Source organism: Rattus norvegicus, chromosome 1 (genome assembly GCF_036323735.1).
Source record: "Rattus norvegicus strain BN/NHsdMcwi chromosome 1, GRCr8, whole genome shotgun sequence".
Lineage (NCBI taxonomy): Eukaryota > Metazoa > Chordata > Mammalia > Rodentia > Muridae > Rattus > Rattus norvegicus.
Window position 1 is genome coordinate 35,044,758 of NC_086019.1, and position 144,179 is coordinate 35,188,936.

A 144,179-nucleotide genomic window follows, 5' to 3' on the forward strand; every position below is an offset into this window, starting at 1 on the left:
CCCGCCAGCTTGTGGAGCCAGCCTCCTCCTCCCCGGTTCATAGCCATCTCCTTTCTTAAACCCCTGCTGATTTCCTCCCCTTTCTCTACCCACCTCTGTGCCCGACTGACCTCTAGAAGGCATAACAAATACCTACTAATTGCAAAAGATGGGTATATGATTGAAATCCAGAGGGGCAATTTAGATCTTCACTGATGTGGAAACTTGCGATAGGTAATACCCACTGTTATTAATTATCTAGTTCTAGATGGCATTTCAATAGACATTTAAAGGAAATATGACAAGCCAAAGCTTCCCTGGTCTCATCCTTATTGTTCCGTATGTGCTGTGGCAGCTGTGTGCATATCCACAGCACAATTACAAGTGTGCACATTGTACACCTTCAGGTCAACAGAAAATGTCCTTGCAGGGCCACCTCTGCACTCTAACACGGCAAATCCAATCCATGTGGAACCAATACTATTAGCTTCCCACACCTACTCAGAGATGTTCTGACTTCTGCAAGTAAAACCGACTTATTTACCTCAGCTTTCTGTATAAACCCTATGCAGCTTCCAAAGCTGGTATTAGGTAGTCATATATGAACTCAAAATGGGAAGGTTCCTTAACAAATTGTTCCGAACCCAGTTCAAAGCTTAGCATAGCAGTGTGTGCACGCAGCAGCTATGTCTTTTGTATGCTGTGCTCTAAGGGGCCAAAGCTTTGCAGAGTGGTAGTGGGTTGCCAACACTCATTTCTCCTGACATATTTTAAAATTTGATCATAAGTATGTAGTGCTTGGTTACAAATAACCATGCTTCAGTGCAGAAGCTATGTTTCAGACAGCAGCTCGGTGTGCATTGGAGAACACAGGATTATACTTTCCTGCAGAGTAAACCCTGACCATTCACAGATCTCTTCCCTGAGTTCAAGTGGGAAGAGGTTGAACAAGCTGAGGACAGCCCTCACATGACGAATCTGGGCAGTTCTATGATTCATTTATCTGAAATTGTGTTCTCAAGATGACATTAGCCAGTTCTCACCCTAACCTTGGGAAATTGAAGAAGATTCAGTTTTGCTCACAGGACCCCTGAGATAACATAGAAGCCCTGTGAATAAAACATGAAAGTTGGGCTGCCCTGCTGTAGAGGCTCTAGGGAAAGTGAGGACAACACAGTGACCATGCTTGGGCATGGTTCAGAGTCCTAGGTCCAACTATGTACTTCCTGTATGCACCCAGCAAGATATCCTCCTATGACTGGTTCCTTTGTATGTGACTGGTTCCTTCCTGGCCTGGCAGGTGACACGCAGTTACTACCAATGCCTTCAGCAACCATAATGTCAGGCCAGTTTGACCACATTCCTCTATTATTGATGTGGTCTTAGAGCTTTTAAATCCCCAACCCTTCTCCTCCTTGGGAACATCTCCACTCTCTATGCTGAGTTTGGATAGAGGCTAATCTCTGTCCTCTGCTGTATGAACCCATTGTTGTGGTCCTTAAATCTGTTTTTATCCTCAATGCATTCTAACTGCTTCATGCTTCAAACATGTAATTCAATACCTTTTCTTTGCCAACAGCTATCCTCTGAAGCTTACAGGAAAGCCTACCATCCTGCACCCAGTGACACGAGGTGCCTCCAGCCTCAGCCCAGACTGTGGCTTGCTCCAGCTAGCTCAGCAGAGCTGGCAGAAGAGCCTACTCTAGTCTAGATGCGACAGAGGTCCAGGAAACATCATAATCTTTATGTTCATGATTCATGAAGAAACTGGTGACCAACTAGTAGATGATAAAAAATCACCTAGGATATATTGGCTCTGTGTTGTTCTCTGGTCTTCCCAAGTGAGGCTTTTCTCACTAGGACAAACCACAGGCTGAAATCTGACCCTTGTTTGCTGAACATCTTTCTAAATGATATCAGTATACACAAATACACCAAACGAGTAGACACTTGGTCATATCATAGAACGTCTGCTCAATACTATGAGCCACAGTTCTCAATCACATTCCACATTAACTAAATATATCTTGGTCATCACTGCAGTCTGCATGCTTGGCTAACATTTAGTCTAACGCACTCTCATCTATGAATGCCATGTGGACAGTTTTGTGGATGTGTTTGCTGCATGGACACTGTTGAATGGTTGTCTTGTGTATTCTATAAAATAAATGATGAAATAAAACACAGAATGTTGGGGAAAGTTCTCATACCTTCTTCCTCTAACCTCCATGCCTTTCCACCTCTTCACTGTGGAAACCTTGCCTATACTTTTGGCCAGACTGAGCCTGCTCAACACAGTGAACTAAGAACTATACACAGCCCACATGACCAACAGACTTAGTGAAGGCTGCAATAACAGCCCTTTTCCACCCAGTACTTGTTTGAATGCTATATACTTTGACTTATTTCTTTTCCCAAACTTTAAGTCTATGCAGATTTCATAAAGCAATTGGTTGCATGATGACATTTTCCAGTAAATCATGTGCTTTGACCATATTCCCTCACTGTTACCCCTACTGTCTCCCTTACCGCTGCCTGCACTCCCACCCCTTCCCAATTGTTCTCTCATGTTTTATAGTGTGTTTGTATAGTGTGTGTGTAAATGTATGTGTATAAAACATGGATTCCATACATAAAAAAATCATGTGACATTTGTCTTTCTGGATCTGTTTATTTTGCTTAATGTAACAATATCCAGTTCCATTTATTTTCTGTATGTAGCATTTTGTCCTTATTCATGGGTGAATAAAGCATGCATGTGCATGCAGTCTCATGCACACACACACACACACACACACACACACACACACACACACACACACACAGTCTTTGCTCCAGGTGAGATGTTTCCTCCCTGAGTAACTGGATCCCCATAGGTCACCTTATGTCAATTGCAACTTTACAGAACTCTGCAGAAGACTTCCCAGGCAGGATGGAGATAGAGGTGAGGGGAGCATGGAAGGACACATGGTAACTCAGAAGTGGGAGGTCCCAGGGCTTGCCCCCTTTGAGAGCCAAGAAGAACGCATGATCTGAGTTGAGCTCTTTCTGCCGATCACTCCTGTTCTACTCCCGTGTTTAGGTTTCTAATTTTCAGTTATGCCAAGAAAAGTTTTATCTTCTAAACATTGTACTTTGATTTGAATAGTCACACATTACAATGTGGTAAAATAACAATAATTGCTCATGACTTTCCATGTCCAGAGCACAGCCAGAATGCACTCTTCCCGCATCCAGAACCCAATATTCTGCACCCTTAAGGAAGACATCATATTAGACCAAAGGCAAACCAAAATATCATCTCCCAACAACAAGAATAATCCTGTATTAAAAATTGATAAACCTATAACAAAGGTGCAGAGCAATAATAGTAATATAAAAATACCTTGAAGTCTATATGGTAGTCTGAAATCTTGGCTATAAATATAATAAAAGAATACAACTGACAGGAGAGTCAAAACTTAATAAAAAATAAGATCAAGTGAGAACAAATAAAATAAAAGATGTTTTGAAAAAACAGCTAGACTAGTAATGGTGCTTACTACCAAGCCTCACTACCTCAGTTCTTTCTCCAAGACAACAGAGAGAACTGGCATCTGCACTTTATCTATGTTCACCATGATGTGCATGCACACATATGTGCACATATGCACATGTAAGCAAATGTATAAAAATGAGGGGAAGGGTACAAGCCTTATATAACAAAAGTTGTAAAAGTATTTCTAGAGAAAAATAAATGGGCCATCAATAACTGGAGTTATGTACCACATGCATTGACTGAAGTCTCAAAACATTAAGAAGTCAACTGTCCGTAGCCAAATTTGATGCCTCTCCAATGGAATCCAGCAGAAAGTGTGTACACTTATAAGTCAATTTAAAAAAAAACTCATAAGGAAACACATAGAGTCTAGGATAGCCACACTGTGTGGGAAAAGAACAGAATTGGATTTCCCAAACTAAAGATTTACTATGTAGTCAAGACAGTAAAGTTACAATAGTCAAGAGAGTATCGACAATATGAGCAAAAGTCCAAAGCAAAGATATCACAGAATGGAAATAGTGTTTTCAACTACAACTCCAATACAACCCCCAAGGGACTACTGGACACTCTTTTTTTTTTAAATAAATTGTGCATGTGTTGTTGTTGTTCATGTTTATTAAATATGTACACATACTATATGCAGATGTATGTGTGTAAACATCAGAGGTTGTGGTGGTTTGAATGAGAATGGCTCCTATAGGCTCAAACCTTTGAACATTTGGTGCCCAGCAGGTGGAATTGTTTAGGAGATATTAAGAGATGTGGCCTTGTTAAAGAAGATATACCACTGGCCAAGAACTTAGAGGTTTCAAAAACCCACAGCATTCCTAGTGTTCTGCTCTCTCTACCTTGTGCTTATGGAACAGTTGTAAGTTTACAACTACTTCTCCAGCACCATGCCCACTGGTCTGCTGAGAAGCTCTTCACCAGGACGCTCATGGACTCTGACCACCTAGAACCAGAAACCTGGATACAACGATGTGTTGTTGTCATTGTTGTTGTTATTTATTATTATTATTATCATTATTATTATTTTATCATCATCATCATCATCCAGTCATTGTCCCCCATGTAGGCTGCCTGTGTCTGAGAAATCTCAGGGGTCCAGGTTAGTTGAGACTGCTGGCCCTCCTACGGGGTCACCCTCCTCAGCTTCTTCCAGTCTTTCCCTAATTCAACCACAGGATCACTGACTTCAGTCCAATGGTTGGGGGTAAGTATCTGCATCTCACAGTGTTTTGTTTTAGTAACTGAAAAGAAACTGAGCAGAGGTCAGTCAGTGTCATATGTGTTTCTCAGTTCGTCCCAATGTTTATTTTTTGAGGCAAAGTCCTTTGCAAGACCTGAAACTCCATCAATTTGTCTAGCCTAGCTGGCTAATGCAATTCATGGATGTTCTTATCTCTGTCTCTACCCAATCTGCACACATTCGTGTTGAGTTACAGGTGTGCAATGCCATGCTCACCGTTAGTAAGGATTCTAGAGCTCTCAATGCATGTCTTCTCGCTCTTTGGAAGATACTGTGATGATTAAGCTTTATCCCCAGTCTTAAAGAAGATTATCTTTGAGATGAATGATGCTATTCATATGTATTGTTCATATACATTCACATCCAACTCTTTAAATAGAACCAAACTAAAAACTCCACTGACCTGTGAGTTGGTAAATAGAGTACTTTTGCATTTATGTACTAGTCAGTATCACTGCCCTGTGCTGCATGTGTGAACTTAAAAGCAACCGGCTAAGTGAAGCAAACAGGATAAACATGGAAGATTACATAGTATAAGATTTCACTGTGTGCTCAGTTACAAAGCTATAGTTACAGAAAATGTGTCTTCAGGGAACTAGGATCTGGGAAAGGGGCTGGCTCCTATGTCTACCCAAGCATTTGTGCGTGAAGAAAGCATTTCATGCTATGATTGTATGCTATGCTATGAGTATGATTGGACTCATGGCTCAACAGATGTGTGCTTTGCGAGGCTTAGCCCATTGTACGCTCAACACCTGCAACTATCTCTGCCTCTGAGCCAAGAAAAAACCAGAAAAGCAGCATCTGAGTTTCTTTTTAAGTGGCAGAGGTTTCCTCAGAGAGTGTTCTTTTCCTGTTTTGACTGACAATATGCTCTTTCACTTTCTTCTTCAAGATGATTATCTACTACTTGACTAATTAAATAGTAACTTAAAATTCTATTATTGTCTTAAATGTATTATAGACCCCTATAATTGTATTTGGTTTGAAAGTTAAGCAAGGAAAATGTTATCCATTTATCCTGATCATCCTCTATAATAAATGTGTACCCATGTGACCAGACATGATACACAAAGGGTTAGTGACAACACAGTGCTACCTGACTCCTGCATTCTGTGAGTTGTCTACTTGCCTTTATCATCCACAAAAGCCAAGGCTATGTACCTGTCAGTAAGGGATCGTCCCTGTAGGAGCGCCCTCATGAGTCTCCTTTCTCATAGGTTTCCCCACTCTGTGGACCACTCTACCTCACAACGCCCTCCCCATGAGCATCTCCTCCCTATGAGTCACTACAATCCATGAGCTGTTTTTATATATGGACTTCTCAGGTCCAAGTGGCTGCAGTATGTAAACTGGCCATCTGAACTATCTCATTGCACTGTCTTTTAAAGGCATCGCATGTGTTGGAGTCACTTTTTCTGAAATTTCCATGAGCTTTGTCTATCCATTAATATTACTGATGTTAATAGCTAATCATTGCTCTCTTAGACACAGACCACTGCCCAGTGTTGTTTCACATTATAAGAATTTCTCTTAGCCCTTGGGCAGCACCCCGTGAGCAAACTTGAGCCTCGGGACCACAGGTAAGACCAACTTGACTGCTGCAAGAGAGCTGCCTGGTGAGATTGGGACACACAGAGGCAGAGTTCATCTAGGACCGGGCACGTCCTGTGTTTGCCGGAGGTCCCACGCCCGCGGATCCCGGCCTGCAGCAGCTCTCTGCTCCCAGAACCCGTGGGAAAGAGACCTCACCGCCTGGTCAGGTGGGCACTCCTGAGGCTGCAGAGCGGAAGAGACCACCAACACTGCCCACCCCTGCCCACATCCCTGGCCCAAGAGGAAACTGTATAAGGCCTCTGGGCTCCCGTGGGGGAGGGCCCAGGAGCAGCAGGACCCCTGCCTGAGACACCGCCGGAACCTGAGGGAAACAGACCAGATAAACAGTTCTCTGCACCCAAATCCCGTGGGAGGGAGAGCTGAACCTTCAGAGAGGCAGACAAGCCTGGGAAACCAGAAGAGACTGCTCTCTGTACATACATCTCGGACGCCAGAGAAAAAAACCAAAGGCCATCTGGAACCCTGGTGCACTGAAGCTTCTGGAAGGGGAGGCACAGGTCTTCCTGGTTGCTGCCGCCACAGAGAGCCCTTGGGCAGCACCCCGCCTGGTGAACTCAAGACACAGGCCCACAGGAACAGCTGAAGACCTGCAGAGAGGAAAAACTACACGCCCGAAAGCAGAACACTCTGTCCCCATAACTGACTGAAAGAGAGGAAAACAGGTCTACAGCACTCCTGACACACAGGATTATAGGACAGTCTAGCCACTGTCAGAAATAGCAGAACAAAGTAACACTAGAGATGATCTGATGGCGAGAGGCAAGCGCAGGAACCCAAGCAACAGAAACCAAGACTACATGCCATCATCGGAGCCCAATTCTCCCACCAAAACAAACATGGAATATCCAAACACACCAGAAAAGCAAGATCTAGTTTCAAAAATCATATTTGTTCATGATGCTGGAAGACGTCAAGAAAGACATGAAGAACTCCCTTAGAGAACAAGTAGAAGCCTACAGAGAGGGATCGCAAAAATCCCTGAAAGAATTCCAGGAAAACACAATCAAACAGTTGAAGGAATTAAAAATGGAAATAGAAGCAATCAAGAAAGAACACATGGAAACAACCCTGGATATAGAAAACCAAAGGAAGAGACAAGGAGCCATAGATACAAGCATCACCAACAGAATACAAGAGATGGAAGAGAGAATCTCAGGAGCAGAAGATTCCATAGAAATCATTGACTCAACTGTCAAAGATAATGTAAAGCGGAAAAAGCTACTGGTCCAAAACATACAGGAAATCCAGGACTCAATGAGAAGATAAAACCTAAGGATAATAGGTATAGAAGAGAGTGAAGACTCCCAGCTCAAAGGACCAGTAAATATCTTCAACAAAATCATAGAAGAAAACTTCCCTAACCTAAAAAAAGAGATACCCATAGGCATACAAGAAGCCTACAGAACTCCAAATAGATTGAACCAGAAAAGAAACACCTCCCGTCACATAATAGTCAAAACACCAAACGCACAAAATAAAGAAAGAATATTAAAAGCAGTAAGGGAAAAAGGTCAAGTAACATATAAAGGCAGACCTATCAGAATCACACCAGACTTTTCGCCAGAAACTATGAAGGCCAGAAGATCCTGGACTGATGTCCTACAGACCCTAAGAGAACACAAATTCCAGCCCAGGTTACTGTATCCTGCAAAACTCTCAATTAACATAGATGGAGAAACCAAGATATTCCATGACAAAACCAAATTTACACAATATCTTTCTACAAATCCAGCACTACAAAGGATAATAAATGGTAAAGCCCAACATAAGGAGGCAAGCTATACCCTAGAAGAAGCAAGAAACTAATCGTCTTGGCAACAAAACAAAGAGAATGAAAGCACACAAACATAACCTCACATCCAAATAGGAATATAACAGGAAGCAATAATCACTATTCCTTAATATCTCTCAACATCAATGGCCTTAACTCCCCAATAAAAAGACATAGATTAACAAACTGGATACGCAACGAGGACCCTGCATTCTGCTGCCTACAGGAAACACACCTCAGAGACAAAGACAGACATTACCTCAGAGTGAAAGGCTGGAAAACAATTTTCCAAGCAAATGGTCAGAAGAAGCAAGCTGGAGTAGCCATTCTAATATCAAATAAAATCAATTTTCAACTAAAAGTCATCAAAAAAGATAAGGAAGGACACTTCATATTCATCAAAGGAAAAATCCACCAAGATGAACTCTCAATCCTAAATATCTATGCCCCAAATACAAGGGCACCTACATATGTAAAAGAAACCTTACTAAAGCTCAAAACACACATTGCACCTCACACAATAATAGTGGGAGATTTCAACACCCCACTCTCATCAATGGACAGATCATGGAAACAGAAATTAAACAGAGATGTAGACAGACTAAGAGAAGTCATGAGCCAAATGGACTTAACGGATATTTATAGAACATTCTATCCTAAACCAAAGGATATACCTTCTTCTCAGCTCCTCATGGTACTTTCTCCAAAATTGACCATATAATTGGTCAAAAAACGGGCCTCAACAGGTACAGAAAGATAGAAATAATCCCATGCGTGCTATCGGACCACCACGGCCTAAAACTGGTCTTCAATAACAATCAAGGAAGAATGCTCACATATACTTGGAAACTGAACAATGCTCTACTCAATGATAACCTGGTCAAGGAAGAAATAAAGAAAGAAATTAAAAACTTTTTAGAATTTAATGAAAATGAAGGTACAACATACCCAAACTTATGGGACACAATGAAAGCTGTGCTAAGAGGAAAACTCATAGCCCTGAGTGCCTGCAGAAAGAAACAGGAAAGAGCATATGTCAGCAGCTTGACAGCACACCTAAAAGCTTTAGAACAAAAAGAAGCAAATACACCCAGGAGGAGTAGAAGGCAGGAAATAATCAAACTCAGAGCTGAAATCAACCAAGTAGAAACAAAAAGGACCATAGAAAGAATCAACAGAACCAAAAGTTGGTTCTTTGAGAAAATCAACAAGATAGATAAACCCTTAGCCAGACTAACGAGAGGACACAGAGAGTGCGTCCAAATTAACAAAATCAGAAATGAAAAGGGAGACATAACAACAGATTCAGAGGACATTCAAAAAATCATCAGTTCTTACTATAAAAACCTATATTCAACAAAACTTGAAAATCTTCAGGAAATGGACAATTTCCTAGACAGATACCAGGTACCGAAGTTAAATCAGGAACAGATAAACCAGTTAAACAACCCCATAACTCCTAAGGAAATAGAAGCAGTCATTAAAGGTCTCCCAACCAAAAAGAGCCCAGGTCCAGACGGGTTTAGTGCAGAATTCTATCAAACCTTCATAGAAGACCTCATACCAATATTATCCAAACTATTCCACAAAATTAAAACAGATGGATCACTACCGAATACCTTCTACGAAGCCACAATTACTCTTATACCTAAACCACACAAAGACACAACAAAGAAAGAGAACTTCAGACCAATTTCCCTTATGAATATCGACGCAAAAATACTCAACAAAATTCTGGCAAACCGAATCCAAGAGCACATCAAAACAATCATCCACCATGACCAAGTAGGCTTCATCCCAGGCATGCAGGGATGGTTTAATATACGGAAAACCATCAACGTGATCCATTATATAAACAAACTGAAAGAAAAAAACCACATGATCATTTCATTAGATGCTGAGAAAGCATTTGACAAAATTCAACACCCCTTCATGATAAAATTCCTGAAAAGAATAGGAATTCAAGGCCCATACCTGAACATAGTAAAAGCCATATACAGCAAACCAGTTGCTAACATTAAACTAAATGGAGAGAAACTTGAAGCAATCCCACTAAAATCAGGGACTAGACAAGGCTGCCCACTCTCTCCCTACTTATTCAATATAGTTCTTGAAGTTCTAGCCAGAGCAATCAGACAACAAAAGGAGGTCAAGGGGATACAGATCGGAAAAGAAGTAGTCAAAATAGCACTATTTGCAGATGATATGATAGTATATTTAAGTGATCCCAAACGTTCCACCAGAGAACTACTAAAGCTGATAGACAACTTCAGCAAAGTGGCTGGGTATAAAATTAACTCAAATAAATCAGTTGCCTTCCTCTATACAAAAGAGAAACAAGCCGAGAAAGAAATTAGGGAAATGACACCCTTCATAATAGACCCAAATAATATAAAGTACCTCGGTGTGACTTTAACCAAGCAAGTAAAAGATCTGTACAATAAGAACTTCAAGAAACTGAAGAAGGAAATTGCAGAAGACCTCAGAAGATGGAAAGATCTCCCATGCTCACGGATTGGCAGGATTAATATAGTAAAAATGGCCATTTTACCAAAAGCAATCTACAGATTCAATGCAATCCCCATCAAAATACCAATCCAATTCTTCAAAGAGTTAGACAGAACAATTTGCAAATTCATCTGGAATAACAAAAAACCCAGGATAGCTAAAGCTATCCTCAACAATAAAAGGACTTCAGGGGGAATCACTATCCCTGAACTCAAGCAGTATTACAGAGCAATAGTGATAAAAACTGCATGGTATTGGTACAGAGACAGACAGATAGACCAATGGAATAGAATTGAAGACCCAGAAATGAACCCACACACCTATGGTCACTTGATTTTTGACAAAGGAGCCAAAACCATCAAATGAAAAAAAAGATAGCATTTTCAGCAAATGGTGGTGGTTCAACTGGAGGTCAACATGTAGAAGAATGAAGATCGATCCATGCTTATCACCCTGTACAAAGCTTAAGTCCAAGTGGATCAAGGACCTCCACATCAAACCAGACACACTCAAACTAATAGAAGAAAAACTAGGGAAGCATCTGGAACACATGGGCACTGGAAAAAATTTCCTAAACAAAACACCAATGGCTTACACTCTAAGATCAAGAATCGACAAATGGGATCTCATAAAACTGTAAAGCTTCTGTAAGGCAAAGGACACTGTGGTTAGGACAAAACGGCAACCAACAGATTGGGAAAAGATCTTTACCAATCCTACAACAGATAGAGGCCTTATATCCAAAATATACAAAGAACTCAAGAAGTTAGACCGCAGGGAAACAAATAACCCTATTAAAAAATGGGGTTCAGAGCTAAACAAAGAATTCACAGCTGAGGAATGCCGAATGGCTGAGAAACACCTAAAGAAATGTTCAACATCTTTAGTCATAAGGGAAATACTAATCAAAACAACCCTGAGATTTCACCTCACACCAGTGAGAATGGCTATGATCAAAAACTCAGGGGACAACAGATGCTGGCGAGGATGTGGAGAAAGAGGAACACTCCTCCATTGTTGGTGGGATTGCAAACTGGTACAACCATTCTGGAAATCAGTCTGGAGGTTCCTCAGAAAATTGGACATTGAACTGCCTGAGGATCCAGCTATACCTCTCTTGGGCATATACCCAAAAGATGCCCCAACATATAAAAAAGACACGTGCTCCACTATGTTCATGCAGCCTTATTTATAATAGCCAGAAGCTGGAAAGAACCCAGATGCCCTTCAACAGAGGAATGGATACAGAAAATGTGGTACATCTACACAATGGAATATTACTCAGCTATCAAAAACAACGACTTTGTGAAATTCGTAGGCAAATGGTTGGAACTGGAAAATGTCATCCTGAGTGAGCTAACCCAATCACAGAAAGACATACATGGTATGCACTCATTGATAAGTGGCTATTAGCCCAAATGCTTGAATTACCCTAGATACCTAGAACAAATGAAACTCAAGACGGATGATCAAAATGTGAATGCTTCACTCCTTCTTTAAAAGGGGAACAAGAATACCCTTGGCAGGGAAGAGAGAGGCAAAGATTAAAACAGACACAGAAGGAACAACCATTCAGAGCCTGCCCCACATGTGGCCCATACATGTACAGCCACCCAATTAGACAAGATGGATGAAGCAAAGAAGTGCAGACCGACAGGAGCCGGATGTAGATCGCTCCTGAGAGACACAGCCAGAATACAGCAAATACAGAGGCGAATGCCAGCAGCAAACCACTGAACTGAGAATAGGACCCCCGTTGAAGGAATCAGAGAAAGAACTGGAAGATCTTGAAGGGGCTCGAGACCCCATATGTACAACAATGCTAAGCAACCAGAGCTTCCAGGGACTAAGCCACTACCTAAAGACTATACATGGACTGACCCTGGACTCTGACCTCATAGGTAGCAATGAATATCCTAGTAAGAGCACCAGCGGAAGGAGAAGCCCTGGGTCCTGCTAAGACTGAACCGCAAGTGAACTAGACTGGTTGGGGAAGGGCGGCAATGGGGGGAGGGTTGGGAGGGGAACACCCATAAGGAACGGGAGGGGGGAGGGGGATGTTTGCCCGGATACCGGGAAAGGGAATAACACTCGAAATCTATATAAGAAATACTCAAGTTAATAAAAAAAAAAAAAAGTAAAAAAAAAAAAGAATAACCTAAGACATAAAAAAAAAAAAAGAATTTCTCTTGATAAGTTTATTTAGGGAAATAAAATAGGAGTTATGATGAGAGAAATCTTTCTCTGAATTCTCTCTGTGCCTCTGTCTCTGCCTTTCTCTGTCTCTCTGCCTCTCTATGTCTCTGTGTCTCTCTGTTTTGTGCTCTCTCTCCCCGCGCCCCCTTATAACCAGCAGACACTTCCTGCAAAAGGATTTCTTTTTTTTCCCCATTTGGTAAGATATAATTGCCCACTTAAACATACAAAGCCCGGTACCATCCATCCCTTAGGAACATTGGTAACAACCTGTAAATACACAGAGCATAATCTTAACGTCACCTGCCATATTATCCTGCCATGGCTTCTCTCCCTCTCCCTCCTGTCTCTTGCTTTCTCTTCTAGTCTCCTCCTCTTCCTTCAAACTTTTCTCCCGCCCATCCTTCCTTCTCATCCAATGACAGGCCTCCTTCTATCTTGTGCCTGCCTCACCTGTGACATCTTCCTACATTTCACCCTTTTTGTCTAATTAAAAAAAAAACTTTTCCCCCAAATATAAGCTGAGTACAACTGTTATCATGTTATAATTAAAAGCATAAAATATATCTAACACCCAGTCCAACACTATATCAGTTAAACAGAATGTTTAGTTATCCATTCTAGCTTAAGAAAAGCTTAAAATCTATATTATATCTTGGCTAGCTTGTATACTATCTGATATCTAATAAAATATGTATTTCCAGAGTTAAACAGCCTGATAGGCTATGAAACTATAATCAGTCTTCAACCCCCTCAGAAATCTGAGAATGACCAAATATCTATACACATAGGAAGCCTAACACAGCCTTCAGACTGAGAAGTTGTAGAGACAAATCTCCACTAGCACAGTCCCCTGCTAACAACATGTGAGCTCAAGTCTTCAGCCCTCTGGCCCAAAATCAACTGACAGACTCTTGAAATGCAGATATTGAAGGGCTGATCACCCTGTCTTGGCAGGGTTTATCAGTTAACTATTCTGCAGAGTTTGTCCTTTTCTGGACAGTATAATTCTGCACATGAAACAGGCAGTTTTGTCTAGTAGCTGCCTAGCCACAAAGTATTGCCTCACCTGGAGGTAGAAATGTTCAAGTTCTTCGTTAAATCTGCTAAAGGGGAACTGTTAGGAGCAGATATGTCTCAACAAAAGATAAATAACTTTAAATCTCAAATTTTGTGGATTTCTGACATTTTTGAAAACCATCTATCTATATAAGGCAATCTGGACTGTTGTCTTTATATCTTAATAATATCTTGAAAGTTCTCTCACAAAGTCAGCAATATGTTTGCTATTTGGCCCTTAACTCACATGTGTAATCAACTCAGAAGTTTGTAATGACATCAATAGAGGTACTGGCTCTAAACCTTGTACTTTTAAACTTTTAACAAATAAATTCTATATCAAAGCAAAGATATGATTTTAGCTTAGTTACCAAATGAGATTATGACTGTACAATTCAATCTAACTAATTCCTCCCTGTTAAATTACAACAAATTTTAAATTCCTCATAAAAACAACTGTAGAATAACCACTTTCAGCTCCCCCAAAAGTCCAGGGAATTGGGATGATGACTCCTCCACAACTTCTTCAAGCTGTATATGGGCATTGAGATATCCTTGGGGGTAGAGGGGAGGAAGAATGAAGCAAATGCTGTAGCTGATGTGTCCTGACTGGACCCAGGTGAAAGTCCTTGAGACCAGGATTCCAAGTAGGCACATTCTGCAAAATACAACTCTCAAGACAAAAGTTTAGAATCGAAATCTTTTTGTTTGATTCTCCTGTATTAACTTTTTCAGGCGGTCTACCTCTATCAAATCTGATCAGTATGACTCTGTGAGGTTTCCAGAGCCTAATCACACCTTTTAAAAACACAAAGACAAAATCTTTCTCCCAAAATACTGTGTTCCTTAGTCTGTAACCAGAAAAGCTTGTATCTTGCACTCTCTCCCAGAGTAATAATATAACCATAAAACTCAAAGTCACACCCATCATGAAGATTAAACAATTTTTAAAAAAGGAAGTAAGCGGAGCCTTTGGGGCGTGGGGTCGGTGGCAGTATGTGGCCCGTCTGTGCGCGGAGGGTGCAGAGTGCTGTTCCCAGGGCCGGGTTCAGGGCTCGGTGGGCAACTTTGAAGGGCCCGAGGACCGGCCCCGCCGCAGTTCGTTGCAGCAGTGGGATACCCAGCTATGGGGTCCGCTCGTTGTGCGGCTGGAGCTATGGCTCTGCCACCGTCCCACGTAACCGCATACTGCAACAACTCCTGGGGTCGCCCAGCCGCCGCTCTTATAGCCTCCCTCCGCACCAGAAGGTTCCACTACCTTCACTTTTCCCTACAATGCAGGCAGGCACCATAGCCCGCTGGGAAAAAAAAAGAAGGGGAAAAAATCAGTGAGGGTGATCTAATTGCAGAGGTTGAAACTGATAAAGCCACTGTTGGATTTGAGAGCTTGGAGGAGCGCTATATGGCAAAGATCCTTGTTCCTGAGGGGACCAGAGATGTTCCAGTTGGATCTATCATTTGTATCACAGTTGAAAAGCCTCAGGATAGATATTGAGGCCTTTAAAAATTATACATTGGATTCAGCAACAGCTGCCACACAGGCAGCCCCAGCCCCAGCTGCAGCTCCAGCTGCTGCCCCAGCTGCACCTTCTGCAAATGCTCCAGGTAACTCCTATCCCGTTCACATGCAGATTGTTCTTCCTGCCCTCTCCCCAACCATGACCATGGGCACCTTCCAGAGGTGGGAAAAGGAAGTGGGAGAGAAGCTGAGTGAAGGAGACTTGCTGGCAGAGATAGAGACCGACAAGGCCACCATAGGCTTTGAAGTACAAGAAGAAGGTTATCTGGCAAAAATCCTGGTCCCTGAAGGCACAAGGGATGTTCCTCTGGGAACCCCACTATGTATCACAGTAGAAAAACAGGAAGATATAGCAGCATTTGCAGACTACAGGCCAACAGAAGTGACCAGCTTAAAGCCACAGGCACCACCACCTGTCCCACCCCCAGTGGCAGCTGTTCCTCCCACCCCCCAGCCTTTAGCACCTACCCCCTCAGCCGCTCCTGCTGAACCAAAGGGAAGGGTGTTTGTTAGCCCTCTTGCAAAGAAATTGGCAGCAGAAAAAGGGATTGACCTCACCCAAGTTAAAGGGACGGGACCAGAAGGCAGAATCATCAAGAAGGACATTGACTCTTTTGTGCCTACTAAGGCTGCTCCTGCTGCTGCAGCAGCTGCTCCCCCGGGTCCAAGAGTGGCACCAACTCCTGCAGGTGTCTTCATAGACATCCCCATCAGCAACATTCGTCGAGTGATTGCGCAGAGGCTCATGCAGTCGAAGCAGACTATCCCTCATTATTACCCTTCTGTTGATGTAAATATGGGAGAGGTGCTGTTGGTGCGGAAGGAACTTAATAAGATGCTTGAAGGTAAAGGAAAAATCTCCGTCAATGACTTCATCATAAAAGCTTCAGCTTTGGCCTGCCTGAAAGTTCCTGAAGCAAACTCATCTTGGATGGACACAGTTATACGACAAAATCATGTGGTTGATGTCAGCGTTGCTGTCAGTACCCCTGCAGGACTTATCACCCCTATTGTGTTTAATGCACACATAAAAGGACTGGAAACCATTGCTAGTGATGTTGTTTCTTTAGCCTCCAAAGCAAGAGAGGGTAAACTTCAGCCTCACGAGTTCCAGGGTGGGACATTTACAATCTCCAACTTAGGGATGTTCGGAATTAAGAATTTCTCTGCGATTATTAACCCACCTCAGGCATGTATTTTGGCAATTGGTGCTTCCGAGGATAAACTGATACCAGCAGATAATGAGAAAGGCTTTGACGTGGCTAGTGTGATGTCTGTCACACTCAGCTGTGATCATCGAGTTGTGGATGGAGCAGTTGGAGCCCAGTGGCTTGCTGAATTCAAAAAGTACCTTGAAAAGCCTGTAACTATGTTATTATAATTTCCCTGCGAACTTCTATTCTTCCTCTGCTGATATTATATTTATATGTTATTAAACAGGTGGTTCTTTTAAAGTTTCACTAGTTAATTTTATTATTGAGTCAGTCCAGATAAATTATTTGTAATAGACATAAATGATTCTTTTGTAAATGCCAGTTACACCCAAATATTTTACCCCTTTAATAATTACACATCGGTTTAAAGCTGTGTACTCCTAGTGAAGGGACATGTGGCCTAACTCTTTGGTGAGAAGACCTTCCTGGGAGTATAGAATGGGCAGGATTGTGGCTTCCTGCAGACAGACTCATAAAAGTAACCTGGATGAGATCTTGGAGTTTAGATTTAATTGATTCAACTTATTTAAGTGTGAGGGAAACAGTCGTGAAAATTACTTCTTATGGGAGGAGTTTGAATTTACGTTGGAATCTAACAGTTAAAGTCTCCTGCCACATGACCTTAGTTTATCACTCAGTAAGTGAAACTTTTAAGAGTCAGCATTTTCTTAGACCTCGTCAAACCAACTATTATTTTTATATGAATCTCTAAATAAAATAGCTTTCCCCACAAGATAAAGATATAAACCAGCTTCTTGGTATCAATGAAATTTTATGTATTTATTTATAAACAATTTCAATGTATAACTTGAGAATTCTGCAGTTTCCTCCAAATAAAAGAACATGCATATTGAAATGAACCAGTTGTAGAAATAGAACTTTCCTTCTGAGATGAACTGGATGTTGACTGTACATGAACCCAATTATCATGTTATTACTCAACTGGAGAACTCTGTGGAATGACTATGGAATATATATGGGAGAAGTGTACATATGTAATATATGGTTTTAGAGTTGTATATGTGCCAAAGTTCATTTATCACCAGACACTGCCTGAAAGGGATCAGGAGAGAGAGGATGTTAGTGGGCATTTCGCAGCGCTGTGTGTGACAGGCACCTGGTGCTGTAGCTGCCGCTAGACAAAACGATGAAGCTGGAGGATGTTCAACAGCAGAGCAAGTCTCTATCTCAGTAAGACAAACAGAAACAATACCCAAAACAACATAATCTGTGGTTGGAGAAAGTGTTTTAAAAAGTGTATATTAAGAGTGTTCATTTTCTCACCCAGTCCTGTCTCATGTAAAATAAGAGCCCTAAGACCCCAGTGGACAGAAACCTTAGATAGGTGTCTCATTCCTGTCCTGAACGCTCTTTCGTTTTACCATGTTTGACCTTTGTGTTAGAGGGACGTAGGGCTGACATGCAGGATGGTAAAAATAAATTGGGAGCAGACTTCCTGTTGATAATGATGTTTTCATAAATGTTTGGGATTATTTGTGACTTTAAAATAGCCTTCACCTTGTGTGTAATATGGGGGGGGGGCACTCCCTGAAATTTGAAGTGTTTCATTGGTGTTGAATCTGTTTCTAAATGTTAGTTATCATGTGGTGCACAAGTGACACTCCAAATAGTTCGCAAACCTCCAATGTCCATGTTTCTGTACAGACAGGCCCATGCAGTGGCCTGCCGCTTCAGCACGGAGATATTCTAGTACTGAAAACCACAGAAAGAACATGCTTATCACAGGGGCACATCATTAGCATGAGCCAAATCTGATCAAATGTGAAATATTTGAAAAATGACTCATTCTTTGCTAATGCTCTTTTGTTCTCTTGAAAGAAAAATAAAAGGTTGTCATTTGACAAAAATGTTCTCAGTTAAGACTGAATCTCACCTGTAATCTAAATCTGGACTCAGTAACTGAAAGAAGTTAGAAATAGTGTTTTGGGTCATGAACAGTTGTTTAAAAATTAAACATGTTTTCAGTGTGTCTGAAAAAAAAAAAAGGAAGTAAGCTAAACAATGAGCCTGATAGGCTTTTGTACTCTATGATATCAGGAAATGAACCCAAAATTCTCGTGGAGCCCACATTAAGAGAATTTGAGCTTCCTATTGTGGTAAATATCAAAAGTAACCACAAACCCTTGCTAGCCGGCATCAACGAGTCATATGGCCTTTAGCGGGGTAATTCATAAGACAAACCAAATACCTTCTATCAATTCCAATATCAATAAGCAACATATCAAACCAGGACTTTTGCCCAAAATATCTCAATCTGTTAAGCTCTCTACCCTAAGCCACAGATTTTTATTTAACCTTAATAACTTCTATAATATATGTCTGCATTCACTCTACCTGGTGTTATAGACATTTATTACAATTCTCTACTTGGAGTTAGTGACCAATTTTTCCCTATCTAAGTTCCGAACCATAGATGAAAATCACCACATGACTTGGGTGATTTTAAAACAAATCCTTAAAACAAACTTAAAACAAACTTAAACCTATCAATTCTAAAACCAATAAGCAACTTAAAACTCAGGATAGCCCAAAATATATCTATCTGTTAAGCTCTCTACCCAGAGTCACAGATTTTTCTTTAACCTTAATAACTTCTACAATATATGCCTACATTCACTCTCTCTGGTGTTACAGACATTTCATCACAACTCTCTACTTGGAGGTAGTGACTAATTTTTCCCTATCTAAGTTCTGAACCTTGGATGAAAATCCCCACCTGATTCAGGTAATCTCTTTACTCTCTTCTTTCTAAAAACAAACTTAATCACCTTTTAATACCTTTAATTAAGATGTAGCTTGTCTAACTAGGATTTCAACCAAAAATTCCTGTGGAGCCCACGTTAAAAAGAATATGTGTATCCTGAAAGACTTTCTAAACAACTTTCTTTAAAAAGCAGCTTTTAATCTCTAACTCTCTGAGCTGCCATTACTTATCACACAGCAGGGGACCAACAGCCTGCTAGCCCAGGCTACTTCCCCTTTTCTTTGTTTGAATTCCCGCCCTTGATGTGTGTGTGTCACATGACTTAAGATGGCGCTGCCCTCCTCTTACTTAGAAAATAAAAACTTTCTCTCAACTCTTAGGATTACTACTGGATTCTTGCTCATCACCTTGGTTCCCCATCTGTTGTTGTAAAAATATAAAAATAAAAATGATATAGTTTGTCTTTTACCCACTCTAGGTCCAACACCTCAGTGCCCCATGATATCTGCTAGATATCTTGGCGGAATCACATCCCAACTCCGCAGTGGCCCATTGTCTCCTGCCGCTGCACACTTTCCTACACTCAAACCATCACATAAAAGAATACACAACACAACCTTTGACCCAGTTGGTAAGATATAATTGCCCACTTAAACATACCATCCATCCCTTAGGAACATTGATAACAACCTGTAAATACACAGAGCAGAATCTTAACGTCACCTGCCATATTGTCCTGCCACAGCTTCTCTCCCTCTCCCTCCTGAGTTTGCTGATGACCAAGTAGTGACGATGATTCTTGCTGGAGGGTCACCGCTGACAGGTCCAGAGCCTCCTTACCCTGAGACTGTTGCTATTGTGGGACAGGTTATGGTAACCCAGAACTGATGGTGCAAAAATGAGCATCTTCCTTATCTTTTATCTATACCCCAAAATAGAGCCACTTTTATCCCTGGATCTAGCTGACTGTGTTCAGTTACAAATGGCAGCTCCCCCCTCTCTCCATAGGGAAATCTTGCCAGTACTCCTTGTTGGAACTGGGACTCATCCCACAGATTACACTGAAGAGAAAGGAAGCAGCATATTCTATTAGAGTCTTGAAATATAGACAATCTATTACTATGATAAATTATAGAATTAGCCTTGTTCATGCTGTAATTAATTAATTTTGCTCGGCATTTATCGTGTGTTCTACGTGAAATACTCTCTACACTGAAGAGGTTGTGGAGGATTCAGAAGCAATGCAAAGAATCAGACCATTTGCTACCTCACAGACATGAACAAATGCTCCAAAGACTCACCCTGAGGCAGGTTGGCTGGGCATGTGAAGTCTCTGAACCATGTGCAGAGGGCAAGACAGGGGACAGCAGAGCCACAGACTTGCTTGCCTTCTCAACTCCATACACCACAGGCTAAACAACGAATGGAGAAAGAAACCAGTATCAGGAACCCAGCTGAACCAGTTCAGCTAATGATAAAGTTATGGGCTGTGACAGTTACTCATCAATGTCCTTGGAATTTGTAATCCTCACTGAAGGACAACTTGAAAGACCTGGGGGGAAGGCCAAGAGCCAGAAGGGTGTTCCAAGAGTCCTCGATATAAGTCACCAACCCTTCAAATGAATGCCTTGGGCTGTGGCCTGCATAACTCTGGAATTCTCCCAGCTATTGCTAATAGAGATAGAAAATCATCAAATACAACTAGGCATCCTGTCTAGGGATGAGCATCATGTCTTCAATGGTTAGTTTTACTTGTCAACTGGGCAAAAACTAGACCTAACTGTAAACAGGGCCCCAAAGAGGGATTGTCTACCTTGAGTTGGTTCATGGGCACATCTCTGAAGGAAGGTCTTAATTAAGCAAATTAATGTGGGAAGATTCAGTCCACTGTGGGTGGCACCATTCCCTAGGCAGAGAACCCCAAACTGTAATAATAGAGAAGTAGGACAGAGTACAAGTCACAATGGAGCATGTATATATACATTTCTCTATACTCTTTGGCTATGGATGAGACATGAACAGCTGTCTCAGTCTCCTGTTGCCAAAAACGACTTTCCCTCAATGATAGGCTGAAACCTGGAACCACCAGTTAATGTAAACCAATTCTTCACTCTATTGCTTTACCACAAGTGTTTTATCACAGCAACAGGGATGAGACTAGGACAATGTTCTTTCTGCTTCTGCCCTTCAACCCTCCTTTCTCCCAACCTCAACATCCAGTAAAGGAACCCAACAGTATATTGTGTTGACAAACTGCTACTGTCAGCTTCATCCTGCACCCTGCTTTGTGATGGATCATCATCCTGCCCACTCCTTTCCCAGTAGGCAGTGCAGATAGTCACTCCCCCAGAGTGTGTATCAAGTCTCCTGGCATAGTACTGTGCATGTGGATGCCTATGTTTCCATGGATATAAAAGCTCGACACACATTCACAGATGAAGAGAGCACACTTGTACACCCAGCAACTTACAACTTACATTACCTCTGCTCCCTCTCTGCATCACCCACAGAGTTCTGGCTTCATTCCAGAATACATGTTTCCTTGGGGCATGGAGGTTTTCCTCAAAACAAGCTGGTCTGAGGATCTGGCTAGACCTCCTCAGATATGGTGACCCCAGTAGTGACCTTGCAGGGTAGAACATGACAAGAGATGAGAACACGTAGGGAAATATTTCTGTCATGCATGTGGTCTTTAGGCATACCAGTGCTTTTAGTGGGCGGAATTATGTCCCCAAATGATATCTGCACATCCAAACTCCACAGTACCTGTCCATGTAACTTCCCCTTTATGGGTATCTGAATCCCTCTCTGCTGCTATAACAAAAATCCTGTGATTTTGACAACCTAGAAATAGTGGGAACATACTTCTCCTAGCCCCCAGCAGCAAGATGTCCTGCCTCAGGTGACAGCAGACATGTCTACTGACAGATGTCTTCTGGCTCCTAGGCAGCTTCTCTTCCCTCACATGGTGGGAGGTACAAGCTAGCTCTCTGGGACCTCCTTCACAGTGGCAATAATTCAACTTGTGAGAGTTCTGCTGTCTTCTCCCCAAACTTGCTATCGCTTCCAGAGCAGCCTCTTTTGGCATGTAAGTTCTGAGAAACACAAATCACCCATCAGTGTCAGAAGATATATAACCACACTGGATGAGAACTTGCTTCTTCCTCCATGAATGTGGAAGGGTGCATGGTGGGATTAGCCTGTTGGTAGCTATAGGAAGTCATACACTGTACAGAGATCAAAGGTCTAAGTTCATCTCCACAGGACCTAGTTTGCAACCTAGATGCATAAATGCACCAGGAGTGAGACCTGCGCTCATTGAGCACAGCACAGTAACAGCAATTGATGAGAGATGCCCCCAGCCCAAGGCTGTCCCTCCTGACTTCATCAGCTCAAGGTGACTTCAGATGAACATCTATACATTTGGAGAAATCCCTATCTAAGATCCAGAAGGCAGAAGTTATGTTACAGGAACCTCAGTTAAACAACAGAACAATATCCCCAGGGTGCCTCAGCCACCACCTTCATCAGAACGATTTGCTGTGTACATGAAGGTGGCACTAGTCATCCCATTTACAACTCTATCTATCTATCTATCTATCTATCTATCTATCTATCTATCTATCTATCTTATCTATTTATATCAACCTGTCATTATCTGCCTATCTACAATCTATCTTTCAATATCTATCATCTATCCAGCAATCGATCAATCTATCAGTCTGTCTCTGCCTATCTCTTGATCTATCTATCTATCTATCTATCTATCTAATCTATTATTTAGACAGATAGACAGGTAGACAGATAATGACTACCATCTATCTTTCAATATCTATCTACCTACCTATCTATCTATTCATCTGTCAATCAATGGATCAATCTATCAGTCTGTCTCTGTCTCTGTCTCCATCTCTCCCCCCTTGCCTCCCCATCTCATTTTATTTCTAGGAAGTAGCATATCAGCCACAGTAGACCTCCACCCTGTTTTCAGCGTGAATTTCAATTGTGTCCTGGTCTTCTGTTCAGTTCTACTTTTCCCTCCAGGTGGCTGCAAGGCTAAGGCATCCTGTCAAGTAGCAATGTGAGCAGAAGCAGACAATTATATCTAGAAGCACCTGCTGAGGCTCCCCAGATTCCCCAATCTATTGTTGGCTAAGCATCTGCGCACATCTGCAGCATTTCCAACAAGTTCTCGTGCCTCTGGACAGCCCTCTGTGATTGGGATGCTCTTGCCACTGGGTTCATCTCCTCCTGCTGAGATCTCTCATCATGTTCATGGCCACCACAAAAAAAGAATGCTTGCCCTGTACACAAACAGACCCTGAATTATGTGTCCCAAACCCAACTGACTCTTTTCTTTCTTTCTTTCTTTTTTTTTTTTATTAACTTGAGTATTTCTTATATACATTTCGAGTGTTATTCCCTTTCCCGGTTTCCGGGCAAACATACCCTTCCCCCCTCCCCTTCACTATAGGTGTTCCCCTCCCCAGTCTCCCCCCATTGCCGCCCTCCCCCCAACAATCTAGTTCACTGGGGGTTCAGTCTTGGCAGGACCAAGGGCTTCCCCTTCCACTGGTGCTCTTACTAGGATATTCATTGCTACCTATGAGGTCAGAGTCCAGGGTCAGTCCATGTATAGTCTTTAGGTAGTGGCTTAGTCCCTGGAAGCTCTGGTTGCTTGGCATTGTTGTTCATAAGGGGTCTCGAGCCCCTTCAAGCTCTTCCAGTTCTTTCTCTGATTCCTTCAACGGGGGTCCTATTCTCAGTTCAGTGGTTTGCTGCTGGCATTCGCCTCTGTGTTTGCTGTATTCTGGCTGTCCAACTGACTCTTTTTAGGGATAGAAACAAGTTTGGGAGAAGCTGTTTGTCTTGTATCTGGCAAACTCACATGTGTAGGATGGACGGACCTATTGAAGCAGTCATGGATGTCACTAATGAAGCACAGCTGTGCTCTATCCCTTGGTGAGGTTGAGAAATGCTGGGAGATTTTTTTTCACAGTATTTGCTTTGAGAGGCACATGCTAGTAGGTATTATTAAATGCCTGATATGAAGAACCATTCTCACAGCAAAGGTTTTATGCAACCCGAATGGCTAAAGCCGCCCTAGTGCTCAGTCCTGAGAGAGGCGCACTGGTCCTCGGGTGGAATCTGAGGCTGTATTCCTGAATGGACTCAAGGAAGCACACCTGCCAGGCCTGAGAGAAGGGAGGCGGGGCTCCCTTTCTGGTTGTCCTTATAACCATTCAGCATCAATTACAAGGTAAGGATAAATAATTTAGAAGTGCAAAATACTGAGAGGAATAAAACAGAAAATGTCCTTTTTAGAACTATCTAACCAATGTCCCAAATTTCTCATCAGTCGGGTGATATTCAACTGCCCCTGTGTGCTTGTGCAGACCCGTGTATTTATGCAGTACCAGCCCACCGTGGACACGGTAGGTAAAGAAGGACTTGAGATATTGTGCCTTCCCTGGGATGTTCCTGCTGCCTTATTTGTTGAATATGTTCTCTGCATGTCTTAGGTCTGGCAGGTGAACAAAACATGGTGTTCCTTTCTCACAGAGCTTGCAAGCTGACTGGGGACACAGGAGCAACAGTGAATGCACAATGAGCCAGCAAGCAATCTGGGTAGAGATGCGAAAGGACGGATGTGTCCTGAGAGATGCTATCTAAGCTCTAGGGCACAAGGAAGCACATCATCTGGGAGTCCCACAAGCTTCCAGGGTCAACAGGACCCAGAGTGACTGGGATCCCCATAAGTGAATATGATCATTAAATTGGCCCATGTCCACTTCTCACCTGCTCTGCTTACTGCGATATTCCATAATGACAGCATCTTCTTCGTGTCAGGCTCTTCTGAGAATGCCTTTGTCAAATCTAGGTTTGAGTCCACCCCCTGCCATGTGCAGGCTGACTGGATTGATAAACCCTAGCAGCTCCAGGGATAGGGGAGCAGCCAGTGCCCTGAAGAGAACCTACATGGAGCCACACTTTTCCTGTTCACCAGGAGCCATGCTGCGTTTGGAGCCTGTCCCCATCAGTTAGCTAGAAACAAACAGAGCTGAGAGAAAAGAATTAAACACCAGGAAGAGGTTGAACAGGCAGGTGGTCATGCAAGGGGCTGGCTCCTGTTTCCAGACAGCTTTATCTCTGTGGTTCCTACCCTGAGGCTCTGAGCAATTTCAAGGTTGAAGGGGCAGCATTGTCAGGAATTCTTCCCAGTTGTTGCTTATTTCTCTCAGAGCTGTACCAGAACGCAAGGAATGCAAGGCTGCGTTGGAGGGGAGACACCGTTTATGTTCCTCTCTGCTCGCCTTCCAGGGCTAGGATGCTGAGCCTAGTTAGGGAATATGCAAGCTCCTGTGTGTCAGCACGTTACCATGCTATGTTGACATGCCACATTCTTATTCTACACCGAGCCCATCAGCACAGAGCATGTGCATCCTGTGCAGAGAGAGAAAACTGCCAGAATATCCCCACCTCCCCACCGTGACAGGCTAATAATAGGTGTAACCTAGCACTCTACCTCAGGGAGGATCACCTGGGTCTCACCTCTGTGCTACAGCCCATCCAGAAGCTTCTGTACCAACCAGTAAATAGTATTAATCACATGGGACAGAAAGCAATATGGCTGTATAGCTGTTTCTGCACCTAGTGGATCTAGCATCACCCTCTCAGATCCTCTGAAACCTGTGCCCCCCTCCACTACCTTAAAGCTATTGAAAAGGTTGACTTCAGGTTGCAGATAGGAAAAACATTTTCATAATAAAAACTGCCCCTACTTTTAATGCTGTCCTCTCCAGCTGTGGGCCTCGCTGCCCTGAACCATACTCCAACCTCCCAAGTAAAATCCCCTTTTTGCTGACCACTGTGCTGAGGTGAAGTTCCAGTGTGCTTGCTGTTCTTATAGCACACCACGGTCCACCTTGCAATGGACCCTTCCTGAGATAGTCGAGTTTTGCCAAGAGGAAAGTGTAGATGCAGAAATCTCCCATCCAGCAGGAAGTCCCTGAGGACACATTTCAATGTTAAGCCAGCTCTCCTGAGGGCGTGGAAAATGGGGATGGGAGAGAACTGAGAAACTGACTTCGCAATAGTGACAGAAGGCACCTGCTATAAAGCTGTGGGAAACATGTGCACTGATATTTCCATAACCATTTAACACAAGCATGGCTGCTCATGACAACATCGGTGAAAGCCAATCACGTTGTCCCCCTCCCATTAGGGTTGTTGTGGGTTGGTACTTTGTTCCAGGAAGCTGTGTGTAGGTTTCAAATAAACCTTAACATTTATGATGCCGAGCTATAGAGTGACTGTCCTTCACATTGGAGAAGATGCAGTTATTTGGACTTCCTTGTGGAACTTTCTGGAAGGGTCAGGAGATGGTCTTTAGTTTATGCCTTTAGCCCAATGCACAACTCAACTCAACACAGTCTCAGTGCCTATTAGGTCATCTCCACTCAGGCTGCAGCGTCTCAGGCCAACCACTGGCCTGACATAGGTCTTGTAGCAAGATCCTAAAAGAGACTATATATGAAATCTGTGGGCAGGATACTAAATCTCTGGTGACCTCCTCAATTCAAGTCTTCCTTCCTTTTCTCTACTCTCCCAAGAAGGCTATGCTCACTCTGCCTTATCTTCAGACACCGGGATCCTCCCTAGGGGTCATACATCTACCTTCATCAATGTGGATTCCAAGCCTGGCTCTCTCACATTGTTGACTTTGAACCTCTGAAAAATCAAGGGACTTCCCCTATTGTCAGAACATGGTCCAGGAATGTTATTGCCTGAGAATTCTGAGAGCTTGTTCACACTCCCAGAAAATAAAACCTGAGTCTTGTGACCTCAGGTTCTTCAAAACATGGAATTGTTTTTGTTTTTGTTTTTGTTTTTTTTAATGTGTTCTCATGTTCTTCCCAGGTGTGGCATCTAGGTGAACCATTCATCATTGATTGTTCATTATTACTTTCAATTAAATGTATAAACTACCCTTCCTGTGCCTCTGTAGAAAAACATGTTTTTACCACGGACAGCTTGTCCTTGATGATTGTATACAGCTGGAACTCATGAGAACTTTACTCCTGTGACCTTTCTCAAGTGTCAGAGTATAAACTTTTATGAATAAAGTTGGCTACTGTATGAGACTTCTGTCTGCAGAAGGCCCCATTCTCCCAGGTTCCACAACATCTAGAGCTATGGTACCCTTATGTCCCCAGCTGCTAAAGTGCAAGGTAGAAGCCAGCAGCACCAAGGCCTTATTCCTTTGGCCTGATACAGAAAACCATCAGTAATTATCCTCCTCCTTACACCAGAGAGGGTGACAAGGCCCCGTGTATCAAAGGTAATCACCATTCACATTTATCTAAATGTCCCTTTCAAAAGACATCAGTGGTCTTTTCTTCTTCATTAGTGTATCATCAACTTGTCCCCTAGGAGAATTGCATGAAATTCATCTCTATGCCATTGACTTTCACCGAAACCGCTGAAACATCTATCCTTGTTCTTTCTCAAGGGTGAAATAAATGCAGACAAGGGCCTAGTGCTAGACTGTGATCCCCAAGATCAAGATATTTGTAAAAGGAACTGATTAATAAGTGAGTGAGTCCAAGTGCTCAATACTGGGCCAGCTGAGTGTTTATCATGCAGCACCAGAGCAGGGAAATGAGAGGCTCAGGACAGTTCCTAAATTGATTAGGACAGAGTCTGAAGGTGTTCATAGTTCAAGACCAAATCTATATATCACCTTCATCTGAGAATGTGACAACCTTGCTTGGGCCTCAAACTCAAGCCTAGGTACTCATCTCAATGACAAGAGGCCTTGGAGTAGGGGTTGGGGATTTAGCTCAGTGGTAGAGCGCTTGCCTAAAAAGCGCAAGGCCCTGGGTTCGGTCCTCAGCTCTGGGGGGGGGGGGGGGGGGGAACATGCCTTGGAGCTGGGCTGGGAATCCACACCAGCTAAGGCCAGTCATGCAGACCACCACGCACCTCCATTCTTGGTCTTGTAGGGCTGCATGACAGAAAGCCATACCCTGGATGCTTGAATAACCCTGGAAGCTGGGCACAGAGAGTCAAGTCTGGTGAGCCCTGGCCCTTGTCTTGCAGTTGGCTGGCTCCTTGATTTCATGTGCTCATGCACACAGAGATAGTAGAGTGGGAAAGAATACTCTTGGTGTCAGACTTGGATCTAGCTCTTAGACTTTATTTAAATAATCCCCTAAAGACTGTATCCCGACAGACACTCACACTGTGGGGGGGTGGGGGCATAGATGAATTCAGGCTGGGTACGATTCAGTGCATGTTATTTAAAAGGAGTTCAGAGTTTTCTCCTTGGACCATTTTAACAGTTAGAGACCTGTGATCAGATTTCCTGCCTTAGGGAAAAGGGTGATTAGGAAAAAGGATTCAGAAAGAGATTGTATGCCTGTCACCTACGTCCTCCTAACTACAAACAGGGGTGGAGAAGAAATGAAGGAAGGAAAGAGACAAATCCTGCAGGAAAGGGGAAAGATGACAGAAATACAAACCTGCGTTCTATAATGTAATGCTAATCACAGTTCAGGAAGAACACTTTAAAATAATGAGAAGAAAGCAGAGCCCTAGGGACTCCAGGCTGGGCTGTTCTCAGGGCCAGCCAGGCTCTCTGCTTTAAGGGATATGGGATGCTCTCAGTTCTCAGAGGTTTCCAGAAACAGGCCTCCCAACCTCATTGTCATGCACACATCTACTATGCATTCATTCGGCAAACTTTCAATTATTCAAGAACTAAACCAGCATTTCCTGAGGAAACCACTGTAAGGAATGAAGCCCTGTGCTGTGTGGGCTGATTCATCATTATCATCCTCTTGAAAGGGCTTGGATTTCTTCTTTCTTTATGCTTGGCAAAGAATTCCATGAAACATTTGTTATCAGATTGCTAAGCCAAAGCCAACCCTGTGGTGATTAGGATAAAGAAAATATACAAATTAATTTTTGTAGCATGGACAATTGCACCAGTGTGGCTTTGCTCATTTAAAATTAAAAACTCAAAAAAAAATGTAAAGCCAACTATCAGCCTGAGTGTTCTGCACAAATAAATTGCAACAGTTATCAACTTAATCCTTGTGAATGTTGCAGGAATTTCTCTACACAGAAACATAAATTGCGTTTATTAGTATACTGCACCAAATTTGTAGCTGTGGTTGACAACTGAGGCCCTACGCCAAGAATTTATTTGTAGCCAGACTAATAGTCAACTTAGTGGCCTGGGATGCTAATCCCTTAATAAATCAACATATTCCACTAAATTCATATTTTCTTACAGTATGTTTATGATTTTAAAGCTCTGTATCATTCGCTGTGTACTTTTTAAAGAAAGGTTTATCAGATGCCCTCAAAGACAAGAAGGATGTGAGATACACCTGGAACCAGATTTACAGATTTTTCACTGGCCCCATGTGGGTGCTGTGAGCTGAACAAGGGTTCTCTACAAGACCAGCAAGTGTTCTTAGCCTCTGAACCATACCCCCAGCAATACACTGCATACTGTAAGACCAGATTATCTAAGAGTGACTACAGTCTTTCTGGACTTTTGAGTTCATCATTCAAGGGAGACATACACCATCAGGAAAGGAATTTAAAGTAGCTTGTCTATGATCTACTGCTAACAAATAACCAGTACTAGGCATTTTACTTATACTAAGTCCTCCCCGACCCCTGTATTTTTTAATACTCTGGGGGATGAGGGTCTAAGGCTATCTTAACCATCTAGGTCTGGCTACAGGTGAAAGTGAGAAGGACCTTGTCTCATAAGAACAGCCGGATTCGAGTCAGCGTGAGTTACTTGTTCCTTCTCTGGCTCCATAGTAACAATCCAGACAATGCTGCATCGGTCAGAAACAGCAGCAACATGTTATTTATTAAACACTGCCCTTGACTGGTTGGCCAAGGGACATCTGAAGGCCGCCAAGATGAATGACTTTCATCACTGGTCCCAGGTGCAAGTTGTAATGACCACACCACGAAGTTACCTTGGCATCCTTGAACTTTCTGTTCGCTCAGCAAGGTAAAGATAACATGAAATAGAATAGCAGTGTCCCCGGTGAGCAGATGTGTGGCCTGTGAAGACAGACCACTCTGGGACAAGTCCCTTCTTTTCTACTTCCAAGTTGCATGGCCACAACCAAGTCTGTTAACCTTCAAGATACCAAGCTTGAAGGATCCAACTCACACCAATGCCCGCCTATAGCAAGTACTGCGCATCTTTATTGCTCTGAGAGTAGTGAACGGAATGAGAAGACACTCCAGTGGACTTCCGCTGTTCTAAGCATTCTCTGGAAGTGAGAAGCAGATGAGACGGTGACCGAATAATGTCTTTCTTCATGTCAGTTGTTCAATATAGTATCAAGGAAACGAGGCAAGATCAGGCAGGATTGGAGGGGTAACTTTTGGGGCCCACTATAATGGGTGTCCCACCTTCACAGATGACACAGTGCTTTCTTCGTGACTTCCCCACAGAAATCAGCGGAACAGTAATAAGATATCAGGGATGATCACAACAGACTTACTATCCCAAGAAACCAAATGTGCAAGAAACCTACCATGGAGACATGATAGAATCTTTGGGTTATATGTCACTCAGAAAAGCCTACAAGAAATGATAAGATCTACCTAAGACAAGATGGCTGCTGGGACAGAGAGTGATTTTTCCTCAAGGGTGTGGCCCCTAATAGGCTGTCACACTCCAGTGAATGGCTCTATGCCCACATTCACACTGGCAGCACAAACTGGTTTTAGGTAGATTCTAAGGCCCATGAGACATAACTGTGGGGACAGAATGGAGTGTGAGACACGGGAGCTGGTCTGCAGTCTACGCCCCTCAAGTTTGTGTTCCATGGACTGTGAATGCCTTCCATGTTGAAACTCACCACAAGCACTTCCTTTGATGATTCAAGTGTGTTTCCACCAATGTTCATCTGCTGAAACCCCGATGTCCTGGGTGATGGTATTAAGAAGCTAGGCTTTGGATAGAACAGTTCATAAGGGGCAGAGCCCTGGTGAATGGGATTATTGCCGTTATACAAAGGAACAGCAAAGAGACCGCCACCCTGTCTCCAACATGGAGTTAGACTACAAAAGCAACCTCCTCTAAGGGGAAGGTCTGCAGCAGATTCCAAACCTGCATTTTGAACAGACCATTTCCAGAGCTGTAAGGAATGAGTTTCTGGTTCTGACAGGATTCCTAGTTAGTGTTTTTATAGCTGTCTGAGCATGTTGAGACAGATGGACTTGGGTTACTGAGGTGTCTTGACAAGGACCAAACTGTATCACGGGGGACTGAGAAGTGCCTCAGTAAAGAGGACTTGGGGACGTGTTACTGTCAGCTTGGAGCTTTCTGTTGGCCAATTCTGTGGAGGGTTCAAAAAGCTAACTCTTTTCTGCACTGATGGCTCCCAGAATGTCAGTGATTCTCTGGTGGGCATCTTAATAAACATTATCTAGACAATCAGAAGAATTCGAACAGTGCTTACGCCAGAGTTACATGGAACAGAAACTGACTGGGCTGCCTGGTGGCTGGGACCACAGAACTGTTCTCTGGTGTGGTTATAGCAAGATCATGTCTTCTAGAATCATCACGGCCACAGAGTTCCTATGTTCTAGAACAGTTGTTCAGCATGAGGGACAAACCTTGCTTTGGCTTCTGGAGCGGCTCCTGGCAATCTGAGACCGTCTTGGTAGAATAAAGCTGTGCTGTCTTCCAGCCAGCCTGGCTCTATCCCTCCATCTGCACTTATCAATTCTGCAGACCATGGCTCACTCCTCCTCCTCTGGGTTTCTAGATTCATCTTGTAGACACACACCTGTTTATCTGCACTTTGTCTTCACCTCTCAAAAGCTTTCACTGGGTTTCACAGTTTCAACCTTGCCAGTGGTATCAAAGTGAGACTTTTAGAGATTTTTCTTGAGAATAATCCTAGCTGTCTCCAAGTTCAGTGCATTCCTGTGATGCTCTCACATGGTCCTCTGTGATGACACAAAGCTCCCTGCTTAGTAACACTGGGCAGTCCTCAGCGGTTCTGTGTCTCTGCTGCTGCTGCTGAAACGATCCATGGACTCTGTTCTCTAGAGGATGCTATGGGGCTTCACCAGCAACTTGCTTTTCTCCTTTAGTTCACTGAATTAAAGAAAAGTTCATTTCATTTTTTAAAAAATAATTTTTCTTATTCATTTTACATCCCTATCACAGCCCCCTTCCTCTCCTCCTAGTCTCTCCCTTATAAACCCCCAGTCCCATTATCCCTCCCTCCCTTCTCAGAGAAAGAGAAACCTCAGTGTGGACACTACCCCACCCTAGGACATCTAGTCTCAGCAGGACTAAGCACATCTTCCCCCACTGAGACCCAAGCTAGCAGTCCAGGTAGAGGAAGGGGATCCATGGGCAGGTAACAGAGTCAGAAATAGCCCCTGCTCCACTTGTTAGGGATCTGTATAAAGAGCAAACTGCTTCCCTGCTACAAATGAGTAGGGGGCTTATAGCCAGCCTCTGGACTCTCTTTGGATGGTGGTTGAGTCTTTGTGAAACTCCATGGGCCCAGGTTAGTTGACTCTGTAGGTCTTCTTGTGGTGTCCTTGACCCCTCCAGCTTTTTCAATCCTATCCCATATTTTCCACAAGACTCCCTGAGCTCCACCTGATGTCTGGTTATGGGTCTTTGAATTTATTTCCATCTGCTGCTGGATGGAACCTCTCAGGAGACAGGTCCCTGTCTCTGCAAGCATAGCAGAGTATCATTAATAGTGTCAGAGGTTGGCTTTCTCACATGGGATGGGTCTCAAGTTAGGGCTGCCATTCGTTGGCTGTTCCCTCAGTCTCTATCTTTATCCCTGCACATCTTGTAGGCAGGACAAATTTTGGGTTGAAGGTTTTGTGACTGGGTCAATGTACTCTTCCCTCCTTCTGGAAGTCCTGCCTGGATTCAGGAGCTGGCCACTTCAGTCCTTGTATCCCCCATGTGTAGGACTCTCAGCTAGGGTCATCCCCATAGACCTCCTGTATTCTCTGCCATCCCAAGTCTCCAGTTAGTCACAAGAGATGTCCCCCACCAATTTCTATGCTTAGCCAAGTCCTCTCTTGATACTTGATTGCCATCCTTGTCTGCCTCCTCACCCCCTCTTGCTCCAAGTTCCCTCTATTTATGTACATAAAGAACTCGATAAATTAGACATCAATAATCCAAGTAACCCAATTGAAAAATGAGGTATGGAACTAAATAGAATTCTCAACAGAGGAATGGCTGAGCAGCACTTAAAGAAATGTTTAAAGTCTGTACTCATCAGGGAAATGCAAATCAAAATGTCCCTGAGATTCTTCCTTACACCCATCAGAATGGCTAAGATCAAAAACTCAAGTGACAGCACATGCTCTCAGGCATGTGGAGCAAGGGGAACACTCCTCCATTGCTGGTGGAAGTGCAAACTTTTACAACCACTTTGGAATTAGGTTTGTCTATTTCTCAGAAAATTGGCAATAGTTCTAACCCAGAATCCAACTGTACCACTCCTGGACATATGCCCAAAAGATCCCCTACTATGTCTCAGACACATACTCTACTATGTTCATAGCAGCTTTATTCATAATAGCAGAAACTGGAAACAACCTAAATGTCCCCCAACTGAAAGATGGATACAGAAAATTTGATCCATTTCACAATGGAATTCTATTCAGCTATTAAAAACAGAGACATCATGAAATTTGCAGACAAATAGATGTAACTAGAAAATATCTTCCTGAGTGAGGTAACCCATACCCAGAAAGACATGCATGGTAGATGTGGCATAATGTCCAAACTTATAATTAGACATTAGCCATTAAGTACAAGATAACCATGCTACCATCCACAGGCCCAAAGAAACTGGGTGATAAAGAGGGACCAAAGGAGGATACTTTAATGTCACTTGGAAGGGAAAACAAAATAGTCATTGGAGGTGGATGAAGAAAAGGTCATTTCGCAATTAAAATATTTTTAATGAAGGAAGAAACAACCTTCACCAACTCGATAAATGCTCATCAATCTGCTCCCAACTGTGCTTGGAGATGTTAGGGACATTGGTGTGATTCATCTCCTAAGTAAAGCACTCACAAAAATACACTATAAACCAGGGCAGTGGAATACTCTACTCTCTGCCATGTGTCTAACAATGGGTACAGGTCTTCCAGCCATTATCTGGTAGTCAATTAAGAAAGCATAGCTCATCTCACTTTTGAGTGCTGAAAAAAATACAAGTATGTCTATGTATATCACATAGACAAGGCATGGATTTCATGGAATGTTATTACTCTACAACAGACTGACAGCTCCTATAAGCCTAGATCTTCTGTGACAAGCACTCTGTGACTCCAAACACCAATATTTGAAATGAGTAAAGAGGTTTGAAACAACTCCCCAGCGATTTCACTTTATGGCTCCCAGCAAGCAGCAGAACTTGGGTGTGGAATCTCCCTCCTCAATTTAGGAAAGTCACTGAGGCCAGCTGTGTGGCAGCGGTTTTGCTGCACAGAGGCCCACAGATGCCATTGATGAAGCTTTGATGGGAAGCCTAGATTGCCTTGGGCACCCCAAAAGGTTAGAGATGCCAGAGCTCTGGAACACCTGGTAAGGAAAGCTGCCAATAGGGGGAGAACCAGCCCAAGAAGTACATTGCAGTCAACATAGCTGAAAGTAGTTGTAGAAATGAAGAACTTTTTGACATCAGACAAGGAGATGAAGAGTCGAATTTTCTTGGCTGCTTTTGTCCAGTGTTTTCTCATTGTGTTCCCTTAATTATGCTGTGATATGGTAATGTATCCCCGAGCCATTATGCATTGGAAGTATGCGATCTATTTTTGATTTTTATTTTAAAGGAGACAATTGAAGCTGAAGTTTCTGGTCATGTCATATGATGCAGAGTTATGTGCTGAGCCAAGCCTGGGAGGACTCATGATGTTTGGAGAAATAGTAAATAGGACTCAAAGGACAATGCTGGGGTGCTTGCATAGCTAGCCTTGCAATTTCATTGGTCTCATATCTTCATCTTTGCTGATCTTCACTTCATTGAGAGAGGCACGGCAAGAACTCCTGGTGTGCTAGCTGATTCTGGTCACCCAGACTTGTGGAAAAGGCCGGGCTGTTTCTGCTCGATTGTGCTACTGCTGCTGATTCATGTTTGGAATCCTGACACTACTGAACTGGACTGCTGGTATCCTGACAACAGAGATTGGAATCGCCCACAAAGAACTACTTCTAAACAGGTGCACATCCCCCTGTCCTATTCACTATCTTTTCTCCCCTATGTTTGGAAGGTGGGTTAGAATTCTTATTGAAGTAGTTCTCTTTTTTTATTTTTAAAAGATTTATTTATTGATTTTATATGAATAAACTGTAGCTATCTTCAGACACACCAGAAGAAGGCATCGGATCCCATTACAGATGGTTGCTAGTCACCATTCAGTTGCTGGGAATTGAACTCAGGTCCTCTAGAACAGCAGTCAGTGCTCTTAACTGCTGAGCCATCTCTCCAGTCCTGAAGTAGGTTTTGAAAAATCTAAGCCTATGGACTACAGTTAAGTGGTGTATGAATCTCAGAAGAGACTTTGAGTTTTGGACTTTTAAACATTTTTGAGACTGTCATAGACTATGGGGATTTCTGAAGTTGGACCAAAATTATTTTGTATTATGTTATGGCTATAAGCCTATCGGGCCAGTTGTAGTTTGAATAGCTATGGTCCCCATAGACTCATATATTTGAATGCTTAGCTCATAGGAGGTGGCACTATTCAGAAGTGTGTCCTTGTTGGAGTTACTGTGGCCTTGTTAGAGAAAATATGTCACTGTGTACTCTGGCTTTGAAGTCATATATTCTCAAGCTATGCCCAGTGTGGGACATAATCTTCTTCTGCCTGCTGTTGGACCAAGATGTAGAACTCTCAGCTTCTTCTCCAGCACCATGTCTGCCTGCATGCTGCCATACTTCCCACCATAACGATAATGGACTAATTTCTGAAACTGCAAGCCAGTCCCAACTAAATGTTTTTCTGTATAAGACTTGCCTTGGTCATGGTGTCCTTTCATAGTAATGAAACCCTAACTAAGGGTTAGTCTAAGGACAACCCTTTTTAACGTGCCAGATTTAATGAATAAGCACAAATTATTACTTCAGAAGTCCACATGACTTAATCTCTTTGCAGGAAAATGTCACCCATTAGCACCCACAGGTTAAAACACTCACAGGTTCTTCCCACTCATTAGCATATGAAGTGAGTTTCTTGTCACATTAGCACCTTTGACATACCCTGCAATAAAAACATTAGAGAAGTTTGTCCACACTCTAAACTCAGAGCTGACCACATTCTCTACAAGACTCAGGGTTGGAGCGGGTTGGAGCATCTGCTTAGCTATTGGAGATTCCTGTGATGGGGTGGTGTCTGAGCTGGGGCTGGGACAGTGACATATGCTAGAGAGGGACATACTCAGAGAATCAGGAATCAAGTTTGTCTTGAAACATGCCACCTGCCCTAGGCTGTCACTTCTATGGCTCTTAGACCACTGAGCTTGTCATCTCTAGGATAAAGCCCTGATTTCTCCACATGCTGCACTGCACATGGCCCTGAAACTGCTGATTCTATTGAGCATTAAACCTCATGTTGAGGACAGTCACATGAAGGCACCCACTTGTGTAGTTCTATGAGGCTCCCATCAAGGCTGCTATGCTCCCCTTTGGGGGCAATTTGTTTCCACTGAATTCTGTTTCATCAAACTTGCTTTAGCAAAATAGTCAGTAACCAAGAGCAGTGGGTTGCATCTAGGGAAACACAGACATGTGATATTTTATAAAAGTTTTGATATTCAATTCTGTTTGACACTCAAATAGAATATTTAGGACAAATCAAATAAAAAGCTTAGCAATGTGCCATCACAATGGCAAATGTAGTAACAGCCTATTTGAGTCTTTTCTTACAATGCACTTGAGCATTTTTACCTACTCCTCACACACATCCCAGGTCCACCCCCTTCTTTTTCCACCCAACGTTCTGTCCTCCTTTTCCATAAACCCACCAAGTACAGTTTGTGCTGCCCAGTTACTTTTAGATGTGCATGCTTCCACTGCAGCACCAACAACCCATTGTTGTGTAGAACTAGAGTTTTAAAAAGGTTACTCATTGTCAGAGTCCGGATGTGCAGGACCGGACGTGCCTGCGGGAGAGCCAGAGATAGGACTTGCCAAACCAGCTATCAGCCCCAAGGACATTGACCATCTGTAGCCACCCCCTCCCCTTCCTTCACCCCCCTGAGTGAGATGAGCCACCCTACCTGCCTGCTGAGCTGCTAGAGAGCACGTACTCCTTGCTGATGTAATTTCGCTCCGAAAGTAACTGTGCACCATTTGAATTGACCAATCATGTGTAACCACGCGAATGCCTCTATATTATATAAACCCCCGAGTTTGGAAGCTCGGGGTCGATTCCTCTGTCTCCCGTGTGAGATATGTATCGACCCGGGATCCCGCTAATAGGGATCTCGTTAATAAAAGCTACCTCCTGCTGTTACATCAAGGCCGGCTACTTGTGATTCCTGGGGACACCTCACCCCGCGATTGGAGCGAGAGACACGGCTCCCCGTTTATGCTCTTTCATTTGGAGGTCCCACCGAGATCGGAGCGTGACCCCCCGGAACCCCGAATCCCCCTTGGAGGTACGTTGGTGTGAGTGTTGAAAGCGGCTGCCATGTATGTGTATGTATGTGTGCATGTATGTTGTGCTTCTCGTACTGTGTATTGTGCCATGGTCTAAGGTTTAATTTGAGTGCGCTCGGGTGGAAGGGCTTCCCACCCTGAATTTGAGTGCACCCCGTTTTTGAGTGCACTCGGGTAGAAGGGTTTCCCGCCCCAGACAGACGCCTGTGAGTACACTTGGGCAGATGGGTTTCCTGCCCCGTATTTGAGTGTACTTGAGCGGAAGGATTTCCCGCTCCGGACAGACGCCTGTGAGTAGATGAAGGATTCCTACTCCGAATAGTCTTTTTCTTTCTTTTTTCCTTTTTAGAAAGCGCACAGGGGGATGCCCCAATCGCGCAGGTTCTGGGACTCGTGAGAGACGTTCCACAAGCCGAATTTTGTCAGGAGGACCCGGCAACTGACAGTCAAAAAGATCTGACTGTGTTTAAAATCTTGGACCGACTACTGTGTTTGAAATCATGGAACTGTTTGCTTTGTTCGTCGAAGAGTTTTACCTGGTCCCCCAAATGCTTAGTGAGTAAGAAACTTAATCTTATGGACCCCGCTCTAGTGGCGGTGTGTTGGTTGATAGCCAAAGTTAATTTTTAAAACAGTGTTTTATCTGTGCTTGTGCTCGCAGCCAGCGGTGATGAGTTGGGAAAGATTTAAATTTTGCTTGGGAGTAAGGAATCTTAAAGGCAGAGTTTCAGCCGGTTTGGCACTTAGTGCGTAGCTGCCTGAAAGATCAGAAATGCTGTCAACAGGCTATAAAAAAAAAAAGGGACAGGCTGTGTTAGAAATGCTACAGGAAGAATGATCTAAAAAGGCTGAGAGCTAGGTGGGAGAGGACTATAAGGAAAACAAGAACAAGAAAGGAATTTCTGACATTTGCTCACAGTAGGAGAGCGCTCATTTAGAGAAGTTCTTTAAGGGAGCATGCCTTATCAGGCGGTGGCCAAGGTCAGGATTAATGTTTTCTTTTCCATGGGCCTTTAAACCCAGTGAGACAGTTTGGTAAAGGGCTACTATTGAGGTCCTGATAGCCCCAGGTGAATTGGTTATGATTCTTTTGTCAGCCACCTGGCATCTAACACCCAGGTTCTAACCATCTCTCCATCCTTTTGTTATTAGTTGTTACTAGAAGCCTAGTGTCATTTGGAAGCTGGTTCTCTTGAGAGGCAAAGCCACGGAGCTGACACTGAAGAGAGATACTCCTTGAGGGAAAATCTAAGCTTGTGCTTATTTGTACAATGGCCTTTTTTGTCCAAGAAGGCCTCCTGGTTTAGCTGTGTGACTAAATGCTGTTTGCCCTCTTCAGTAGACCTCTATTCTCAAGATTCTCTTGTTTTCTCACCATCCCATTTGAGATGCAGGTCTTCTTTACCACTGAGGAAAGACGGAATCCTACTGGAGACCAGAAAGAAGGTTTCAACACAGATAGAAGGCCCTCACTTTTGCCTGCTCTCTTCAGACCCCTGAAGGTAGGGAGTGCTCCAGGTCTGCCGCCAGACTCCAAGGGTGGGTCTCTGAGGGGCTAGAAAATGCCCCACCAATCTGGCTAAGATAAGGAAAGGATATGAAGAGAAAGTTACAGAAACTTGAAGGGTTAAGCTAAGTCACTGAGAGAGTTATTGTAAGTTGCAGAGAAAATAAGTTTGATGTGTGGTTCAGGGTCTGTGCACAAAAGTGGACAGCACCTAATAGCTGTAGAAGAAGGTGCAGACAGAGAGATTGAAAAAAAAAGAAAGAAAGAAAGAGGATTAAAAAGAGCGGGAAGCTAGGGAAGAAAAGAGACAAAAAGAAGAAGAAGTTAGAGAGCTAAAGAGAGATAAAAGACGAGAGAGGAACATATACTGGCCACAGTAGTTAGGGAACCTAGGAAGATAGTACCTGGCAACAGAAGAGAATTCCTGGCTAAAGATCAGTGTGCCTAATGCAAAGAAAAAGGACACTGGGTCAGGGACTGCCCAAAAAAGAACAAGAGGGGCCACTGGAGAGCTTCTTGGTCCTAGAGTGCTGGCTATGTACAGAGATGGAAGGGAAGTGTGGATACAGGGACCCAATGCTCTGTGCTCCTATGCCCCCCCACCAGTGGGCCAATATCCAAAGACCTTGAGTGCAAGGGGCTACTGGCAACGAACAATACTTATGGACTGCCCGAAGAACAGTGGACCTTGGCGTGAGCCGGGTAACCCACTAGTTCATAGTCATCCCTGACTGCTCCTATCCCTTGCTCATGAGAAAACTGCTCTCCAAAATGGCTTGCGTGGGCTGAAATGGCTGGGTGAGGCCATGTGTATGCATATCTGCAGAATGTGAATGTGGAGCTTAAGACCTGTCTCAGTGCACCAGTACCTGATGCTGGGAGATGAATGGCTTAGTGCTGTTCTGCTTGGAACACATCACTCCTGCCAGCCGGGCACTAACAATTATCACCCAATCCAGGACTTAAACTGTGATAGAGTGACTGATGTTTTGCCTTTGAATAGAGTGTCCCAAAAGATGGGACCACTGGTCAGCTGCCATGGACTAGATTCTCCACCGGTTGGGGACAATCTAGTCACCTTGCTGCCCAATCCGGACCTGGAGCCACCACAGCACGAGTGTCAAGCACTGACAGAGCCCATGGGTGGAGGAAAGACCTCTGCGACTGGCTGATTGACCCCTGCTGAAAGCCGAGGACCTTGTCCACAGACGGGAACAGTTCTCTTCATGAATGAAGGTCAGAGACAAGTGGGTGCTGCCATGGTGGACAACACGATGTCATATGGGGTGGCTGAACTTCTACCCCCCCCCCAGCACATCAGCACTTCAGATGCCTTTACCATCTCTTGGATGCCCTGGTGAAGCCAACAACTGCAAGACACGGCCTCGATCATCATCAAGAAGATACTGGAAGAAATCTTCCCCAGTCTGTAGTGCCCAAGGTAATCTGGTCAGAGAACGGCCCTACTTTCGTTGCCAAGGTAAGCCAGGGTGTGGCCAAGTATTAGAGGTCGATTGGAAATTACATTGTATCTACAGACCTCAAGGTTCAGAACAGGTAGAGTAAATAAATAAAATTTTAAAAGAGACCCTGACCAAATTAAATTAACCATGGAGACTGGCGCAGACTGGGTGACACTCCTTCCCTCTTGCTCTCTTCAGAGCAATAAATACCCCTTCCAGATTCAGCCTTACCCCCTTTGAGATCTTATATGGGGCCTCAGCTCCCCTGACTATATTAGATGATGTTACTGAACCAACACGTCATAGTGCCATAGTAATAATGATTTGTGTGCCAGGCTAAAAGACCTACAGGTGATACAGAAAGAAATCTGCTCACAGCTGACAGCAGCCTATGCTCCGGAGACCCCTGAGACATCTCATCAGTCATCAGTTCCAGGAGACTGCAGCTACACTGAGCCCAGACACTCGAGCCTCGCTGGAAAGGACCATACCTGGTGCTGCTGACCACCCTGACAGCTGTCAATTCTCAGCCCTCACCAGCTGTGTACTAGCTGTTGGGGCTGAGAGCTGGGACCTAGAGGGAAATTCAGTCATGTTTGTCCTGGGTTCTATCAAGATAGGTGTGGGATAGGCTTGATTTCTATTACGAATGATATAACATTACATATGTTAGTACTCTTAATACTTCTTGGGACTGTGCCTCAGGGATCACAATCTGTATAAGCTTAGAAGTTCTAAAAGCTAGTCATGACCCTGGTGTATAGGCTTGGATAGTGTCCAGGTTAGAATCCTCATGTTAAGACAACAATACCAAGCTGTTATGCTAGATGAAGCTGAGTTCTCCATGTAGTTCTAAGATTAGAACTATTCACAAAAAAGAAGAAGGGAATGTAGAACTAGAGTTTTAAAAAGGTTACTCATTGTCAGAGTCCGGATGTGCAGGGCCGGACGTGCCTGAGGGAGAACCAGAGATAGGACTTGCCAAACCAGCTATCAGCCTCAAGGACATTGACCATCTGTAGCCACCCCCGCCCCTTCCTTCACCCCCCTGAGTGAGATGAGCCACCCTACCTGCCTGCCGAGCTGCTAGAGAGCACGTACTCCTTGCTGATGTAATTTCGCTCCGAAAGTAACTGTGCACCATTTGAATTGACCAATCATGTGTAACCGCGCAAATGCCCTTATATAAACCCCCGAGTTTGGAAGCTCGGGGTCGATTCCTCTGTCTCCTGTGTGAGATACGTATCGACCCGGGATCCCACTAATAGGGATCTCATTAATAAAAGCTACCTCCTGCTGTTACATCAAGGCCGGCTACTTGTGATTCCTGGGGGCACCTCACTCCGAGATTGGAGCGAGAGACACGGCTCCCCGTTTACGCTCTTTCATTTGTTGTAAAAATATAAAAATAAAAAATTAAAGTTGTCTTTTACCCCGCTAGCTCTGGCACCGTAGTGTCCCAAGATAGATATCTTGGCAGATATCTTGGCAGAAACACATCCCCACTCCTCAGCGGCCCAGTGTCTCTTGCCACCACACACTTTCCTACAAACCCTCACATAAGAGAACACACAACACAATAATCTTTGACCCAATTGGTAAGATATAATTGCCCACTTAAACATACAAAGCCCGGTACCATCCATCCCTTAGGAACATTAATAACAACCTGTAAATACACAGAGCAGAATCTTAACGTCACCTGCCAAGGCTTCTCACTCTCTCCTCTTCCTTTCTCCCCTTTTTCCTCTAGTCTCCTCCTCTTCCTTCAAACTTCTCTCCTGCCCATCCTTCCTTCTCCTCCAATGATAGGCCTCCTTCTATTCTGTACCAGCCCCTCACCTGTACTATACAAATTCAATGGAGGTGGTTCTGGTGAAGTCACCGGAGTTCTGAGTAGTGACTAGGCAGCTGTCCTGGGGGCAGTGGAATTAGCATCAAAATACAGATAACTTCAGGGCAAACCACAACAACCCGTCAGGGTCTGCATCCTTAAAGAAAACTGATTCTCCCTCTTCCAGAAGCTCCAGAAGAAGATGACTGCCAACAGCTCCCTAGCTAGGGATGGAACTTCCTGTTCCCCTCCTCATTTCATGCTGGATTTTCTCTGGCCTGAGTCAGTGTAGACCTTATGCATGCCATCTGTCTCAACGGCTGTGAATTCATATGAGCAACTGCTCCACCATATCTGGAGGACTCTGCCCATGGCTTTAACAATCTTCCTACCCCAAGCCTGAGAGGCAGGAGGAGTGAATGTGCTATTTATACAGCAGAGTATTATTCAGCTGTTAAGAAAAATGAGGGGCTGGGGAGATGGTTCAGTGGTTAAGACCATGGACTGCTCTTCCAGAGAATCTGGGTTCAGTTCTCAGCACCCACATAGCTGCTCACAACTATATGTAACTCCAGTTCCAAAGGATCTGTCACTTCACACAGACACACATGTAGGCAAAATACCAAAGCACATTTTTAAAGAAACAAATAAATTGCCTTTTAAAAAAAGAAAAAAATGAAATCATGAAAGTCAAATATGAATTGGTAGAGCTACAAACAATCGTACTGAGTAGATAACCTAGACCCAGAAGAGAGACAAATGTTACATATTTCCGCTTACTTTCAGATGGAAACAATCATACTGAGTAGATAACTTAGACCCAGAAGAAAGACAAATGTGTGTTTCCTCTCATTTTCAGTTGTTAGCCTTGGAACTTCAGACTAACCTTCAAAAATCCCTCTGTGAGAAATACCGTACAGGTCAGAAAATTACCAAGGGCTCTTGTAAGGGAGAGACTTCAAGGGAGGGAAAATGGAGTAATATTGAAGAGAAATAATGGAACATTGAGGCTCTAACTGGGAGAGATATGGGAATGCAGGGTAGACTGGGAGGGCAACGAACAGAAAAGATAATTGAAAAGAAATCATATGCAAACCTGCTTCTGAAAACACATGTATCCATGCATGCATACGTATATACATACATACATGCATACATACACATATACATACAAATACAAACCCATGCATATATATATATATATATACATACATACATATATTTATTTAAGATGTAGTTACCCTATAATGGGGCAACAATGCCTCTACTAGGCACTACATGATAACAAATGAAAAACCCAGGGCCAGGAGTGGGTTACTTCTTTATAGTTGTTGATCAGTGAAGTCCCATTGACTCCTGAACATTGAGTTTTGATTTATATGCAGTTCTTGTAATTGCAAGTTTGCTAACCCATTGCACCATTGGAGGTATGATTTATATCTTATTCTTGTCATAACAAATTTTAAATATGATTGGTGACTCATTGCTCTCCTGATAATTGGAAGCACTCTGATTTTGAAATAAAGGTTCTCATGAACCCAGCGCAAACATCTTTGTTAACTATGCATCCTCTGAGAGACTTTAAGTGTTTTGAAATGTCTTGTGAAGAACACACACTTCCTGAATGTGCAGGAAGCTGACTAAGACCATGGGCTCCTTCCCCTCAGAGTTCCTCCAACCTGAGGGGAACAAATCCTGCCCACTCTTCACACATTTCTCTCCTCCTGCTTTGTTCTGAGATCCTTCTTTGTAGTTTAAAGGACACAGAACAAGCATACAACATGTTCAGAACCACAACCCAAGGACTGCTTCCACCCACTGACCCACTTCTGGGGTTCTGGAAGATTTCTTACTTGCTGAGGTCACAGCAAGCTACAACCAGCTAAGATATATGCTTTCCTGGATACTCTGTCACCAGCCAGAAGCCATAGCTTCATCTACTTCTCAGATTAAGAACAAGAATACTAGATCTATACAATTAGATGCCTTGGGCAGAGTGTGGAGGGGAGTGGTCTCTTTGATGTGTGATGCCTAAGGAAATATGCCCCTTCCTGGTCAGAAGGATGAAACTAAGCAGACATTTCTCTCAGGAGAAAGAGCCTAGGAAAACTTCCTTAAGCAAGACTTCAAAAGACACGGTCAGGAAAGAGCTTGGAGCAGTATTGAAGAAGATACTTAGGGCATGGTGCCTTCTGTACTTTCTACTTGGCCCTGGCTGTGAGGAATCCCTCTGCCCCATTAAACCTAACACCATTTTGGGGCACAAAACTTGGTTTCTCTTTAGGTTTTGAGGATCCATCTACCGGGTGTGTTTTCCTAACTACAAAAACAAGTGACAGGCTAAGACCTTCCATATTGCAATTGGAGGGATAAAGGAAGACACATGCGCGCTGACTCACACACACACACACACACACACACACACACACACACACACACACACACCTCATATCTGTACTGTGGTGTTTGGATGAAAATGGCCTCACAGGCAACTCCCCTGCAAGGCATAGAGTACATGAATCATAGAGAGAAGACCGTGCCTATGTTTCTCATTGGGACAAAGAAGCCTTTTCATAAAAGAAAGGATCTTTCACCAGGATTATCTTTGGGGTACATGCCTTTTTTACCCTTCTGTGGGCAAGCTTCCCTCACACCCCAAACATTACAGCTTCAGCCACAACATGGGGCTGTTTCCAAAGTGAAGTTGTAATGACCCTGTCTGCATTGGTTTGGCCAGATAACTCAAGCAGAAGCAATCACTGTGAGCACACATCAGTTATGATTTCAAATGAAATTAAAATAATTCAAATTCTGTAATGCATATCTGGCTTTCCAATCCACAGTCACTATGATGAAAGAAAACATCCTTCCTCCTCCTCTTTTTCTCCTTCTTCCTCTTCTTGTTTTCTTGGGGTCTGTTTTGTGTCAACCATCTAATCCTGGACACGGGTCTTGCCCTGGTGTGTAGTTGATATATCCAGTGACACTCTTGAAGAAAGCTGATTTTCCCTCTCCCAGCAAGTATCAATTACAACTGGAGTTTTGTTTTTCTTTTTTGTTTGGCTTTGTTTTTTGTTTGTTTGGTTTGCTTACACATGGACTCTGTGTCCACTTTCATTTCTCCATGCTGGGATTCTGTCTGGTTTGACCTTACAGGTCTATGCATATATGTGACATACAGTCTCTACACTTTCATATGACCATCGGTCTGTCCTATTTGAAAAAAAAAAAAACACTGTTTTTTTAAGAGTCATCATCATGTCTGGCTCTTACAACCCTTGTGCCTCTTCTGCCACATAGATCACCCAGCTCAGCGTCTTTGGTAAAGTTATATTCACTAAGCATCCAGCACAATCTGGGCATCAAGCTGAGCTCTAGAAGTTCATTGGATAGTGAGTGGGTGAATCACAGCTCATGGAAGGTCCAAGATGAGCAAATGAAACTTTAAAGAGAGGATCATGGTTTAAACTATCCCATTAGGGCTGATTCTGATCCAACTCCTGTTCCAACCTCTGAAGCTGAAATGAAGGAACTAAATCCTGGAGATACCTCAATGACACAGCACAACACAGGGTCTTTCCAACAAAGCTCTGCTCTGTCCTCAGCCACTAACACTTTAAAGTAGAGGCCAAATCAGGTGTGTATTGTGTGGCACTATTCCTGGAGAGACATGATGAAATATTTATTTACCCCACACTAATAACAGACCAAAGTCACAATATCATCAAAGTTCAACTTGGGGGAACCAATGAATGTTATCAAGGTTATCATAGTAGTATGTGTAAAGGGTTATTTAAAGGAGCCAATTCACCAAAGCCTACCCACCCCAGCATGGCTAAAAATTTGTGGAAATCTGGAGCTTACTGAATAATTTGCTGGCAGCTCAACAGGTTGGAAAGTATCTCATCCAGACAACTCAACTGGTATCTGCTTCATCCTGCTATTGCTACTGAACTAAGAGTGACTCTTAGCATGTCTTATTGGTTATTTAAGCTTAAGGAGGGAGGAGTCTAATAAATCTAGTCAGTTTCAGGGATTTCCTGAAGCTTTTGTGCTGTGTGGGTCTTCAGTTTTAATGAGCTTTTCTTCAAAGTAGAAGGTTTTAATCTCTGAGGAAATTGCTACACAACCATGAGTTTGAAGCACATATGTCTCTTTCAGCTTTGTTCTGGACTCCTCTGGCCAAGTTTCCCTGACCATCTTGGTAGTAGTCTGCTAAGAACCATTGTTAGAGTTACATTCACTCAGTACCTATCATGGTATGGGAACCAGGCTGGGCCTCACAGGTTCAGGTGGAAAGAGACTCTCTATTCACAAGAGGGCCAGGATGAGCAAATGGAAAAACAAACTAATATTCATTGTTTCCTGAGCTAGGTGCTTGCAAGCCAGAAATGTCATATTGCACTGTTTCAGAACATGATACAGTTCCCACTTCAATAACTCTCAACTGAACAATTCAATAGAGGAATTCAGTTGGGATGAGTTTGTCCAAAGCCATTCTCTCTAGAGGTAATGATCACAGTTTGTAAAGACCTATCTACCTTGAATCCCACTGGACACACAGAAAGCAAGGAAGAACATTTGGCCAGGCGATACCAAAGCCTCTAGCCAAGATGTCCTCACGTGGGCAGTTTCTCATCAGTACTATACTCTGTTCCATTCTCTAAAGGAGACACCCTTCGAATTCCAGTTGGTCTTTTCTCTCTAACCCAGCAGTGAGAATTTTCTATGTACTTCCATTTACACGCCTTATTTTCAGCAAGATTAACAGCTGTCCAAGGATAGCAGTTTAAGATCCAACACACAGCAGGAATTAAATAAGTGTTGCCTCAGATGAAATGTATTGAAGTCAAAGATGGTAGCACTGTGTTTTTCAAATAGGTAACATTGTGTTTTCCAACTAGATTCACACTCACTAACAAAGAAGCGTAAGCAGGTCACAGGTGATTCTTGGCAGTGACATCACATAGCAATTTCCTGCTCCCATTAATGTTCTAGGTGATTCATTCACTTTTGTCTTCCTGCACGCTTGACTGGAGGGAACATAACCAGAAAAGGGGGGGGGGACCTGATAGAGACTCTTAGTCATCCCCTGAGATTAGACAAGTCCCCATCCAGAGTCACACATCGGAAATTAACATCCCTGCTGGAGTACATTGTGGAGAGCATTTGCAAGAGAGAAGTCAGTCTAATAGCTGGGTGCTACACATAGTAATTACCAGAAACAAATGGAACAGGGTAGGTGGGAGGCAGGGGGATGCAACCACAGAGCAGGCATGCTGTGTTAGACACAGGATCTGAAAACCTGAGGTCTCTGACCCTTAGCTGGGAACAACTAAGACCTGAAGGAAGACCTGAAGAGAGAAATATTTGTACACAGAGAGCCACTGCTACCCGGTGAGTTAAGAGATGGATTAAAAGTGGCATGGGGCCTGAGAAATCAAAACTCAAAATGCCCAAGAGAAACAGAGGAATCCAGCACCAACAGGCAATGGATGGCCTTTCCTTTTACAGCTGGAAGTGGAAGGATTTCCTTACCTCCCTTACAACCACTTTTGAGATTCTCATCTTGCTTTCCTCACGCAAATCCTCACCTTCCTCGTTCTAATCTGTGCCTTTCCCTTTTCCTATCCTGAATTCTAAGTGAGCATGCCCTTAATGGGAACCAACATACCTGAAAGATTAAAGTGGCATTTATCTCAGCGGGCAGGGGCCATGAAAAGGGACTGTTTAAAATGAGTTTGGGGTATTACTGAGCTCTGTGCCCAATGCCTGCTGCAAAGTCTTGAAAGCATTGCATCGGAGTGTGCCCTCACTGACTAGAAGCTGTGTGAATCCGCTCCCAGGGACAAGAAACAGGAGGAGCTTCATATGGGAAGTCCCCTCCACTGCATGCAGGTGCAGGCGAATGTTAAGAATGTTGCCACTTCAATATAGGATCCTTGGGGCATGTAGACTCTAGAAGACTAAAGGATGGACCCTTCCTTTAGTTTGAGGTCCAGGAAGCCTGGCTTCCACCATTATGGAAAGGCACTCATGGACTACGTGGATTCTTTCCCTCCATGGAGCTCAGATGAAGAAAACATAAAACATTAAAAAATAAAATAAAATAAAATAAAATTAAATAGAGGATTTGGCCAGAACCTAGTGACTCTTCTATGAATAGCTGAACTAATACAATTTTATTTATAGAATGAAATCCTGAGGATAAATGTAAATGTGAAAGATGAAAGTAAAATAATAGGATTGGTTTTTAAATGTGAGTATAGGAGACTAAATTCTCTCTCTCTCCCCTATGTGTGTGTGTGTGTGTGTGTGTGTGTGTGTGTGTGTGTGTGTGAACAAACATGCATTATACAAGTTGCAAAAATGCTGTGGTAAATGCACTTTTGTGAATTGGAGTTGTAGCTATTTGTCTTATATACAAAGATCCTGTGTTATCCAAATACCACAAAAATCTAAATTAATTACTTGTTTACTTGTTTTTGATCTCTTGCCTCTGACTACTTTTTCCCCCATGTTTTCCCTAACTGAAGGTCTGGAACTTTTGATTGACAAGGCACTTCTGTCTCTCAATTTACTCCTCTGTCACCCCACTTCCTCCCAGAGAGATGTCTGTTACACAACAGCCAAGTGAAGCAGGAGGTTAGAGTCATCTAAGTCATTTCCTTTTGACACCATGAGGAAGAGAAAGAAGGAACTGAAGGGTTAACTTTAAAGGCTATGCTATGTGAGCTGAGACCTGGAGGTCCAATGGGTCTGCAGAGGGAAAATAGGGAGGAAAGAACGGTCAAATCAGAAACCAGACTCCCTGAGCAGACAGAACTGGAGGCGGAGAATGTTGGAGGAGGGTTGACAGGTGGATCCCTGAGAGGGCTTTCAATGATGACTGCTCCTGTGTGCTTGGTATATATATATATATATATATATATATATATATATATATATATATATATATATGTTTCTATCACCCAAGAATTCCATCAGTTTTGCCTATTTACAAGTATTCTCACTGCAGTCTAAATTAGTGTAAATGTGTGGCTGGATGCAATGACTTTGCCCTCTTACATAGAAAGGTTTATCTGACCTCTTTTAATTAGCATAAGTGGATTTGTGCAAGCTGTGTTTTATAATTTAAAAAAAAAATCAGCCCATATAATATATACACCTTTTATCCAGTGTGTGTCACCCTGCACATCTATTGCTCTTAGAGAGTCCTTTCACATGGCATCACCAGGTTATGCTGTGTGGACATGCTCCCATCTGCCCAGTCAGCTGATGATGGACAATTGAGGAGATGCTGGTTTGACTACTGAGTAACAGCCGTGTACATCTCCTGTACACATGGGACCCCTGAGTTCATACTTGGGATTTAGCTGCTGATGAGCACATGCAAGAAAATTTTGGAAGCTGTCTGTCCCAAATGACCTTAATCTGGGCCACACCTTCTGCTAGAGACCTACATAAGGACATTGGAAGAAGGAAGACGCCCTCTTCTTCACCTGCCTGCTTTGTGGGACTGAGCAACTGCTGTATTCTTGGACTTCCATTCACAGGTGCTACTGATGATTATTGGGGAGTTGGACTACAGACTGAAAGTCATCAACAAATTCCCTTACTATATAGAGACTACCCATAAAAGAACCCTGACTAACACAACGTCCAATGACTGAATATCAAAGTTCCTGTAATCAACTTCATTCCTATCCCCAATACCCTGTGGAGTTTGTCTTTTAATTTACTCTACACCCTTATAAATTGTAAGTGAGAATCTTGTAGATATCTTCTGTCTGTGTGTTGGTGCCCTATGCCTGCACCAACACGGTACTGAGAATCGAGCGAAAGCCTGTGGGATTAAAGAAACACACACACAGGTTATTCGTATCAAGCCAGGAGAGGAAGAGAGAGACTCCTGTAGCTTTATTCACCACTTATATGCCCAAGTTCCCCAGGTAGAAATTATCTGGGAAGCACACTGGGAAACCCTGGCTCATGACTACCTGGCTCCTGACTTCAGTAACAAAAGACCGACTACGTGACCTGAATTAATTAGGGAGAAATCTGAGAAGACCAGCCTAAATCAAAGGCTGAGACAAAGCAAAAGGCAGGAGCAAATTGACCACCGCCCAGGTGTGTCCCAGGTGTGTTGGTTCCACTAGCATCAGCCAGACTCAGCAGGGGTCATGCGGTGGAGACTCCGGGTGTTTGCTCAGGAGATACTTGGTATTTGTACAGGCTGAAAGCATTCCTTGATTGTTATCTTCTTGTGCCATAAATTCATGCGAGAGGCTTTTGTCCAACAATCTCAAGACTTTATGGCAGGCATCGTAACTGTGGCCATACAGTCACAAAGGGGCCAGGCCCAAATCCAATATGGCTCCCTACATCTGTGGACACCTGTTCTTTATAAATAAGGATTTCAGCCTTAACTGTGTCAAGATTCTTGTTGAATGGTTAGTGCTTCCATGGCTGTGGTGTGGAAGCTTAGGGCTTTGAGGACAAGAAGGTATTTCCCTTTTGTTTTCTGAAAATTGTTTCATTTCATGTTTAATCATCATGAATTCATTATCCTGCACAGCCTGACTTGGGCAAGCTGTGCTTCTTTCTATGACTAAGTAAGATCTCAGTAACTAAGGTCTCAGCAACCAAGTAAGACCTCAGTAACTAAGTAAAACTGCCCCTGGAATCTCAGCAACCAAGTAACTAAGTACCATCTCAAACTCGGTAACTAAGATCTCGGTAACTAAGATTTCAATAACTAAGTAAGATCTCAGGACCTAAGTAAGATTTCAGTAATGAAGATCTTAGTAATTAAGGAAGATCTCAGTAACACCTCACAGCAACGTCTGTTAGAAAAGCTGGATCGAGTTCAACTGAGAAAAGAGAATCCTTGTGTTGTAGAATGGAGACAGAATGGAGAACTTACATTTTCATCATGGTAGTGGCAACTCAGAGCTTGTTACAATCAATGAGATTTTTGTGACAAAACTGATAGAATTCTGGAAACAGAGAGTTCTGTCCTTAAGCTGATGAAGTGTCTGCAGGACAACGCTCAACACACATCTGCTCTACATCACAGTCCTGAGAGCTGTCTCCTCAGGTCAACAAGGAGGACAAGGATGTTCACTGGGGACACTGAAGAGGATACTGCAATTTGACATAGTAAAATTAATAAAACAATGTTAAATACGAAGAATAAGTATTAAATACCCATCGTGTCATTGTTCAAATATTGTTTTATATAAACAAGATGAAAAATATCTTCATTAAAAGTATTTAAATAAACACATTTAACAGGCTTGTTGATGGTAACAAGTGAGCAAAGATGAGAGTTTTGGAAGATATTTATGGTGGCTTCAGAAACATAACAACAAAATCTCCAGAAAACTATAAGATTTCTCCTAATTTTTTTTAATTAAATAGCGATGAATTAGAAGACTTTATGTAAAATTGAAGTAGAAGTTTCTGGTTGTGTCACGTGGTGTGTTGATGAGACAAGGCCCCTGGGAGGGAGTATAAATAAACACAAAGGACAGTGTCAGGGCCTAGTGCTTGTAATGCTTCAGTAGTCTCAAATCTTCACTTAGTCGAGAGAGGCATGGCAGAGAAGTTCTAGGGTCCTACTCACTCCTGCTGACTCATGCCAATTTGAGGAGGAGTCCTGGCTGTTTCTGCTGGAATATGTCATGCTGATTCATGTTTGGTATCCTGACACTATTGAATTGAACTGCTGGTATCCTGACAAAGGAGATTGGAATCACTCCCAAAGAACTACTTCTAAACAGATACACATCCCCTTGTCCTATTTACTATCTTTTCTCCCCTACCTTTGGATGGTGGGCTAGAAGAGGAGTCAAAGCATTTGAGAACCCTTATTAAACATAAAATAGTAAGAGTCTTCCCTAAAATGGTCTAATTTTATGCTACTTCATTCAATAAAAATCCAAAGCAGTATATATTCTGTTATTCGTTTACTCTTTTGTTGTGTTGTTGTACTGTTGTGCTATTGTGTTGTTGTGTTATTGTGTTGCTGTGTTATTGTGTTATTATGTTGTACTATTGTGTTATTATGTTGTTGTGTTATCACATTGTACTGTTGTGTTATTATATTGTTGTGTCGTGATGTTGTGCTTTTATGTTATTGCCTTATTATGTTGTGTTGCTGTCTTGTTGTGTTGTGCTGCTGTGTTACTGTGTTGTTGTGTTATTATGTTATACTGTTGTTATTATATTATTGTGTTGTGGTGTTGTGTTATTGTGTTGTTGTGTTGTATTGTTGTGCTGTTGTGTTATTATGTTCTTATGTTGTGTTGTTACGTTTTAGTTCCTAACATTTTGGATCTCACTATGTGGTTCACATAGTCCTGGGATTCACTCTGTAGCTGAGGTTGGGTTTGAAATCTTACTACCTTTACTTCCAAGGGCTGGAGTTTCAGGGGTGAGACATTGCACCTGGGCATCTTGTCCAAATCTATGTCATATTTTATAAAGCATGGGAAGGGAGCAGTGTTCCAACACCACTGTACCTCTTACTCTTTATGTGCATTTTTATCTCTTTCTATGAGCTCTCCCTTTATAGTAAGCTTCAGGGAATATTTTATGATATAGTTCTTGTGTGCATTTTGTTATTTATTTCTCCAGTTCTTTAAGTGATATTATATATTTTGCTTTCTTTTCAGATGTGATTCAAAGAGCATAGCATATTGTTGCAACAAAATGATATAAATCTGGCAAACAATGAAATTGAACCACACGCAAGAAGATGTCCTAATAATTCTTTTTGATTTAAGCCAAAAATGTCACAAAATTAATTTCACTCTACTTGAAACAATTACTTGTTTTATTGATTTGCAGAAAAAAATGACAATAGTAAAAATTGCACCAGAGTCCAACTTGTCTATGCCTAACTTGCAATGGATTCCAAATATTTTTATAAAATTAAATTTCTAAAACTAATCTTGATGGAAATAATGGCCAAAACAATAGCTATTAATAAATCAGAAAAGGTAAATTTTATGTGTATAGCAAGCTATCAAATCATCAGTATGGTATAAATTATCAATATAATATGAAATGCCCATTGAAAACACTTCAGTGAAAGTTTATAGTAGAATGTATAAAGCTAAAAAGACAATATATGATTGAGATTTTCTATAAGTCATTCAACTACACAGCAAAGGAATTTGAGCAAGGAAGCAAGGAAGCAAGCCTAGGAATGGCTCACCAAGAAGACTTCTAGGAAACAAGAGGAAGCTCTTTTGACAATGGCAGAGTAAGGCGCTTGTCTATGGGTTTGGCAGAAGTCATTTTCTTGTTCTGTTCCTTTAGTAGAACAATAGCATTTAGTATTTCCCTTGATCCATGTCCTATCTGGTCTCGTGCTCTTGACTATCCACGCAGTGTCAGGCATGGGTTCCGTCTCACGGAGTGTGCTTTAATCCAGTCGGATAGTGGTTGTTTACCACCACAACTTTGTGCCACCATTGCACCCACATGTCTAGCAGGCAGGCTACCATCACTGTAGATTGTTGCTGGGTTGGTGTTTAGCTTTCTTCCTTTGGTAGTATCCAGAGTAACTTCCAGTACCATGAACATGTGTCAGCAAGGCTCTAGTTAGAATCCAGCTTGATTTCTCTGTGTTCGATGAGATGTGCAGAGGTTGTCTTCAGAAATAAGACCTTACCATCAGTTTGTGTGGAGCAACCAAGAGCCTTGGCAACAGTCTGAGCTGTTTGCAGGTCTCCATAGGGGATCCCTTTGACCAACAATACAGATAAATGTAACTCATTCCCGGCACTTGATGACAAAACAACAAAAAGAAAAGTCTAGAAATGTCATACTGCCTCCCCCGTTATTTGATGACTACATTTACATTTCTTTCCCATTCGTGTGTAGTATTGCTAAAACCTGCACCCTGCAGAAATTTTTTTTACCTAAAACTGCAATGCAAGCATTTCTCTGACTGAACTGTGATGTTGGCTCAGTCTTATGATTCCCCTCCCTCCTCAATTGCAGCTTCCTCATAAAAGACCCGCTGCCTCTCACTAGGAACCAAGCTGAAGAGAAACATCTGACCCTCCTCTGCAGTAGAGAAAGACATCACATGTGGGCTCAAATGAGGGCAATGAAAATTCATTTTTATGATTACATATGCACATGCAGCAGAGAAGAATCAAGAGAAGAATGCAGTCTGTCCCGAAGAAGGTCTGAAAAGAACAGGCATGGAACAGTTGATTAATGAGCTTGTCAATGGCTACTGGCCATGCCTAGCTTAGCAAATGTGACTGAAGGTCCTCTGGGACCTGGGTACTGGTCATTACTGCCAAATGGACAGCAGCCTCCTGGGTTAATTTAGTGCTACATGAGCACTGGATCCCTGCTGCTTTGTTCATTGGCTGCTCAGAGTAAAGATGGGTTTAACGTTTAACCCAACAGCAGATGCAAGTGGCCTTTGCACGCATGTAAGAAAGGCTGTATCATGGGCACACAGGCATGAATAGACCAAAAGCCACACAATTTTGCAGAAAGCTGCAAGGTGAGACGCTAATACCTTCATGGTCACACAGCTGATCAGTGGGAGACTCGGAGCAGAGAACAGGCTGTACTTGCTTATCCACCAACTCTGAGCATCTGAATCCTGGACAGTGAAAACGTTCCCACACCAACTATGGACTATTTTGGGGAGGGGTTGTAAAAGTTATATACATGCACATACTATACACACACACACACACACACACACACACACACACACACATACCACACACCACACACGGGATAGGGAAGGGAAGAGAGAGAGAGAGAGAGAGAGAGAGAGAGAGAGAGAGAGAGAGAGAGAGAGAGAGATATGCTGGCACTGGGTATTCTGGGTCTCATAGGGAAGAAGCTTCAGCACCTCAGAAGTTCAGAGTATTTGCTACATGCATTTCAACAAGGAGATGAGCTTATCGCAAACAGATAAACAAGGAGCCAGGTTCAGTTAATCTCTATAGGAGCAGTTTCTCCCAGGAATAAATATCTGGGGATAGAAAACTATGGTGGACATTTCCTGAACACTGTCAATGCTCACACACGGACCAGAGAAAGGCATTGCCATCCCCCTGAGCATCACTGATGGAACACTTTGTCAGAACCCTGACACTGCAGGGACATGACATGGCACCGCCCTTGTCAATAAAGCATACTCCCTGAAGACATCCCTCACTCAGGGCTTGCTCTGCCACCACAACCTATTTTAAACGCACAGATGCCACAGTGGTTAATAGAACACAGGATCCTCTAGAACTGTTAGTGCATTTGCATAGTTTAGTTCTTCAATTAGTATTTATTTAAAGTACAAGCATTTCACCAGTATCCCTGTAGGCTAATATTACAAAAAGTATTTTACTAAACAAGTTAGCAGCCATTACCCCAATACTCACCCATTTCTTACTCTCCACTTGCAAAAGTAAAAGAACGTTTTGGTGGAAATACGAGAACATTTGAGAATTCCTTTCTTTCCCCAATCTAAGATAATTGGGGCATTTTGTGGCTTCCACTCAATAGCCCATCTGTGTGGTGACAGTGAACACGTACAAGTCTCCCTGAAAGGCGGCAATTGCGGTATTGACTGTGCCGGTAAGTGCCGGTATTGTACCTGTGAATCGCCATGTAAATGAGCACAGGGTATGTGGGAGAGAAATCATTTCATTAGGAAGCAAAGCTGGAAGTCTAAGCCACTCGAATCCTTGCTAGCATCACAAACTAACTTTTAATGCATCTTTAAAACAGAACAAACAAAGGAACAAAGTCACTTTGCTTTAATTGTCTGCATCTAGAATAGAATTTTTTCCATTGTTGACAAAGGACTCCAAGAGTCCAGGTAGAATAACATCTTTCTTTGCAAACAAGACATGTCAGGAAAGCCTTAGCTCACAAAGTCCGATGTTGATGAATGGTGTGTGGTTGTTGGATGCTCCCCAGCCAGTGAAACAGAAGCCATCAGTCTCCGTATACTGATGATCTGACTGGGTCAAATTAATTTTAGATGTATCCATGATCACTTAAAAACGAAGTAATTTTATAGAGGCCATCCTTTCTCACCCTGGCCAACTATGTCTGCAAACTATGTCTGTAAAAGTCACGTGCAAAGTTTCTTGGGTACCTGAAAGCAACGTGATCAGATTTGCCTCAGCCTCAACTCTAGACAGAACTGTGCAGGCACGCTCAGCTGGGGGCCGGGAGAGAATGTCTGAACAGAAGAGGAGAGTCAAGCAGACCATCCCTGGTCACAACAGCCTTCTCTCATCCCACTGAAACAGAGCTGGATGCTTTGGATTTTGGAGAAGTTTGCAGGCTTTCAAAAACTTAAGGACCTGGTGTCACCACATGCTCCTGCCACTGGAGACTTGTCAATAGCTGGCCGAAAGACCAAGGGGCCAAATACAGCTGTAGAGGGCTAGGTTGCCCCATTTTACTGTTTGTTTCTTCAAATTACACACCAGACAGGAGACCTCAGTCCTCAGACTCTGATTGTCACTCCAGTGTATCTAAGTTTAACAATAGACAGCAGCATAAGGACAATAGAAATTTTTCCTTTTTTTTTCTTCTTTCCTTCCTTTCTTCCTTCCCCAAGATAGTTTTTTTTTTTCTATGTAGCTCTGGATGTCTTGGAACTCACTCTGTAGATAAGGTTGTCCTCAAACTAAGATCCATTTGTCTGTGCCTCCTGAGTGCTGGGATTGAAGGCATAAGCCACCAACCCCTACTAGAGTAGCAGTATTTTAAAGCAACAGGCATTTACTCTCTTGCAGCTTGCATTGCCTTTGACAGTGATTGTCCCTTCTGAAGGCTCTTACAGAATCAAAGGAGAGGCTGATGTAGATGATTCAGGCTACACGGGGGGGGGGGGGGTAGGAGAGATGGAGAATGGGGGCCTTGGACTTTGAAGAAGGGGCACTCAGAGGCAGGATATTGTTATTCACTGCATACATGGGAGCTGTTTGGAGGAGACTGGAGACAGCAGGATCTGCATTGGTGAAGGAGTGGAGGGCTGTGACTTTAAAAATATGGCTAAATCCTTTGTCCAGTAGCCCAGCAGTCCCCCCCCCCCATACCCCCTAGAGGAAGCACCCGGGAGGAAGTAACCAGCAAAGCAGATATGTGTTCTGCAGAACCATGGTACATCAGAGCTTAAGTGAATTCAAAGGACTGAGTTTCTCTTGAAGCTTATCACTTAGCAACGAACCCCTCAGCTTTGAAGAACCTGGGTCTGCAATGAGCAGGCAAGACTTGATTCTGTTGTGCTCCTCTAAGATCATCTTGAACCAAAATACTTGCTTATTTTCCCTTGAAAGATGCTTACAATGGCACTCAAATATAACCAACATTTGCCTATGTGGTCTTGCATCCCACTCACAACGAAGAAAGCATTCCTGGTGCTCTAAACTTAGCCAGGTACCTGGAGCTAGTAAGGTCACGGGTCTAAGAAAATCTACTTACGGCTGCTTATGGCCACTTTGTTAGGTCAGCACAATGTCTCACTACATTCTAAATATTATCTTTATAACTACAGATAAGTGTAGACACCATCCCTCAAAACAGAAGCCTCTTTTTACAGCAAATGGAGACCATCACAAAACCATAACTGGAGAGGTCAATGGATCTTTGGGAATCCAGACCCAATAGATAAGTCTACATTATAACTCCTACATCTATGGCTCAGGTAACATTGCAGAAAAGGGAAAGTAAACAAGGAGGAAGGGGGGGAGGGGGAGGGGAGGAGGGGGAGGAGGGGAGGAGGAAGATGAAGATGAAGAGGAGGAGGAGAAAGGTATCAACCTGACAGTTCTCCTTTGGTTAATGTGACTACAATTCTATGTCTTTGCAGAAATAATAAAGGGAATTTTTTGTTTGAAATACCAGGTATGATCCTTGACAAATACACAGCAGCTGAATGCTGAACCACCAGGACTATAGCTGTGGTTCATCAGTACCAGCAGCAAACTTAGAGACCACCTCTGACAGACACCAGTGTTTCCCAGTTAAAAAACGGTATCTTGACTACATTGCATGGTCGACAAGGGCCACATGAGAGCTGAGCACTCACTTCCCTCTCATGAGGTATTAGATGCTTTTCTGTTGCGGTGATAGAAAGCCTCAACAAGGAGAGGGAGAGAGAGAGAGAGAGAGAGAGAGAGAGAGAGAGAGAGAGAGAGAGAGAGAGAGAGAGAGAGAGAGAGAACAGAAAAACAGAAAATAGAGCCAGACTCTTCACCCTACCCCTAGTGACAGACTTCCTCAGTAGAGCTCTGTCTCCTAAAGTTTCCATAAGGTCCCAAGCTCACATACACACACACACACACAGAGAGAGAGAGAGAGAGACAGAGAGACAGAGAGAGAGACAGAGAGAGACAGAGAGAGACAGAGACAGAGACAGAGAGAGAGAGAGAGAGAGAGAGAGAGAGAGACAGACAGACAGACAGACAGACAGACCTTATGATACCTTATGCCAGCCCAAAGTTGGGTGAAGGGAGCTCATACTATGGACACAGTGTTCCCTAAAAGACTTATAATTTTATATCTGACACATTGGAGTCTATACATAGTCCCCTTCCTATCTCAGTATAAGCATTCTGGGTTTTGCCCCTTTCTGACAGAAGATGCAGTTTGAGGAGGAATGGGCTGACCCAGGAAGAAAGTGAAAAAAGGAAAGGGACTCTGGACTTAAAGGCTAAAACAGCCACACAGCTAATGGCTTTGGTGTATTTCCATCTCAAAGTCCTGGGGGATGTAAAGGAATGAGGAGACAGAGACAGTTGGCCGGAGGGGATTTGTTAGGCTGTAAAAGCTCAGCAAACCCCCTCCTTCTTGCTCTAACAAATAGGACAGTTGTCTCTGTCCACTTGGGCTGCTAAAACATTATTTGCCAAGAACAAGAGTGTGTTTCTGATCTTTACAGAAGCTGCAGAATCCAGGACTGAAGTGGTGACTCTTGTCCTGGTGAGGGGAAGGAAGACTGTGCCCTTCCATGAGAAAGGTCATCTATTTACTCGTTCCATAAGAGAAGTAACTGTCTATGAGGAAGGAGCCTTCATGACCCAGTCAAGTCTAAGAAACTCACCTCTCAAAAGTCTGCCATCACTAACAGCTTAAATGCAGTGGAGTCATATTCAAACCATAGCAGCCGTTCATCACTGGAGTACACACCAACAAGGCATGTCAGAATTCCAATACAATGAAAAGCCAGCTAGGCATTGGCTCCAGCAAAGAGAGCTGAATTCATTGCACACGTAGATGTACTGAAATTGCTCCTTGGGGAGGCTCTGCCACTGCCTTGCATACATCCTGGAAATTGATGAGCATTATACTTCACTCACTTGGATGTCTGCAAGCATAATTAATTAGCAGGGATTTAAGCCACTGGGATGAAGCTCACTTTTCATTACTCACATTCTTAAAAGGCTTCGAGGAGATTTAATGATTCTTAGAGTTTTAAGGTGACTATCTCATATATTATGTCCCATTCATGGGGTGGGGGCTGGCTTCATTTGTTTGATCTTCTATTCACAGCAAATTTTGCAATGTGTTCAAATCCTATGATGAAATTGAAAGTCAACATTCTCTTCTAATTTCAGAAAATTTCCACGCTATAATTGCCATCTCACGGTTAAGGCTCACTCTTTATCGGTCTCTCTGTGCAGTTATAGATGATAAGAGTTAATATTAGAAATTGTGTGATATTGAGCTGTCCATTTTAAAACTTGTGCTGGGAACTCAATGAGATGTTAAATGAAAAGTAATTTATGTATACTCTGTACCGCTCCGTGAGGTGTCCCCCTCCAGCTCTTGCATTTTTGCTTCCTACCACATTTTTCACTGTCTAAGCCCCTGGTCCTGATGGTGAACCTAGTCTTCAGTTCTGTGGATGGACCCTTTTATTAGCCATGCTCAATTTTCCAAATCCATTTTGCCATAGTGCCAGTTTGAGCAGGAAAACAAGACTCAATTGACACTAAGACCTGGTGTTTGATTCTTGGAGAAAGAGAATATGCCCATACCCCCTCTGCATGTGTGAGTATGTGTGTACATGTATGTATACATGGGTGAGAATGGCTCATACTATGGACAGACTTTCCCCTAAAAGAGTTGGAGTCTATACATAGTCCCCTTCCTTTCTCAGTATAAGAGTTCTGGGTTTTGCACATTTCTGACAGCAGGTACAGTCAGAAACAGACATGGCAGATGGGTAACACAGACAATGGAGGCTCTTTTAAATGTGAGCAAATAACAACTGACATCTTAACAACCATCAAAACAGAAGTCACACAATCAACACCTCCAATAACTATGGGGAGTGTGAGAAGGGTCGTAAGTAAAACCCTGCACCAACTGGAGATATCTTGCAGGAATAAAACTTAAATTACATCTTCTATACAATAAAACTATGGAATGCTTACAACAGCAAACTGAAAGGTATTCTTACCATATAGGTCTGACAGAGAAGTTATCCCACACACATGGTTTGACATTCAAGGGAAAATAAGAGCCAAGAGAATGGAGTATATGCATAAATCCAAATGAAATTAGCATTGCATAAATTAAAATGTATGTTAAGATTAAAGCAAACAAGTTAAACCTACAATAATCGTAAATAATATAAAAAAGATTAATCTAAGTTCACGTATTACAAAGATCTTTTTTACAAAAAAGGTTGAAAGTATTGGACTATTTTAAAGATAATATAATTTCTAGGAAAAATAATAAAATTGGACATTCATAGAACTTGGAAATGAGTGTTTTAGTTTGTGTCTGCTATGAACAGACACCATGACCAAGGCAACTCTGATAAGCACAACATATAATTGGGGCTGGCTCACAGGTTCAGAAGTTCAGACCATTATCATCAAGGCACAAACATGGCAGGATCCAGGCAGGCATGGTGCAGTAGGAGCTAATTTCTTCCTCTGATGGCTGCAAGCAGAATACTGGTTTCCAATCAACTAGGATGAGGGTCTTAGAGCCCATACCCACAGTGACACAGCCACTCCAACAGTGCCACACCTTCGCCGTTCCCTGTGCCAAGCATATACAAACCATCACAATGAGGGAAGATAAAAATTTTAATTATTAATATTAAAGAAGCTCTGAGAGAAAAAAACTACAGGAAGTTGGATACCCTGCCACAAAGTGGGATGTAACATCTAAAAGCAAGTGTGCCAGCAACTTCTGTCTCAGCATAGTGCTCCTGTGATAAGCAGGGATGATATCAGATAAAACACAATAAGCAATATGCGTATCAGATAATGGGCAGGTTGAGTCTGTCAGCTCTCGAGCCACTATGAAAGGCTGGGTTCACAGTAAATACTCACTGGTATAATGCCAAGTACTGAGAGAAAAATAGAAGTCATGGGTGTGGCTACGGTATTTGGTGGAGTTATACACTGCTGATATAGGCACTTGCCTCAGTCTCACAGATACCATCTACAAGGAAATAGTGTGACTGCAGATTGCCTCAGAGGCAGAGTGATATCCTCAAGTCTGCAAATCCCCAACCTCAATACTCACCAAAACAATAAAACCCCCTTAGTGAAATCGGTGACAAACATGTCAGGAGGGCAGCAATGTGAAACTTTAGTTTTGAACTAAGGAACAATATTGCCTGTTCCTCTCAGAAATGGATTAGTGCGTTAAGTCAGCATGGCAGGACGGAATTAACAATATAAAGGGAGGATAGATGATGAGGTCTAAGCAGAATGGCACAACTCTTAACTCCAGCAATCAGGAGGTGGAGGGAGGGATCTTAGCTCCAGGTGAGACAGCCTGGTCTACAGTGTATGTGGGCTCCATTACAAGTCAAGGATGAAAGGAGGGAGAAAGGGAGGGAGAGAGGGGAAAATAATTAAAATAATGTGTGTGATGGGAGATGATATGGTCTTTGAACCAGGATTTTCACATAGAAAAAAAAATCCATAAATAGTTTATTAGAACTTACAAAGTAATTTAGTAAAATTTAAGTTTGTTAGAGCAAAATGTATGAAAAACGAATCTATTTTATGGAACAACAAAAAATGTTATAAAAGAAACACAAAAAATGAAAACTGTGTTAACAAATAATAATGAAATAATTTTAAAAAATGCAATAACTTAATAGGGAAGTGTTTGAATGTCGTTAAGGCATATTACAAAAAAAAAAACACCCAAAAATGAAAACCACCAGCTGATATACTCAATTTTTTAAAGATTCTTCTCAATTTTATTTACAGAATCAATTAAACCCAATTACTATCATAGACAAATTTTGAAAAACTTGACCAAAATATTCTAAATTTATATGGGCATTGCCATAGTTTTCAGGTTGATGTTTCTTCAAGACCCATATGTCAAAGACCTTGTCTGCAGAGTGGCGCTGGGGAAGGTTGGACTCCTTTAGGATCTGGGAGCCTGGAGGGGGTGCTTTAAGTCTTTGGCGGCATCTTCTTGAAGAGATGTTTAGAACACCAGACCTTTGCTTTTCTCCTCTTTGTCTTCTGTCACCATCGGAGCACTTGTCTCTGTGTACTTCTACAGACATGTGCAGTCTTGCCAGCACACCCCTTTACCAATCCTGTTTTCAAACTAAACTGTGAGCAAAATAAGCCTTTGTCCTCCACAAGTTCATGATCTCAAGCTTGCTAACCATTGTGGGAAGCTGACAAATACAAGAATCTGGAGACATTTGACTTTCTGAGTTAGTAAAGAAAAAGAGTCGTGGGGAAAACTTGCCTACAGTATCTGAGGCCTTACTACAAAGCTTCCATGACTGGACAAAGGGGTGCTGTTTCACTGATAGACTAATGAGATATAGGGAACAAAATTGAGCCAATATAAATCGGCGTCTATGAGTAGATCTTGACATAAGCTCAAAGTGACACTAAAACCCTGTGAGGAAATAGTGTCCTTTCAACAAAAGCTTTTAAGATAGTTAGTTATCCACATATAATCAATCACACACACGACACCCAACTCTACTTCATGTGTATACAGTTGTCTCGCCTAAGAAGCTAACCCATGTGGCCATGGCTCACAGAATGACCTCACAGACGGATTTACTTTTAGCAGTTTGGTTGTAGCATGTGTATGTCTATTTCAGTCCCCGTTCACTAGGTGGGGTGCTGTTTGTGGTCACAGGTACTGAATCACAATAGCTCGTGACACCTCATGGTACTTTTATGTGGAATTTCCACATAAAAGATTGTGAATAATAATTGAATGAGGAACCAACAACATGTCTTGTCACGACAACACATCAAAGCATTGGCTTTGACACAGAGACAGTGGTTCACAGTGCCTGTTTTAAAAACATCCTCCTTCAGGGCTTCCATATCTCGTGCGCATCACCTCACTGATGAGCACATGTCTGCCTCTGCATAATTAAGGCTTCAAGAAGCAATCCAAAAACACTCAACTTCCTCCCAGTATGGACAGAGAACACCATAATTAAGATATTTGTTGTCAAAGGAATTAGTAAGAAGTCCAAGTAATAATGGATTGCAGTAGTTCCTGAGATCATTAGTCCTTTTTTTCCTGCTGGAAGATAATATACGCTTTTTAAAAAATGGGATGTATGACATTTGGTACTAGCAACAAACGGGAAGGAGTTGTGGAGCATGAGTCGTTGTTACATGCTCTGTCAATTTCACCCTCCCTGGAAAGAAAGCATTTCCCATAACAGGCCAGGTTTGCATGACCTGGACTGGCTTGCTCATGCAAACAAAAAGTCCCAGGTTCTCAGAAAAAGCCATTCCAGCCACTATTCTGATCTGCCCACATCTCTGTCACCTGGCAACAGATAGCTTCTGTTTTCATTGGGTCACCTAAAGATATCTCTTACCCAGTGAGCAAAAGCAGGTATGCAAAAGCATAACACAGATTCTGGAGGTGTTCTCCAGGGATGAGGGTCATGCACACCCTTTTTTCATTTCTAAAGGTCTTGGGCACATATGAGTGAGATTGGAGCATCAAATGCTCCTGTTAGAAAAAGATATCACCCATTTCTCAGGCTACTGTGCACTGAGAAGGGAAGACTTCCAGACTCCTGGGGAACCAGAGCACTCTACAAGTTTCCCAAAAGGTTCGAGTTTTCTGAGTTCATCACAGGAAGATCACACATGCCCATCTCATACCAACTCTGCCCTTAACCATAAGAAATGTTCTTCAGCCTGTGGAGGGTCTAAACCCTCATGACTTCCCTTGGGAGCTCACTGCAGGCTGCTTACATCCAGCCCTTTCTTGATGGGTGACCTGGCAGAGCTGTCCAGCTGCTGAAGAGTCTCAGGTGTAAAGTTGGCATCAGCCAGGATCTGGATTTGACAGAACTACTCTAGCTCTGCCTAACCTTTTAATGTCACTCAGGGGACATATGCCATGGTGGATTTGACTGAGGAGAGGAAAGCATCAGGCAAGATCCCCATTGAATAGAGATGATCCCATGTCTGTCCTTGGACGTCAGATTCCTTTATAGTCACCTATTTCTGGATTCACCAACTAGGCCTGTCTGCAGCAGCAATAGAAGTCACAAATTCTCCTGTGGTTCTCATGCACTAAGTATGGTAGTGAATGATTCTGTCCTCTCTCTTACCAACACATTCAACCACCCTCTTCACATATGAACAAAAGAGATAAGGAAGGAGAACAAGTAAAACACTCAATAATGGAAACTTAACCAGAGAGAGAAAGGTTAAAAGAGAGAGGGAATGAAAAGAAGACAGAGGGACAGACAAAAGAAACCAGACGGTATCAATCAGGTCCCAGGTCACCTAAGTAGCTTGGAAATCCCAGTGTACCTTCAGCCACGTTTCACTGAGAGGAGAGCTGTCCCTGGTGAAGGTTCACAGGTTTATTCATGGTATTCAGGGAGGTCAGAGGAAAATAAAGTTGTAACACAATTGACAAAGAGCTTTGGAGTGTCACAGAAAACAGTCATATGCATTGCCTGGAGTTACAGATATCCACAAGCCTCATTCTACTTCTACTTCTTCTTCTTCTTCTTCTTCTTCTTCTTCTTCTTCTTCTTCTTCTTCTTCTTCTTCTTCTTCTTCTTCTTCTCCTCCTCCTCCTCCTCCTCCTCCTCCTCCTCCTCCTTCTCCTCCTCCTCTTCCTCCTCCTCCTCCTCCTCCTCCTCCTCCTCCTCCTCCTCCTTCTTCTTCTTCTTCTTCTTCTTCTTCTTCTTCTTCTTCTTCTTCTTCTTCTTCTTCCTCTTCTTCTTCTTCTTTTTCTTTGTATTTATTTATTTTATGTACAGCATTCTGCCTGCATATGTAACTGCAGGCCAGAAGAGGGCATCAGATCTCATTACAGATAGTTGTGACCCACCATGTGGTTGCTGGGAATTGAACTCATGACCTCTGGAAGTCAGTGCTCTTAACCACTAAGCCATCTCTCCAGCCCCACAAGCCTCACTCTTAAGGAGATTTTTCTGAGTGAAATTATTCAAAGGGGTCTTGTCAGAGAATGCACCTTCTTCAGGATCTCAGAATGAGCTGAAGATCAGTGTATCAAGTGTCACAGGGTACACTTCCAAGAAAGTCCATTGAGCCTCAAACTCTGTGTGTGTGTGTGTGTGTGTGTGTGTGTGTGTGTGTGTGTGTGTGTGTGTGTCCTATGTGTATTGTATGTGTGCACTTGCAGAGGCCAGGAGAACATCTCTTTCTGCCTTATTTTCTTAAGACTGGTCTTCACATTGAATCTGAAACTCCTAGATAAGAAGTGTCTTAGTCGGGGTTCTCTAGAGTCACAGAACTTATGGGTAGTATATAGTAAGAGAATTGGTTTACAACTTACAGTCTGTAATCCAACCCTCTAAGAAAGACCAGAAGCAGCCGTGAATGGAAGTCCAAGGATCTAGCAGTGGCTCAGTCCTACAAGCCAGGCAGACAGGCAGGCGAAAAAGAGACTCTTCCTTCTTCCACTGTCCTTGAGTAAATCTCTAGCAGAAGGTGTGTCCCAGATTAAAGGTGTATACCACCATGCCTGGGTCTTGAACTTGCTTTGTCCCAGGTAACCTTGAACTCAGAAATCTCCTTGCCTTCAGCTCCTGGGATTCATAGCCACTTTGCCTCAAGATCTCCATACCAAGATCCAGGTCAGAAACTTGTATCTCCCAGCCTCAAGATCTGGATCACAGGTGAGCCTTCCAGTTCTGGATTGTAGTTCATTCCAGATGTAGTCAGGTTGACAACCAGGAATAGCCACTATAAGAAGTGAATTCCAACTTTCTTACTTCCAGCTGTGTGGGGGAGGAGGAAGTCTGAGATGCAAACTAGGTCTTCATGTCTGTGAACCAACATTCTTACCCACCAAACCATCTCTCCAGCTCTGGTGGCTTAAATGACAAATGGCCTCCAGAGGCTCCAGCACTTGAACACTTGGTCCTTCGTTGGTAATACTGTGGGGAGGTTTAGGAGGTGCGACCTTGACACCACTTTGTCTGTATAAAGACTCACACCACTTTTGGTTTGACTCTGTGCTTCATGCTTGTGTTTGAAGATGTGAGTTCTAACCTTCTGCCACAATGGACTCAACACTCTGGAACTGCAAACCCAAATAAACCATTCTGTCTCTCCATTGCCTCCGCCCTGCTGTGTTATCACTGCAAAGAAACACATCAGTTCATCCCCAATTTCTGATTGTGCTGTTCTAGGCACTCACTTGAAGCATACTGTATCTCCAGACCCCACTGGGCCTCTTTCCAGTGAAACACCAGCTCCCACACTTGTGGTTTATTGTTCCTGCCCAAACACTGCTCTTTCTAGAGCAAGGAGCCTCTAGGACCATCTAGTTTCTAAAGTTTAAGGAGAGCACTCTCCATCCGGGTTCCAGTCTAAGTGTACAAGATACTATCCCAGCCATGAAAACCCTTCACTACCATGTCACTCCGTAAGATGCCACTGGCCGGTAACCTTGACACTGTGAGTGGCGCCTAAATGCTGCAGTAACACTCAGCACAAGAGAGTTGCTCTAACAAAGCACCTACTTCATCCCTCGCTGAAAAAATAAAACCATTTTTAAGATCTAGTCACATTAAAGTCATATTGGGTGCTGCATGGAACCTGAAAGAAGAGTAGGCAGAGCTTCGATTTGCATCAATGCCCCAGGATTCTTAGGTTCCAAAGGCGTGCACTGTGTGAAAGTGTAATCAAGTAAGATGGGCAGATGGAAACAGCCACCAAGCCCATGCTGTGTAATTAAGTGGTAAATTGACTAAGTCAATCAATATTCTAGGAATGATCAGAGCCATTCATCCATAGCAGGGAGGGAAGCAGAGACACCATCTCTATCTGTGAAGGTTTCATGGAGAAAATAGCTCTATAGGCTAAGTAATCTGTATAAGGCTCCTGGCTAAAGCAGAGTTGTCTGGTACAGGAGCAGACTAAACATACAAAGGGCGGCTTGGATCACCCACCATACTCCAACCCTCATTAGGCAGAGAGCAAAGGTGGTGGCCTGAACCACAGTCACCAGTCACCAAGTGAGAAGGCGGCCTTATCTCTGGGGTGAAGCTCTCATACTTGCAGGAAACGAATCTTACATTTTATAACAATCTGTGAGCCTTCACAGCTCAGTGCTAGCCAACAAAATCTATTCCTTAATATCTAATTTAACTCATTAGATTAAATTAAAGATGTCTCCCCAGGGGGTTGATAATAAAAACAAGTTCATAACCACAGATGCAAGCCCTCTAGAAAAAGTTACCCAATGCTCTCAGCAAAGATGCAAACTTTCCTTCATCAGAAGATGCTATCAGGGAAATCAAAAGACCTAGAGAGTGTGGGAATGTTTAGAAATCATATAGTCAACATAAGTCTTATATCCCTGTTAATTCTACAGAACATTTAAATTTAGCAATTAAAAGACAAACAGTCAAGTTAAAACACAAGCAAAAGATTCAGACACATTTATCTGGAAAAGATTTATCAGCTGTATACACACACACACACACACACACACACACACACACACACAAACACAAGATGTGCAATTTCATTGGGCATCAAGGAACTACAGATCAGAGCTACACTTGACACTCATTTAGGATAGCTCTACAGTCATGGAAAATGTGTTACCCTCACAACCAAAAGTGGTAAGCAATTATAAGGCCTAAAGTTGAACATAAAATTGCTGTGTACCTTACAAAAACTGGAACATATTCGCAGGAAAGGTGGAGGGAGAGAGAAAGAGAGAGAAAGAGAGAGAGAGAGAGAGCACAGCACAGCAGTGACATTTACAACAGCCAAAGAGTAGAAATGACCCCCCCCCCAAAAAAATAAAATCTGTCAATGGATGTAGAGATAAACAAAATCTACCACATCCATAGGGGAGAATATTATTTTCATTTTATTGTTAGCAGCCCAAGGGAATTTTATTAGAGTTTAAAAGTAAAATCCCATACAAGCTGCAGATCTTGCCGGCTACTCAGAAGAGGAGACTTGGAAGGGAAGGGGGAGAGGCCAGTCATGCCATCTGAATCAATCCAACATGGAGGTCAGCCACACGCCGGACAAGCAGCTGCATGGTGGGAAGAGTAAGAAAACCCAAGTACTAGAGGAGGAACTCTTAGGCTCTGGCTAGCACCTGAGAGGAAGAGACAGAAGAGAGAAAATGAAAGGTTATGTCTTTCTGAGTGAAGGCAGACCCAGACAAGCTAAGGAAGACGCTGTGTAGTCACAAAAAAAACTGATGCACAGCTCAGCATATCAGATCAGAAAGTGTGCTAAGTGAAAAGGAACAGTCAGCGAACATGTGCCACCTGACTCCATTTGAAATGCATGCAGTGTCACATGACTTCATTAGAATAGCATCTATTACATGGCTCTGCTTAAAAAGCATGCCTGTCCTAGACTAGCCAATCTATACTGACAGGAAGGAGGTTAATTTCTACCTGCAGCTCAGAGGAGAGGGAAGTACAGTACCTCCCAACGTGTACATTTCTATTTGGAGTGATAAAAAAAAAGTCTGGTTTTGAAGAAGTTATTACAGTTGTCTCAGTATCATACCTAAATATGATAAAAATCATTGAAATGCATAATTTTATCTGGTCAGTTTTATAATATGCAAATTAAGTCTGAATTAACATAATTGATCTAATCTGCTTTTGTCTGAACAAACTTGTTAAGAGTTCAGGAGGCTTTGAGATACAGAGGAGGGAGTGGGAATATCTCCATGAAGATATTTTCCCTGCATTCTGCCTAACCATCTCATCCCAGATACCACACCAGCGACTTCTAACAGTCTCTGAGCTCAAGTCAAAGATACATCAGGTCAGCAGGGTGCAACTCCTATTACCTAATTACACAAGGCTTGGTGATTGATCTATTGATGGTTATCATAAATAACCTCCACCAAGCAGAAGCAAGCACAGCCACTCCTGATAACAGCCAAGAAGATTCATCAACGAGCAAGCCCAGCCACATCAGGGATGAACCGGTAGATGAAATCAAAGGAGAGAGTTGGAGTCATAAGATTAGGGGAAGGAAACAATCGCTAACCATGTTTACTATCTGCTGACCTCAGCAAAGGTTCCGGAAGTGAGGTCTCATCCATTGTACTGCTCTAAAACAGAGTGTTAAGAGAAGTTGACAGGCACTAGAGCCCGGTATGGCCCTCACAGGCACAGGCGCCGAGAGCCTGGGATTGTCCTTGGTAATAACAGCCTTTCGGGAGCAGATGGTTTCTCAGCTGTTAGACTGGACAAAACCCACCGTTGGCATTTTGTCTAGGCTCCGCCCCACAGTTACCTGGCAACCACCAGGTGTGCCTGACTCACTACAAAGGGAGCTGCTTACCCCCTCCTTTCTCTTGCTCCTGCTCTGTCCCCTCCTCCTCTCTCCTCCCCCCTTTCTCTTTGCATGCTCATGGCTGGCCTCTACTTCTCTCTCTCTCTCTCTCTCTCTCTCTCTCTCTCTCTCTCTCTCTCTCTCTCTCTCTCTCTCTCTCTCTCTCTCTCTCCCCCCCACCCCACCCCATACTCTGTCTCTACTACCCTCTCAATTCCCCTCCCCATGTCCTGAGTAAACTATTTTATACTGTGCTATGGTGAGGCTGGTCCCTCAGCAGGAAGGGATGTCTCACCATTGGCCCTTGGAGGCACCCCTTCTCCCACACCTTACTGCACCTCCACCAAACATATTCCTTCTCTCCTTATCTTTATATAAAACACAACACTGGACGTGCCTGCTCTTCCTACCTTAGAAAGATTATTCCTGTTTTTTGTTGGTAACTGGCATGTCCAGGTCACAGACATCTGTGTTTGCTACTTCACAAATCTGTCTTTCTTCATCACAGTTCCTGGAAAGTGACCTGAGTAGAAGAGAGAGCCCATATGGGGGAAGGAAAAAGAAACAGAGAAGAGCTCCTCCGAGGTGCCCACCCGCCCGGCCCTCACCAGCAGGGGAAGGAAGGTAGAGGTCTTCACGAAGCTGATTCTCCCCTTCCCTGAACTAGGACCACACCTCAGGGGCTGAACTTCCTCAGAGTCTTGCTGCTGCTAAGATCCAGGGAATATCTTGCCTTCCAGCCCTCCAGCCCATGGAGGAAGGCCCTGCAATGACAGAGCCCCTGGGGAAAGAATGCCAGGTGAGATGCCACAGGTTTATGCTGAAACACTTGATCTGAACCACAATCTCCTCTTGTCCCTAATCCCTCTTGGTTCACAGCCCCACCCCACCCCCACTCTATGAGCTCACTTCCCTTTGTTCCAGCATCCTCCTGCACAAAGGACATCTGGTCACCCTGCTCTGCACAGCAGCCCCCTTTTATTCTTGAGAATTGCTCTCTGTCGACAGAGGAAATCATTTCCCTCCACCTCTTCCTCATCATCACGGTTTTCCCAAGCAGGGCAGCACTGTCTCTCCACAGACAACTCTCTTCTCAAATTGCCCCTTTCCCTCAATCTGTGGAGTCTCCAATGGGCCCCCTCATTTACTGGTCTCTCATTAGGGAAATAGGCATGGAGATTTAGCCAAAGCCTTTCTGTCTACATTTTAATGCCAACCCCTGCTAATTCAGTCATCTTTCCCCTCTAAGGGGTCTGCCTCCTTAGCGCCACAGACCAGCAGGCCCTTCCCCTCCCCCCTAATGAGCAGCTCCTAGTGCTAATTGAACCTCCACCTGCTCCCGCCTCCCGGCACTCAGCCTGAGGGATGCTGTCTGTGCCCTGAAGACTCCACTCAAGACTATTGTTACCCCTCCCTCCAGAGTCAGCCAGATCTTGACAAACCAAAGTCTTCTCTCTCTCTCTCTCTCTCTCTCTCTCTCTCTCTCTCTCTCTCTCTCTCTCTCTCTCTCTCTATCTCTCTCTGCCTCTCTCTCTCTCTGCCTCTCTCTCTCTCCCCCCCTCCTCTACCTCCCTCCCCCAGCACAAAAGAAAAGTGCTAAAAGCAATGCCAGAGAAAACTATCCTCCCTATTTTAAAGCTAGTTTTCTATTTTGCTTTAAATTGATTTGGATTAGGGGTTACAACAGAAATATAATGCCAGTTGTTTTCCATGTCACTCAAACAATGTTTCAGTGTATTACTGGGAAAATGTGCTCAAAGAACTGGGAGCTGTCTGCAATGTGACCTGATAAAGGCTCTCTCTGGGTCTCTGTTTTATTTTTAAAATTTGTCTTTTGTCTGGTTGGTTGGGTTTTGGTGTGTGTGTGTGTGTGTGTGTGTACACGCAGGTATATAAACATAGATGATGCCTGAAGAGGCCAGAAGAGGGTGTTGAATCCTCTAGAGCTGGAGTCACAGGCATCTGCAACCCACCTGGCCTATGGTCTTTTGAAACACCAAGTAACAAGCACCCTAAACTACTGAGCCATATCTTTTTGACCACTATCTGACCATTCTCTCTCTATCTCTGTTTTTCTCTATTTCTCTACCTCTGCCTCTCTGTTTCTTTGTGTATATGTCTCTGTCTCTCTCCCTCCCTCCCACCTTCAACTCTCCCTCCTTCTTTCCCTCTCTAGTTCAGACATGATATTTTTACATAGCTCTAACTGTCCTAAAACTCTTTATGTAGAGGGCACTGGCCTTGGACACCCTGCCTCTGCCTCCTGCTGGGACTAAAGGTGTGCACCCCTATGCCCAGCTTCTCTGGCCATTCTTAAAGCCATATCATTGTCTACTTTTTGTCTAATTACATGTGAGGGGCATTTTTTCTTTTTTTAGTTGGTGTATACCCATTGTACATAGTACTGGGCTTCATAAAGACATTCCCATGAGTCTGTATCATGGATTATATTTTCTCCCACATTCCTCTTCTCTCCATCTTCCACTTATCTTCCTCATCCTACCATTTTCACATCTACTTTCATATCCTATATACATACATAAATTATTAAATATGCCAAAGACTGATTGAAAATGTGGCATTTGTCTTCCTGAGTTGAACTTAATCATTTTAATATTATAATTTCAAATTGTATCCTTTTTTTTCTGTAAGCAAAATAATTTTATTATTCTCTATGGCTGCATAAAGTTCCACTGAGTGTTTATAATGCACTTTCCTCATCCCTTCCTCTGTTACTGGACACCTGGGTGACTCTATAACTTACCTATTGTGAGTGGTGCTACAATAAAAACCAGTGTATAGTGTCCCTGTGATCCACTGACATAGAGTCCTTCAGGGGTTAAGCTGGGTCCCAGAGTAGATCCCTTTTCATTTTTATTTTCTGAGTGACCTAGACTAGTTGGCACCCCTACCAGCAGTTCATACGAGTCTGCTCTTCTCTGCTTCCTTAGCAGCATCTAATGTTATTTGTTTTCCTCTTTCGAATTAAGTTATTTATTTACATCTGTTCCATCCACTTCTCAAAGTTCCTCCCTCCCACCTCCTCCCCAATAAACCCCTTCCCCTCCTCAAAAAAGAGGAGGTCTCCCATGAATATCAACCAGGTTTGGCACTTCAAGTTGCAGTAGGAGTAGGCACATCTTCTTTTGAGACAAGACAAGGTAGCCCAGCCAGGGAAAAGGGATCTATAGATAGGCAGGGTAGTCAGAGACATCCCCTGCTTCCTCTTTAGGAGGCCCACATGAAGACCAAGCTGCACAACTGTTACATATGTGCAGAAGGCCCCGTTCCATCCCATGCATGCTCTCTGATTAGCAATTCAGTCTCCATGAGCACCCATGGGCCTAGGCTAGTTGAGTCTGCAGGTTTTCTTGTGGTGTCCTTGACTCCTGGCTCCATCAATCCTTCCTCCCCCTCTTCCACAGGATTCCCCATGCTCTACCAAATGTTTGGCTGTGGGTCTCTGCATCAGTTTCCATCAGATGATGGGTGTGGCCTCTCTGATACAGTTATACTAGGCTCCCATGTGAAAGTATAGCAGTATATCAGAATATCATTACTAGTGTCAGGGGTGGGCTCCCTCTTGTGGCAATGGGACTCAAGCCGAGCCAGTCATTGATCAGCCATTCCCTCAAATTCTACTCTATCTTCTATTTCCGTACATCTTATAGAAAGAACAAATGATGGATCTAAGTTTTTATGGCTGGGTTGCTGTCCCAATCCTTCCATTGGAAGTCTTTTCTGGTTACTGGAGGTGGCCATTTCAGGCTCCATATGCCCCATTCTAGAAGTCTTAGGTAGGGTCGCCCTTATGGATTCCTGGGAGTTTCCCTTGTTTTAGGTTTCTTGCTTTTCCCAAAGGTGCCTCCCCTAAATTCAGTTGTCTCTCCCAGTATTCTCCCCCACCTTAGAACCAGTTTTCACAATGACTGCCATTCTTACTGGAGTGACTTAGATTTTAATGTCATTTTACTTTACATTTTCCTGATGGCTAGTGATGTTGAACATTTTAAAATGTATTTGGACATACATTCTTCAGTATCTGTTTATTTAATTACCAACTTATTAAGTTTCTTGACTGTTTATATATTTTAGATATCCTTATTTGGTGAGATGTGTAGTGTGGTGGTTTGAATTTGCTTGGTCCATGGGAAGTAGCAATATTAAGAGGTATGGCCTTATTGCAGTATGTACAGCCTTGTTGGAGGAAGTGCTTCACTGTAGGGGTGGACTTTGAGGTCATATGCTTAAGCTCCACCCAAGGCAGAAGAGACTCTATTGACCCTATTCCTGGCTGCCTTTGGGTCAAGATGTAGAAGAACTCTTGGCTCCTCCAGCACCAACTCAGCCTGCACAATACCATGCTTCCCACTGTTGGTGCCTGTGCCAATAAGGTACTGACAGCTGGGTGCAAACCTGCAGGGTTTAAGAAAAACACATACTCGGGTCATTCGTGTCAGGAGAATGCCAATTCTTTTGCTTTATTCATCAAATATACACCCCCACATTCACCAGGTAGAAAATTCCAGGAAGCACAGTGGGAAAACCGACTTAAGCCCTCAAGAACAAAGAAAAGAGAAACAAAAGACAGGAACTGGTTATCACAAGGTGTACCATCCAGGTGTGTCACTTCAGGGCCTGGATTTTCCTTTGTTAGGAACAAAAGGCTTCTACATGCATCAGGAGGGCTTTAGCAGGGGTAAAACACCGTAGAGGACCCAGGAGGGTCCAGCATCCCACCATGATGATAATGGACTGAATCTCTGAAATTTGTCCCAATTAAATATTTTTCCTTTATGAGAGTTACATTGGTCATAGTGTCTCTTAACAGCAATAAAACCCAAACTAAAACTAAGACATGTGGTTAGGAAAGATTTTCTCCCACTGAGTAGTGCATGTCTTTGATTAGTCCATTTTCTGCTGCTGTAATGGAATGTCACAAGTTGCATAATTGATAAACAATAGTGAGTATTTGTTTGATGGCTTTAGAGGCTAAAGGGTTCAAGATTAGGTATATGTTGAGAACTCTCTTGTATGTCAAAATATTATAGGAGATATTGCATAGATTGGAGGGAGATGGGGGGGGAGATTGTCTTGATAACTACCCCACTACAATGCTCCTATAGTCTAATCACATTTCACAGGTCTCTCTCTCTTGCTATGACAGTGGCAGTTAAAACATCTGCATGGGCTCTAAATGGAACATCCAAACCACAGAGGATGGGACCCTCTGTCTACTAGCATCCTGTTCAGAATGCTTCTCAAACAAATTTCCTGAAGTACTGTAAGAGGAGCTTCCTTATGGTCTGTCCTTAACCATATCTGACCTATGGAAGAATGGGGTTCCCCCCCCAAGAATGCTCTTGTTTTCCTGATGCCCACCCCATGCAATGGTATTTTGTGTATTCGAGCTGCTATTTTCAGAAGTCCTCCCCACTTCAGCTTTCAGAAGCATCCCTTTCTGTGGGTCCACTTAGAGTCAACAGTCCCCTACATCTTGTCACCACCTGTTTTCAATGACCAGACCACGGCAACTCCTTTCCTCTTGAGTATCTTCTCTGATGCCTTTCTTGCTTCTCCAGATAGAGTCTCAGAATGTCATGTCCACATCCACAGGAACCAACTAGGTGGAGAGTTCTACCATGTGGGTAGATCCCCGGCACTCTCTGAACTTACAAAAAACAGCCTTAGCTGGCAAGAAACCATGCGGGGATGGAGTGTTTTCTTTGGCCTGCAGGCTAACTAGGGTGTAACTGATTACTGAGAGGATACACTGGGTAGTCCCTACTGCAGCCAAATGACTGTCCTGGCACATAGACTGACTTTGTCCCAAATTCTGGCGAAGGGTCTGTGATTGCATTTTCCTGTCCTTATACCTGGGTCAGTTGTCCCCAGGCTCCATCATGACAGCACCATCTTTATTGCAGGCTTAATCCATATGCTAAGAAATTATATGGGGATCAAATGCTCATTGGCATTAGACAATAACTCCCAATTGTTCTCAATGGAAGGATTTTATCTGAAAATAAGTGCTGATTTACATGAATTTGCATCTAAAATGCAAATCACAGCCTCCCAATGGGGAGCCAAAGGAAATTTGAAGGCAGCTAGTCTCCTCCTTTATTTAAAAAGCAATGGTTCCATTTGGGTTTTAGAGTAGAAAAAAACTTAAGCTGTGTTCCTAGGCAGTAGCCTACACAAAGAGTAAGGCAGCCTGTGGTGTGCACCGGGCCCCCTTTATCTTGTCTCATGCTGTCTGGACTCCCCATCTTCCATCTGCACCTGATTTACATGGTTCCCCTGTCAATTGTCTGTCAGCACAACGCAGGAAAGAGTCAGTGCTGGGCTCCTGCTTTTTGCAGAGGAAACTGGGACACTGAGGTTAGTGCCAACAGGGACCACTGGGTAGTCTGGTCACTTTCTGCAGAGAGCACAGTTGGACATCTTTAAGCTCAACACTTATACCAGCACCTTAGAAGAATCATAATTCCACTAGTATATGGAATAAAGGTTGGTGTAGCTAAAGGAGGTATGATTATATCTGTGTTTATATTTGGACAAAGTCTCTGTGTTCTCAAATTTCATGGTGAGTGAGAACATTCGGGGATTAAAATCTGACTTGTTATCTTTATAGGGGAAGAGAACACTGTGCCCATATGAAGGTGTGACAGTTGCTGTCACTGTTGCCTGCCCAGGCCCCTTCCTGCTGGCCCTTTATGAATAGACCAAGGGACAATGATACAATGAATACAATACTCAGACTGGATTAATAGAAGAACTGGAATGACTGCATGTGGGTCTGTTCTTAGAACTCAGCCACTGCAGACCAACAAGCACCATGGAGAGCCAGGAGGGGAATCCACATGACAGAGGGAGGGACCCACAATCCCTCTCTCCTCTCTGACCACAAGGTCTGGTGGATGGTAATAGGTTCTCTTCTTCCACAAAGTGTGTCCCAGGGATCAAATTCAGATCCTTGATTCTGGTGTTGTGCAGGCAGATTTGGTGCTGGAGGAGTCAAGAGTTTAGAACCAAAGCCAAGGGAGTCAGGCAGGAGGAGATTGTCACACTGGGAGCAGCTTGAGCTTAGGAGACCTCACAACCTGCCCCCACAGTGACACATTTCCTCTAAGGCCACACCTCCTAAGAGTGCCACTCCCTATGGGCCAATCGTTCAAATGCCTGAGTCATTGAGGGCCAAATCTATTCAAACCACCACAATGCTTGAGTCTTCACAGCCCTGTGACAGCTTTTATGAAGGCAAGCACATGCTCAGGAGCCAGGAGAGTCCCTATCCCTCCTCACATATTCTCTCCAATACCCCCCAACCCCCACCCCCACCCCCACCCCCACCTCTAAGCAACACATTTACTCTTTTACTCTGCATTACAACTTCTAGGGGTGATCCTGCTTACGTTAATTTGCATTCCACTGACTTCAGCGAATTTAATCCTTTCATGTGTTTATAAATCATTTAGACTTTCACTTCTCTGGGATTACTATTCAAAACTCCACCCATTCATCTTTGAAGTTGTTGGTTTTTCTTGGTACAGTTGTAAAAGGTCTTAATGTGCTGGAAGTCTGCCCTCTTTAACCTGAGCTCAGGGACCACCCGGACCACAGTCTTTGCTGTGTGTAACCTCTGAGTCTCCTCTTGTGTTGCAGGTAAAGTCTCCACCTGCCAGGGACTCTGAAGGACACATTAGACTTACAGAATTCTTTACCACACAGGTTAATTTACTATAAGCTGGCATTGTTTTTTTATTTAGTGTACAAATATTTAGACTAATAACGTTTTGATATTACCTGTTGTTAAAGCCTCCAGACCTAGAGAATGAGGTATTTGCTTCCAAACTGTCCCCACCCCCACCCCCACCCCCGAAGAAGCAACACAGCGTTGAACCACTAGGGAAGCTCCCAAAGGCCCCATCTGCGTAGCCCCTGTGCCCACTGTGGCCTACACTTTCATTACCTTCTCCAAATGAGTTCGATGTGTTTGTCCAGAGAAGAGTACAGATCTAAGGGTAGGAGCCAGGGTCCTGGAACAGAGCCCACAGCAGCTTTCAACTGAAGGGGGGTGTCCTCCTCCTCAGCTGCAAATGGCCCTCACTAGTGAACTTAAGCAGTCAGAAGCAATTTAAAAGTTTTTGGTTTCTTCAGTTTTATCCAGAGCTTCCTTGAGGCTTAACATGCAGATTAGAAATACAAACACGGGCTGTAGAGAGCAGGCTACACCCTGCTCTAAGTTGCTACACCCTGTGAAACCATGAGTTCCTGGCTCTGCCCTGTCCTTGGTGGACTCTTCTACAGCAGTTTGTCTCCGAGCTATGTGCGAACGAAGAGGAGCACCACCCTGCCCTGCCAGGATATGTAGGCTCTACCACCCGTACAGTAGCATCCAGGAAGCAGAAACTGAGTATGTATTCCCGCATACAAAAGTAGCACCTAGAAACATATCAAAGTAAATGGGACCATACGGGCATACCAAAACCATATAAGACTAAGAACTTACCAAATATCAGACTTAAGAAGGTTATAACACCCTATACCCCATAAAAACACCTGATATGGTAATGCTACGTCCTCATCAACCTGTCATCTGGCCATCCCATAGGTGCATCCAGGAACTGGCAGACACAGAGCTCCTGATGGTCCCAGGGCTTCACTTAGCATGGTTCCTGTTGCTAAGCAATGGAAGTGCTGGACCTGTCATCTATCATCTGCTGTCCAGCACTCCAGGTCATATGCCTCACCTCTATAGTCCTCTACTTTTTCAACTTAGTTCAATCCTGTTCCTGTGAGACTGTGGGCCTGCAGCTTTCCAACTGGACTCAGTATATAACCACCCTCAGGGAGTCCTGCCTCAGGATCGTCTCCCTCTTCCCCTCCTCCTCCCTCTCCTTCCCCCTCTTCCCCTCCCTCTTCTTGTCCCCCCCCCACCCCCCTCATCCCTCCTCTCTCTCTTGGCAATGGGGTAAGGGACTGTGTGACTGTGTGTGTGACTGTAGGAATCTTGTGTGTCAGTTTATGTGCTTGTGTGAGTATGTGTATGAGAGAGAGTGTGTGTATATGTGTGTGGTACATGTGTGTGCAGGTGTGCTCCTCAGTACAAATGTGTTTGTGGAGGCCATAGGCTTATTTCAGGATATATTTCACAGTCACTTACTGTACTAGCTGGTTTTGTGTGTCAACTTCACACCAGCTGGACTTATCACAGAGAAAGGAAACCTCAGCTGAGGAAATGCCTCCATGAGATCCAGCTGTAAGTCATTTTCTGGATTAGTGATCAAGGGTAGGAGGGCCCAGCCCATTGTGGGTGGTGCCATCCCTGGGCTGGTGGTCTTGGGTTCTATAAGAGAGCAAGCTGAGCAAGCCAGGGGAAGCAAGACAGTAAGTAACATCCCTCCATGGCCTCTGCATCAGTTCCTGCCTCCAAGTTCCTGTCCTGTGTGAGAGTCCCTGTCCTGATTTCCTTTGGTGATGAACAGCAATGTGAAAGTGTCAGATGAATAAACTCTTTTCTCTCCAACTTGCTTCTTGGTCATGATATTTGTGCAGGAAGAGAAACACTAAGACAAATTGGTACCAGCATAGTGGAGCATTCCTGTGACAACCTGACCATGTTTTTGGAAGGACTTTGGAACTTTAAGCTAGAAAAGCCATTGGAATATTAAGAGCTCTATGGGATGTTGAGAACAGTGCAGAAGATGTAGGCTAGGCTTGTAAAATTTCAGAGGGAAGATTAGAGACTTATCAAGGCTGTGGCTGTTTTGAATGTGAAGATTCTATGGTTTTGGTTAGCTGGGACTGAAGAATCAGCTGTAACAAGATACCAGACCTACTAAAGTGAAACCTTTGTGCTTTGGGACAATTGATGCTGGTTAACTGGAGCTAAGAAATTAGCAGTGATTAAGAAGAGACCACTGTCACTGAGGTAAACTCGTCTGGGAAGTATTTTCTGAGAGCACAGAGAGGCTGTGTTCAAGAGGCAACCACAGTTGTACCTCATATTGGTGAAGGTGCAGCCTCAGTGGCAGTTGAAGGCTGAGGACTGAAGGGATCATGCAGAGAAAGTTGAGGCTTAGCACCATGAAACGAGCCTTTGAGAGGCTATTTGTGAAAGTGCAGTCTAATTGCAGCAGAAGACAGCAGTGTTTTGGAGATGACAGTACCATGAGATGACCACCAAGAGCAGTAGCAGCAGCAGTGGAGTACAGGCAGCTGGAGCCTAGAAAACAAGGTGTGTCTACAATGGGCAGAACTGGAGAAGTACCCCAAGCCCTTGGAGGAGCCCAGAAGATCGTGAGTGGAATCCAGATATTGGATGGTTAGAGTTTGATTGTGACTATGCCCTGATATTTTTCCTTCTTGAGGTAAGAAAGTATTTCAGTGGAGCCCACAGTTAGGAGACTTTGAATTGTAAAAGACTTTGAATTTCAAAAGAGATTGGGTATTTAAAAGGGATTGAAATTTTAGTATGTTTGAATTTGTAAAGACTGTGGGATTTTAAAGTTATTTAGATCTTGGGAATGAATAAGAAACTAAGGGTTGAGGATTCATACTGAAATATTTGTATGTCAAGTTGACAAGGGGTCAGTTGTACTGGCTGGTTTTGTGTGTCAACACAAGCTGGAGTTATCACAGAGAAACAAGCTTCCCTTGAGGAAATGCCTTCATGAGATCCAGCTGTAAGGCATTTTCTCAAAATAGTGATCAAGAGGGGAGGACCCAGCCTATGGTGGGTGGTGCCATCCTGGGCTGGTAATCCTGGGTTCTCTAAGAAAGCAAACTGAGAAAGCTAGGGGAAGCAAGTCAGTAAGTAACATCCCTTCATGGCCTCTGCATCAGCTGTTGCCTCCAAGTTCCTGCCCTGTGTGAGTTCCTGTCCTGACTTCCTTTGGTGATGAACAGCAATGTGGAAGTGTCAGCTGAAAAACCCTTTCCTCCCAGACTTGCTTCTTGGTTATGGTGTTTTGTGCAGGAGTAGAAACCCTGACTAAGACAGTTACTTACCCTAAGTTGTTGACACAGGTTCCCCCACACACACCCTGTCTCTGTCTCTGTCTCTGTCTCTGTCTCTGTCTCTGTCTCTCTCTGTGTGTGTGTGTGTGTGTGTGTGTGTGTGTGTGTGTGTGTGTGTGTGTGTGTACGAACCTGGATCTTGCTGTTTAAGCTAGGCTGACATGCCACAGAACCCCAGGATCCTCCTGTCTTTATGACTAGGGTTATAGTGTGTCTCCGTAGCTGAGTTTTCTCATGGGTGCTGAGGACCAGGGTTTGGCTCCTCCCATTTGTGAGTGAGCCCTTGGCCCATCAAGCACATCTCCAGACTCATAAAGGAACCCATCAAGTCTTTCTCACTGCCCTTGGTGTGAGAGGACCTAGAGATCTCTGCCTGCCCTAAACTCATCATTCCCATCTCAACAGTGACTGCTCACCCTCGGCAGTGTGTGTCCTTCTCGCAGTGTCCTCCTCAGTGATTCTGACATTTTATTAGGACTGATTTCTGACTAATTGTTCTGCTTTGTCACTGACTGCTTTGGTAAGTAAAAGCAGTATGAATTAATGGAATTCCTTTGTACTTAATTGCTGAATTACTGTTTTAACTGAGGTCACAAATCATTTTGGCAAATATACATTGTTATGTTTTTTATTGCCCACAAATCAGGAAATTAAATTAATGATTAAATTGATTAACTCTAACGATGATAATTGGTACTGGCTGCTTTGGTCTTCTGATGAATGAAAAGCCCATCTTCCTGCCTGCCTAGGTTTCATCATAATATTATTCATACTATGTAAGAAGAGGGGAAAAAAAACAGGGATGATCCCTACAAGGGACATTCCCAAACCACCCAGTCTCACAGGCCACATACTGACTCTAGACACATACTCCTTGGGTCCACATCTATTTTTATCCATGATCCTTAATAACTGAAGGATCACAATGAAACTATCTTATAAAACAACTTTCCTGCTAAATCCAATCAATGATCCATTTTTTAAATTCCTTATGCCACTAAGACAATTCCCAAGATATGTTTGCTTAGCTCAAATTGAACATGGTTAGAGCATTCTGACTCTCTTACCAGGATGTGCTGTCAAACCCATGACTTAGGGGCCATGTCCTCCAGCAGTCTTCCAACTCTGAAGTCTTCTATGCCTGCCTTCAGGAATATGCACATCCCACAGAATGTAGCCTGGCACCCAGGACTCCAGGCCCTTCTCTAGTCTCCCCTCTCCCCCCTGTTCTCTGACTCCCCTTCTCTAGGGGTCCTCTCACCCAGACTTCTAGAACACAGGTTGCAAGTGCCCCACCGCTACAAACTTGTACAAGCAGCCACTGTGTGGCTCCCAGCTCTCCCCCACACCAGCTCTTCCAGAGGGAAATCTTCCTCTCACTGTTGCTTCCGGGAAATCTGATGCCCAGGTGTCTCTGGGGAAGCCCCTGAGGCCGAGAACCTCACAGAGTCAGTTTTGTTGTTGCCAATGTCTGTCAAACTGAGAAAGTTCCCTGTGTGATAGTCCAGGTACCTGTTATAACAGTATGTGACTGGGAAAAGTCTCATCTAGAAAGGCATGGAGGGGCAGCCATCTTAACTCAGCCTTTTCCTTTCACAAAACTAAAAAGGGTGAAGGGGAAACAACCACTACCCAGACATGAAAGCCAGAGCCTGAGCAATGAACTAGAAGATGGTTAAAGAGCCTCTGCATGAAACTCGTGACTTTATATGTATTTCCATGTGTGTACAGGGTGACATATATGTATGCAGTATAATACTTTCTTAAAAGATTTTCATATGTGTATTCATATCCTTCGACATTTCTTACTTACCCTCCCAGTTCCTTCTGGGCTTTACCCTAACACATCCCCCAAAATTATGGCTTCCATTGATGGATGGATGAATGGATGGATGGATGGATGGATGGATGGATGGATGGATGGATACACAGATGACTGATGATAGATGGATGAAAAGTAGATAGATGATAGATAGATAGATAGATAGATAGATAGATAGATAGATAGATAGATAGACTGACTGATATATGATATGTACACACACCAGTGAGTACAGTTACTATGAAAGTGAAACTTGGACATAGATAAGAATGGCAGGAACATTAGAACAAGTTTGTCCTCAGGCCGTAGACAGACATGAATGCTGGGCTCTGAAAGTCAGTTCTGGTTAACTACATGCCAAGATCAGGCAGAAGAATCTTAGGTAGGAGCAATTGTTTCTAGTGTAGAGCAGGGCCATTCCTACTACATCCCTACCCTGGCCACTGAACCAGGATAGTATAGAGTTCCTTTGTGCATACATTTCTTCTCCAAACTCTTGGAAACAACTTCAAAAAGGGTGATTTTTTCCCCCACTCAGTAAGTGAATAGATCAATCTACACTTCAGAAGTGGCCAGAGACTAAGGAGGGGATGTGGCTAAATAAATGCCAGAATAGCCAGGTGGAAGACATAGGCTTCAGTGGAGAATACAGCATTGCTGTTCATGACTGAATAAAAGCACATGACCCCACAGGGAAGGTGTGGGGCGGGAATGGCACATTGTACAAGAGCACAGCTCACTGCCAAAGACAAGAACTCCATCCCAAGCTGGGGAGTAGAGGTGCTTGGATTAGTGGGCCATCATAGCCCCTCGTTGGGTCTTAATAAACCCATCTTGAAATGCTTTCCTCTCCTTTTAATCTCCTATTATCAAAGAGAACTTGAGGTATTAGCGGGAAGGCCACAACTAAAGAAGATTACATGACTTCAGATCCCGCCAGACTAAAGTGTGCCCAGAGAGCCTGGTGGGGAAGGGACACAGAACAGAATGAGAGCAAATCTTTCAGAGAAAAGAAAGCAGCTTAATGTGCTTACAGAGCTGTCTGGGTGTGACAGAGACTACGTTTTCAGCTTTGTGCACACAGTGATGTCTGACGATCCCTGATCTCTTGTGTTACAACAGACGTCGTCAGATTGTGTGCACACGTATCCTAGGCTGTCTTAGCAAAAAGCAGTCTCCGTTTTCTTCAGTGTAGCCGCTGGCTAGGTGTCTGTGCTCCTGTAAACTGCCCTTCCCCCATGCTGCTGTCTTCAATACTGATGAACCTCAGTGCACCATGCTCAGACATGAACTGAAAGTAGGAAGGGGGCAGGGGACTAGTTGGAAACAGAAGGGAATTAGGGGGCATGGGAAGGGGACCAGAGAGGGTAATGAGGGGTGAATATGATCAAAGAACATTAAATGCCTTATGAAAATATCATAATGAAGCTGCTACTGTGTACAATTAATATACAGAATAAAAATGTGCTATCAAATACAATTTTAAATAACCAAGCAGGCTCATAGGTTAGGATCTCTTATGTTCTCACAGAGGACCCAAAGGTTCCCAGCATTCAGGTGAGACAGCTCACCAACACCTGTAACTCCAGCTCCAGGGACATCCAAAGCCTCTGGCCTCCACAGGCACCTGCACACATGCACGGAACCACACTCAGACACATTAAGTAGTCATCACAGCAAGCATCTCAGAAGACAGGAAGTGGCTCCTCCCTTTGCTCTGACAACGTATCTGGGCCAGTTGTTTCCCAAGCCATCTGCCTGTGACAGTCCTGAGGACAACTTCAAACACCCGCTCACATCAAGTCCCACAGCGTCTCTGCTGTGGGGCATGGCTGGGACCTGAAGCTCACAGACTTTGATATGGAGACAAATCTGTGAACCTCACTTCTAAGTGCAAGCCTTCTTTCATGATAATTACTTTTTATTTGTTTTCCGAATGTTGGTGAGCTAGGGTACATTGGAAGCCTTGCAGAGGTTGTGGTAATGGCAGTGGCAGGGGCAGGAGGCAGATCAACCCTCTCCCCAACCCCCCAAGCCTATTGTGCTCTTCAGAGATGTGAACTTGAGTCCGGTCAGAAGATACCTCTGGGTATCCCAATCTCTGGGTATCCCAATCCCAGTTACAAGTGAAGGCTGAGACAGATGAAGGCCCTGCTGCCTGCTGAAGATTCTGAACTAGGGAGAATGAGGGCAAGTTATCACATTCCAGAGATGGTGTAAAGTTATGTGCTTGTGTATGCACACGTATGCACGCGCGTACACACACACACACACACACATGCTGCCCTGGGAATGTTTCCCACTAGCTGTTCACTAGTATCCTTTATAACATCCTTTTTTAATGTCACAAACAGGTTATGGAAATACTTCCTTGGGTTGTGTGAGGCTTCTAAGCAAGTTATAGATCCAGGCTGTATGTCTCAAACCATAGCCAATGGGTCAAAAGAACATCAAGAAGTTGGGGACTTGATGTTGTCTGAAATGTCATAGCCCTTGACCTGGGATGTCTGTGGTAACCCAGTCAGTGTTTGGTTGAATGGTTTGGGGGAATAGGTATGTCCCTCACACATTTTGTGTTAAGAGCCTAAATGAATCTTGTCTTTCCTTGTGCTTTATCTAGGGATGCCCTGTGAAGTTCAAATCTTCCATGAACCATCTCTCTCCCAAAGGCGTCTGGTCCACAGAAGGAAGCCAGGTCTCCCGGATGACTGCATCGTTGTTCCATGGAGCTTTTAAAATGCAAGTGTCCTGAATGGCAGTGGTGCCAGGTGACAGCTGTGGGCACACCTCATCCTGAAGCGCTGTAGGAACTGACACCAGTGAATGCCAGATATGGGGAAAGGTGAGACTGGCTAGGTGGCTGCAATGTCCCCGCCTCCCCCACCCCATCCCCACACCCCCACTGTCACTGTCGGAAGCTTTGTGGCCATCCTGTTAGCTTTTTAATCATTCCATGCATCAATTTCCTTTTTGTCTGCTTCTTAGGTGTCTGCCCAGTTATCTCCTAGCTAGTTGAGCCTTCTATAAAGAATGTTATTAAAAAGTCTGCAAGAGGCTGCACGGTGGGTTTCTTCCCTCTTTCCAGAGGAGAGGGTGGTTGAGGAGGAAACATGCTTTGTCCACATTCCTTTGTGTATGGTGGGACTATCACCGGTGATGGAGGACCTGTGAGTACTTGGAACCTTATCGGCCCTCAAACTTCAATTGGCCCTTGCATGTCAATAGCAAGAATGGTTATTTCCTGGGGTTGGGGATTTAGCTCAGTGGTAGAGCGCTTGCCTAGCAAGCGCAAGGCCCTGGGTTCGGTCCCCAGCTCCGAGAAAAAAAAGAAAAAAGAAAAGAAAAGAATGGTTATTTCCACTTTTCCACTCCTTGGCTCAGAGTTTCACTTTTCAAGTAGACAGTTGCACGGAGCCATATTGGATTTGGGCCTAGCCGCTTTTTGACTGCATGGTTCAAAGTGACTCTGGGCTGTTTGGCCACAGAGACTCACCCCGAAGATGACTGCCATAAATCTTAAGATTGTTGGATAAAGCCTCTCCCATGAATTTACGGCACAGGAGTATAACATTCAAGGGATGCCTCAGCTCCCTTCAGCAGATACCTTCCCTCAGCAGATACCAGTTATCTCCTCAGTCAACACCCAGTGTCTCCACCACCTGACCTCATCGCCTGACTTCTTTGCCTCCAGCTATCACTGCCTATACCCTCATCTCCCCCTCCTTCATATTTCACAAAGGTCACTCCCCCTACCTGAAAGCCTTAAAAGCTGCAATGTTCATCCCAATAAACGAGACCTTGACAACAGAACTTTTGCTTGGTCTCCTTCTTCTCTTCACCCCCATTTTGGCCCACAGGTAGAAAGCCTCTTCGGGATCCTGAATAACTGGGTCCCCGCTGGCGGGGACAGACAGTGACTTCATGTCTTTGGCTTAAAGCAACACACTTCTCCACCCCTGAGAAAACAAACTCCTTAACCTGCAACTGGGCATCATGCCCAATACGTTATTACTTGGCCTGTAGCATAAGGCCCTGTCTGCGCAGGTGCGGAAATGTGGGGAAGGATTGGTGTTGTGATTCATCAGTCAGCTGTGGTTTTCAAAGGTTACTTTGTGTAACCCCAAGAGATGCATCGAAATAAATTGCAAGATGCACACACAAAGAGAGCTGGTACATGGTGACAGCCTTCTCAGAGCTAGCCTGAGAGAAGGGATTTCTCGTGAATGAGCTAATAAGACGTCTGTTTACTCAAGAACTTGGTGTAACCTCTATTATTTTGCTGTGCAGACATAGTACCTCTCAAGTAACATGAAGCAGAGGGACATCATGTGTGATTTGAACCTTTCAAGAGATGGACAAAGAGTGGCCAACAGCACTCTGTATCTCTGCTCCAACAGCAACAGCAACAGCAGTGACAGGGGAGCAGAGGAGGGGGATGGGGCACAGGGGGCGGGACAACTGGGGCTGGGCCCCGGGGGTGGAGCATGGAGGGGAGCAGGGTAAGAAGAACAGGATGAGGCTCTTCAGCAGCAAACGGTTTACCAACTGTTGACAATTTAAAAGGTCAGAACAGTATACTCAGACTCACAGAAAAAGGAAAAGAAAAGAACAGACAGAGTAACAGCCACACACCTAATAACAGCCACGGGAGCACATCAGCTAACAAGAGCTGAGAGTCTGGGCCAACCCCAGTGTGATGGTTCATGCTAGGGAGTGGCACGATTAGAAGGTGTGGCCTTGGAGTAGGTGTGTCACTGTGGGTGTGGGCTATAAGACCCTCATCCTAGCTGCCTGGAAGCCAGTCTTCTCCTAGAAGCCTTCACATGGAGATGTAGAACTCTCAGCTCCTACTGTACCATGCCTGCCTGGAGCTGCTGTAATGGTTAAATAATAGAAAATGATGTGGGGCACCAGGCACCATGCAACACTACCCCCTGTTACTCTTTGTCTCCGGGAGTCTCTCCACCTCCATGGCTAACGCCATGTTGGCACAGGCTACTCTCTGGCCCCAACAATGGCTACCCTCTTGCTACTCTCTGCTGTGAACTCTATTTACAATCCCAGCATCTGCTGCCTGTGGTTATAGTCATAATTCCCAATATCCCAGTAAAATCAAAACTCTAGAAGCTTGTAACTTATCAATCAGATTTATATCAGTAAATTCTCACTCCACAAAATGTCCACACGATAAACTCAGAGCCCATTGATATTGATATAAACTACCCACCTAGATAAGACAAATTGTCCTATAATAATCCATCCCTTATAAGATATTCATAGCTACTTGTGGCTAGTTAAAGCCACATGGGGTGGGTCATCCTTCTCCTCCATCCTCTCTTTTCCTCTCTCTCTCCCGCCTTTCAAAAACTCGTCCCTGCCTTATTTTTTCACTACCCAATCACAGGCCTTGCCTTATCTTGTGCCTGCCCTCACTTGCATATAGACATCAATCCATACACTGCCATGTTCCTGCCTTGGTGATACTGGACTGAACCTCTGAACCTCTGAACCTGTATGCCAGCCCCAATTAAATGTTGTCCTTATAAGAGTTGGCTTGGTCATGGTGTCTGTTCACAGCAATAAAATCCTAACTAAGACAGCCAGTCATAAACTTTCAACCCACATTATCATACCTAAGCCCCATGACAGTCCTGATACCAGTGGCATTATGGTTCCCACTATGATTGAAGGGGCAGAGACAAAGAGTTGATAGAATGTGCCCAAGGTTAAGAGATCAGTAAGTATGGGTCTGAAAGATGAAATTCATACCCAGGCAGTCTGACTTTAATTTCAGGCCATACCCAGGAAAAGAGGATGCACGGCCGTGCACGAAATCCGAGAGAAGCAATGGATGTTGTGAGTGAGCAGAGAAGGAAAACAAGACCAAAACACATGGGGATGTGTGTGTGTGGGATACACACATTGAAATTCTAGCTACAGAATATATGTTCGTTTTTATGAGTTGGTTCCTCAGATATTGGTAAACACAGAGGGAAAGTGTATCAGATGTTCCTTCTGAAAATAAATCCAATAGGTCAATGGATGACCAGATAGGTAATGGGTGGATGTGAGGATGGATAGAGAGTGGATGGGTGGGTAGATGGTGGAGAGATGGGCATACAGGCACTGGCTACAGGTAGAAAGCTAGCAGAATAAACTCATTTTTCTAAAAGCTTCCTGTTTGGGTCTCCTTCCCTGTTGTTGTGATAAAACACCCTGACAAAAACAATGTGGGGAAGAAAGGTTTGTTTTTCTCACATCTACAGTTGATGATAGACAGCAGGGAAGTGAGGTGGAAGGGATTTGAAGCAGCTAATCACATCCACATTCAAGTGCAAAGAGAATTAAATGCATCCATGCTTATGTTCAGCTTGTTCTGTCTACTCTCAGGCAATCCAGAGGAGTATTGCTACCCACAGTGGGTGGGAAAGTTCCTCATGGTCTCAGTGCGAGTTTCATTGCTGTGAAGAGGCAACATGGCCATGGCAACACTTAAAACAAAAAACGTTTAATTGGGGCTTCCTTGAGGTCTTAGAGATTTAGTCCAAGAGCATCATACTTCTGACATATAAATGCACAGGATATACATGACTGTTCCAAAATATAGGGAAAGGGGCACAATGAGGAGGCACAGAGGACCTTCAACCTCTTGGGGTCTCCAAGGCAATCCAGGCTTCACCTCACAGCTCCACACAATTACCTCTCTAAGGCCTCCATGCAGGGACACCTCTGCCCCACCCCACCTTGGCAATTTCCCTTAGTTCCAGAGGGAAATTCCATAACCTCTTTCTTCTATCCTTGACCCTAAAGCCAGAACCACATGACTGAAGCTGCCAAGTACTCCTGCTTGCTAGGCCTGGAAGGAGCACCCCGCCCCCTGCTCTATTGTATTATCACCAGCTTTCTGTTCTCAGTGGCCTCCTTCTCTGCCTAAGCTTGGATGTCCTGGAACGTGCCCTGTAAAGCAGATTGAGCTTGAACTCAAAGACCTTGCCTGCCTCTGTCTCCTGAGTACTGGGATTAAAGGTGTGCATCACCATGCCTGGACGTAAGCTGTTCTTTAATTCTTTTTCCCAAGTGGGTACCTTAGCTGGGTGGGTTCTTCCCCCTGAGATCACCACTCTCTTTAGTCCAATTCTTAATCTGTTCATCTCCTTGAATAGAGGACTTAGCTCACATATATATATATATATATATATATATATATATATATATATATATATATATTCCACAGTTCACATTTTCCCTTGCTCAACTTGCTTATTTTCATCAAAAAGTTCTTCATAAGAGTGGCACTGGAAACCACAGGACAGTCTACACTAGACTGTTTAGAGATTTTTTTTCTTTACTAATGCAATTAATCTAAATCTCTTTCCTTTAGCCTCAAGCAGACTCTTCAGACAATTACAAAACACAGCCACATTCTTCATCAAACTATCTCAAGAATGGTCTCTAGCCAACATACTAAAATTCTTCTCCTCTAAAACTTCGTGAGCCAGGCACCCAGATTTCAAATAACCGTTAGCACCACTGTCTTCCGTGTTCTTACTAGTATGGTCCTAAGCAGCTCTTAAAGCACTTTCCTAGCACCAAGTTCCAAAGTTCAAATTCATCCAAAAAACATCATGGTCAGTCTCATCACATTAATACCCTTTTGTCTTAGGGTTTCATTGCTGTGAAGAGACACCATGACCATGGCAACACTTATGGATGAAAACATTTATTTGGGGCTAGTTTATGGTTCCAAGGTTTAGTCCATGACCATCACAGCAGGAAGCATGGCAGGGTGTGAGTACACATGGTGCTGGAGGTGCCAAGAGGTCAACATCTTGCTCTGCAGGCAGCACAAGACTGTGTGCTACACTGGGTATGGCTTGAGCACAGGAGACCTCAAAGTCCAGCCCCCACTGTGACATACTTCCTCCAACAAGACCACACCCACTTTAACAAGGTCACACCTCCTAGTAGTGCCACTCCCTATAGACCAAACATTCAAACACATGAGTCTTTGGGGGCCATACATATTCAAACCACCACACCCACACACAAGTTTATAGGCCAATGGGTCCTACAGAGTCCCTCAGTGAGACTCTTCCCGTGTGATTTTAGAGTTTGTTAAGGTAAAATTGAAGCTCAATGTCATATCATCCCCATGCTCGTTTTCCCTGATATAAATCCTGTCAGTCTACAGGCTTCCTCACGGACCCAGGATTCTCTGAACACTGCATAAACAGGATCAGGTATAATAGCAGAAGAAATTATACTAGCCAGCTAGACAACATATCCTAAAGTCTTTAAATGGTGTGTGTGTGTGTGTGTGTGTGTGTGTGTGTGTGTGAGAGAGAGAGAGAGAGAGAGAGAGAGAGAGAGAGAGAGAGAGAGAGAGAGAGAGAGAAATATGTGTGGGGGACACATGTGTGCTTAGAGAACCATTCTGTGGGGGTTTTTTTTGTTTTGTTTTGTTTTGTTTTGTTTTTGAAGAACTCGGGTCACCAAGCTCTGACAATAAGCACCTTTACCTATCCCACTGGCCCCACATTCTACCTTTCTTAAAGTGATCAGTCTGAAAGGATAATGCGGGTAAAATTGAGAATCATTAGAGTGGAATAAAATATACAGAAAAAGAAACTGGTAATTCCGCTGACACTGGGTCATGGGCACGTGAATAGGAGCAAGAGGAAGTGAAGGTGGTTATATGAAAATCCAGGAGGGTTCTATAAACCACTGCATCCGTCAAATAGATTATCCCAGCCTGTCCTTCCCTTCTTCCATTTTAGGTTTCAGCAATATCACACACTGAGGCCTTCCTTGCCTCTCATCTATGAACAAGTAGCCCACCTCCCCTTCCTAGCCATACCTGCTTTCTCTCCCAATCACCGGCATCCAGTACTGCTTTGTGCACATTTGATTGTTCAGGTCCCTCAAGTCTCCTGCACATGCTGTCAGCTCCAGAGGCTGTGTCCCTCTGAGATCCAGTGTTAAAATAGTGCCCAGCACTAAGTGGGTTATAAATCAGTAAGTGAAAAAATGATCTTTTATTAAGAAGAGGAGAATGGTTCGCAGTTAAAATAACAAATCAAGAAAGAATCACAAAAGTAAAAACGGTTTTCTAAAATTAAAGACTAGATCAGAAAATTTCCCAGAATACAAAGCAGGAAGACAGGCAGAAGGAAAGTTTAAGAAAAAAATAAGAGATGTCAAAAAAAAAAAAAAAACCTCCATATTTTTCTAGAATGAGTCCAGAAAGAGAAAGAAAAACAAAGTAGGGTAAACATAAAGAAAGTTGACCGGAATTGTGGGCTAGGTGTCTCTGCCTGTCCTCCTCCTCCACCACTCTGCTTAGCATCCTGGAAGCTGACCTACATACAGAACCTGTGCCGAGGCCTCCCGTATATACAGGGACCTCTGCTGTGGCCTTCCGTTGTGTCCTACCTGCCCCAAGAAGTGACAAAGTTGGAAGCCAAAGTCGACACTTCAAACAGGAATGTCAGAGAGAGGCTGGGCCCCTGCACCTCTCACCATTCATAGTGTCCACACAGCACGGTCTGTTCTCACATCCCAGAGTGTACTGCCCTTCTGTTACTACTCCTGAATACACATGGGAGATTGAAGTCTTTTTAACAAGTTGTTACGAGATAAATCTTGACAAGAATTTAAGTATAAAAATAATAAACTTATTTTAAAATGTTAAACACTCAGATGTAAAGAATGAGAGACAGAGAGAGGAAGGGAGGGAGGGATGGAGGGAGGGAGGGAGGAAGGAAGGAAAAAGAAAGAAAGAGGAAAGCAGTATCCAAAGGTTCATCAAACTGCTCTGTAAACATGGCGAGTGATCCAAATGCTCACCAATGCAGTTGGGTAAGGAATGTGCATGAATGAAACAACGTACTCCACAGTTGTTTTTAAAAATGGACAAACAAGTCTTTCTCACAACTGACCTAAATGAGCAAACATCTGTTTCCTGCTCAGACCATAGATGATAAATAGTGAATGGGAGGTCACATGAGAAGACTGTGTCTCAAAAAAGAGGGGGGGGTTAATCCATTTATCATCAGATCTGCAATATTCTCTAATGTGTGCAAGATCAGGCTGAGGTCATGACCTTGAACTGGCAAAGAAAGAAACAGGAAGTTTGCATAGCACCTGGCCTGGCACAATGAGATGTTCACGGAGCCACAGTTGTGCAAAGGCTCTGTGAAGATTTGTAGCTTTTCATTTCAATTGAAAAATATTTTTTAAAAATGTAATTTCAGAATCACTGGTAAGTGTTAGAAGCTTCGGCAATGAATGGAAAAATAAGGCAGAAATAAAAACTGAGAGGAGAAAAGAAAGATCGGGCGTGTTAGAAAAGAAAATGGATGTCAAGAGTTTCCTATAAGGGTTGTCAAATTTGATAATTTAGGGGGGAGGTTTAGAGCAGAAAAATAATTCTTTGGGATATTCAGCACAATGGCGGTTCCTATTTGGAAAACTCCACTCTAGAATAGGAGCAGTCTTAATGTCACAACCTACAGTGTTGAATGATAATTGCATCTGTATTGCTGGCTGATACAAAACACCTATCTAAAGTCACTTGGGAAGGAAGAGCTAGTCTGGCTGACAGTTCAGGGTGTAGTCTATGATGGTAGGGCAGATGTCAGAGGCAGGGGTCGCACTGGTGCACAGTGTACATACAGTCAGGAAACAGGCTCGGCTACCCTGCCCCTTGTGCAGTTCAGGACCAAGCAGGGAATGGTGTCACCCACACTTATGGTGAGTCTTCCCAGCTTTTTAACTCACCCAAGATAATCTGTCTTGTGTGTGTTCCTGGGGACTTGTCTCCTGTGTAAGTCCAGATCCTGTCAAGTTGACGACACCAACCATCAAGACTCTACCTCATGTCAGTGTGAAACCCAAACTTCTAAGGCACAACTTTTCATGCTCAACTTCATAAGCTCTGGGTCAGGCAAAGTACATTCGGTTCAACCTCAGGAGTCCCTATTGCTTTTAACAAGACCCAGCACTGTTCAAGACTACAAAATCCAAGTCTTGCCAAAGACTCAAGTCAACCTCCTAACGGTGAATTCCTATAATAAGTCACATGTTTCATACACATAAAAGAGCACAAAGTAAACCATCCTGTTTTAAAATAGGGACATCTGAGCATCATAAGCAATGAATGGATCTAAGCAAGACCAAAGCCCAGCAAAGAGGAACCAATCCTGGGGCTCCACATCCGGCATCTTGGGCTCATGATGAAACTGGCTGGGCTCCAAAGTGCTTAGGTAGTCCCATCCCTCAAGCTCGGCCATCACACAGAGCACACGTGGGCTCCTTCTTTTTTTTTTTTTCACTTTGAAATTTCTTTTTTATTCTCCATCTTTATTAAATTGGGTATTTCTTTTTTTGGGGGGGGGGTACAACTGATTTAATAGAAAATTGCTCTTTCGTTTTTCTTTCTTTCTTTTTTTTTTTGTTAAGACCTTACATATTTAATACAGTGTGTTACCCCTGTACAAATGGAAAAAACTTAAGTTCAACATTTCTAGACCAATATGGCTGTTAATTTCTGTACAGTGCCAACTCAACACAGTAAACGGGGATACTTTTTTCCAAAGTTGACAGCACAGCTAAAGTTTCAAAAAATTCAAATTATATATCTGTATATATATATATTTATATTTATATAAAAAGATCAATAATAGCAGTGTGTTATGCATCAACAGCAGCAACAGCTTTTCCAGGTTCTGCAGTCATCTGAACAAAACTGTAGAGACATCCAGCACACTCCATTAAAAAAAAAAAAAAAAGTAAAAAAACAAAACCCGAGAAAACAGCACAGTTCTGTTACTCTTGTGGTACCTGGCACCATTTTTTTTTTAAATTAGCTTCTCAATCATCATCTGGAAAGAAAACATTCTGAGCAACATCATTAAAAACAGCTCTGATAAAGCACAGTCACTACTACGTATCATAAAGCAGGTACAAGCTATTTTACATCCACAGAGGTATGATACAGTACTGTCCTACATCTATAATACTAGAGGATACAATTTAAAAGGCATTATTTGAGACTTGATTCTACTTTTCCAGCAGAGGGCCCAAAGGATGGTGTGACACAGCTTTGTAAAGAAACATACTCTAGACAGAATTTCCTTTCACTAGTGGCACAGTTCTAAGGATTCATTCTCTCCATGAATGTCAACTAAAACCGTTATTAAAAAAATGAAATATCCCTAGAACAAAACCGTATAACCACCGGATTCACATGAAGATGACCTAGTGGAGACAAGCTGGACCTCACCTTACCAACAAGCTATCAAATCTGTTATGTTTAAACAGTGAGACCTCCAAGGAAGGAGATGCCAAGTAGTGCTTCAAAGCTTCGGACCACAATCAAACACAGCATCCTTTTCAACAGAAGCAGAAGCTCATCTGAATATGCTCAAGGATGCTGACATCAACATTTAATCATCTCCTCACTCATCCAGGAAGAAGGGGAGATCAGTTACTACTGTACTTTATTGTGTTCAACCAAATCACCATGTTACAAAAATAGCAAGCTGCCATAATAAAAAATAAGGCTCCTCTATCCAGCACCAGATAGCATCATTTTACTTTCAAGCCTAGAAATTGCACACTTGTATATAAACCAACCGAAGATGAGGATTGAGAGTTCATCTTGGTGGATTTTTCCTTTGATGAATATGAAGTGTCCTTCCTTATCTTTTTTGATGACTTTTAATTGAAAATTGATTTTATTTGATATTAGAATGGCTACTCCAGCTTGCTTCTTCTGACCATTTGCTTGGAAAGTTGTTTTCCAGCCTTTCACTCTGAGGTAGTGTCTGTCTTTGTCTCTGAGGTGTGTTTCCTGTAGGCAGCAGAATGCAGGGTCCTCATTGCGTATCCAGTTTGTTAATCTATGTCTTTTTATTGGGGAGTTGAGGCCATTGATGTTGAGAGATATTAAGGAATAGTGATTATTGCTTCCTGTTATATTCATATTTGGATGTGAGGTTATGTTTGTGTGCTTTTCTTCTCTTTGTTTTGTTGCCAAGATGATTAGTTTCTTGCTTCTTCTAGGGTATAGCTTGCCTCCTTATGTTGGGCTTTACCCTTTATTATCCTTTGTAGTGCTGGATTTGTAGAAAGATATTGTGTAAATTTGGTTTTGTCATGGAATATCTTGGTTTCTCCATCTATGTTAATTGAGAGTTTTGCAGGATACAGTAACCTGGGCTGGCATTTGTGTTCTCTTAGGGTCTGTATGACATCTGTCCAGGATCTTCTGGCCTTCATAGTTTCTGGCGAAAAGTCTGGTGTGATTCTGATAGGTCTGCCTTTATATGTTACTTGATCTTTTTCCCTTACTGCTTTTAATATTCTTTCTTTATTTTGTGCGTTTGGTGTTTTGACAATTATGTGACGGGAGGTGTTTCTTTTCTGGTCCAATCTATTTGGAGTTCTGTAGGCTTCTTGTATGCCTATGGGTATCTCTTTTTTTAGGTTAGGGAAGTTTTCTTCTATGATTTTGTGGAAGATATTTACTGGTCCTTTGAGCTGGGAGTCTTCACTCTCTTCTATACCTATTATCCTTAGGTTTGATCTTCTCATTGAGTCCTGGATTTCCTGTATGTTTTGGACCAGTAGCTTTTTCTGCTTTACATTATCTTTGACAGTTGAGTCAATGATTTCTATGGAATCTTCTGCTCCTGAGATTCTCTCTTCCATCTCTTGTATTCTGTTGGTGAAGCTTGTATCTACAGCTCCTTGTCTTTTCTTTTGATTTTCTATGTCCAGGGTTGTTTCCATGTGTTCTTTCTTGATTGCTTCTATTTCCATTTTTAATTCCTTCAACTGTTTGATTGTGTTTTCCTGGAATTCTTTCAGGGATTTTTGCGATTCCTCTCTGTAGGCTTCTACTTGTTCTCTAAGGGAGTTCTTTATGTCTTTCTTGAAGTCCTCCAGCATCATGATCAAATATGATTTTGAAACTAGATCTTGCTTTTCTGGTGTGTTTGGATATTCCATGTTTGCTTTGGTGGGAGAATTGGGCTCCGATGATGCCATGTAGTCTTGGTTTCTGTTGCTTGGGTTCCTGCGCTTGCCTCTCGCCATCAGATTATCTCTAGTGTTACTTTGTTCTGCTATTTCTGACAGTGGCTAGACTGTCCTATAAGCCTGTGTGTCAGGAGTGCTGTAGACCTGGTTTCCTGTTTTCTTTCAGCCAGTTATGGGGACAGAGTGTTCTGCTTTCGGGTGTGTAGTTTTTCCTCTCTACAGGTCTTCAGCTGTTCCTGTGGGCCTGTGTCTTGAGTTCACCAGGCAGGTTTCTTGCAGGGGAAAAGTTGGTCCTACCTGTGGTTCCAAGGCTCAAGTTTGCTCGTGGGGTACTGCCTAAGTCCTCTCCTCAGCGGCAGCAACCGGGAAGATCTGCGCCGCTCTTTCCGGGAGCCTCCGTGCACCAGGGTTCCAGATGACATTTGGTGTTTTCCTCTGGCGTCTGGATGTGCACAGAGTGCAGTCTCTTCTGGTTTCCCAGGCGTGTATGCCTCTCTGAAGGTTTAGCTCTCCCTCCCACGGGCTTTGGGTGCAGAGAACTGTTTATCCGGTCTGTTTCCTTCAGGTTCCGGCGGTGTCTCAGGCACAGGGGTCCTGCCGCTCCTGGGCCCTCCCCTACAGGAACCCAGAGGCCTTATACAGTTGCCTCTTGGGCCAGGGATGTGGGCAGGGGTGGGCAGTGTTGGTGGTCTCCTCCGCTCTGCAGCCTCAGGAGTGCCCACCTGATCAGGCGGTGAGGTCTCTCTCCCACGGGGTTTGGGAGCAGAGAGCTCACGTGGGCTCCTTCTTAAACCAGCTTTGCTTCATGCTTGCAGCTTCCCTCAGGGGCATCCCCAACATCATGGAGTCTCCAAATAAGTGTGGGCATCAGCTTTGCAGCTTCACACAGTGACCTTTCAGGGCCTCTTCTGAGTGACTCTGACTTTGCCATATACTATCCAGCCTGAGTTGCTCTCCAAAGCCATGACATAAGTCTCCAGGATCACCTCAATCTTGTATCACTCATGCCTTCATAGCTAATCAAGAGCCAAATGCTGCTGCTAGCCAGAGATACAGACAACTCCCATGAACCTGGAGAAACACTTCCCTGGGTAGTTAATTTTGAGGGATGGGGAACATGTCAAATGCTTATCAGTCCAGCCCTCTCCTTTCAAATAAGTTTGCATTCTCACAAGTTGAACCCTTTGATGGGTGCAGTCTCTCCATCTAGGCAACTTAAGGATTGTCCCAGTACAAAGCAGAATATTTCTGGGTAACAGTCGAAGTCCCTTTTCTTGCAAGCTTCTTTGATTATGTAGACCCTTTTCTTCAACTACAAACTGCATACTTTAAGACACCTTTTCTGTTGCACCATCTTCCCTTTTTATTATAGAACTAGATAAATGCAGTAAGAGTAGCCATGCTGTAGCCTGAAAGCATCCTTCTGACATTTCCTCACTAAATCAGTGTGTTATCTGTAAATTCAACTCCATTCAGATTCTAAGGACACAGGCAGCATGCAGGTTATTGGTCAGAATATCCCATGAATGGTCCTAACCCACTTCCTAACATAGTCCTTGATCCCCTTTGCATCCTGATGAGCCGCACCTCCACTGTTCCCATATCCCTTGTCACTCTTGTCTTCCAAGCTCCCAACAGAATGGCCCATTAGCTTTTACTTCCAGCTAAGTACCAAACTTCTGCTTCTCCCACAAACAGTTCCAAAGATCTAAGAAACACATGCTCAGGGTTTGCAATACCCCACTTCTCCATGTGAGTTTCTGTTTCAATTATGTCCCTGTCAAAATAATAATACAAAGCAACTTGGGGAAGGAAGTGTTTATCTTGGCTCCAAGTGCTAGGGTCCAATCCATCATGCCAGGGAGCCTGAGGCAGCTGGTCATGCCACATCTCAGTCAGGAGACAAAATGGGGAATACCTGCACTCCAATAGTGTTCTCTATTTTAGGCAGTCCAGATCAAAGCCCAGGGAATGTTACTGCTCATATTTACGATGGGCCCTCCATAGAATCTTGCCTAACGTAGGAGTGGGCCAGCCTCACTAACTAACTATCACATAAAATATCCATACAGGCTGTTCAATGTTGAGATTAGGGAAAATGTTCTCTGACAGGTAGAGGGTCTGAGAGCTTTATACTTTTGCTCATATTTTCTGTGCATGACATGGTTCTAAAAACAATATAGATCTTGTTAGAACATCTGGAGACCAAGAGTAATGACATAATGCCTTAAACCTAGTGTGAGTGAAGGTGAATAGACTACCCCTCTGTAAGGGGAGTCAACAGCTGATTCTTGTCAGGTGGTTGGGCACTTGCTGTGCCCTTTGCTTGTCAAACAGAAAAGTGTGTGAAGAGAGGTGCCAGGGTAGACTTTAAGGGCTTCATATGCACCTTGACTTATGACCTGGGTCTCAGTTAATTCTAAATGCTAGTGTGTCAATGTGCCCTCACTCCCTGGTCCTGCTGTGTGGCAGTGTCTGTAACAGAAGGCTTGCTGGTGGTATTATTTTTCCTCCAGGTTTTCACCCTCCTCGGGACGATCACCCACTACCAGAGCTCCCTGGTTACACAAGGTGCTCCCTGACACTATGTGAGAGGTGTGGTCACAGCCTCCCATATCTACTTGCCCCAGGGTCGTTTGCAATCACCTGACATCAGAGAACCCACACATTCATTCACTTTCTCATGTACCACTGCCATCCACTCACTCATGTCTCACCCACTCACTGCCAAGGGCACAGGGAAGGCCTCTGGGGTTCTGCAGCTCACCTGGCCTGTTCTGTCTCAGGGTATAGCACCTAGGTAACTGGCAGGAGGACAGGGAAGGTCATCCAGGAGATGTCCTAGGGACATAGATACAGATAGGGTGACGTATACTGTACCAAGTGCAGGCATAGAAACTATTTGTGATAGGCAGAAAATGAGCCAGCCAATTAGGCTGGAAAAAGTAGACTTAGTAGAGACAAGGAACCAGGAGGGTAATGTGGGTTAGCCAGAGAAGCAAAATCAATAGTATGTGGTGTATGAATGTGTTTGTGCACGTCTTTCCTTTGTGCACCCTTGAAGATGTTGTCAAGGTCACACACAGCCAGACACTGGGGGACATGCATCATCTGTAAGAATTATCTAATGTCTGAGCCACTCAGAAATGATTGTTTCCCATTTAATCTTATTCGTGAGTACCTTTTAGAACCCATGTTTATGTTCAAATTTCATCACATATTGTACTAGATGAATGAACATTTTCCATTTTAATTACAGATAGAACCCCTAATTTCTGTGATCTCTACTGTAGGTAGATGCTATGTTTATGTTGCTATTGAACTAAATTCCCTAAATGATGCAATTTACTGAGTATTTTTAGTCGGTATGCTCCGGAAAGCTGGGCAGCTGGGGGAAAAATGGGGCTTGGTTTAGCCACCTGACTGACTGGAGTCGGTGGTGGCTGGGTGAAGAAGTTGCAGGGCTAATGTAGAAATGCCCCCGGGGCTGTTACAGTCCTGTAAGAAGCAGCTGAAGGGAATCTCAACAGGTCCCCACGGAGCAGCTTGCAGCACGGGGCTGACAGCAGCCGGTTCCTCCTGGGACTGTAGTTAGCTGCTCTGGGAGACAGCAGGGTGAGGCCCTGATCATTCTTGCATGGGCTCCTGTGCTTTTAATCAATGCTAAGATGCTTCCCCAGAAACTGGCACTAATTATGCGTCCCTCAGAAAAAGACATTTGGTTTTCTGCAGGCCTGTGCTGCCAAGGCTGTAAACTAGTGTTGCTGCCGTCTGCTGAGCGAGAACACCCGTCTGTGTTTATGGTCAGATGCACAAAGGGTAAGCATTAAAGGCAGGTGGAAAGATCTACACCAAGGAGCGCAGGCTCAGACAGTGTGGGAAAGCGACACGTCAATAGCACACTGTAGTGCTGCACTGTGGGGGCCCCTCACCCACTTACACCCACTACCCCTGAGCTGCCAGCTTCCCCGAGGCACCACAGTCAAATCTGCCTCACTGGCAGGTCTCCATGGGAACCTTGCTCCACTCTCTGAGGGCTCCCTGGGACCTATTTCTTAGCCCCCAAACCCCTGCCATGATTTCCGTTTCCTACCCCTGACCCTCACCTCCTAGGGACTTAATCCCTGAGTCTTGTGTCAGTCGCTGGCAGACACTTCATGGTTGTCTTCACAAACGTCCAGCACTTCCCTATTCTTCAGAGCACCTGACTGCTCCAGTGTGTCATCTCCCTAACTAGATCCTGCCATGTGCTTTCCCGAGGTCCAACACCAGGGGGCGCAAATTAGAAGCCAGGACGACTCCCACACTACCCTGGAACCTGAAACTCACTACTACTAGATAAGGGTAAAACAGCGGATGCTATGTCCCAGTCATGTGACAAGACAAAGGGCAATTCCATACTGCATGTAATATTCTCTAAGTAGGACCCGTGATTAAGGGCCAGTTCCACCGTGGTGCAGGCTAAATTGTGTCCTGATTTAAATTCGTATTTGAAACCCTGATCCCTGGCACAACAGAAGCTGACCAAATGGGCAAACAGGGCTGGTACAAAGGAAATAAAATTGAAGTGAGGCTCGTCAGCCGGTCCCTAACGCACTCAGACTGGTCTAAAAAGAAAAGAGACAAAAGGGAACCACCAGCATGCAGAGAAAGACCATCAAGAGGGCATTCTGGAAGAATCTAAACCTGATAATGGCTTGGACATAGAAGACCTCTATCCCCCTAAATAATGAGGCCAATTGCCTAGGCTCCAAAGCTGTGGCACTGTGTCATGGTAACCATAGCAAAGCAGTGCACGTAGTTTCACCTACAAACTTGCACACGTGGAGGTATAAATACATCACTGTATAGCCATATACCTACAGCCAGTGTACCAACAGGCCTGCATGAGTGCACACCTGAGTGCCTGTATGCCTGTGCCTACGTGCTTATGCACCTGTTCACATGTGTACCTGCCCCTGGGCTTATGCTCACACACCTGCACACCTGCTTGTCTGCATACACGAACATCTACATTTTGAATGCCTGAATGATTGCACACCTATCTGCTCATGCAGCTACACGCCTGAGCATTTGCACACCTGCAAGCTGCATATCAGTGTGCTTCCATACCTGAATGTCTGCCACTGGGTCTGCCTCTGCCCTTGGGGTATCCAGGCACCACTGGGCACTGGGCTGGATTGGAAAGAATGAAGTTTAGCTGGACGGGTGGGTTAGCAGGACCTCAGCCAGGGTGAGTGTTAAAGAAGTAGCCTTCTCCAGAGACGGTTTTCAGTGAGACACCTCATTTTATTGGGGTGTCCAAGGTCTATACAAACATTGGGGACCGGGTATGGGTTTGGGGGATGAGTGTTCATCATTGGCTGGGCTAAGGTGCTAAGAATGCTTCATTTGTATGAAGAGAAATTCCACGTGCTTGCTGCACATGTCCTTACAGGGAAAGAGGAAGTTTAACTTGTAATTTAGCCACCAGGCTATATGATTACCTCAAGGGTGGCAGAAGTGGGGGTCGCAAGGCTTATGTGTGCAGGGACATGCAGTCCCAGAGCAAGGAGGAAGCAATCCTACTCCTGTTAGTCTCAGGATGAGAGTATCAGGTTGACCGCACTCTTGCTCCGCCAGAGGCACAGCCTTCCAGCCCCAGAACTGTCTGCAGGCCTGCATATCTGTATACACTTGCAGCCTTTACATCCGCACACCTGTGTGTCTGTGCACCGGTATAGATCTTCACCTACATATCTACACGCCTGGGTACCTGCATATCTGCCTCTGCATATTCTCACACTTGCATGCTTGAGCACCTGCACCAGAGCACCTGCAGGCCTTTAATAGTGTGCGCTGTGCACTTGCATTCTGTATGCCTGCACGGCTATGCACCCAGACGCCTAAGTATCCATACCTGTGCCTCCAAACACCAGCAAGCATGTGCTTGGCGTTTCCAAGCAACTCTTGGCCCTCTTTGTTTACCATTCTTCCTTAGATCGTTTTATCCTAATGAGTCTTTTCTTCTCCACGATCCACAGAACACGCTGCTCCTCACGTTCTCATTAGAATTATGCTCCGAGACCCAAAGCAATGGGATGGTATTGATCACCTGCAAGGCTCTCGGTCTAGTGCTCCTGAAGCAACCGTACTCCACCCACCATTTTTGCCATAATCCGTCCCAGAGACTGCGCTCAGGCTCCCCTTGGCATCTATGATAAAACCCATCGCCCTGCGGAGACCCCCACACCTCACACTGCTCTGTAGGACACTGCTGTGAACACTAAACTGGTCCCTCAGGCACATACGTGTAAGGGGCATCTATGTCAGGCTCCGATGACTCGGGCTCCTTCTGAGAGCAGAACCCAACCTGTATGATCTCCTTCACCCCAGAGGGGTTTACACTCATGGCCTACACCCCTACCAGCACCAGGAAGACACCGCTTCAGGTTAACTGACTCCAGCTAAAGTATAGTAGGCTCCGGAGACATCCAAGACAGTTTCCCGGCTACTCTCCTTACACTGTGAGCCAGGGGAGTTGGGGTTACCATTCTTTTTTTTTTTTTTTTTTTTTTTTCAATTTCTTTTGAGACAGGCCCTGGCTGTCCTGGAACTCAGGCTGGCCTCAAACTCAGACTTGCAAATGCCACCTCTGCCCAGCAGGCTTACAGGTTTACTATTCTTAATTATTTAATTTTCCGATTTTCATGCTCTTAATACATTACAAATACAATGTAATTAGAGTTGTTTCGAAAGAAATGCAGCTTTTTTTTTCACAGTGAAGAGGTACATTTGTGCAACTTACACACAAACAGTTGCACCCGTGTACCCTTACACATACACATACACATATTACTGCTAACAAAACCCCTGCCTAGAAGCTCTTCTCGGGTGGGATCCACATGGTTCTGTTACAAAGATTACTCATATATAAGTAGTGATCCCAAAACGGTTTGGAAATCCAAGAATCAAGTTTCCAAATCCAAGAATCAAATTTCTGTGGGGGTTGGGGTCTCCCTTCATTTTGTAGCATCTAGATTGCTATGGTTATGACAAGCTTAGAGAGGGATCCCCAATCTTGGGCATGGGGAGGCATTCACAAGAATGTCCCTCCTCTCCAGTCTCCTGATCAGTCACTCTGAAGACACCCTCCATTCTAGCAGTCAGCACCGCAAGGAATGAGCAAGATCTGTGAGTTCATATCTAAAAACCATTTCCAAGCCGCGTGATGAAGCACGGTGAGTAAACACACTTCGGCCTCCGTGCTATGGATTGTTAGCAGAAGGGTGGATGAAAGAAAGGACCAAGCTGTGCTCCCTTCCCTGAGATGTGGAGAGGTTTGGTGACAGCCACCTCGTGTGGGGTGGTTAGGAGGGGAGGAGGCAAGTCTTCCTAAAGCCTGCAAGCTGGAGCTGCTGCCGCTGCTGCTGCTGCCTCTGCTGCAGCTGAGGCTGCGGCTGCGGCCGCCTTGCTTCTGGCCAGACGCCAGTCCATTAAGAGCAGAGACCCGAGATTTATTCCTCTGCTTGTGTTACATCCACACATAAAATCTGGCCCTGGAACTGCAGACCGGTGCCAAAATCTGTTTGTTCCTTTAAGTTTTTGTATTTATTTTAATTAAACGCGAGCAGAATGCCATTTACAGTGGCATAGCGAGTACCTTTGTTAATTAACAATGCCAAGCCAGGGAGACAGGCTTCCTCCACATTCTTTTAATTAATTGAAATATGAAATAGTTCAAGGACAAGTAAGTGATGGTCTCTTCATAGAGAGGAAAGGTGGGGATGGAGACTACGTCCTTCACCGGCAATTAAGCACAGTTTTGATAACTCATGGATCTAGCTGGATGTGTTTGTTGTACAGTCATTATCAGAAGTAAGAAAGATTAGCAGATGGAACACATTAAATATTTGGATTAAAAGAAGCCTTCATTCAATATGAAATATGGTAAAAAGCTTTAAGTAGCTTGAGTGGGCTTAATGCTGCTAATGATTCAGCCTCTTATGAATTAGAGAATCCAGACAAATACCTGACAGCAGAAATTTGGTCCCAATGCCTCACAGAGGTAGAATGAATTTTAGTACCACACACATTCTTTTCTCTGGGCCGCCATGGTGTTTTCTTTCTCTATTGCCCCACAAGCCCCCCCAACATGTGCCACTTTGTAAACGAAACATGTAATTCCTCCTCTGGAGCTGTTGAGACAGCTTAATTCCCCTGTGCATGTGGGAGGCTGTGTCCCCTGAGCCCAAAGTGAGTATAAACCCTCGTGGATGCTGAAATGTTCCACTCCTGCAGAAGACATTCAGCCTATCTTCAGCACCACAGTGAGCCCAGAGAACAATGAGTTCTCATTGGCCAAAGAGCAGCAAGAGGCCATGAGCCTCTCTGCCTCCTTCCCCTCAGGAGGAAGGCCAGACCCAAGCACTACTGGATCACCATTTACTTCTTCTTCTTCCTCTTCCTCTTCTTCTTTCTTTTCTTTTCTTTATTTATTTCTTTCTTTTTTTCTTTTTTGGATATTTTTATTTACATTTCAAATGTTATTTCCTTTCCCAGTTTCCAGCCATAAGCCCCCTATCCTATCCTCCTCCCGTTCTTCTATAAAGGTGTTCCCCCTCCCCAAACATCTCCTATCCCACCTCCCCCAACATTCCCCTATACTGGGGAGTCCAGCCTTGGCAGGACCAAGGGCTTCTCCTCCCACTGGTGCCCAACAGAGCCATCCTCTGCTACATATGCAGCTGGAGTCATGGGTCTGTCCATGTGTAGTCTTTGGGTAGTGGTTTAGTCCCAGGGAGCTCTAGTTGGTTGGTATTGTTGTTCTTCCTATAGGGTTGCAAGCCCCTTCAACTCTTTCAATCCTTTCTCTAATTCCTGCAACGGGGACCCCGTTCCTCAGTTCAATGATTTGCTGCTAGCATTTGCCTCTGTATTTGTCAGGCTCTGGCAGAACCTCTCAGGAGATAGCTATATCAGGCTCCTGTCAGCATGCACTTCTCGGCTGCATCAGTATTATCCAGTTTTGGTGGCTGTGTATATATATATAGGCTGACCATTTACTTCTTAAAGCCCTTGGTCACAGTCCCATTGAAGGCAGTCAGCTGCTGCAGCACAATGGTTTGAAGGCATCAAACCATTCACTTGCCAAAGCCGCATTCCCTGCAGAGGCTGCAAGGAGCACTTCCAGCAAAGAAGGCTTGCTCAGGGGCTCAGGGGCGGGGCATCTTGACTCCTGTTCTCCGAGCTGCAGATAAACTCTTTGAGTCACACACTCTGCAGCTCTGAGCCGCATTTTCCAGACACGAGCTGCCAAGTGAAATCCCTTCTATATTAAATTTTGCAGCCATCCTAAGAAAGGGAGAATTATTTGCTGTGCTAAGGAAATGAAATATATTTTAAATTGAATAGCCTCATGAATATGTTAATAAAGACCCAAACAATTTAATAATGATAATAAACCTTGTCTTCATGTGGCCTCTTTCTTCCAGTAAAGACTGACAGCACTTACCAGGGGGTGGAGAACATAAGGGCCCCGCTACATAGACTAGTGGAGCACAGCTTTCTCTGTGTTTATGAAACAGGCAGTGGGCACCTTCTTGGCCACTTCCTCTCTCCAAGGGATGAGGGCTGAGCTACTAGAAACCATCTGGAGGCTCCAGAACTCCTCCACAGGGCTCTCCCTGGTTCCTGTCTTAATGACCACAGCCATGAGAGGGACTCACATGCCTGTAGCACCCACCCAGTGGCAAAGATGGTGGACATGTATTCCTCCCCCACTCTCCTTGCCTTCGGAGGACTGTGTCTCCATCAACTCAGGCACCAACACAGACCCTCTGGGCCAGCCTCATACCTCCTGACCTTATGGCACCAGCTCCCTTTGTTCAGTTCCACTTGAGGGAGAGGCAGATGAACAGTGAAAACTAATGTTGGCAGAAGCTTCTAAGGGGCAGATGCATAGGCAAAAGGGCAAGAAGGAGGAGATGCTCCAGCAAGGACCTGGGGTAATGGGCACTCAACTTTAGGTATATTGTAGGTTTGTCCTGAGCAGGACGAGGTGACAGTGAGGACAGAAGGGGAGAACACCCATGAGCATCCCAGACCTCACAGCTCACAGAAACCGTGAGTGATGAAAAGGCCGCAGGGATGGGTGGACAAGTGAATAAAACCGACATCTTGCTGTGGTGGCCTCTTCATAGTAGGCGTTCATGCAAGTCCTCAGGCCTGGTTACATCCCATGGGAGCTGCTGACCTCCCCTGGGAAATCCTGCTTCTCAAGCTTCTTCTGAACTATGCTCACAGTTACACTTCCAAGGGATTAAGCACACACGGTTCCCCAAAGGAGAGCTCCCCTCTTTGCCTCACTTGAGCATGTTCTCGGGCACTGATGACCAGGTAGAGATCCAACTTAGAATATGCCCAACTCCAAGAAAAAAGCACCCTTCGCCATGAAGCCACCTCCTGGGTCTGGAGGTGCTGGTTTGATGGACAGGAGTGAATGAAAAGCTAACAGAAGAAAGCTTTGATCATTAGAGGAAGCACTCATGATCTGTGAGGTTGCTGTCAGGTCCCACATTCCAGTCTACAAACAATTGCCAGGAAATAGTGTGTTGTGGACACACGCACGTGCACACACACACACACACACACACACACACACACAGAGAGAGAGAGAGAGAGAGAGAGAGAGAGAGAGAGAGAGAGAGAGAGAGAGAGAAAGCAAGTGCCTATAACTTCAGAGTTTCTACTGAAAGAAATGGTTAGAGCCAAGATCTGAAATAGTTGTCAGGGTCGCCTGATGGAGCTGTTGGGAGATGGTACAATGTGCAACTATTATATTGGTACACTGTCATCCTTGCTAGAGTTCACTGAGATTCTGGTCCTGCAAACAAGGTTGCTCAGCCCCGGCTTCAGACCCAATCCCTTTTGTCTCAGCCAGGAGGGGAACCATTCCAACCAGAGCTGCTACTGCTTAGCCCATGATGTGAAAATGGCTGCCATGTGAACTTAAAGTCTGAAGTACACCCATGGGAAATGCACACAAGAGGAGAAAGCCCAGTGGGTAGCTCCCACCTCAGCTTCCCCAAATCTGCCCACTGGATGTTATCACCATCTCTAACTGCTGTTGGTTCTTTTGCTTAAAAACCTCTCCAGAGGTAACACTGTGCTCTGCCCAGGACTCTCCCTGCCTCAACAAGGCTTGCCCAGTCAGTTTCTGCTGGATTGTCTGTGATGTTCTGCTACTTGCCCATCTGTTTCTTGTAATTTGTTTTTTTACTCTGATTTGTTATATACTTAACAACTCAAAGCTGAAAGGTTAGCGCTTGGCTCATCTGGCTCATCCTCCAGAAGGCATAAAGCCAGTGAGCCTCAAGAGTGGACGCTTGGTTGTTGCGGCATCTATTAGAAGGGAGATTGGAACCACAAGACCTTTCTCATTCTCGCTTTGCTTCCTTATCACACAACGCCCTGCAGTGATATCCCTCCTTGACCAAAGCATCAAAGCTGAACATTCACTTAAAACCGTGACCCAAGGTGGAACCAAGCTCCTGTGTCACAGTGACACAAAGCAAACACACACAGCTGGTGTACAGTGTGACACTCAGACACTGGATGGTAGAAAGACAAAGAGCTCAAGACTAAAACTGTATCATCTACAAGAGTAGAAACTGACGGGGCATGGGTCCAATGCCCTATTCAGAGATGGAGGAAAACTCCTGTTTTCACTGCAAGAACCTTCCTGCATTCAGCCCATTTGCTTCCACAGACAACCCAGTCTTACCCTGCCTCAGACATGAGCAATCAATAAGGAAAAACAACAAGATAGGCAGAGCCTGGCTCCCTGCAGGCCCATCTGTCTCCTGCTCCATCCTTAGTCATCCCTGGAGGCCACTGTGATGCCAAGTCTTTGTAGGAGACGGGATATGGCTTGGGAGTCCTTTCTTCCCACAGGGCTTCTGCTGGGTGCCTAATTAGGGGCTGGGCCCACTGTGTTATATAATGAACATCAATGGGTGGCTGTCCCTAAGCCACCAGGGTGTGCCAGGCATCTGGTGGGCCTGACAAATGCAGAAGCCTTCACAATGCCCCTCATCAAGCCATTCAGGCCCCAGAAGGCAGCCTGCATGAATAATGAGGCTTCCTCCATGCATATGATACAATGCCATTTGGTAACCTCATTAGGTTTGCTTCAGGCTCACTATTAGCATACTTGCAAGGACATGGCGTGGGGGGCACTGGGACAAGGAACAGAAAACCAAGAAAACCCACAGCACAGGTGTGCTGAGAAAGAATGACTATGGAGGTGGTGTCAATCCCTCATGTCTGTCTGGCGCTCAATGTAAACATCATGGATGGAGCCATAGGACAGGCACCTCCTTTTTACTTCAACAGTGAAACATTCTACGTTTTGACTTCTGAGTCTAATTTGAAATAAGAAATTTAAGGGGAAGAGGTGCATAGGTCTAAGAACCAGCTTCTACTGTGATTTGGGAGCAACCCTGGGCTCCTAATAGAACCCAGCTCCCAGTGGGCTTTTATGCAGCTGGCCTTCAACTGGCCCCACACCTGCTAAGCCCATACTAAGCCTTTGACTCCTCGTAAGAAGAAAACAGCATCCTGATCTCGAACACCAGAACAACAGGACCACAGTGTGATGTTTCTGAAATCTGACTTGTGCATCCATGAAAAGCAGGTGATGAGGCCTCCTACTAACTCGCTCATGAAGGCTAATAATATACTTGTTCAGCTCAGAGCAGTGTCCGTCTAAACTGCTGCTCCTGGAGCTTGAGCAGAACTGTCTTGCTTTATTAGAAGGAGTTACTGAGATCTGCAAGGGAGGAGGCATTGCTATCCTGACTCCTGTTTTATAGTCAAGAAAGAGAGAGAGAGAGAGAGAGAGAGAGAGAGAGAGAGAGAGAGAGAGAGAGAGAAGGAAGGAAGGAAGGAAGGAAGGAAGGAAGGAAGGAAGGAAGGAAGGAAGGAAGGAAGGAAGAGAAACAAAACAGGTTTAAGGAATGCTTCTTGGTATTTCAGGGGTTTTATTTCTTTCATTCTACCACTACAATTTGTGACAAATATTTAGAAGACAGTTCCTATTAATCCTATTTTTTTTTTATAGAAACAAGTCTCTCTGATTTTACAGAGTAGTCACCAGCTAAGTGTACATTTTCATCTGTTGCCATCAGTGGTCATTCATCCTGTTAGCTTCAGTAGCAATATGGGCAAAAAGTCACTTCTTTATCCCCTTTTCATCAAAACATTTTATGTCAATTTACAGCTCATCTGGAAGTAGTTGGGAGACTCTGTTTTGAGTTCTCCACTGCAGATCCCAGCTTCCTAAAACATGGGGTGCTGTCAGAGCCCACTGATGTTTTTGCATAACCAGAATCCCAGCTATCACAAGGACTGCTGTCTTAGTAAGGGTTTGTATTCCTGCACAAAACACCACGACCAAGAAGCAAGTTGGGGAGGAAAGAGTTATTCAGCTGACACTTCTACATTGCTGTTCATCACCAAGGGAAGTCAGGACAGGAACTCACGTGGGGCAGGAACCTGGAAGCAGGAGCTGAGGCAGAGGCCATAGAGGGGTGCTGCTTACTGACTTGCTTCTCCTAGCTTGCTCAGTTTGCTTATAGAACCCAGGACTACCAGCCCAAGGATGGCACCACCTACAATGGGTCCTTCCCACTTGAACACTACTTAAGAAAATGCCTTATAGCTGGATCTCATGGAGGCATTTCCTCAAGGGAAGCTCCTTTCTCTGTGACAACTCCAGCTTGTATCAAGTTGACATATAAAACCAGCCAGTACGACTGGCAATGGGGTCTGCTCACCCCTGGAGTTGAGAATCCTGCAACCACTGAGTCTTTTCTGCTGAAGTGTTCACTCTTCAAGTGGCTTGTCATATGAGATTCTGCTAGCTTCAAGGCTACATGTCTATGGGACCCAGACGACCCCATGGTTTGCTTACATCCTGCTCCCAGAGAATGAGCAGCAATAAGTGCTAGAGTGACAGAGAGATTCCAGAGAGTCCCCCGAGTCCTCGTGACGTCTAGGGAAAGCTGAGGCTGTTGGTGGGTTTTGTTAGAATCTCTCTGGCTGTGTGGCTGAAGTATGGGCTTTATGATACTCCAAGCTGTGAAGAACAGGAATAGGGTATATGCTGGCATGCAGTGATTGCAGATTAGACACCAGAGAAAGAAAAGTTGACTACAGGCAAAGCATGAGCTTCATCTTTCCCTTCAGGTGATGCCCACAAAGGCCCTCACTCTCCAGCCCTCTGAGGTAGGAGATGAAGAGAACATCCCAGCCCACAAACCAGGACAGAACCTTCTATCAAGGGCGGCCTCTGCTGGGCTGGAGAGATGGCTCAGAGGTTAAGAGCACTGTACTGCTCTTCCAGAGGTCCTGAGTTCACTTCCCAGCAGCCACATGGTGGCTCACAACCATCTGCAATGGGATCCGATGCTCTCTTCTGGTGTCTGAAGACAGTTGCAGTGTACTCACATACATAAAATAAATAAATAATTCTAAAGAAAAGGGTGGGTGCTCTCCTGAGAACTCACCTGGAGAAACATAAAGTCAACCTGGACAGAAGCTCTAGAAGACAAGCTGAAAAGCCACCAGCTCATAAACTTTGTTCAGGATGCTGTCCCTCCCGAGCCTGAATACTCAGTCACCTAAGTTTTTAACTTAGGTCTAACTTTTTATTTGTTCTAAAAATTAGTTCTAAGTAGCTCTTTTCAAACCCTGGGATTATTTATTTGCATTCACTCCCCTTGACCAGCTGATTATTTGATTTTCATCAAGATGATTTTATAGTTTATTGCCTGATTCTTTTAGTCTGACCTGTCCTTGCGACCTGCATAGGCCAGTAATGCATGGCTCAGGTGATACTCCCAGCCAACTGCGTGTGCCTTTCGTCCAGCCCCTGCCCCGGCATGGGCACACAGGTGCTCATGAGGGCTAAGTCAGCCTCTGCTGTCCAGTCTTTTACACCAGCCATGGCCCAGGAAAGTCACAGGCAAAGTTCAGCTCAGCCACAGTGCCCTAACCCAGGGAAGTAGCCCAAAGAGGAAGAAATCAGATCGAGACTCCTGAGGAGAGTCTTTCAATCCTGATCAATTCCCATCAAAGGAACGACCTTACTTAGGTGGAAACGAGGCAGCTTCTGCTGCGGAAGTTAGGCTGAAACCTTGGCTTTACATTGTCTAATATAACAACCTACTTATTTCTTTTATATGTCAAATACTTTTTTTTATAACTTTCTGAGTTTTATTAAATGTTTCATATTCCCCTGTAGAGAGCTCATAGAATTGTTTATTTACCTGATGTAATGAACCATATTACATAAGTGTTAAGTCTCCTCTTGCTCTGCTGAATAAACATTACTTTATGGTATATATTTTCTTTTTAAATACCTTAGGATTCCTTTATTTTATTTTTTATTTATTACTTTTTGGGTTTTTTATACTTAATCACTTTACATCCTACTCACTGCCTACCGCTTGGTCATCCTGTCCTATGGAGGCGAAAATGAAAAGCCTCATTTAAGACAACATTAAATCCAGGAGGACATGCATTCTTGATGGAGGATGAGGACTTTCTGGTGGAATGGATTCCACTGAGAAACTCCAAATGGAACCTAAAACTTTTGTTCCAAGAGCACACATGCATACCCATGATGAGCTGAGCTGAGGTGCAGGTCCTGATGTCCTTTCTTTGAGAGTTCACTGGTCTCCTGGTAAACTCGGGATCTCCGGATCAGGAGGTCCTGCCTGTTACTAGGATATCTCTTGATGAATGTGATTGCCACTTCTGAGCTGGAACCATCTTCACAGGCTGAAGCATGTGTTGTAAAGGAAATGTGTTGTGTCTGTGAAAGGAGACCAGAGAACCAGCAAGAGACACTGAAAACATAAGACTACTAGAGGTTAATCCACAATTGATATAAGCCATAAACACAACAAAAACGCTCTCTTTGTACTGATGACAACCCTAAATTTAAGTGTGCTTGTTGTATCGGTAGTTTAAACATGTGTTAGCCTGTGATCATAACTCTGCAGGACTTCTGAGTACTTTATAAAGTTAGTACTACACAGAAAGGGAAATAAGGTCACAGAATAATTAGAAATGACTGATTTTTCGCTTTCATGAGTTGACCTTATAATGGTTCAGAGGGATTTTTTTTCTGAATTCACTAATGTATGGGGATAACAGTTGCACACTGGAGAACATAGTGGCCATTCTCTGTGACGGCTAGCATTCCTTTCTCTGAATGTTCCCCACCATCATGATGCCCTTTGTCCTACTCTGAGAACAGCTGCATTGACACCAAAGGGATCTGGCTCCCTGGGATCTTTACCTCCTGTCTCTACTGTCTCCGGGAGCTAGTTACTGAGAGTCAAGTCTTCCAAGGCACATGACTGAAAAGGGACCTCCTTGGACCTTTCTGCACCTGGTGCAGAACTTTGACCTTGTCCTCTGAGGAAAATTAACTGCTTCATTAATTACTGTGTTACCTAGTACAACTATTCTACTCTTAGATTCTGGGAGTTGAGGGAAGGTTTCTGTGATCACCTATATTATATTCATTTATACCTAACACTCCTTCCCTCTAAACACAAACAGAAAGCATTCATTCCCGACTGTCTTGGGCGTGACTGTGTATCAATGTATTACACGCTCGGGCTGTCCTGGAAGGTCGCCCTTACAACTGGACCACTGTGTTGAGAGAGCTCTCTACAACCTGTTCGTGTGGACCTACAAGTCTCACTGTCATGGTCAAAGACCCTCTCCATCGGTTCCATCTTTTATTCCTATTCCTTTTCTTTGGGCCCAGCTTTATAGGACATATTTTTTGTCAAAGGAGACTAATGGTCAGCTTTGAGAATTGGAATGCTCGACATCCCTGGGTAGAACAATGTAGGAACCACATTCCCATTACACGAAAGAAGCAGAAGGACTCACTCCACCATGCCCACCCATTCTCTGTGACTGAAACACTGCAACAGCCAGGACAAAACACATCCACCCTCTGGTCACTTCCCTTCCCTAGCTCAGAGGAGCTTTTATGAATTGTTCCCAAACCAAGCAGTCATTCACAGACTTTCCTTGACAACCCCGAGAATTCAAGGACAACTATGAATCACTAGGAACAGGGAGGATGGTACAGGGAGAAACACCGTGCAGTGAAGAAGCTTCTTTTCCACTGACAGGTGTCATGGCCAAGGTTCTAGGAGAGGAGTCACAGTGAGGGAAGCTCTTATGACCAAGGCTAAGCAAATAGAAATTCTCTCACCATGTGACATTTTAGAACACTTAGACTCTGTAAGTATTGGATAGTTGTTGAGGCTCGGACATCTCTAGTGTAATCCAGGCAGGCAGAAAATAAGCGCTGGCCTTGGTAGCAAATACAAATAAAGCCCGGAGATAGAAAAACTCAACAACAGTCAACTCCATTCCCAGTTTCCCTTGATCTTTGACTATAGACCAAAGCCATGCTTTTCCAATTCAGTAAGTTGAAACTCAGTCCCCAAGGGATTGGTATTTGAGATAAGTCAGTTACCTCTGAGATGACTTGGTCTTTTGGGGTTGCTATAACAAAGGTCCATCTGCTGGGACTTTACAAACAGCAAATTTATTTCTCAGGCTTCTGCATGTCTAGATACCAGCACTTCTGGTTATTGATGAGGGCAGCTTCCTGGCTCATAAGTGGTACCTTCTCCCAGTAGGAAGGTGAGTTCTCTGGAGTTCCTTTTGTAGTGGTCACCTTTCATGCCCTAATTATCTCCACAAAGACATACTTCCTAGTATCACTGTGCTGGAGGGTAGGAACTCAAGACAATACCTAAATCTAATAGGCGATTCTGAAGAGGAAGAAAAGAGGGGATGTAAACAAAGCCTCAGTCTTCTCAGAATAGGACTAAATGGTCTTAAACAGAATGCTGGTAGGAAAGTGGCTAGAAAGCCATTGCAGTGGGGACGTGATGGCCATGACCCTGGAAAACAAGGAAGACATCGTTGTAAGAGGTGAGGAGCATGGTGGGATTTTGTTAATGTTTTGGGACTTTGTTAAAGGTATGACTTGCTGGGGAAGAAACTGAGTGCTTAACTGAGGGTATTGCTAAGCAAAATATTGGCAGTGATGAATAAATTCTGATTACCATGGAATGCAGGAAGGCAGATATGACTCAGACAGAAGTATTGATCAAGGAAGAAACAACTAAAATATGTAGGAAAGAAAGATCTAGGAGCTTCTCAAGCTCCTCACATCAGAGAGTGGGGAAGTCAGCCTAGGAGCGAACAGATACTAAGGAAAGGCCAAGGAGTCAGCCAGGAGTCTCCAAACCTAAAGGAAGGACCGCCCCGACGGCAACCCTTAGGTTTAGGGAATCCATGGGTGATGGGGCAGACATCAGGGCTGCGGGGACATTTCTGGGGGACTTCCAGGCTCTTGTGCCCTAGGACAAGGAATAAGACTGAGGCACATGGGGTTAGCAGGCCAAACAGGGGAGCTTGCTAAGCGGGAGTTCACTACTGAGGGAGGAAGTACATTAATGCATAGAAAAGCTCTAAGGCTCACCGAGTTTTTAGGTCAGGTTCTGTGGGGTCTGGAACCAGTGGCATAGCATGCACTTCCTAGGCTCTGAGGCCAGTGGCACCACATGAGATTCCTGGCTTACTCACATAGTCCAGGTTTCCTCTGGTCTTCTTTATTATTTGTGTTTTATAAGCAACTCAGTGCATCCCCTGTCTCATTAACATCATGAACCTCCGCCCAGGCATCTGTGTAGGTCACGGTTTACCCCCACCTGCACCAGTGGCTCTACACAACTCTGCTTGGTCTTGGTCTGGGGACTTTCCACCTTTGTTGTCCTCATTTGGTGATTTGCTGCCTTCGCATGAGAAACTCTAGGCCTCACTCTCTACCCTTGCTTCACCCGGAGTATGAGTCCTGGCACAGGGATATTTAAGAGTTTATTAGTTTTGGGGTTTTTTTTTTTGATTGCTCTGAACAAAAATTCCTAAGAAAAATGTTAAAGGAGTAAATTATTTCTTTTGAGTCATGCTTGAGGAGGTGACATCTTGTAGAGGTCAAGAAAAGATGGAGCCCTCAGGGACACCTCCGGGGTACTTGCTCCAACTAGCCCCCCTCTTACCTTTAGTGCCTCCCAACCAAGGGATTTATCTGTTAATCAACTCATATTTGTCTGACTTACTATGTTATCATTTGATCCTTCCCAGAGATGCCCTTATAAACACTCGTGGTAATCTCTGGGCAACTCCTAGCCCAACAGGGTTTATAGCCAAAATTAAACATCACATGTGGCTTCAAGGGAGGGACTGTGGCCTCTGCAGGACCTTAGAACTACCCCTCCCAGAGACTGGTACAACATGAGCATTGGGATCAACTTTCCTACCAAGTATAGAAAGCAAAAATCCATGGTGTCTACATGATTCCATCTCTATTATTGTACAGAGCATAAGAGTCCAGAGGACATGGGTGCATCCAACTAGGCTTCAAAAGGTAGATCAAAGTTAATCTTCCTATACCCTAGACATTTGTACTCCTGAGAGTCCATACAGCCCCAACACACCAAGTTCTTCTTTGGTCTCAGGCTCCTTAATAAACTGGGACTCTGACCCTGATTGTATTATCATCCATCATGTTCATCCAACTCAGATGAGATCATAGGTAAATCATACTTTGGTGACAATGCAGAACTGAGATGTGATTTTATTACCAAAACCAGATGATTCCTTGCCCTACACTGTTAATCTCAGCACCACAGTTCATGCTGTTGATCGTCACGTGTAAGTGTCAAGACCTCTCTGACAGGTTCAGCCTCAGGGATTGCTGGCATCAGAAAGTTAGACTAAATGCCAGGAATCACTTTGCCCAAATTAATTGGACTTTTTAACTATCAGCACTTAGTGAATAAATAAAATGTCTATATAATTCTCCAAGTATAGAATAGACTGTAATTAAATTGAAATTAAAGGTCATAAACCTTATTTTAGAAGGTGGTTAGCAAGTGAAATTATGAACTAAAGCCTAGGTTTTGCAGATGAGGAAGGCACTACTTCCTAAAATAATAGTAACAACCCTAATGAGAGAACTGTGTTGACTAGTCAACACACCAGGTTTGGGGACAGATGGTATTGAAATAAGCAAGATTTTTCACTCTAAAGGCAATTCTCTAGCAGTGAGCCCTCCAATTTATGATTTATAAGGCAGGTAAAGCCAATGGAAGATATGGGCTAACATCTGTACTATTCTTTCTTGACCTGTAGTTCAGTGGTAGAATATGTGCTAGCTCTCGTGAAGCCTGGGTTCATCCTAAACACATCATAAATACATAAATAGGTAGTAGAGATATAACAGGTGATAAGTGATAGACAAACATTAATGACAGAAGCTACACATAGAATATATTCAATATCAATAGATTAAATTAAATGCTAAATATGGTATTTTATGAAAACTATATCCATTAACTAAACTTCTGACTTTCTTCCTACAAAAGCATAACAAGTTTTGGTCACAAAGAATCCTTTGGTGGCCCCATTCCTCTTCCTCCAGACTTATCTATCTGTGGCTCCTGGTGCCTCCAGCCCTTTCTTCGCTCTACCCTTTTCCATCTCCAAAGGATGGCACTTACATCCCCTTTGGCCACACACACAACCTGTGTCTCCCAGGTCCCACAGTTAAAATAACACAGCTGAGTTCTGACATCTCTGAATGAGGCTGAAAAGTCAGTTAACAGCAACCTTGCTACAGTGTGCTTGCCTGGCCTTCTCTGATTGGCTTCCCCAAAGAATTCATTGACTTGAGTCAGATGTTTGCTGAGTGGATGGACTGTTCTAAGATAGAGAACTTTGGTCTTGGACAGGGAGAAAAGTGTGACTTGTGGATGCCTTGTAGGGGATTGTACATATTAAATGCATGGTTATGGAACTGGTGCTGTGACAAACTGGAGAGAAGGTAGCTCTACCCAGATGATCTGGAACCAGGCATGTTCTGTGTCCTCAATAGTTCATGGAAAGACACAGTGCTGCCCTTTAAGACTGGAATCTCTCACCACATGAGTACCCCACCAAGAATAAAGACAATGTCCCTCTCCACAGCCACTCAACCAAAGCAGTTGTACTCTAGGGTCCCACACCCAGACACCTTGGCACAGAACTGAACATGAGATAAGAAGTGAGCCATGTACATGCCTAGAAACTTCAGTGAGAAGCTGGGTCTGGGCTCCTCTGCTCCTGCTCAGCATTCGTCATAGTTTGTGTGTTTGCAACGATGGTAAAAGTTAAGAACAGAGGCAGAAGGAACACCCATTCAGAGCCTGCCCCACATGTGGCCCATACATATACAGCCACCAAACTAGATAAGATGGATGAAGCAAAGAAGTGCAGACCGACAGGAGCCGGATGTAGATCGCTCCTGAGAGACACAGCCAGAATACAGCAAATACAGAGGCGAATGCCAGCAGCAATCCACTGAACTGAGAATGGGACCCCCATTGAAGGAATCAGAGAAAGGACTGGAAGAGCTTGAAGGGGCTCAAGACCCCATATGAACAACAGTGCCAACCAACCAGAGCTTCCAGGGACTAAGCCACTACCCAAAGACTATACATGGACTGACCCTGGGCTCCAACCTCATAGGTAGCAATGAATAGCCTAGTAAGAGCACCAGTGGAAGGGGAAGCCCTTGGTTCTGCCAAGACTGAACCCCTAGTGAACATGATTGTTGGGGGGAGGGTGGTAATGGGGGAAGGATGGGGAGGGGAAGCCCATCTAGAAGGGGAGGGGGAGAGGTTAGGGGGATGTTTGCCCGGAAACCGGGAAAGGGAATAACAATGGAAATGTAAATAAGAAATACTCAAGTTAATAAAGATTAAAAAAAGTCATAAAAAAAAGAGGGTGAAGAGAATCTGAGACAAAAGAATTGATCTCTATTCTGTCCTAAAGGCCCCAGTGGATATGGACCTAGAACAACTTTGCTCTAAGTTATGCTCTCAAGGCTTGCACATGTCGGCAACATTGCTCCAATTACCCTACGTCTTCACCAACTACTCCACATCTTAACCAAATGGCATGTGCTGTTATTTGTTTTTATTAATCTTGGCCACTCTGACTGCAGTGAGAGGAAATCTCAAAGTAGTTTTGATTTTCACTTCCCTGATGGCTAAGGATGTTGAACATTTCTTTAAGTGTGTCTCAGCCATTTCTCTCATCTTCTGAAAATGATCTTCTTGGTTCATTACTCTTTTTTTAACTTGGTTAGTTGGTTTTTTTTTTAAGATTCATTTATTTATTTTATGTATATGAGCACACGTAGCTGTCTTCAGACACACCACAAGAAGGCATCAGATCCTGTTACAAATGGTTATGAGCCACCATGCGGTTGCTGGGAATTGAACTAAGAGGACCTTTGGAAGAGCAGTCAGTGAGTACTGCTAAGCCATCTCTCTAGCCCCAGTTCTTTGTTTTCATGATGCCTGTTTGTTTGGTTGGTTAGTTATTGGGTTTTGGTTGTTTGGGGTTTTTGTTTTTGTTTTTTGTTTTTAGTTCTTTTTATATTCTAGGTACTAATCCTCTATTAGATATGTAATTGGTAAAGACCTTTTTCCATTCTGTAGCATGCCACTTTGCTCAAATGATGAAGCCCTTTGATGTGCAAAAGTCTTTAATTGTTGTTCTTAATTCTTTCACTCCTGGGTCCTTTCTGAGAGTCCTTTCATACACCTGTGAGTTTAAATGTACTCCCTCACTTTCTTCCCTATCCAATTCAAGATATCTCAGCTTATATTACAGTCCTTGATCCATCTGTAGTTAAGTTTTGTGCAGGGTAGTAGATATACAATCTGTTTTCGTTCCTCTAGATGCACATTTAACCAGCACCATTTTTCTCCTGTGCTATCTTTTCTCCAGTGTATACTTTGTGCTTCTTTCTCAAAAATCTGGTATCCATAGGTATATGGCCTCACGTCTGTCTTCAATTTCGTTCCATTGATCAACATGTCTGTTTCTATGCCAGTTCCGTGTTGTTTTGATTACTATAGCTCTGTAGTACAAGCAGAAATTCAAGACAGTAATATCTCCAGTGGTTCCTTAACTATTCGGGATTGTTTTATCTTTCTTGGGTTTTTATGTTTCTGTGTGAAGTTTAAGGTTTTATTTCAATTTCTGTGAAAAACTGTGTCAAGTTTTGATGAGAAGTGTGTAGGTTGTTTTTGGTAGAATTGTCATTTTTACAATATTAATCCTATTGAGCGTAGGATATTTTTACATCTGCTGGTGTCTTCTAATTTTCTTTGGTGCCTTGAAGTTCTTTTGGTTTTTGGGGGTTTTTTGTTTTGCTTTGTTTTTTTTAATATAAGTCTTTCACTTGCTTGATTAGAGTTATTCAAATGATATTTTTTGAGGCTTATGTAAAATGTAATGTTTCTCTAATGATTTTCTCAGTATGTTTGTCATTTGTATATAGAAAAGCTACAATTTTTTATATTAATTGTGTATCTTGCTACTTTGCTTAAAGTGTTTATCAGCAGTTTTTGGAAGTCTTTTGTGTTTTTTAATTTATTAAAATCACATAATCTGACATGAAGTAGGATTGGTAGGGAAGTAAGATTCTGAGATGACTTGACAGAAGGGAAAATATAATCAAAATAAATTCAAGTAATTTAAAGTGTGTGTGTGTGTGTGTGTGTGTGTGTGTGTGTGTGTGTGTGTAAAAGTCCAAATAGGGATTGAGTGAAGTACACACAGACACTGAAATATGTATGGAAAGATTGGATTATTATGCACTTTATGGTATATCCATTTGTGGTGGGAGGATACTAGTCACTAGTATAGAAATACCAGATAACATAACTGATTTGTTTAACAAAGCTGCTGTCAGCTATGTTGCTGGAACAACTTAGGACAACTGAAAATCTTCTTAGTTTTCACCAAAGCTAAGGAGGTAGCACTTTGAGGCCTATAACATTTGCCACTTGAAAAATTCCTCTGTTGAAGACCTGACAGTCAGCACTTGAGTGTGGTCAGTTTTTCAAACAGGATCCATGTGAATGTAGTTAGTTAAGACAAAGCCCTGTGGTGAGCCCTAACCCCATATACTGTCATCATAAGAGCAGGGAACTTGGACACATACAAATGAACACAGAAGGAAGATGATGAGAAGAGACAAGAAACAGCATCTGTGAGTCCAGGACAGAGGCTGGATCAGATTCCCCTTCAGTCTTAGAAGGATCTCACCCTTCAGTCAAGCCATCTTGGGCTCCTGGCCTGCACAACTTCAGTATAGAACACTTCTGTTGTCTAAGGTGCCTTCCTGTGGACATTCTATCCAGGTGAGACACCATGAAGCTCCACCCCCACAATGCCCTTCAGGAGCTGGCAGTCAGGTCCCCTTTCCTGACAGCTTTGAAGACTGGAGCTCCCGTGGACCCTGCAGCACCCACCATGCACTCTAGAACTTTCTGTGCCCAGTCCCACACTCATAACCTGGTAGCTCATGGTCCCCAGAGACCCACAGAAAGCAGACAATTCTCTCCCAGAAGCACCCTAGGCAGACTACAGCACTAACTAGGCAATTACAGATATTGGTCTCTGTCAGGAGACTGTTTCATTATCTTCACATAGACATGACTGCCCTGGAGCAAAACTGCAGAATAATAGTTGAGGCTGCAGGGGAAAGTCTCAGCTGCCCAGACACCCTCCTATGTCTGAGCCCTGGAGGATTTGACTAGTGACAGTGTTGTAAGGACAGCCATGAATCAGCAGCTCAAAGAGCAGGAAAATGAAGGGTCAGTGTTTCTGGGAGGTAATAGAGAGGGAGGTGTCTTGCTATGAAAGATGGATTGATTCCCATGAGTGGCAGTTCTGCTGGGCAGGCATGCTCACCCTAGCTCTAACCTCAACTAGAATACAGATGGGACTCAGCCAGATCAATACTGGTGGCTTTTGGAGAGGGATGCTTCTTGAAGGCCCAGACCCCAGTGTATGCTTCTCTTGGCCTCACTCACTGATGAGCAGCAGAGAGATGTTGACTATCCCCTGGACAGACCCACAGTACTCTTGAGTCATCACTCTGTACGCATACATGAGAAATGGGATAGGCTCCTGGGGAAGGGCATGAGTAGACTGAAGGAGCAGAGAGAGTCAGCATAGACATTTGGCCTAAGGCTAGTAGCTCCACACTCTCCTTTCAGTACTGGGTCTCTTGAATCAAGCTGTCTGTTCACTTGATTTTAGAACCAAGACTGAAGAGAGCTAGGTGGAGGAGTAAAGAACAGGGTAGTGGCAATCTTGGATCTGCCATAATCATCAGAACTATTGCTAACTTTAATAAACATGAATCAAATAAGAAACCAGAAAGTCAAAGCAAAAAGAGAAAAGAAGCAAGAGGGGAAAAAAATACCTTTAAGAAGCCACTACCTCCCTCTAAGGCAGAGGTCAGAGGTCAAGAAGTAGTCATTAGTCATATAGAGGGCACTGTTGCAATGCATTGTGATCATCTGAGGACGGGGGAGTGGCTTCTACAGAAGGTGCTTACAGAGAGGAGGGGCACAAGCATCATTACTTTCACAGTCCTGATGCTAATGAGCAGAGCAGAAGCCTGAGCACTGACACCCACTACAGGTTGGCATCACAGTTGCTGAGGGCATGTCAATCCAGTGGAGCCCTGACCGGGCACCTCTGCACTTACACAACAGTGCTATTAATCCTGGGCTCCACAGACAATGATTCCCTCCCAGCATCCCATGCTAGACTACAGTCCTGCCTTTACCACTCCCTAAAGGATATCCTGGTAGCACCTGAGTTGGCCAGTTGTCATGCAGCACACAGACTTAAGCAGGACAAAACCTAAAAAATTTTGTCTCACAGGTGTCAGCCCAGCACAGCCAGGAAGAGTCTGTGTCTTATGTAGCCAAGGAAGGGTATAAAGTCAGTGTTCTCCAACAGTGTCTCACCAACTTAGAGCTAGCACAACCCCACTCCAAAGAATTCTGTCAGAGTTGGCCTGACACACACCTCTTATACCAGGGAATTGCTGAGGGAACTGATGGTGGCTGCTCTGCTGGTGGGCTGGCCTTCCAGAGACACACCACAGCACCTACACAGTCACCCTCCGGGCTGTAGGAGTTGAGTCATACCCAAGCCCAAGGAAAGCACAGCTGGATGGACTGGGGTCAACCAGGCAGGAGTTGCCTCATTCAGAAACTTCTGAGCTTCTAACATGAATCAGGGACATGTTAGAACCAGGGGAAAGTCAGCAAAAAAGAGATTCAAGGTTCTATCAGTGCCTTGTTTTCCATGCATGTCAACATGCCCTGTTCACTCATTCCTACCCAGCTGCTGGTGGGCCACAGGGAGAGGGGCTGAGCCATGTGCCAAAGGCTTCTTGGAAGCAGCACATGTACCTGTGAGACTTCCATCCTGAGACCTAGGCACCAACACTGAGTGCTTTGCTTCCGGTGGCCCTTTTGGTCTGACCCCCAACATGGCTTCCATCATCCAATGCTACACAGCACTGCTGACTTCCACAAGGAACCAGCAGTGCTGAGGCTGGGAGAAACTTGCTTTCTCGAGGCTCAGGATTGCAAGATGGTAGAAGAGAGAACATTGGAGAAGCCTCAAGGCACACCATTCTAGGCCAGCATCGTATTGCCTGTGAAAGCCTGATTGTGTATGACAGGAGGCTTTGCTTGTCCAGGCTGCTCTGCTGGCCATGTGCAGTGGGCAATAGACATCCTTTATGTTTTTCTTCTTGTACTTCACAACTGGACCAGCCTCAGCAGCCTGATGCCTGCAAGCCACTCCAGGTAGCACAGAGGGAAAATGACACCACAGCAAAGAACAAGTCAGCTGTGACATCAAAGAGACACATGATAAATTGAAACGATGAAGCCCCAATGCCAGCACACAATCGGATTAGAGAGATCATTTATCAAATTCCCAGCACCATATACAACAGAAATGGTTTCAAAGGTTCGGGTTGGTCGATAGGGAAATTGGCACTTTTACTAAAGGTTTATATAAAACACAATGTGAAGTTTTAACTTAGCAACCTGTGCTTTCAAAGTAAGTGAGCAGGCATATTTTATCTAGGAGATGTTCCTTTGCATGTGCTATACACAGGTACCATTTATCATGTTTCTTGATGCATGCTGATATATCATCCCCGTGAGACCTGGCTCCCGAGAATGTGAATTCCTTGTAACTGCAGACATTATACCTGGCTCCACAGTGTATCATTCCTACCACACAGAGAACTGAGCAGAGATCACGAACACTGTCAGAACTGCAGGTGTCCTTGACTGTGGTAAGTAGCTTCACACACCCCTCCATTAGATGGATTCCAGCCGTGTCTCCACTGGGCACCTCTCCGTAGGCCCCTAGCAAACATGAACTGGATGGAGATAGCTGGTGTGCTGTAATAGAATTTTCCTCACCTGGGCTTCCAAAGAACTTTCTTAGGTGTTGTCTCTACTCATTGGATGAGAGGGGCCACCATCTTTATTAACAACCCTCTGGGGTGGCAGCCTTGGTCATGTCATTTCTACTTTACTTACAAAAACACATGAATGTGTCTTTGTGTGCCTATGACAACATCTCAGGGGAGAAATGACCAGGTCTTGTTGTGTAGAGAGTAGACTGAGCCTGGTGAGGTTGTGAGTACAGTCACAGTTGCAGGAAGACCATCGGTTCCAGTTTAGATCTTTGGACTTTGATTGTAGTGTTCCTTCCAGAACAAGTTATTGTTCTTGTTTCTGAAACCACTGTGACTATACGCTGCATAGGTCTCCCTTTCTGTGTGGTGATGCCCAGTCTTTGAGTGTCTTAGATGGAACTGGTAACTGCTCCTTCAAGCCCACTTATGTAGGACAAAGTTTGCTATTTCTATTTTCCACTCACTTGTTCCCATATCACATAGCTTGAGAAAATATCTAACTCCATAAAAAATCTTTACCTGCTATATCTTTGGCTCTCCTTGCTCCCACTACCTCCCAGGATCCCCATGAGCATAGTAGATTATTTTGTAGAAGGCACTTGACCTACTGTGACTTCCCCTGCTCTCATTCTTACACTCTTAGCTACCACCATTTTCTTGACTGAGCCCTGACCACACTGAACTCAGCATCCATGCTGAGTGGCTCCTGGTCCCTGGAGTCAGAGAGTACCGTGGCTAAGCATCCTCAATCTCTCTATGCAGTGGGAGTCACAGTTAATCAGTCTGCTTACTGGGGCCTAGGGATCAGTGAACTAGAACTACTGCAAAAGATACAATAGCCCAGAGTTTTCAACAACAGAAATGTATTGTTAAACAATCTGGAGGCTGTAAGTTTGATTCTGAGGCATGGAAGGCTGTTTTTTCTTGGGAGTTATGAAAGAAACCCACCCAAGCTCCTCTCCTGTTGTTATAAGTTGAATGTGGAATGCATACCATAGGCTCATGTACTAAATATTTGGTCCCCAGCTAGTAGAATGATTTGGGGAGATTCTAAACATCTTAGAGTAGAGCCTAGCTACAGGAGAGAGGGCACTGGAAGTGTCATCGAAAGTGATATCTGGTTTCTCATTCCATTCTCTCCCGACTCCTTGGCTGTCATGAGACAAATCGTTGTCATGGTCCTACATGCCTGCACCCCATGCTGGCTATTTGACACAAACTTGACCTGTGGCCTGTGGGCAAGCCTGTGCTGCACTTCGTTGATTGATGATTGAGGTGAGAGGGTCTAGCTCACTGCAGGCTGTGTTACTGATTGGTCCTAGCCGAGTGGTCCTGAGTGCTTTAAGAAAGCAGGATGAGCAAGCCATGCAAGCAAACCAGTCAGCAGCACTCCTCCATCCCTCTGCATCAGCTTCTACCTCTGGGTTCTTGCAATACAGAACTGTGAGCTGAAAGAAATCCTTACCTTCCCAAAGTGGTTTTGGTTGTGGTGTTTTATCACAGCAGTAGAAACTCTGAAAGACCCCTCCCACTCTGTAGCTCTGCCTCACCAAGGGCCTAGCAACAAGGAAGTAGACATGATCTGCTGAAATTGGGCTACAAAAGAAATCACCTTCCCCTTTTTTGTTGATGTTTTGGGGTATTTTGGTCACAGAGACAGAAACTTGATTAGTACAGAAAATTAGCACCAAAACGTGTGACCGCCTGGTAATATGGTTTTCAGAGTTGCTATTGCTATTTCAGAGTCTGCTATTGGTTTTCAAGAGGAATTTGGAAAAGTGTGAAGAACCAAGCTGGATAAGGCTTATGATATTGTATACATGAAAGTGATTCTGGTGCACTCAGAAGCCTAAAAGGCCAAGAAGGATGTAGACCAAAAAAAGGCTCATAAACCTCTGATAGGAATTAAGTCTCCATCAGGAAATAGGCAAAGTCCATTCATACTGTATTCTGACAGCTTTGTCTGCCTTCTGTCTGTGGTCTAAGACTGTGGAGTTGGAAGTAAGGGACCAATTAATCAGGTGCATTAATAAATGTGTGTGTGTGTGTGTGTGTGTGTGTGTGTGTGTGTGTGTGTATCTCAAACAAATCATCCAGCCCAATTTTATGTATGTATGTATGTATGTATGTATGTATGTATGTATGTATGTATGTATATATATGTATATATATACATATATATATATATTCTGAAAACAAATCATTCAGCATGCAGGCTTCAATACAGGTATTGCTGGCTGCTTTTAGTCAGGTTTGAAGTGAGAACCAAGATTAAAATTGTCAATTGGTCTAGGAAACAGCATAAAATTGGGCTGAAGAAGGCACAGTATCTGAAGAAATATGTGCCATTTTAAAGACAAGTACATTTGCCATCAGGAAGCAGGGAAGACATGTTGGGAGAATCTCAGAAACTGACAGAATGATATGAAAGACTAGACTGGTCTAAAACTCTCTTCTTAAGAAAAGAGACCCTGGGAGCATCCAGCTCTCACAGAGCTTCCCAAGGAGCTTCCTTTCCGGGATTTGTTTTGCAGCATCTTGCCACCCAATTGCTCAGAGGTCAATCCGAAGAAGGCTGGCTAATTTGGGCTGGTGTCAGACGTTGCCATTGTCTGAATAATGCTGTTTCTATAGGAATGCAAAATGCAGTGGTTATAGCGTCATAGAGACAATAGGACATAGATTACATGACATCTGCCCAGAAGTCAATAGAATGCTTAGAAAACCAGGGAAGGGGGTTGGGGATTTAGCTCAGTGGTAGAGCGCTTGCCTAGAAAGCGCAAGGTCTTGGGTTCGATCCCCAGCTCCGAAAAAAAGAAAAAAAAAGAAAGAAAAGAAAACCAGGGAAGGTGTGACAGGGTCAGAGTCTGTGGGCATCCACAGAGAGGATGAAACAGAAGCCAGGGAAAGTGTCACAGGCTTGGTGAAGAAATCTACAGGCAATGAGTAGAGACAGCCTGAAAGAGGTCATGTGAGCTCCAAAGAGATGAAGTAGCTCAAACTTGGCTGAAGTTCCTCACACACAAGGTTCCTCAATATGCCAGGACCGCAGGGCAGCAACCTACAGGGTTTGTGCACCTTGTTGGATTTCAGTCATATCTGACCCTGTTCCTCCTCATATCTCCCATTTAGAATGGTGTCTTAGTCAGGGCGGCTACTGTTGCTGTGATGAAACACCATGACCAAAGCATGGGAGAAAAAGGTTTATTTGACTTACACTTCCACACTTTATTCCTTCATCAAAGGAAGTCAGGATAGAAACTCAAAGAGAGTCGGAGCCTGAAGATAGGAGCTGATGCAGAGGCCATGGAGGGGTATTGCTTACTGGCCCGCTCATATGGCTTGCTCAACTTGCTTTCCCATAGAACTCAGGACCACCAGCCCAGGAATGGAACCCACCATGGGCTGAGCCCTCTCCCATCAATCACTAATTAAGAAAATACCCCACAGGCATACCCATGACCCAATCTTAGGGAAGAATTTTCTCAATTGAGGCTCCCTCCTCTTGAATGATTTTAACTTGTGTCAACTTGACACAAGACTAGCCAACACAAATGGTGATATTTACACTGTGCCAAGTTATGTTGGAGTTATGAAATTATGATGATTAAATATGAATTTCCCTCATAGTCGCATGACTTGGTTGCCTGATGTCCTTTGAGGCAGTGATAGAACCTTGAGGACTCGGCAATAGTCAGTCAGTAAACTCACAATATGATATCCTTGTTAGTAGCTAGGAAAGGTAGGAGGTAGTCTGAAGGTGAAGGTCACTGAAGTGGGTCTTTGGGGCTGTCTTTTGCCATACTTCCTGTATTCCCTCCATTTCATGTCTTCCATACAACTTCCTCCTCTACTCTGACATTAATTGTCTCACTCAGGAGCAATGGGAGCCAGTGATTACGCACACAAATCTCTGAAAGTGTGATCTAAAAGAAATCCTTTTCCCCTCAAGATGTCTCTGTCAAGTATGTGGTCTCAGCAATGAAATGACTGATACAGTAACCCTCTTTTTATTTTCCCAAAGGACTTCGCAGTTAAAAGCATATCTCAAGGCTTTTGAATGGTGCTGAAACTATTGATTTGGGGCTACTCAGAGATAAATGCATGTTTCATTGAGATGGCCATGAGCTTTTGGAAGCCAGGGAAATAATGTTATAGTTTTGAGTGTAAGCTGTCCCTCACAGGTTCTTGCTGTCCAATGCTTGGTCCCCAGCCTTGTCACTATTTTGGGAGCTGTAGAGGGTAAGGTATAGCTAATAGTAGAAGGCCACTGGGGCATACCTCTGAAGATACAGTCCATATAGCCAATGGTGCCTCTCTCTCTCTCTCTCTCTCTCTCTCTCTCTCTCTCTCTCTCTCTTTCATCTTCTCCCTCACTCTCTCTCCTTTCCCTTCCTCTCTCTACCTCCCTTTTCCCCCAACTGCCATGAGTTAAGCATCTCTGGCCTTCCACACTCTCTGTGCTATGTTGCTTTGCCTTACCAAGAGTTGAGGAACAACAGACCTGGCTGTGATTGACTCCATTCCTCCCTTTGAGCTGTTGCCTGCAGTATTTTGATTGTATCTATTAAGGCTTATAGACTTCGCCCAGACCTTGCCTTTCATCTTCACATGAGGTTCCCCCTGTGTGCATCTATCTCTCTGTCTCCCTTGTAAGTGAAGATGCCTGCCACACTGGGTGTCTGGTCCTAGCCACTTCATTTTAATGGGGTCACCTTTGGGAGCTACCTGTCCCCAAATAAAGTCCTTCCATACCAAGGTTTGGGATCACATGACAAGCCATGAAGCTGGCATTAGTGAGTTAAGTGCAGATCTTGTTGCCATCTAATACTTTCCTATGCCCCTGCCTCCTATCTGAAACTATGAATATTAGTTCCTACGGGGCTGGGTCCTTGTGACAATCAAATAAGGTGAGGCCTAAAAGCCCTTGACAAATGGCATTTAGCACACATTTTCAGTAGCTTCCAGCTGTGATTATTGCTATTAAAATCCCAATCAGGAAAGCAAGGGTCTGAAATGTTTATGACACCTGAGATTTTTATAAGCAGACTGGAGTTCAAATAAGTGGACACAGATAAATAAAATTAAAGCTGGCCAAACAGAAACTGACAACTAGCCAATGAAATTAAAGATGGCCAATCAGAAACAGACAGCTAACCAATGGAATTAAAGCTGGCTAATCAGGACCTGACAACTACCCAATGGAATTAAAGCTAGCCAATCAGAAAGACAGCTAACTTTTGACTAACTAAATGCCCCCATTTTCTTCATCCTCACTCTCATAACATGTTGCATAATTGGCCCCCATACCCCCTCAGTGGGGCCCTGAACTTCTAATGATCTGGTGCTCCTTAACTGATCAATCGCTCTGTAAATTTGAAAGGAAAAACTTTAATGTACCATGAACCTAAGTGTATCTTTTAATGTTGTTCTTTATACCTCAAATCATTTATGATTATTGTATTTCTTAATATAGAATAGTGTATATTCCATCTTCAAATCCTTTAAGATAGAGAATATATGTAACATACAGGACAGCCCACAGTGATACAATGGGAGAATTAGGGGTGACAACTTCTGGAAATTGGCCTTAGGAGGGCTGTCTGACACTCCTTTATGTTCTGCTTGCTGCTACTGTTTATCGGAAGCTCTGGCCAGGACAATGAGGCCCAACTTCTGGGCAGGAAGGTTAGTGTCTCTTCCAAACTCTTCAAATACTCTGCTCATCTCTCTTAATCCAACCCACACTGTCTAGTTCGATTCGGATATAGAGACAGAGTTATAACTCAATTCTGAGTTCGGTTTTATGATTCTCAAGGGCAGGCTGTCTAGCCCCTTGCTCAAAGTGTGTTAAAGGAAGCAGATGCGTAATCTACCTGAGGCTGCATGTCTATGCTCCACCGGACTCATGGAGGAGAGCCTTTTGTGGGACATGCTTCCGAACATAAGCCATATTGTATACAAGAGAACAACACCCAGACAAACAATGCAGGCAGCGAGAGGTTAGGCAGCTGCCTTTTTCAGACAGGTAGAAGAAACAGACTGGCAGGTGCCAAGTACTCAAGGCAGCCAAAGAAAAAGAAAGCGCAGGTGTCAGTGAAGACAGCCTCAGGCAGAGCGCACTGGGAGGAGGCTTCTCTTGTGATTTGGATATGACCTGTCCCCAAATGTTCCAGCATTGAAGCCTTGTTCCTCAGTTGTCAGTGCTACTGAGAGACGGTTGGCTCTCAGGTGCACCAGCTTCCCTGACACACTAACCTTCCGATGAGAACATGGCTGAATGGGCTGGTAAGGCTGGGGACAACTGGAGGAATCGAGTCACTTTAGGCATGCCTCTGCAAGGTAGGTCTTGTCCCTAGTCTGTTGTTTGGTTTGTTTACTCTGCTTTGTGGATACCTTGCAGTGAAGATCATGGCCCCAGTGTGTCCCAGAGGCAGCTGACCATGAACTGCTGTCTCTGAAACTGTTGGCTGAGAGAGCTGTCTTCCTGTTAAACTATTTCTCCAGTTTCTTTCCCAGTGGTAAAGAAAGCAGGAAAAGGCCTTTGTGCTTCGGGAGCCTCAGGGACAGAAGAAGGGGCATCTCCTCCTACTCTGCCTCTGCTTTTGTCTCCATGGCATGAGCTGCTGCTCACCCACCCTCTGCCAACTGGACTGAAACTCCTGAAACTTTGGGCCAAGATCAATCTTTCCTCACTGAAGTTGTTTTGCTTGTGCATGGTGTCATACGGACAAAACCCTAACGAAGCCACAGATCCGGTCTGAGGAAGACATCGGTCTTAAATCTTTATGACCTTGTTTGCCTCCAAAAGGCTCCAACCCCAGACACAGCCCCACTAAGAACCAGCACCTTAGTAGAGAAATTCCAAGAGGTCATAGTTCAGTCCTAATACACTTTCGAATGAAGGGAAGGTAAAAAAAAAAAAAAGAGGAATTCAGTTTATTTTACATACAAGTATGAGAAATTAGTACTTTCCTGGTGATAATAAGTGATCAGATTCTAGTAAAATATTTCTGTTCCAGTCATTTTCTTTGAAATAATGTTAAAATTAGTTACACGGAAATGTTCTTTCTAAAGCTCTAACTAAATTGTGTTTCCTGAATATTTAAAGGAGAACATGAGCTTCCCAGTAGGATGTACCTGCGAAGCTTACGTTCTGAATGGAGAAGGGTATTGAAGGTTTTAGGGCGTAATGGTGAAAGTGAAAATGTTGCTGTAAAATTAAAAATAGGGCTTCCTTTTACCCCGCACTAGATCCTGCACTGTGGTGCCCCATGCCATCTGTTTGATATTTTCATCTCAGTCAGCCCAGCGTCTCTCATCCGCTGTGCTCCATCCCATATCACACTGCCAATGGCTACTCTGTGAGCCTAGCAACAATCTCTCTACCAATCTAGTTCCCAAGTTTGCCACCATGCCAGACATGCACATCCCAATTCCATGGCGGCCCAGTGTCCAGCCACCACGCACTCTTGAACTCAATTAAACCGCCACATGAAAAGACACACAACACAATAACCTCTGATCCAATTGATAAGATATAATTGTCCACCTAGACATACAAAGCCCTGTACACATCCATCCTTTAAGAATTCATAACCTGCAAATGTGCAGAGAGGAACCTTAACATCCACCTCCATGTTCTTTCGGCTGCTCCTTCTCCACTCCAGTCTCCTCCTCCCCTCTAAAACTTTTCTCCCACCCATCTTTCCTTCTTGTCCAATGACAGGCCTCATTCTGTCCTGTACCTGCCTTCACCTATATAGTGACATCATCCTACATTAAAACAGTGTGCTTACTGCCTGCTCCTCTCTGAATCAATGCATTGGGCTTCCATGTACCCTGCTTCTCACATTGTCCAGCTGAAGGGCAGAAATCAATCCGCTGAGACCCTGGTTCAAACTTAGCTCAGGCCTGGTGCATAAAATGGTCCTCTTAGAAAATGCAGCACAAATATAGCAAGCACCTGGCAGTGCATGGCTGTTTTCTTGATGAACATTGCTTTGGACAGGGACATCAAGCATCTGCTAGGTGATGTGTCTTGCTATCACTTGGCTCTCCCCTTCCTCCATTGCTGCCTACCTAGACACGCCATGTCTGTGTTGTCCTTATCCATCTCCTCTTTCAGAAAGAAAAGTGGCATTCACTATGTTGATGGCCTACAGTATCTACATCATCCTCCTGGTCTCTGGGCACAGGCACCGTATTGAACCCTAGGCTTGGTTGTTCCTGTGGGGTCTTCTTTGGAGCCCCTCTGCAAAGAGGTCTCAATGTTTCTGCACTGCTTGGTTTGTTGTAACCTCTCTGCTCACAGCCAAGACACCAGAAGGAAATCCTGGTTTTGCAGTGGAAGAAGAGCTCAGGGTATTCTACTTTACAAACACTTGGTTGGCATTCCTGTGTCTCCATCACATTTACACACTTTGATAATTGTGCTTCGTTGCTTCTTACCCTTGCTACCAAAATTTTTATGAGACCTGTCAAATCAAAGCATAACCCTCACAACACAAGTGCCATCCTCACACTAAAGATGGTCAGGAATGAACTCTTATTGAATAAATACATTTGGGTTCTTTTAACTGTTGATGCATTTGATACCGAGTGATCAATTAGTCCTGTCTGAGTGGATCCACAATATGCCATTTGCTCCATGACACTTCTTCTACTTATTATAAAAAACATTTGTTTTTATACAAGACAAGGATATTAGTTCTGTCTATGAAGATTTTGGCATATCCCTTCTCCTCTGCCGTTGAGGACTCTTCCACTCTTTAGCCTTGCTTCCACTGTCTAACTGAAGGGCTCATGTTGGTGTGTCACTTGAGCCAGCCTGTGATGGTCTCTGTATATAGTCTGCCCAGCTGCCCAGCTGAAAGACATCTTGTGGGAAGTTGGAGCTGTCCACTGAGTGTTGCTGAGTAACTGGAAGGTGCCCTTCACTCACATCATCTGCAGGGTTGGTTTCACCCCTCTCCCTTCCTCAAACATTGGTTGGCTCATTCTCTCACTTTTGTTAATTCAACCGTGTCCTACATGAATAGTAGTGATGAAGTGTCAGTCCTACATATGAGACAATGTCATTCATAACCACTGTGAGCAACTGATTTTTCTCCTCTGGGGGAGACCAAATCCCTAAAGGAATGCAGCCTGGGCCATCCCCTGTGAAACTCCAGGCTTGCCTGTAGGCCTGGGCCAGATGCTGCACAGAGTTATTCAATGAGATATAGAGAAATAATATAAGAAGACAAAGGCTACGGGGATGCCAGGGCTCCTGCCCGCCTTCTAATATCAGAAGGAAGAAAAGGACTTTCTATTATTATCAGCATCTCTCAGGCAGCAGAATTAGAGTCCTGGCTTCCTCTAGAACAGAACGACATGTTAGCAGCAGGCTTCAAAATGATGAAAATGGATGTGGCCTCTGGACAGTCTACAGGTCCCGGTGGTGACCGCAGTGGTGGAAATGAGCCATTCAATCTACTGCGGGTCATCCATCAATGTCAGGCAACTGAAGTCAGACAAAACAAAAGGCACATATCTTCCACACAAGGGAAGGTGACTCATCCTCCACAGACCCCAGGGAGGCAGACACACACCACCTGTGCACCCTGAGACCTGGAAGGGGCGGGGACCCAGAGATACATGAGCTTCCCTTGGGTTGAACTGCTATGTTGCCCTTACATTGTATTCTCCTGCTTTCCAGTGTCTGAGAATAAGGTCCTTCATCAAAACCTCTGTTCTCGAGTCAGTGACTCAGCCATCAAGCCCATTAGCCTATCCCCAGTTCACTCTGAATCCTGTTTTATATTTAGTGAATAGGAAAAAAGAACTTATGTTTCTTAGAATTATGTTCAAGATATCATAACTAAAATACACATGACTGGGAACATAGATGGAAGAAGAGAATGGTAAGAGACAGAGGGAGGTAGACAGGGAAGCTGCACCCATGAAACCTTGGCAATGTGGTAGCCTAAACCAAGACCTGCACAGTCTTAACCTAAGTTGACCTGTCAGCATGGGTAGAGGAAATGTTGAAGGTACCTACCCCTAAACTAAAAGCTACTGGTAATCAATGGCTGTGTATAGAGGAAAAAAATCTGTCTTCTCTATTGATTAGTCTGATCAAGATATCCAGTTTCTCAGCCACAAATATATAAACATAGGGACACCACTAAATGGTGTGTGTGTTTGTGTGTGTGTGTGTGTGTGTGTGTGTGTGTGTGTGTGTGTGTGTGATAAGTTTGAAATGGAATGAGGAAGACAGAGGATATAGAAGAGGGAAAAACAGGGTGTATGAATGTTGTAAAAATTATACTCATGTAAGAAATTCTCAAAAAGTGAAAAATAAACTCATTTATTCATGAATTTTATACTTTGTATATGTATGTCTTCTTTAATATGGCTGCCTTCTTTTTGTCATTACCTTTTCTATGAATTCTAAGTATCATTTTAGGTTATTTAATTTATTTACACACTTTGTTTTGCTTTCTCTTTCTGAGATCTAATTGTCTTCCTTACCAAGATGTCTCCTCTCCTTCCACATGGTGTCCTTGGAGGCAGACAGAGGCATGAAACACTGATAAGCTCTATGCACACTGAAGCCAGACACAATGATGCTGAGATCATCACAACATTCATTAGACAGATGAGGAAATCAAGGCAGAGAGGGGTTACACCACTCCCCAAAGAAAGGCTGGAGAGCTATCTCTGTCATGTGGAAGTACTACAGACCCTTGCGTTCATGGTGGTGCTGAACTCTGAAAGTCCACACAGTCTGGCTCTGAATTCAATCTGAGAGGGCGTAGAGTTTTCTGTAATGCTGAGTTAGTTGCCCAGAGAAGCCATTATAAATCATAACGAAAGCACTGACTCATAGAAATAGATTTTCTAGAAGTTCTAGAAGCTGAGATTCTAGAACCAATGTGTCCACAGGGCCTCAATCCCAGGCTTTCAATAAGAGCCAATGGTGTGCATGCCCCGAGTTTCTAATCAATAGGCAGTAATTGTGCACTTAGGGCTGTATCCACATGGTTCCATCAATAGCACTCCAGTTCCAACTCATTTTCACATGGCTTCTTCTCTTTCTGTCTGTATGAGACAAGAGTCACTGAGTCTCCAGCCTGCCATGAACCCAGTATGCTGACACCTCCAGGCCATTACTTAATCTTTATCCCACAAAACCTTTATCCCAAATATAGTCATTACTGGGAAGCTCCCGGCAGGTGTGAATGTTGAGGGGATCTCTTCAGTCATTTACAGATGCTTACAGCTGGACTGAGTGAGTTTATGTTCACTGTTTGTACTGTTCTGCACACAGCAGAGTAGTTGCACGTACGACTTCACAGCAGTTGTGACATAATACACAAGATCTGTGCAAGCCCAAGTCATCCTTAGCATGGAGTCAGGGAGTGGAGCATGAAGTTCCACCGCTACCTGAGGAGCTGTTGGTGATGGTTAGCTACTGAGAAAGGAAGAGACAGTTTTCAGTAGGAGTTACGTTCACTACAGTTCAGTGGAAAACCACACATCTACTAATGGGTGGGTAGCAAAATTGGTCATAATGAGTTAAAAAAAATCCAAGAGAATGCAATTTTGAGTAGAACCAGAAGCAAATGTGGACTTGGGAAGAGTTGAAGGAAGGAGAGAGTTGAATGTGATCAAACATGTGTGAAACTCTGAAAGAAGGCATACATTTTTAAATATGAAAATAAAAACAATGCCTTTTCAAAATCCAGGCCCAGAGATGAATACTTATGGCCCTAGAACTTGGGAGGTAGAGATAAGGGGATCTGGGGCAGGCTGGTGTGCCAGACTAATGAAATTGGTGAGTTCTTGGTTCAGTTGATGGGAATTGGCCCATCAGGACTTAGAGCAGGGAAAGGGGGCAGAGATGGCAGCCAAGTGCTGGTGGAGCAAGCCAGGTGGCTTGAGTCAGAAGCTCAATCCACATAGGAGGATAAGATGAGAACTGACCTGCAAAGCCATCCTCTGAGCTCCATATGTGTACCATGGTACACGTGTGATCTACCATATCATACATTCACGAGACAATGTTCAGTAATTTTTTTTAAGAAAGAAGAAAACAGGTAAGAATGAAAACTGTGCGGTTATCTAGAAATCATCCTACCCTAACCCTTCCATCTGTCCATTCATCTATCAGGCATCTAGGCCATCTTCTTATTGTTTTCACTGTATGAGTGCATATGTGAGTAAGGGCAGCAGCCTCTTCTGTTGAGACAAGGTCTCTGACTGACCAGGACCTCACTCAATTGGCTAGGCCTGGTAGTTAGTGAGCCCCAGGAACCTAGCTGCCATTTTAGGGGTCAGTGTTGGAATTATAAGAACATGCACCACAACCAGCCCCTCCCCATGGGATCTAGGAACTGAACTCCTCACGCTCTTATGTTTGCAAAGCAAGCACTTTGCTAAGCTACCTCCTCCGTACTATTCCTTATCTTTCTGTGCAAGAAATGGGTGCAGTAACTTATAGGCATACGAGGTACACTCTGTGAGAACAGGCTTCGGTCTGCAGTAGTGCCTGGCACACTGATTGCTCAGCAAACATGATACATGACTGGGTACGGCACCTCAAACTTGCATGTGTTCTAGACTCTTCTTTTGTGCCCACTCTCTACAAGCCCTAACAGAAAGTTTAATGATTAGTAAAACTCAAATGAAGAGACACACTGCCTACGGATAAAAAATGGTTCTTATCTATCAGCATTAATAGCCTCTGTTACAGCTTTTGAAAATAGTAGACATAATATAAAAAGTTTGGAGTGTTGATTTGGTTGAGGAAGTGCAGAGAAAGAGATAAGCACATCTAAGACACTGGTCACTCATAACGACTCCTGTTAGAGCTGGCTGACTGCAGATGGCATATTTAATTGCGTGAGAACTAGACTAAAGAAAAGTAAATAGCCCCAGACTGTTTGTTTTCCTTTTCAAATGCAGTTGAGAACAGGGTTCTAATACACAATAAGCAATAAAAATTCATGAATCAGAATGGAACCAAATAATACCGTAAAGTACTACTAACCTGCTAACCCATGGGATGCCCAGAAGATCTCTGAGTGCCACAGGGCCTGAGCCGCTGGCCTTACCTAAGATGGTTTCTACTCTTCACTAACGGCTTCTACTCTGTGGATTTGGTGTTATAGTGGCTTCCTCTTACAGAACTCTGTCAGTCTGTGATCAGATGCAGTGACCAGACCTGAGTTCACTCTTTTCTGTCATTTCTCACCTTTTTACCCCAAATTAGACTTAAATAATTTTATTTTTGGAAAAGTTAATTTTCAACTGTGATAACACCATACACACTCTGCCTCAGGTAGAGTATAAGCCCCCCCACTTTGCCTTTCACATGAGCCCTCCATGTCTCTGCTATGCCCACTCACTTAGGAAGGCAGTGTCTCCTTAGGGCCTCTCTGATGGTTCTACTGTCAACTTACCACATATTAGAATCCTCTAAGTAGACAGCCTCAAAGGAAGAATCGTCCTGACTTTTCCTAACTAACACGAGAAAGCCTACCCAGAGTGTGGGTGCTGCTACCAGACAGTGCAGCCTAGATGTAAGAGGGCCCTGTAGAAGGAAGATCTCCTGCTGCTGCTGCTGCTGCTGCTGCTGCTGCTGCTGCTGCTGCTGCTGCTGCTACTACTACTACTACTACTACTACTACTACTACTACTACTACTACTGCTTGCCTGACCTTCCCTCTTGCTATGAGGTTGTCTACCAGTTATTGCTGTGGTTTCCTTCTCTCCCTTCCTTCTGTCATTTCCAGGCTTCCATCCTTGAGTAAGAACCAGCAAGTCTCTGGGAACCTTCCAGGTTTTCAGCTTGAAATTAAGATTGCTCAGCCCTCAGCCTGGTGGACTGAGCAGCGACCAGGTTCTCAACTTTTCAGGTGTGAGATGACCTGGTACTATTTTTACATAAGCTTAAGTAACGAAATTATTTTAATATATACATGTTCGTTTCACCTGCTCTCTTTCTCTGAGAATATTTACCAAGACAGTTTCCTTCCTTTCCTATAATTCTGAGGAACCCAATGAAGCCACCCATAAGGAGGGTCCTACTATACTACAGGAGCAGGACATGGACTGCTTGATCCATGAGGGGCCCACAGTGAAACGACTCTCCTCTCCCTGCCTATGGCTCCTTGGCATCTCCCCATAGCTGCCTGGTGCCCAAGTGTGTCAAGTCTCCACACTGGGCCTATGCATCTCCCATTTCTCTTACAGAAGATATCATTTATGTGAGTCAAATGTCTCAACTCCCTCATTCTGTTTTAAATTTGTCTCCAGATCCCAGAGCACAGCCTTATGTGTGTGAATAAATAACAATAAACACCTCTAAATAGGTCTTAAATGAACAAAATGAACCAGTGTGCAGTTGGCATGGGCACAGAAAGGGATGGGAACTATCAGGAGGAAGTAAACCCAGAAGCATTTGGCTTACTTTAGACTAGCAGATCGCAGCAACGGGATTGGTTTTCATCATGAGGTGAAGAGAAGGCACTCTTGGCAGAGGCGACTTTTTGATGAGTGTGGGAAAAGAGCACCAGGGATCCTAGAGAAAGGAATTACAGAGAAATGCAATAAAAGCAGGTAGACACAGAGAGATGTTTCTAGCCTCATTGGGGATACTAGGTAGGAGGAGTTGGACCCAGAGTGGGTATTTAGAAGCCATCACTAGCTACTGGATTGGAGGATGCACAGAAAGGTAAGGTCAAGGCTCATCCTAAGGTGTGGAATCCAAGCTTCCAGCTAACCAGGGGGTGGTTGTCTGCTGAGTAGGGAGAATAAGGGAAGAGTGGGTTTGAGTGACAGGTTTCTGAACATTCTAAAGTCAGTCAGGAACACAGACAGACAGAGAAATCAGGCTGGCCTTATGATCTCAGGAAGAAGGTCAGTCTGGGGCCTGACCCACTGGTGTATCCTGGTACGTCAAAGCAAAGATCAGTGTGCCTAGGAATGAGAACAGAAGGCAGAGGCAGGCCAGGAGTGAACAAACTGAGGAGAGAAGGGAGAGTAGGGTAAGACTAGTGTCCTCAGGAGATGGGGTTCTTCTGTAAAGGGAAGGCAACACAGGCAGAGTAAAGAGGAGACTTGGAAGACTTGGGCGTTCTTGCTTTTCACCCCTTGTTTTAAGATGGGCTGAAGGGAGAAGGCACAGATAGTCATCTGGGACTGAGTAGGAAGACGGAGATATTGGGGCAGAAGACTGAAAGGATAATTGCAAGAGCAAACTTCAGTAGTTACAACTTAGTCCAAGTGACATTACAGCAAAGATTAAATAGGTACTTAAGTCCACGGCTGACGGGGAGTACTGAGACAGAAAGATCTGTTACAGGGACTAATGGATGGAGAAGATCGTGCTGGCGACAGAGGAGAGCAATAAACTACTGAAATGATCAAAACGTGCCGCCTATAAGCATCTATAATTTTCCTGGGGAATAACTGAGTGTTTCTCCAGAATGTATTTGTCCTACATAATTGTCTTTAAAGCACAAAGCAAAACAAGCCCTGTGCTTCCCCGGAGAAGCTCCGTACATTTTTATGCCATGAATATGCATCCCCTTGTTTCTGAATGTGTGATTCATGCACCATAAAGTGGCCAGAAGATGAGCACATTTCATAGATTGTGCATCTAGCATCCCTTCTCTTTATGGTGTGCGGGAGGTTTTATATCCCCGTAAGGCGGACAGTTGGTACAGAATGCTAACAGTGTGTGAACTACATGCTGATCAATTGCTTACCGTCTCTGCACCTTGAGAAGATATTGCTTGTGCCCCGGAAGAGCAATATAATTACAATCTGCCTTAAATAGGTTTCCTTAAATTCTGGTTTCCCCAAGAACTAACAATCTTTTTCTGTTTTCCATCAGGGAAAAGACGTACTCGGAAACCCTGGGCTCAGAAACAGCTCAGCCGCTTGCATTCTCTGTGCCCCTGAATTAGCCAGTTCCTAGCTTAAGGCTTTGGAGTTTTCTCCATAAATAGGTGCAATGACACCTGCCTCTTTAAGCTGCCATTAAGGTGCAGTGGGACAAGGCTTGTGACAACACCTAATGGGGCTCAAAAATGGAGGAGTTACCAAATCAGGAAAGTCGGTTCTTTGAAAGAGCTGCCTAGTCTCAACTGGCAGATGCTCTTTTTGCTGTCCTCATGTGGGAACCTCACTATCGTTTCTCAAGCACAGCGCAGTAGTCATTTTTCCTTTGTGTGTGTCTCACATCTTGATGTGGATCACAGCATTGAAGCTCTGAGAAGCATCATGTCACCTGTCTCCTGACATTTAACATCTCAAAAGCTCCTATCTGAGTGACCTAATATGCTTGCCAATACATTCTCCCAGATCACCTGCAAAGTTAACTCCAGTTTGGGTTATCAGCTGTACCGTGTATTTGACATCAACCTTACATCTTTAGAGACTGGATAAAAGATGTTCTATACCATGAATTTGGGGCAGTGCTGAGTGTTTTATTTTGGTGATATCAACTTCTCTACCCACAAGGAATTGTAAGCACATAAAATATATCAGTGGCCAATGGAAGCAGTGGTGGTTCATAGCAAGTCTGTCTCTGACTGACAACCAGGACAGTGTGGGGGTATAGCAGAGGACAGTCAAGAAGGTGGGACACGGAGTACCAACCCCAGGGTCTCCACCAGCTCACTATTATCTATCCTGTGAGTTAGATGGTGGATCAAAAGTTGGGTCCTCAGAGGGGAATTTTGGTAACAAAAGTCCACTTCCACAGAAGTGTACATATGGGAAACTAGACAGGCAAGCTCAGTCATCAGACACACAGAAATGCATTCCTGAGTGGTAACATGTGGTGGGTGTATGGGTTTGAAGATACAGGGTGAGAATCCTATCCCTGCAGATAGCTATAAGAGAGCCTAGCCTGACAGAGTTTCTAGGGAGGAAAATAGGAAAATGAATACAGCAGGCTCGATGCCCATGGTGGAACCCTTTCAAGACCCTATTTCCAAGACCTATGTGGAAAACTGAAAGGAGTTGTGTACACACTGCTCTTCCTTATGAATTTATGACTGAAATTAATTTCTATGTACGAGAGAAGGGGAGATGCAAAAGTCAACCACAGAGAAGGCAGGAAGGAGGATGCAAGAGAATATAGGTCAATGTTTTTCAACCCTCCCAATGCCACAATCCCTTAATACAGGTCCCCAAGTTACATATTTTCCATGCCCCTGTGTGTGTGTGTGTGTGTGTGTGTGTGTGTGTGTGTGTTAATCATTTGCTGGAAAGAGCCAACAGGTTGAAAGAACTCTTAAGCAAAACAAACATCTACCATAACATTGAAAGCAACTTGTGAGAATTGGTGGAATTTATCTGTTTGCAGTCTTGAGTGCTATTCTGAGTCCATTGGGATCAGTAAAGTAACTTCTTCACTGGTAAGACTGTCAACAATTTCTATAAAAAGTGGTCCCTCATTCCTTTCCCATATTGTGTTTTTTGTGTAAATATAGAACAAAGTACTTTGTTAGGGACAGACAGATCATATACATGTGCAAGCGCACACACACGCCTGCGCGCACACACACACAGAGCAGACAAACGACAGTAAACAGGCTACCACTTAAGACAGACAAAAGGCATGGTGGAGAAGTAGAGGAGGTAGAGAATTCAAATCTGGGCTTGCTTCTGGTGAACAACTCTAAGAGGAACTCTCCTCTTTGTCCATCTGTCCATTTATCTATCTAGTCTATCTGTTGGTCTGTCTGTCTTCATTCCTTAATGTAGTTTTAGTGTCCCTCTGAAGTTACTTTAATACACTGTTGACTCAGTTGATAATTTCAATCTCAATTTCCAAAAAGAAAAGTTGAATCCAGAAAAACAGAAATGCTTAATATAATCACATGGGCAAGGAGTGGGGAACCTGGAGCAGGAATCTGGATACGCTCTCACAGAGACCCAGACAAACCTCTGCCTCCATGGCACCTATGAAACGCTATAAATGTGCATGACTTGATTTCTTATTGCTGGCTGAGATCAGAAAAGAATACCTAAACAATATGGATTCTGTGATGGCTATGTCAACTTGACTACATCCGAAATTAACTGAAATCCAAAAGTGGAGGACACACCTGTGAGGTATTTTTGCCTAACTTGAAATAGGTAGATCCACTTCTAATCAGCATCTTTGCTGTAGGAGACACACCTTTAATCTAAGCCACACCCAGTACTGGAAGCCTATGTAAGGACACAGAAGGACAGCCTCTCTCTTTGCCTGCTTGCTCTTATCGTGTTAGCAAACCCATGCAGTGGCATTAGGGCCTCCTTCTTTGGATTTCCTGTAGGTCAACTGAACACCAGCTGAGACCTCCAGCCTTGTGGACTAAGCACCTTCTGTATTCTTGGACTTTCCATTCATAGCCAGTCATTGGTGGATCAGCTGGACTACAGCTTTTAAGTCATTCTCATAAATGTCCTTTCTATATAAAGAGACATTCATTCTGTAAGTTCTGGTACTCCAGAGAACCCTGAGTACTAAAGATGCACAAAGAAAAACAAAAACTCAGATAGAGTGGGGGCCGGAAGTATCAGGTAAGAGAGGACAAGCTGCTCAGAGAGGGCGGGTGGAAGCAGAGCCCAAACCTCTGCACAGCACAGCCTCACTGGCTGTGAAGAAGAGAGGTGGCAGGGTCTGGGCCACTGTGGCCTACAGGTCTGCACATGCAAAGTGCCTCCCTGTTCCACTGTCTGGCCTCCGCAGCTACGGAGCACGCTGGTTCTTACCAGCACCCTTGCATTTTCCTACCTATTTTTCAGAAGAACTTTTCCTTCTTGATGTTTCTGCTTCTTCGGCTGGAATTGATGTTGTTAGAAGTGGGGAAAAATAGAAAAAAATTTCAAGCTGTTCTGTTCCGTTGTTTAAAAACTGGAGAACTTCTTTATGAACGTAGTTTGAGCTGGCCTGCTCCTTCCCTGTCCTCACTGATATCCTGGCAGACACAGGGCATACTTCAAGGCAGGACCTGCTGACAGGCTTATCACTCCAAACCAGGGGCATCCAGGGCCTGCTCAGAATAGTCTGTCAGCTGCCTGGTCTCCATCTGCAGAGCAGCGTCACAAACCAGTAAGGTCAGGCACACACCTTCGAGAGAAACATCCCGACTGCAGGTTTCAATTGCTTCTTCTTAA

General features: G+C 43.9%; 2 long non-coding RNA genes and 1 pseudogene across 8 annotated transcripts; 2 read left to right on the top strand and 1 right to left on the bottom strand.

Annotated features, from left to right (window-relative positions):
• The first annotated feature begins 14,889 nt into the window (after positions 1-14,889).
• Positions 14,890-16,899, top strand: Dlat-ps1 (dihydrolipoamide S-acetyltransferase, pseudogene 1; annotated as a pseudogene).
• Positions 16,900-28,561: 11,662 nt separating this feature from the next.
• Positions 28,562-71,555, bottom strand: LOC120099033 (uncharacterized). 5 transcript variants are annotated; one of them, XR_005497880.2, is made up of 5 exons: positions 71,286-71,537; positions 71,088-71,200; positions 32,215-32,528; positions 31,282-31,374; positions 28,562-30,687 (listed from the first exon to the last, which is right to left on the bottom strand). It is a non-coding gene; the product is annotated as an uncharacterized LOC120099033 (long non-coding RNA). The 5 variants fall into 5 exon arrangements; XR_005497866.2 differs by having other exon boundaries at positions 31,282-32,528; positions 71,286-71,547; XR_010062853.1 differs by having other exon boundaries at positions 31,282-32,528; positions 71,353-71,521.
• LOC108349392 (uncharacterized) lies at positions 70,666-87,331 on the top strand. Of its 3 annotated transcripts, XR_005497899.2 has the most exons (6): positions 70,666-70,936; positions 71,186-71,262; positions 71,345-71,476; positions 79,292-79,416; positions 86,142-86,363; positions 86,507-87,331. It is a non-coding gene; the product is annotated as an uncharacterized LOC108349392 (long non-coding RNA). The 3 variants fall into 3 exon arrangements; XR_005497893.2 differs by having other exon boundaries at positions 70,702-71,262; XR_010062855.1 differs by lacking the exon at positions 79,292-79,416 and having other exon boundaries at positions 70,841-71,262.
• The last annotated feature ends 56,848 nt before the right edge of the window (positions 87,332-144,179 follow it).